This window comes from Euwallacea similis, chromosome 12 (assembly GCF_039881205.1).
Source record: "Euwallacea similis isolate ESF13 chromosome 12, ESF131.1, whole genome shotgun sequence".
Taxonomy (NCBI): domain Eukaryota; kingdom Metazoa; phylum Arthropoda; class Insecta; order Coleoptera; family Curculionidae; genus Euwallacea; species Euwallacea similis.
Window position 1 is genome coordinate 299,756 of NC_089620.1, and position 136,467 is coordinate 436,222.

At 34.6% G+C, this 136,467-nt stretch overlaps 12 protein-coding genes and 1 long non-coding RNA gene across 16 annotated transcripts; 6 read left to right on the forward strand and 7 right to left on the reverse strand.

Annotated features, from left to right (window-relative positions):
* Nucleotides 1-29,567: 29,567 nt before the first annotated feature.
* On the reverse strand, nt 29,568-38,265 carry LOC136412661 (uncharacterized). The gene is made up of 3 exons (XR_010752421.1): nt 38,050-38,265; nt 37,668-37,993; nt 29,568-29,682 (listed from the first exon to the last, which is right to left on the reverse strand). It is a non-coding gene; the product is annotated as an uncharacterized lncRNA (long non-coding RNA).
* LOC136412671 (uncharacterized) lies at nt 30,910-31,953 on the forward strand. The gene has a single exon (XM_066395811.1). The coding sequence runs from the start codon at nt 30,910-30,912 to the stop codon at nt 31,951-31,953; it is 1,044 nt and encodes a 347-aa protein (XP_066251908.1).
* Nucleotides 38,266-61,714: 23,449 nt separating the features above from the next.
* Nucleotides 61,715-65,866, forward strand: Gabat (4-aminobutyrate aminotransferase). The gene is made up of 9 exons (XM_066395698.1): nt 61,715-61,868; nt 61,929-62,050; nt 62,112-62,279; nt 62,326-62,528; nt 62,579-62,758; nt 62,809-62,989; nt 63,038-63,219; nt 65,349-65,617; nt 65,666-65,866. The coding sequence occupies exons 1-9, from the start codon at nt 61,817-61,819 to the stop codon at nt 65,785-65,787; spliced, it is 1,479 nt and encodes a 492-aa protein (XP_066251795.1). The 5' UTR covers nt 61,715-61,816; the 3' UTR covers nt 65,788-65,866.
* On the forward strand, nt 63,334-65,309 carry LOC136412583 (cilia- and flagella-associated protein 100-like). Its single transcript, XM_066395683.1, has 2 exons — nt 63,334-64,867; nt 64,920-65,309. The coding sequence occupies exons 1-2, from the start codon at nt 63,419-63,421 to the stop codon at nt 65,286-65,288; spliced, it is 1,818 nt and encodes a 605-aa protein (XP_066251780.1). The 5' UTR covers nt 63,334-63,418; the 3' UTR covers nt 65,289-65,309.
* A 213-nt stretch (nt 65,867-66,079) lies between the features above and the next one.
* Nucleotides 66,080-69,576, reverse strand: Nup93-1 (Nucleoporin 93kD-1). The gene is made up of 11 exons (XM_066395666.1): nt 69,344-69,576; nt 69,103-69,283; nt 68,762-69,052; nt 68,569-68,711; nt 68,344-68,512; nt 67,521-67,871; nt 67,256-67,469; nt 66,832-67,202; nt 66,647-66,779; nt 66,278-66,588; nt 66,080-66,227 (listed from the first exon to the last, which is right to left on the reverse strand). The coding sequence occupies exons 1-11, from the start codon at nt 69,505-69,507 to the stop codon at nt 66,108-66,110; spliced, it is 2,448 nt and encodes an 815-aa protein (XP_066251763.1). The 5' UTR covers nt 69,508-69,576; the 3' UTR covers nt 66,080-66,107.
* Nucleotides 69,577-70,088: 512 nt separating this feature from the next.
* ABCD (ATP binding cassette subfamily D) lies at nt 70,089-86,873 on the forward strand. 2 transcript variants are annotated; one of them, XM_066395677.1, is made up of 12 exons: nt 70,089-70,201; nt 80,588-81,060; nt 81,788-82,008; nt 82,061-82,200; nt 82,254-82,434; nt 84,671-85,164; nt 85,216-85,374; nt 85,429-85,557; nt 85,609-85,737; nt 85,797-86,007; nt 86,247-86,372; nt 86,440-86,873. In XM_066395677.1, exons 2-12 carry the CDS (start codon nt 80,698-80,700, stop codon nt 86,627-86,629), a joined length of 2,343 nt encoding a protein of 780 aa, XP_066251774.1. In that variant the 5' UTR covers nt 70,089-70,201; nt 80,588-80,697; the 3' UTR covers nt 86,630-86,873. The 2 variants fall into 2 exon arrangements, with proteins under 2 accessions (XP_066251774.1, XP_066251773.1); XM_066395676.1 differs by lacking the exon at nt 70,089-70,201 and adding an exon at nt 74,675-75,062.
* Nucleotides 86,874-92,151: 5,278 nt separating this feature from the next.
* On the reverse strand, nt 92,152-103,829 carry LOC136412601 (choline/ethanolamine kinase). Of its 2 annotated transcripts, XM_066395711.1 has the most exons (9): nt 103,676-103,829; nt 103,319-103,431; nt 97,944-98,134; nt 95,545-95,690; nt 93,016-93,170; nt 92,841-92,962; nt 92,572-92,722; nt 92,372-92,516; nt 92,152-92,306 (listed from the first exon to the last, which is right to left on the reverse strand). In XM_066395711.1, the coding sequence occupies exons 1-9, from the start codon at nt 103,700-103,702 to the stop codon at nt 92,205-92,207; spliced, it is 1,152 nt and encodes a 383-aa protein (XP_066251808.1). In that variant the 5' UTR covers nt 103,703-103,829; the 3' UTR covers nt 92,152-92,204. The 2 variants fall into 2 exon arrangements, with proteins under 2 accessions (XP_066251808.1, XP_066251807.1); XM_066395710.1 differs by lacking the exon at nt 103,676-103,829 and having other exon boundaries at nt 103,319-103,565.
* Nucleotides 103,830-104,558: 729 nt separating this feature from the next.
* Nucleotides 104,559-106,492, forward strand: LOC136412584 (nucleolar protein 11). The gene has a single exon (XM_066395685.1). The coding sequence runs from the start codon at nt 104,652-104,654 to the stop codon at nt 106,455-106,457; it is 1,806 nt and encodes a 601-aa protein (XP_066251782.1). The 5' UTR covers nt 104,559-104,651; the 3' UTR covers nt 106,458-106,492.
* A 401-nt stretch (nt 106,493-106,893) lies between these two features.
* On the reverse strand, nt 106,894-111,889 carry LOC136412596 (TAR DNA-binding protein 43-like). 2 transcript variants are annotated; one of them, XM_066395702.1, is made up of 9 exons: nt 111,484-111,886; nt 110,418-110,587; nt 110,185-110,325; nt 109,841-110,048; nt 109,573-109,726; nt 109,243-109,334; nt 108,328-108,534; nt 108,090-108,274; nt 106,894-108,008 (listed from the first exon to the last, which is right to left on the reverse strand). In XM_066395702.1, the coding sequence occupies exons 1-8, from the start codon at nt 111,725-111,727 to the stop codon at nt 108,093-108,095; spliced, it is 1,398 nt and encodes a 465-aa protein (XP_066251799.1). In that variant the 5' UTR covers nt 111,728-111,886; the 3' UTR covers nt 106,894-108,008; nt 108,090-108,092. The 2 variants fall into 2 exon arrangements, with proteins under 2 accessions (XP_066251799.1, XP_066251800.1); XM_066395703.1 differs by lacking the exons at nt 106,894-108,008; nt 108,090-108,274; nt 108,328-108,534 and adding exons at nt 108,864-109,042; nt 109,118-109,189 and having other exon boundaries at nt 110,418-110,599; nt 111,484-111,889.
* Nucleotides 111,890-112,139: 250 nt separating this feature from the next.
* On the forward strand, nt 112,140-113,299 carry mRpL44 (mitochondrial ribosomal protein L44). Its single transcript, XM_066395713.1, has 4 exons — nt 112,140-112,300; nt 112,356-112,592; nt 112,643-113,155; nt 113,207-113,299. Exons 1-4 carry the CDS (start codon nt 112,225-112,227, stop codon nt 113,287-113,289), a joined length of 909 nt encoding a protein of 302 aa, XP_066251810.1. The 5' UTR covers nt 112,140-112,224; the 3' UTR covers nt 113,290-113,299.
* Spase12 (Signal peptidase complex subunit Spase12) lies at nt 113,295-114,011 on the reverse strand. Its single transcript, XM_066395718.1, has 3 exons — nt 113,853-114,011; nt 113,653-113,799; nt 113,295-113,597 (listed from the first exon to the last, which is right to left on the reverse strand). The coding sequence occupies exons 1-3, from the start codon at nt 113,883-113,885 to the stop codon at nt 113,496-113,498; spliced, it is 282 nt and encodes a 93-aa protein (XP_066251815.1). The 5' UTR covers nt 113,886-114,011; the 3' UTR covers nt 113,295-113,495.
* A 3,498-nt stretch (nt 114,012-117,509) lies between these two features.
* On the reverse strand, nt 117,510-121,065 carry LOC136412594 (facilitated trehalose transporter Tret1-like). Its single transcript, XM_066395699.1, has 6 exons — nt 120,942-121,065; nt 120,500-120,828; nt 120,266-120,383; nt 120,009-120,209; nt 119,481-119,617; nt 117,510-118,498 (listed from the first exon to the last, which is right to left on the reverse strand). Exons 2-6 carry the CDS (start codon nt 120,551-120,553, stop codon nt 117,536-117,538), a joined length of 1,473 nt encoding a protein of 490 aa, XP_066251796.1. The 5' UTR covers nt 120,554-120,828; nt 120,942-121,065; the 3' UTR covers nt 117,510-117,535.
* Nucleotides 121,066-122,598: 1,533 nt separating this feature from the next.
* LOC136412350 (polyamine-transporting ATPase 13A3-like) lies at nt 122,599-131,947 on the reverse strand. The gene is made up of 18 exons (XM_066395400.1): nt 131,698-131,947; nt 128,263-128,360; nt 128,043-128,210; nt 127,930-127,988; nt 127,802-127,878; nt 127,590-127,746; nt 127,337-127,541; nt 126,079-126,277; nt 125,907-126,026; nt 125,676-125,857; nt 125,427-125,627; nt 125,077-125,265; nt 124,782-124,892; nt 124,512-124,725; nt 124,274-124,459; nt 123,965-124,113; nt 123,700-123,916; nt 122,599-123,649 (listed from the first exon to the last, which is right to left on the reverse strand). Exons 1-18 carry the CDS (start codon nt 131,720-131,722, stop codon nt 122,622-122,624), a joined length of 3,585 nt encoding a protein of 1,194 aa, XP_066251497.1. The 5' UTR covers nt 131,723-131,947; the 3' UTR covers nt 122,599-122,621.
* Nucleotides 131,948-136,467: the final 4,520 nt, after the last annotated feature.

The following is a 136,467-nucleotide window of genomic DNA, read 5'->3' on the forward strand; positions in this document are numbered from 1 at the left end:
ACGCACCGGCTGTTTTTCAGCGGTCGATTTGTGGCGCTCTAGGTGATTTAAGGGATAAGGATGCCATGGTTTACTTAGACGATATACTTATTCCTTCAATGACCACACCCGAAGACTTGGAAAAATTAGCTAGAATTTTGGATTGCCTCACGGAAGCAGGTTTTTCGTTAAATATCAACAAGTGTAACTTTTTTGTAAAGCAAATCGAGTATGTGGGTCAGGAAGTTTCTGAAGATGGTATACGGCCAGGGAAAAATAAAGTGGACGTCCTCTTGAGGGCTCCCGATCCATGCAACGTCAAGTAAGTGAGGCAATTTATGGGTCTTGCTAATTATTTTCGTGAATTTGTTCCGGAACTGGCGGCACGTACGGCCTGCATCACGAAATTAACGAAGAATAACGAGCCTTTTAATTGAGGGGATGATCAAAAAATCGCGAAATCTTATGTTTGCGCCTTCCTTAGTGAGAGGCCTTTACTAGCCGTCTTTGATCCGACTTTGGGAACAGAACTCCATACAGATGCTAGCTCAGTAGGTTACGGAGGCATCCTCTTTCAAAAACACGACAATCAATTGCAAGTGGTTGCTTACTTTTCTAAAAGAACATCAAGCGAGGAGTCGAAGTACCACTCATACGAGTTGGAAACCCTGGCGACATATTATGCCATTAAACATTTCCGGGTTTATTTATTTGGTATGAAGTTCAAAGTCGTAACCGATTGTAACTTTCTTAAACTATCTCAAAACAAAAGGGAGTTAATACCGAGAGTAGCCCGATGGTGGTTATTTGTGTAATCGTACGATTTTGAAATTGAATATCGCAAGAGAAAATATATCCAACACGTGGACTACTTTAGTAGGAACCCCATTGAGGAGGTTGTTGACCCTGAGGTCGTAAAAATTCAGACTGTGATCACGGACAATTGGTTAAAGAGGGCTCAAAAAAAAGATCATGAAAACCAGGGCATCATAAAAAAACTAAACGACGGGAAACTCACGACCAACTATTTTTATCAAAACAAATTGTTGTTTAGAAAAATTAACCCCCGTCAAAACCCGTCTATTTACCGCGCTTTTATACACAAGGGTAGTCGTTACTAAGATTATTTCACGACGAACAATACCATATTGGCCTCTACAAAACCTTGACCAAAATAAACCATTATTTTTGGTTTCCTGGGATAGCGAAGTTCGTAAGGAAATATTGCAATCATGTTTGAAGTGTATTATTACCAAAAATCATACTGGTCCTAAACAGGCATATTTGCACCCTATTGATAAAAAACCGATACCGTTTCATACAGTCCATCCGACTGTGTGGGTCCGTTCCCAACTTCGGCCAATTATAAACACTTATTACTTTTGGTTGACTCTTTTACGAAATTTTTATTTTTGGCGTCATTTAAGACCTTGTCAGATACTGAGATGTGCAGTGCCATGACCTTGTATTGAAATATGTTTGGTATCACGCGAAATTTGATCTGCGATATGGGTACGAATTTTACTGATAGTTTAGTTAAAAAATTACTCTCGGAACTGGGTATTCAACAACATTTTATTGCCAAAAGTGATCCACGAGGCAACGGACAGATGGAAGCTATGTGGGAACAGTAACCAACTTGCTTAGAACAGAAATAACTAATAAAACAGAATGGCCGAATGTAATTCAAAAATTGCAAAATACATTGAACACTACGGTACAAAAGACAACTGAATTTTCGCCAGTGTATTTATTAACAGGGGTTGAGGGCAATAGTCCCGATGTAAAAACCTTGACAGCGTCCATTTCATTGAAGGACGTCCCCAATAATTTATTAAGCGATCGAGAACTGGTATACGAACGTATGAAGAAGCAAGTGGATTTGGCGAAAAATCTGTTTGACAAGAAAAGAAGGTCAAACAAGGTATTTGTAATAGGTTACTACGTCTATCACCCTTCAGGCAATAGTCATTTGGAAAATTAGACGACAGGTACGAGGGACCATTCGAAATAACTTCTCCCTAATGAAAGGTATGTGCTAAAAACTCTTGCGTCAAATCGAAAATGAATTGTGGCCAAGGACATGATTAGATTATGACCTGATGACTTATCGGACAGGTCATGATTTATTTACTCTTATTTTTGTAAAGTTGTTGAAAGCGGGACGCTTTGCAACCAATGTTTAGTTGATCTGTTGAAAGCGGGACGCTTTGCAGTTCATGTTCTTTTATTTTTTTTTAATTTTTGTAAAGTTGTTGGAAGCGGGACGCTTCGCAATTAATGTTAGTTGTCCTGTTGAAAGCGGAGCACTGTATAATTCCTGTTCTTTATTGTAGTGATGTTAAGAGTGGCACGCTTTGTAATATATGCTTTTGTTGTCATATTGTTGTAAGCTGTAATACTTCGCACTCTGTAGTTTTGTTAATACTTAGTTCTAAGTTCTCTGTATACTATTTTTCTGTTAATGATTGTTAAGGAAATTCGAGAGCGAATTTGGTGTCAGGATTGGTCGTGTGAGCTTCCATAAAGAAAGTGATACGGGGTTGGTTATCAACTCATTTAATGTAAGTGCAAAAAAACATGTCTCATAATGTTGTAATATGTTGTATTATCCTTGGGCATATGCGGAATGTCACAGGCACCTGCTGGTGCCCCATTGTAAATTAGAAATGGACTAAACTTGTATTAATCAAAATAGATCATTTGTAGTAAAAGATAAAGGTCTGTTTATCATCTCGCCTAAAAACATATGGAGGTGCGAAGAGGATGATTAAGGGATGCAAGTGTGGGAAGAATGTGGAAGGTATGATGGCAGGCTTTTGGAAGAAACGCCGACGCACCCGGGGTGACTCCCACGCATCAAAAAGGAATTCATTCGATTCCCGATTCTAGTGAAATAAAGATGTGTTATCTAAACTTGTGTTTTTGTTTCTCTACAAGATAAGAATCTTCTGACATATATTGTATTGAATTACCTTTAGAAAACATTTACCACCATGCAGAAAACACTTCCTGATGCAGAGTTACAAGCTATTTTAGAAGATGACAAATTTTTTGACGACGACCTGGATGAAAACAATTGTCAAGTGAAGATGAAAACACAAGAGGAACATGTAACTCATGACGATCATTCTCCCGATTCAGAGATAGGGGAAACTGACGCGGAAAATAAGAAAATTGAAAGTGGAGATGCTAATGTAGGCTCTGAAACTTCTCTTTATTTCGTTGGTAAAGACAAAAAAACCAAGTGGACTAAAGTTGCTCCTAAAGCTACAAGGACTAAGAATAAAAATTAGGCAGTCATTTACCAGGTCCGAAGAACGTTGCCAAAAATGTAAAGATTCCGTCTGACACTGTTAAGTCCATTGATTAAGTCAAATGTAATATGTATCTACGTATTATCCGCCCTGATGTTACGCCTATATCGTATATCATGATCGGGGGGTATTGTGTTTGGCAACAACTAGGGTTTTCCAACCGTTACTCGCAGATCAGGAAAGTTTATAATCGGAATTCCCAACCATTTGTGCCCGCTATCCCCAGATGTAGCTTGCTTCAAGATCAAGAATCTCGACGGTAACCTTTGTCGAACCCAGAACTTAGGTCTAATTAACACACCGCTCAATTGGCATCACCAATAAAGATTCCATCGGCTATTCACCGAGACGTTACGCGTTAACGCGATAGATAGCCAAGAAGCCGATAACTGCCCTTCTAACCAGGGGTACGCCTATGAAGGTGGACTTTTAGGGGTAGTACTTAAGAGCTTAGAATTGAGGGATTCGCTCTCTTAACATCATTCTCCACATCGGTACCTCATTGCCGTCAACGCTGTCGCGTCCTGCTTCCGACTTGTAACTATTGTAACACTCCAGGTGTAAACGTATATTTATTATCTTAATGCTTTATCTCGTATTGTATTAACGTAATTAATACAGTAAACGTTTAGTCAAAGTACTTACGAGTTTTATTGTCCGCGAGTCCCGCAATCACGTAGAATATATTCACGAGGGTGGTAGTCGCGCCAATCGAAGAACGAACCCCCTAACTTGAACGCTTGGCATGTTTGTTAGCATTAATAAGAGGCTACGTTTGATGTAATTACATTTGAAATAATAATTCCAGTGGCATTGCAAATTGTTACCTGATTGATACTTATGGTGTCATTATAGTATGCGTTTTTTCTGAATTTGATATTTGTATCAGATTAAACGATTAAAAATACAACTTTCTTGCCCTTTGACTTTTTTTTGTAAATCGCTTAATTTTTGGGAAAAAATAAGAACTTACTTGAGTTTGAAATCACACCATAAATATCAATCAAGTAACAATTTCACCAAAACATATTCACTATTGGCGTGCACAAAAAACTTGGAGCGGAGAGCGGTAATTTGTCCATGACTTCCCATTTTCCCCACTCTGGTTTCAAATTTTTTTACTCAAATTATAAGAAAAAGGCGCCTTGTTAAACTGTGCATCACTGCAACATTTCATTAAAATATGTCAAGAAATACCGATGTTATTATCAAAATAATTTTTTTAACAACTTCAACTCTTTGTATAGTGAATATAAAACGCCAAAGGAAATAAATCGCATAAAGAAAGCCTAATTATTTTCGCTCAAGGAATCTGTGGTTAGCGGATTGTCCTACTAATTTGCAACACCCTATATATATAAGGAGCTTTTAAGCATTGTTCCTTTGCGTTTTCCACTCTTGGAAAAATGTGGCAATATATGTACATATTTATAGATACATATTAGGAAAAAGCACACTAACAGTTATAATGAAGCGCAAAGTTTCGTTAATGTATCTCCAAACGTTTCGAAAATATTAATAAAAAACTATCCTCCGGAACTAACTTTACACACACACCCTGCATATTGAAAATGAAACGCTTTTTGATTACTTTTGTTGAAATAAAGTAGGTAGAACACGTGGTTCAATTATAGCATTATGTTCAGAAACATCTTGTATAGGGTGTTCCATTAAAAAAATCATAATTATAGTTTATTGTGGCAAAAACTAGAATTAGAATCCATATTTACTTTCTCGATATTTTGCTCAACAAAGGAAATACAGGGAGGTGTTTACAATTGCAGAGTTTCCAAAAACACATCCTGTATCAAATTAAGGATGGCGACAACTTTTTTACCATTGTCTGAGTTTGGTTTCATAAAAATCGAGTACAGGATTGCAAAAACCACATATCCTTTACAACTACAATAGCAACTGACATAAGAGACACCCTGTACAATGTGGTAGGAATTTATCTGTTTTAACAAAGAAAACCGATTTCCAGATTAGATAGAGAAAAATTGATTTAGATATCATGGGCTCGATTTCTGAGAAATGTTTAATGGTAAAAACGATATTTTCTACGTCACTGCTAACAAAAATATAGTGTTTTTCAATTTTAGGTCATTTTAAAAATTGCCCATAACTTTTTGATTTCAAAGAATATCTCAATTCTGTAAACGCATTTTTAAAACACTTTTTTAACAACATAGTAGCTTACTCAGATTTTTGTATAGTTTTCCATTTTATCAGAAATACAATTTTTTTATGGAAATCATATTCAAGGGAAGAACCATTGTGATTAAAAAGGAATTGAATGAGGCTACTAGGCAAGCTTTTGCAGTTATTAGACCGGTTGAATTAATATTTTAAACAGCTGTAACTCTGTGCATAAAATATATTTACTACGTATTCACCTAGGAGAAGTTCAGTTTGAACATCTTCGCTAATTATTTTTTTAATTAGATCTAAAATTATTTTAAAATTATTAAATTTTTTTAATGTAAAATTATTTCAAATTATCCAAAATTATTAATCTCAACACGACCATTTTTTTAAGTTAATAGCCAACTATGATTTCTATTAAAAAAAAGAAAATTATGTATTTCTGATAAAATCAACAACTATAGAGAAAAATCTGAGTAAGTCACTGGATTGCACTCAAAAAAGTGTCTTAAAAATGTGTTTATAGAACTGAAATATTCATAGAAATAAAAAAGTTATAGGAATTTTTTGAAAATGGCCGAAAATTGAAATACATCCTATATCTCGGTTGGCAGTTACAAAATCGTCAGGTGGTTTTCACCACTAAATATTTCTCAGAAATCAAATCTATGACATCTAAGTCGATTTTGCTCCAACTAATCGGAAAATAGGTTTTCTCTGTTAAAAGGGACCAATTCCAACCACACTGTCCTGTGTATAAAATTGGCATTGAGTGAACATAAGTTACACATGTACTTTCTGGGAGTAACATTATGCTCCTCCTAGTAGTTACATGTTAACTGCTAAAGTTTTACTTTAACTGTATGATCCCACTCAACTATTTTCAAATCATTTTTCAATTCATTCAAACCATCATATTAATACAGTTGCGAGATTAATTATTCGTCCATTTAAGTTATTTTCAAAAAATCAATCATAATAAAGAAAAAAGCCACGTCTAATGTAAAATAAATCTATTCTTCATTAAATTATTAAGTTTTTGTCAAATTAGGAGAAAATCAAAATATTTATCAACATTTCTTGAGGGATGATAATAATACGTTCAAATTTATAATTCAGTGTGAAATTATTTGTTCACTTGGTTTCCTCAACAAAATATTTGCCATTTCTTTATTTATTTTTTGTAAATTCCCTCCAGATAAATTGAACGAAGTATTTGTGATATCTGAGTAATATTCATATTCACAGAAGGCGAGTTAATTTTAAAAATGGGTCGTAAATATTCTGAAGGTCCTGCTCATTTAAGAGCGTTAGTTATTATAAAGTTAATTAACAAAAGCAAATCGCAACGTAAAATAGCCAAAATTGCTGGTAGAAGCAAATCGACGGTTCAATTTATTATAATAAAAATGTAAAACATCGAAAACAACTGTAATATTACCAGGAAGAGCAAGAAACTGTGGCTTGATCGAACACATGAAACGAGATATTATTATAAAAGTAACAATAAATCCAAAAGTTACGGACACAGATTTGACAAAACGTGTTGAATATCATTACGGACTAGTTGTATATATTGCAATAAGAAAATTATTAAGAAACAATGGTTTGATAGCACCTGTAGGTACGAAAAACCATTCGTTAATAAAGTGAACAGAAAGACGCGTCTGGAATTTGCTAAAATGTACATATCTGTCAAAAGAATTTTGGAAAAACGTTATACTTACGGATGAAACTAAAATTGAGCTATTCGGAAGGTCAAAAAAAGTTTTGGTGTACAGGGTGGTCCAAATTCGAAGCGTATCATTGGGATCTCAGAAGCTATAAGAGATATGAGGTCGCTTAAATTAGGGGAAAGTTGCGCAATTTAGTGTCCAACAAAAGCTTATAAACCTATATATAATTCCAACAGTGAAACATTTAGATAGTTCTGTTCTTATCTGGTGGTGTATGTCTTGGTACAGGATGGTTCGACTTCATTTTATTGACGGGATTAAGAACCGCTTTGTCAATTTAGACATCATTAAGAATAATTTACATGAAAACGTGAATAATATGGGAATTTTAGGTAAATATTTTTTCCAGTAAGACAATGACCCTAAACACAAAACTCAGATAGTTAGGGAATGATCATTGTACAATACACCAAAAGTATTGGAAACGCTACCTCAGTCACCGGATATAAATTCTATGAAACATTTGTGGTCAGAACTGAAAGAAAGGGTAAAGAAACATCAAATATCTAATAAAGAGGAGCTAAAAGCCAGATGTTTGGAAGAATGGGCAAAAATCCCAGTAGAAGTTGTCAGAAAATTAGTTAAGTCAATGCCTAATAGGTTGAGAGAAGTTACAAAATCAAAAGGATATCCTACACGATACTGAATTGAGACATTTCGCATAAATATGACAGAGGACGAATAATTTTCTCTTTTAGTTTTAGGTTTTTAAGAATTTGTTCTTTATTTTTGAAACATATTGTTAACATTTTATTTGCATATTTGAGATACAAATGATACATTTTCGTTTATGAAATAAAGCTCATATAAATTTAAGTAATTTAGATTTTATTCCAATTTTTTAAATATTCTGCTAGTGAACAAATAATTAATATCTCGACTGTATGCAGCTGACTATATAGAAACATGAAAAGGAAGGAGTATTGTATTTTTTAAAAACACCTAAATCAACTTACCAAAAAAAAAGTTTTACACGTGAGATGTAGTACTTGTTGAAGATTGTCGTCGCAGCAAACATGCAGAAACGAAATGAAATATTCGCCGCATTCCTATTTTTACAAAGGACCCTGAACTTTTTCCCAGTTCCATTCAACATAAAAAAATCTAAAAATCAAATAAACGCGCTGCGTTGCCGCTTTTAGAGCCGTTTTCTCAAATTAGTACTTACCAGGGGACGATGCAAGGTTGGGGTCACAGATTTCAATGAAATTTTTGGAAATATAAAGTATCGTACTAATATATTACCTGAGTAAAAGGATAGGACGCAACATTCAACCATTCAAGAGAAAAAAATCGTTAAAGGTACGCCATGTGTCTTAAATATTTGCGTCTTTGCAACGTTAAGCAGTGGCCGGCATGATGTGATGGGTAAAGTAATTCCCTGCTACATCGTCATTCTGGGTTCAATTCTCCCTCCGTACACTTTTTTTTAATTATTTTTTTTCTTTTTAATGTGGTTTAATTATCAATAAAACATTCGAATAATGAATAATGACTTAAAAAATATACATATACAAGGTGAGTCTTAAGTAATGGACACAGAGCAATGATGGATTTTTGACATAAAATTAATGCTATTTAGCTAAAATGTTATACCAAAAGTTGATAATAATTGAGATACAGGGTGCCAAAGTTGAAAAATGAAATCAAATTTTCTTTAATATCTCTGGAACATTTCAATTCTAGCCCCACCCGATATAAAAAATACCTTTACCAAAAGTGATATTGTGAAGGTGATTAGAAATTTTATTTTTTTTATGGGATTTTTAGAAAATATTTTGTAATGTGTTGCATATATTCGTAAAGGAAATTTTCCGCTGTATCCAACAGTATAAAAATAAAGTATGGCGTCGATAAGAAAAACGAAAGTTGGGTGACCTATTTTCAAAATTATAACATGTATCGTCTTTATTCTAATGTCAATTTATTTCTCTTATCGAATTAAGTATGTATACTAAAATTCATATTTTTACTCCTTATAATAGCAAAGAAAATAATGAAAAATAAAATCGACGATTTTCAGTTTTTTTCAGATATTTCAAAAATGACAGGATATTTTGCTTTTTTTAAAAACTCATGTGAGAGGGTCCTAAAATGCGCAACTTTTTTCTGATTTAACTGTTTCTCTATCTGTTCTACTTTTCGAGCTCCCAATAATGACGCATCAAAATCGTCACCATCCTGTACAATACTATACAGGGTGTCCCATTTAACTTGACAAACTGGAATATGTATGTACATATCGGATTTAAAAAAATGTTCAAATGAAATTTATTAGTCTCGAAGAGAGACATCCGATGACATCAAACACCACCCCTCACCCACACCTCCATGGGCGGTGGTGGGGGTAACTTTGGAATCATAAATGGGAACCTATATTTTTTTATAGCAGATTCAAATTCTGTGACTCAAAATACATGAAATTTATCTGAAACTTTTATTTCAATTCGCGATAGATGGCGCTGTAATTAGAAAAATAATTTTTCGGGAAGAAAAATCTCACCTTTCATCATTCGATCAAAGTAAATGCTCAAAATGATGAACCCTTAACTTTAATACATTTATTAACTCGTACTGTAAATGCTTGCACGCATCTTAGAAGTATGTCGGGTGTGATTGTGGCGCAAGCATTCCTTAACCGTTGCTTCATATTTTCACGAGTGGTAGGAACTTCTTTATAAACGATATGTTTCAGATGTCCCCATAAAAAAAATCAGGTGATATAAGATCGGGCGATCTAGCTGGCCAATTCACTGTACCTTGTCTACCAATCCATCGATTAAAATAAATCCGATTTAACACTTCACGTGCTCGTAATGAATAATGTGCCGGGCAGCCATCGTCTTGAAACCATATAGTTTGATGTAATTTAAGGCTCAAGTCTTCAAGTAATTCTGGCAATTAATTTTCAAACAGATTTTTGTATTGTTCCCCATTTAAAGTTCCTTCAATAAAATATGAACCGATAAATTTATTACCAATTATTCCACACCACACATTAACCGACCAAGGATTCTGATGGTTAACTTGTCATATCCAGTGTGAGTTCTCTACACTCCAATAATGCATGTTATGACGATCAACTGCACCGTGATTCGTAAAAGTTGACTCATCTGAGAACAGTACACATGCAAAGAAGTTCAGATTGATTTCTATTTGTCGAACTGCCCATTGAGAAAACGTTAATCGATATTGAAAATCATCACCATACAATTCTTGATATAAAGACATATGATAGGGGTGGAATTTATGTAATTTCAACATTCTTTAAACACTCATACGAGAAATCCTCGATTGAAGAGATATTTCGCGTGTGCTGTAATGTGGATTATGAGCCACAGCAGCTAACACTGCTATTTGATTATTTTAACCAGAAATAGTATGTGGTCGCATTCTTTTTTTCTGCTCTACACTTCCGTTAGTGGAATTTTTTTTTATTACACGAACAAAAGAGGATCGTGATTGTACTTTATTTGGAAAACGTTCAGTATAAAGATTAACCGCGACGTCAAATTTCTTCCACTTTCGCCATAAATCAACCACCACCATTTCAATTTTTTCACATAGACTTAAATATTCCATTTTGAATAGCTTAATAATTTTCCTTTATTACTCTTAAAACGAATAATAAAACGAATTAAAAAAAATTAAACGTAAACATAAACAAATAATGTCAATATTTACATTTAAATTTACATTTAATTTTATGTCTATCTTTTCTTCCCGAAAAATTATTTTTCCAATTACAGCGCCATCTATCGCGAATTGAAAAAAAAGTTTCAGATAAATTTCACGTATTTTGAGTCACAGAATTTGAATCTGCCATAAGAAATATATGTAGGTTCCCATTTGTGATTCCAAAGTTACCTCCGCCCCCGCCCACGGGGGTGTGGGGGTGGTGTTTAGTCTCATCGGATGTCTCCCTTCTAGACTAATAAATTTCATTTGAACCTTTTTTTAATTCGATGTGTATTTGTCCAGATATTCAAGTTTGTCAAGTTAAATGGGACACCCTGTATACTATATAATACACTGAAATTCTCTACAACATCCTTTGTCGGAGTCGCCGACAAAGAGTCAATTACTAATTAATGCGAAACGCTTTAATGCGACGAGTAGTTTAGACACCGCTAATTGCATTCAAGTCAGGATACACCAATGGATTACCAACCCTGTAGTAGCTCTCTATGCTTTTACCTTAAAAGTTTTGTGAGGCATTCTGTTATGATTTCTGAAAGAATAAAGTTGTGTTTGAGTCGAATTTAGTTAGGCGGTGTTTGCTAATAATTCTGTAAAGTACCCTAATTACATTACGAGTCTTTAAAAATGTTCAGTGTTAATAAGACTAAACGCAAATCCCTTTATCAGATAAGTTGAAAATCATTCGTAAATTACAAAGTGGCTGTGCAAACGCTCAAATTTGACTAGAGCATGGACTACAGTCTTAAGTCTACAGTATCTACCATTTGGGCACAAAGAAACAAATATTTTGACGCACAAACACACACAAGTTTAGCAGTGAAAAAAATTCATGAACCAGAAAGAAAAGATATGGACAAAGCTTTGCTCAAGTGGTTTTCATTACAAAGAAGTCAAAATGTTCCTGTTTCTTGTATCGCTTTGCAAGAAAAAGCAAACCAATTTGCAAGATTGTCCTATTCAATTCAGAAAGAAGCAGTCAGCAATCCGGAGGGTTTTAACTGCACAACAGGATGGATTGATCATTTCAAAAAATGACACAATATACACAGTGGAAAAAATCATGGTGACGCTGGTGATACATCGTCCAAAATAACCAACAATTGGTTTACAACAATATGACCAGATATGGAACAATTTTCATTAATTTTTTTAAATTGAACATTACATTTTCATTTGTTTTTTGATGTCAGGATTACGAAGACGGTATTCTAATAAGGATATTTTTAATTGTAACGAAACTGGTCTCTTCTACAAAATGACTCCCGATAGAATTCTTAAATTCAAAGGGGAAAAATTTTCTGGTGGAAAGTTATCAAAAGAAAGAATCACGGCTTGGGTATGTGCAAACATGGATGGGTCGGAAAAGAAGAAGCTTCTTATAATAGAAAAATGAAAGTCGCCCAGATGCTTTAAAAATCAACATCGACTACCTGTAATTTATAAAGCTAATAAGAAAGCATGGATGACGTCAGACATTTTTACCGAACTCCTAAACACCTGGGATGATGAATTAGAAAAAAATAACAGAAAAATTTTGTTAGTTCAGGTTAATTGCCCTGCGCATCCTAAAATTGAAAATTTGCGATGGATTGAATTGGTTTTCCTTCCTCCTAATGTCACTGCAACCAGCTAATGGACCAGGGGGTAATTCGAAGTGTAAAATCATATTATCGGAGACAGTTATTGCTAAAATTGATTGATGCTCATAACAAAAAAGTGGAATTTAAAATTTCATTATTAGAAGCAATTTTAATGTTTAACACGGTCTGGAGAAACTTTCTCAGAAGACAGTTTCAAATTGTTTTAAACATGCTGGATTCACTATCGAGAAAGGATATGCAGACGAAGATGAACTCCCTCTTGCACAGTAGATTTTAATACAAAACAAAGAGGAAACAGAATTGGATTTAAGCGAATGGACCAAAGACCAGAACATTTCTGATTTTGAGGAAATTAACTTAAACGACTATGATATGATTGATGAACGCGTGGATGTTGCTGAATTTCCTAACGATATCGATATCATTCAAATGACTGCCAATGATAAAGATGAAAATAATTCCAGTGTTGAGGAGGAAGTTGACAGGAATGATAAAGTTTTAACTCCCACAGCTCAAGAGCCCCTTTCTGTATTGAAGATCGTAGCACATTATATACAAATAACGTATGCGGAAAATGAAAAATGTTTAAATGCAACAGATCTTCTACAAAATAAAATAAGCGAGGAGATGTTGAAAAACCGCAAGGTGCAAAGTCGAATTACGAACTTCTTTTGTAAATAGTAAAAAAAAATTCGATTTTACTTTAGTTATCAATTTTTGTTTTGTTTTGTTTTGTTTTTGTTTTGTTTGTTTTTTTTTCTCATGTAATATACAGTGAAACCTCTCGTTACGGATACCTCCGTTAAGCGGACACGTTTCAGAAAACAAAGCTCCTAGGTACTTTTTTACATGTAGAACAAATTCCCATAGCCGGACACTCTAATAAACGGACGCGGACACTGTTTTTGGTACCAAAAAATACAGAAACCTCCGTTAACCGGACTTGATATTTTATTAATAAAACATATAATGTTTCGTAGCGAATTACCCGAATTAGTTCTGTGAATTCCCTATTTTCTGTTTTAATACTAATGCATTGAATCAATATTGAAAAAACCTATCAAGTTCAACTGGGTTGTTGGATGGCTTTTTTACAATTTTACGCAAATTAAGCAAATTAGACTTTTGCCTTGACGAGGAAAAGGAGTGAAAGTTTTTATGAAGGGTAACCCTTATTGGAAGATAATGGATTCCCAACATATAGCCATCCCGGACATATCACTGAAGTAGTGAAAATACATAGGCGTAGCGTAAGGATACATTACAGGAGGAAAGCTCTCCAAAAAAAGGCTTTCGATTTTGTTTTGTACCAATATCGCAGAACACAGAGAAGAATTGCTTATGATTGGAAAAGCAACTAGATCTAGAGCATTTAAAAATGCAATGAAAGATTTACCGGTAACTTGGAAATTTAATAAGAAAGCATGGATGACGCAAGATACTATGAATAAATGGTTGTTACAATTTGATAGAAAAATGGTCAGACAGAAACGAAAAATACTGTTATTCTTAGACAACGCAGCATCTCACCCTCGCAAAGTTAAACTACAAAACATAAAACTTATCTTTTTGCCGCCGAATACAACATCAGTATGTCAACCTCTACACAAGGCATCATTCAAAATTTTAAATTCTATTATCGCAGATTAATTCTAAAACATATTTTATAAAGATGGATCAAGTAGAAACCGTATCGCAGTTAACGAAATCTGTTAATGTGTTAGAAGCTCTTTATTTTATTAAGAGAGCTTGGAATAAAGTTGCTCCAACAACAATACCAAATTGTTTTACAAAAGCTGATTTTCACAAAAATTGTGACGCTACATTGATGGAATGGGATCCAGAAGATGACATTCCACTTTCCACAATAGCTAATATAGAAAAGTACTCCAAAGTTATGAACCTAACATCTGAAAATTTTGATAATTTTGTTCAACTCGATAACCATACAGCGACGGAGGAAATACACTTTGACATTAACGATGCCATTGAGAACTTAGGTGAAGGAGTTGTAGAGGAAGAAGAGAGCGCATCCGATGATGAAATAATTTTTGAAAACAGACACAAAATTACTTCTTACAGTGAAGCTTTAAAAATAGTTGAAGATTTAAAAAATTTTGTTAATGAAGACTACGTCGCATTCCAGCATCTTAAAAATTTAGAAGATTATTTTTAATCATGCTATTTGAAAGAAAAAATGTCAAAGATGCGTCAATCTAGCATGTTAGATTTTATAAATACATAAATAAGTGCTTTTTACGGCAGAGCCCTTTGTTCCTACATAATACCTATGTTGTATTTACATATTTTATATATTTTTTATATTTTTAAGTTTGCTGTACTTTTAAATATACATGTTTTAGTTTAAATAAAACACACTTTGTGATGTCATTTTTATTATACCCTCTATTAGGCGGACACCTCCAATAAACGGACATGAAAGACAAAACCATGAGTGTCCGGTTATGGGAGGTTTCACTGTATATCTATTTACTACAACGGAAAATTATATATTAGGTCGTGTAGTATGAAATAAGTAGAATTGAATTGAAACTTTAGTCATTTTTTTTTCATATGAAATGTTTTTATTGTCAATCGAAATATGCACCACCATTATCAATACACTTCTGCCATTTAACGGGAAGTTCATTGATTCCCCTGCTGTAAAAGCCTGCAGGCCGGGAGTCGATAAACTCTTGGAAGGCAGCTTTGACAGCCTCATCGGAGTTTAATGTTTTCCCTACCAAGAAGTTATCCAAATTTTGAAAGAAGTGGTAATCAGTGGGTGCTAAGTCGGGTGAATACGGTGGATGACGAAGAGTTTCCAATTCCAACTCCTGTAGCTTGGCCAAGGTGACTTGTGCGGTGTGTGGCCGAGCGTTGTCGTGCAACAATAGCGGTGCGCTTCGATTGACTAATCTTGGCTGCTTAACCGTCAGTTGCCTCATCATTTCGGTCAGTTGTCGGCAGTAGACATCAGCCGTAATCGATTCACCAGGTTTCATGAAGCTGTGATGGATGACACCTGCGTTGGACCACCAAACGGACACCATAAGCTTGTTTTGATGAAGATTTTTTTTCGCACAATGTTTTGGTGGTTTATCTTGATCCAACCACTGCGATGAACGTCTGGTATTGTCATATAGGATCCATTTCTCATCACAAGTAACAATCCGATTGAAAAATGGATCGTTATTATACCGGCACAACAAAGAACAACAAAGAACAAGCTTCGAGACGTCGTTCTTTCTGCATGTCGCTCAACTCATGCGGTACCCACTTGTCCAACTTTTTCACCTTACCAATTTCAGTCAAATGAGTCAATATTGTTGTTTTGGTTACACTGAATATTAACGATAATTCGCTTGCACTTTGACGTGGATTCGCTTCCACCACGGCTTTCAGATAATCGTTATCCACTTGAGTTTCAGGTCGTCCACGTGGTTCATTTGTTCAGGTTAGTTCAGGTCAAAATTGCCAGAACGAAATTTCATGAACCAACGAGATACTGTTTGCTGTGAAGTGACTTCAGTACCAAACACATCATTAATATTGCGAGCCGTCTGAGCTGTTGTGGTTCCACGGTGAAACTCATATCATATTTCATTAACACACGAATTTCACTATTTTGCATGGCTGCACAAAAATTTTTATAAAAATAAAAGTTTTCAATAATTTTTAACACTTTAAACTCTGATCGAAAGAGGAAGAATGTGCCTTTTCCACATAAAAAAATCAAGTCCAAATATAGATTTAGAGTGAAGTTATTCGCAGTTAAATGTGGCATTTCGAGAATCTACTCATTTCATACTACACGACCTAATATTTTGGTATTTGCTTAAAATAGAAATCTTAAATCAACGATCTTTTTTCGTCGGTCACCTATAACGAACAACAGGTCAAGTCCCTTGAAGGTTCATTATAGCCGAGTTCTACTGTATTGCCATATTTGTGCTTTACCAACCAATTGCACATTTTTACTTCAGCATGGTACCGCTAAATGGTGCTAGTGACACTATTAAATTTCGTGCGTTTTTCAATTTTAACACGTCCAAAACCGGCACAAAGCTTAATGTGTTGGTGACCATGTCAATGTAAACAATGTAAACAAACATAGTACGGTAAGGCACATTAAATATTTTAATTTTAACAAAACAATAGTGATTTATTTGAAGTTATGCCAGTATTGTCTGTTAAAATGTTACAATAAACCCCCATATTATTGAATCAACATATTTTGTGCCACTATTGCATATTTATTCATTGATATTTTTGAAATGTGTCATTATTGCTTTATTTGTCTAATTTTATAAGCTATAAAACTTTATTTAAAACTAAATAATATAATATTTTCCTTCGTAGAACTACAAGGGCGACAAAATCAGCGGAATATGTATCTATGAAAATGTGTTCTTTGTTTCAGCCCAACGAGTTGAACTGCGAGATATTTATTGCAATATGAAAAGTCAAAATGACAATTCGAGAGGCAGTGCTAGGACTGTTAAGTATTAAATTAGAAAAGATTCTAACTATAATACTGACACCTGGAAAATTATACCTGATTCGTCTGTGATTAGCAATTTAGAAACAGTTGTAACCAATTTAGAGGTAAACATCGAAAAAGAAACAGATTTCTGAAGTTAATCTTGACCAATCGGCAGAAATGGAAGTTTATATAGAAGTGGAAGAAACCGGATCAGAGTGTAATCATTTTCAAATGACTCTATTGGCGACTCCAATTACCAAGCTGAATTATCCACAACAGACAGTGAACAAGAAGTGCCAATATAACAAAGTCATGAAGAAGCAAATCTAAGAAAGGAGAAAACCACAAAAAGAAGGAAAAACCGTCAGAAGTCGAAAAGGAACAAAATAAAATCACTCAGGAATAGCTGGCAGGCTTATGTCACTCTAAACAAATACAAATCTGTTGCATGTAAACAAATAAAATCTCCTTGTAGTGAAAATTGTAAACTTAAGTACTCAACTAAATTCTCCAAAGAGTAACGAACTGCAATATTTCGTAAATACTGGGATCTGTCTGATATTATCAAATAGCGATCAATTATTGCGACATTGATGCATGAAATACCTCGAGATGATAATAACTCTATATCTTGTAATGGCAGAAACAAACGCACCAATAATAATATATTTTATTTATTAAAGAACGATAAGAAGATACATATTTGTAAAATGTTCTTCGTATCGACTTTGGGAATTACCACTCGCTGTATTCGAAGCGTGATAACAAAGAGAAAAGAGAATTTTGAAGATAAAAGAGGAAAGCATGGAAATCAAAAGTAAATACCTGACTTAAAAAATGATATACAGTGGTGGCCATAAGTATGGAATATTTTTTGAAATTTTATTTAGCTCTTTAGCTAGGTCTTTACTTTTTTTCTTCCATTCTGGTATATTTAAATTGGGATAGGTCAATTCTACATTTTAAACTATACAGTATTTATAGAATGTTGCTATCAAAAATTTCACCGATAAACAAATTTTTTTAGATGGACAAAAGTATGGAATATCGCAGATTTAAATTTATTTTGCATTTAGTATTCAGTATTGAGTGTTACAGTTCGATAAAATTTGAAGCCGAAATGGTTAAAAAAAAAAAATTCGGAAGATCTTCGATCACGAATAGTGGAGATGTCAAATAACGGAGCCAATCAGGACATCGCAAAGACATTTAATGTGAGCCAGGGGTGTGTATCGAAAATTTTGAGGAAGTTTAGGGTATTCAACGCCGTAAAAAACATCCGAAAACAGGACGTCCCAGAAAAACAACAGCCCATACAGACCAACGTATTAAAATTATATTCTCCAAAGATCCCGAAAAATCATCGCGCTTAGTAAAGGAAGAAATTACAACTAATAGTGGTATTGAAATTAGTGATCGTACTGTGAGGCGTCGTCTATGTGATACTGGATTGTTTGGACGATTGGCAGTGAAGAAACCATTAATTTCCAAAAAAAACCGGAAGGCCAGAATTAAGTTTGCACGCTCACATCTGTTTTGGACACCCGAAAAATGGAATACCGTCCTTTTCATTGACGAAACCAAAATCAAACTGTTTGATTCGGATGGAAAAACTTATGTTCGGCGACCAATAGGGAAGAGATTTGATTCCAAGTACCAAAAGCCCACTGTTAAACATGGCGGTCAGAGTTTAATGGTGTGGGGATCTTTTTCGAGATCTGGAGTTGGCCTGTTAGTCAAAATTGATGGAATAATGGATCAGTTTTTATACAAAAATATCCTAGAGCAGCATATGCTTCCATTTGCCGAGGAAGAAATGCCACTGGTATGGCGGTTCCAACAAGATAATGATCCTAAACATTCTTCACGGTTTATTAAAAATTGGTTTATTGAAAAGCAGATAGATGTTATAGAATGGCCTTCACAATCTCCTGATTTAAATCCCATCGAACATCTGTGGGACCATTTGAAACGAAAAATTAGACAAAGACCCGTGTCAAATACTGAAGAATTGTGGAGGATCATACAAGAAGAATGGAAAAAAATTTCTTCCTCGACGTGCCAGAATCTAATTGATTCAATGCAGCGTCGATGTCAGGCTGTTCTAGATGTTAAGGGGTATACCACAAAATATTGAGTTTACTTAAGATGGCAGACTCCATACCATGATATAAAAAATATTCCATACTTTTGTTCAAGTGTAATTTTTCATTTTCATTTTTCTAAAAACTTTTTCAATTAGAAATCTTAATTTTATGTTATAATTATAAGAAATTAAATAAAGTCCTTCAAGCATTTGTGTAATTTTTGTTTAATACTTTTTAATAAATATTTTATCAAATTAAAATAATATTCCATACTTATGGCCACCACTGTACGGGCTTACATTTCATCCATTCCCAAGATTGAGAGCCATTACACAAGAGCCCATAGCGAAAAGGAGTATACATATTCAAGGCGGCAAGATCGTAACCGATCTATACAGAGATTTAATAATCTTTTTGAGCAGACTAGTAAACCCATTGCAAGTTTAACAACATACAGGGATATTTTCAATTATGAATTTAACTTGGTTTTTTTATTCCTAAAAAAGATCAATGTCCGAAATGTATAGCCTACGAAAATGCGGATGAAGACTAAAAACAGGAAATGGAAGCCGATTATTTAATACATCAAAATTAACAGGATAGAAAAAGAAGGAGATGAAGAAAAATGCAGTGAAAATTATCGGATTAGTTGTTTTGACTTGCAGGCCACATTGCCAATACCGACTTTTCATCATTCTACTACAAATCCAAGTTATTATACTTACAATTTTACAGTGTGTGGCCTTACCCAAAAGGGTTAAGGTCCTGTTATCTGTTTTATATGGCATGAAAAGCAAGGCAAAAAAGGTGCCAATGAAATTGGCTCGTGCTGTTAAAATATTTAGAAGATTCAAGTGATGATTTGGATATTGTGTTTTCTTCAGACATATGCGCAGGACATCAAAAAATAAATTTGTTTTAGCAACGTACTTTTATGTTCTAGGTAGGTATAATACTAGCTTCATAACGCATAAATATTTGATAATAGGACATACACAGAATGAAGGTGATAACGTTCATGCAATGATTAAAAAGAATAGTAAAAGATCATTAAGATCTGATCTAATTTACACACCAGACCACTACGTAATGTTGGTTAAAAGCGCGAAGAAGACGGGAGCGCCTTACAAAGTCGTAGAAATGGGCTACGATGAATTTTTTGATTTGAAGAAATTATGTACGCATTCTTCTTTTAACTTTTTAAAAGGCAGTTCGAGAGACGTTTTTAAGATGAACGACGCCTCTGTTTTCACAATAGAGAAACATACCGCTTGGCAAGAATAGCTTGATATATGAAAAATCAATATTTATCGCCGCCTACTGATGTGTACTAAACCTAAAATGTGTAAAATAGTCATTATTTTGGTATTTATCATCGCCGAGCAAAGTACTGTACCACTTACAGTGGTTCACAAAAGTACTGAGGCAAAAAATATTTTTTAAACTTTTTAAGCATTTTTCAGAGAGGTGCAAAGGAGTTTTTTAGTTCAAAGTTAGGTGGTGAAGTATTATCGGATCAAGCCACGGAGGTAGTCGCAAATGTTATTTTTTTATGCAAAAGGAAGCAGCACAAAACAATCCTTTTAAAGACTTTCAAAAAGTTTAGGAACGTGCAGCCCTAGCGACTGGAATGAACATAGCTTCTATAAGACAAATTGCTAGGAAAATGAAAGATATAGAAGAAAACGCTTCTACGTCGTTTTCGACGCTTAATATGAAACGACAAAAACAATCCCCAAAATCTAATTTAGACGATGATGATAAAACAGTATTTCGTCGTTATATAATACAGTTTTATGTTACTGAAAAGCGAGTTCCAACTCTTCGCCGTATACATAATTTTGTAGAAGAATATAATTGTACAGGTTCTCGAGAAACATTAAGGAATATAGGATTCCGTTGGAGAAAAACAGAAACGAATCGCATAATTCTCATGGAAAAACCAGACATACAGGCACTTTGAACAAACTTTCTTAGAAACATGAAACGTTACCGAACAGAACATCGATCTATAATTCACATGGATGAAACATATATTCATTTCTCACACACTCATGAAAAAAGTTGGAGTGACAATTCCAATCAGTGTTTCCAAAAACCAATTTCAAAAGGTCAAAGGATGATAATTGTGCATGCAGGTGGCGAAATGAGCTTTGTAAAGAACGCTTATTTAAAATTTAAATCTGGTAACAAGTCAGGCGATTATCATGACGAAATGAATTATATCAATTACAAAAATGGCTTCAAGAAAAACTCATTCCAAATCTACCAAGAAATAGTGTCCTGGTTATTGATAATGCTCCTTATCATAACGTTCAAATTAATAAATGTCCATTCACGGCTTCGAGAAAAAATGAAATGGCGGAGTGGCTCAGAAAAAGAAATATACCTTTTACACATGATATGTTAAAGGCAGAGCTATATAGTTTAGTGAAATTGCATAAATCCCACTATAAAACGTACGAGATAGACCAACTAATGACTCAAGTAGGCCATTCCATCTTACGACTTCCTCCCTATCATCCAGACTTAAATCCCATAGAGTTAATTTGGGCGTTTTGACACAGTATGTGGCTGATAAAAATGTAACTTTTAATTTTAAAGATGTGGATAGATTATGCGACGAATTTTTTTCTTTATTTTCCGAAGAAGAGTAGAAAAAACGATATCAACACACAAAGGACATTGAAATTGTTTATATGGAAAAAGATCCAAATGTAGATTTGGTGGTAGAGAATTTAATAATAAATTTAGAAGGTAATAGCAGCGATGAAATTGACAATATAGATACTACTAATAAATAAAGCAGTTCTGACAATGAAGATGATTTTTAGACATGTTTTTTAAATTTTCATAAATTTTAAAATTATTATTATGAACCCAATTTAACTGGACTATAAGATAAAAGTAAGTCGAAGAAATATATCGAAAAGATATACAAGAATAATTATTAACGTCAAAGCTAAGCCTTATTAGATTTTTTAAAATCGAATCTATTTCAAACTTTTGGTAGTACTGTACATACTTTAATTTTGTTACTGCGACGAACCCGCATCTATCTCTTTATTCCAAATACTTTCTCTGTCTAGCCTTTACGCACCTCATAAAATTCTCATATATCAAGCAATTCTTGCCAAGCTGTATCCCTGACGCTTTGTTCTATAAAGCATCGTTTAGTCCAGATGACTACAACAGTCTAAGCATTAGATCGAAAAATACGCGAAGAGGTGCGGTCTTAAACTTTTTTGAAAACATTGATCTAAAATGTGTGTATCGAGATGTTATACCGATTCCAAAGAAAAAATATGACGATCCGATGGATTTGTTAAAAACTAATGCAATTAAAAAATGTCACAATCATTTTTATAATAGCCTAAAACGTACAAAGACAAAATTTTTATCGTTTCTTTATCATTTCTAGAACAGTAGATTTTTGTTTACTACTTATTTGCATATTGAACAAATTGGAATTTTATTGTTTTTCTTTTAGTTTAATTCAGTAATTTTAAATTCACGCTTAACCTCACAATAAAATACTTAATTTTTGCTAATAAAAATTTCCAAAAGCTGTAAACGATAGTTTTATTAAGAATTTCCGAATAAGATATTTCCGTTAAGCACGAAAATACTATAGGTATGAAAAAGTCAATAACGGCACATCTAATTGTTTAAAAAAAAGACGTTTTGTAAAATAATAGTGGCAGTATAATTGGATAACGAATTTTAAATACATCAGTATACTATTTCAAATGAAGTAAAAAATTTTACAAGTAATATTGAAATTTTTCAATTTCATTTCACAAATAGATGACTATCTCAAAAGTAATATTTCTTTGACGTGCCACTGTTGCACTCAGTGAGCGACATGTTTCCATTAAAAAAAAAGTTGTCTAGGATTGCAGCTAAGGAATTGAAGGAAAATATTTCATTTTATTGCCAAAAAATACGTATAACTCAAAATCGATACACGTGTTTCAGCGTTTTTTTAAGTCACTGGTTGAAAAGATATATTAATTTTATTGCGGACTTTCGCCCATCCCTGTATAAACCTATCAAGTCTATTTACATTAATTTGTATTCGTCATTTAACATTTTTTGTAATATACAGTGAGTGGCAATTAAGTAATGCCAATTTTTATTTTTTCTTGCGTTTTTTTTAATGGCAAATTTATGTATACAGGGTGACCCAAAAAAATATTACAATAACATACTTCATTTCTTCAAATAGAAATACATGCTTTTTATTTCATTTATGAATTCTTCAAATTCTATTTTGCTTCGTGTATCATATCTTATACCTAGCTATAATAAAATATAATAAGTATAATATAATAAATATAATAAACAAAATACAGTGTAAGCTAACTAAATCTAAATAATTATAAAATTATTTTATTTTAGTAAGTGCTTAAGTTGCAAGCCATTAATTTTCTGGCAGTAAGCTAGCCTGTCTCTAAATGCATCTAAAACATTTACAATTACACTTTAACTAATTTGTCTCATTTCTTGTCTAACTCTAGCTTTTAAGTCTTCTATGTTTTGTGGTCCATTAATATACACTTTTGATTTTAAATATCCCTAAAGAAAAAATTCTAATGGTGAGAAATCTGGAGATCTCACTGGTCACTCCTACAGTCCCTTTCTGCCTATTCATCGACTAGGAAAAAACTCACTTGGATAATTTCTAACTGGGCGAGAAAAATGAGGCGGTGCGCCATTTTTTTGGAATCACAAGCTATTATCAGGTAAATCAGGCTCGTTTTCATTAGGAAACATGACAGCCAACCCAGAAATTAATTATATTATAAAATTATATTGGAGGAAATCTAAATATCTTTCCCCAATAAGCGTTTCATTAAAAAAAATAAGGGCCTAATAGGTTGTTGCCAAGTATTTCTGCCCAAATATTGAGTTCTTGAGAGTATTGTGTGTGAGTTTTCATCATCCAGTGTGGATTAATTGCTTACCTGCAGTTTTGTGGGTTTACTGAACCATTCAAACAAAAAGTCGCCCCATCGGTAAATAACATACTGCGATGAAATTGGGGGTTTACGTTACAAAGGTCCATCATCACTTCACAAAATTGTACTCTACGGTTAGCATCATTTTCATTAAGTTCATGCACCAATTTAATTTTGAACGAATGGAACTTTTCACTTTTTAAAAAACATAACACTGATCGTTGACTAACAGAGCTTTGCGTTGCGATCTCTCTAGAACATCTGTGGGAATATTTTATCACTTGTAAAATTGCGTTTAATTTGGTATCATTAGTGATTTTTGGACGTCTCTTCTTTAAACTATTTCGTACATGGCTCGTTTCCCTGATTTTTTTTTCAATTTTGCTAACTGTAAATCTAGTGATTGGCCGATCTACATAGATACTTATTGTTAAACAACACACAAACTTCTTGTTGCGTTAATTTCTTGTCGCCGTAATCAGTAGAAATTAAAATTTCTATTTTTTGAGTTTCACTTAAATGTGCCGTATCGATTCATTCATAAGCAATAACACTTAACTTAGATATTTAAATTATGTACTACTATTGTAAGCAGAATATTCATCAAATTGATGTATGTATTAGTAGAATTTCATGATAAAAAGATGTTCGTGACCTTGAAAATGGAATGTAGGAGTTCAGCAAAATTCATAAGTGACATAAAAAGTATGTGTTTCCATTTGAAAAAATGAAGTTTATTATCATAACCTTTTTTGGGTTACCCTGTATACATAAATTTACCATCAAAAAGACCACAAGAAAAAATAAAAATCGACGAGTCCGAGCGTTTTTCCAAAAAACAAACCTCTTTTTTTTAATGGCACTTGTTCCACTTAATTGTCGCTAACTGTATAATATGTAATCATAATGAAACTCATACATAACTGTTTTTGAAATATTTTATTAGATTTCTAATTTCAATGTAGAGAGGTTTATTGAAGAAAATGTTTGTTTTTTTCTTTTCAATGGCTACAAGTTTTTCACTAAAATATTTTTAACTATAAAAATTTGGACTAGAAATTAGATTTTTAGCCCCATATTGCTCCTCCTAATATTTAACTAACCTTTCATTTTGATAATTTTTGACATTTTCCACTATTTTTCTAAAATTTACTCAAAACTTTCATACACTACAAAGGAAGTTCTTTATTTGAACGTATAATTTTTAAACTTAACATGGTATAAGTAATAGGAAATAAAATAAAACAATTTTTATCTTCGAAAGTTAATATTTTAGGATAGCAGTATATTATATAAAGTTGACCTGTGTGCCGGGTTGGAATAGCTATATGCAAGTTAAAAATATAACACTCTATTAACTTCTCGATAATACAAGAGCGGAGGCGAGGAACAAAGACCCTTTAGTGTAAATGCCTGAGAAGACGTGTTGAGAACGTTTCTACTGGTTCTACTCTCTGTGTGTGAACCTCCCTTATTTATATGTGATACATATATGGACTTCGTTAAAGTACATTCGTAAGGGTAGTTTGAACTTTAAACAGTACTGAGATCTTTGGTCTTAGTTAATTATATTTTGATGATTTAGTTATATCAGACAAAGAAATTGTATTTCTAAATAAATATACATTCTACTTATGTTGTAACATTGCCCTTAGGTTTCCATGTAAAAGGAGAACGCATAAGTGTAACCTAAGGTACATTACACTATTTAAATAAATAATCAATAAAATTAATCTAAGGAAACCCAAAAAAAATAAAAATAAGTTTTAATATGGCTTAGATTATACACCGTGTATATTTATTGTCAACAAAATCAAAAAATTTCTTAATCCCTTCTTCCCGTAGTGTTCCAATCATCCATGATCAAATTCCTTAAAAATCTTTTACCCATACATAAAAAAGGTTGAGAAACTCTTAAAATCAATAAGCCAGGCGTATTCCATGTACCGTAAATAAATATTATTGATTTATATATCTTCTTTATAGCGCCATGAAAATATTTTATTTTATAAATCTTCCCCCAAAAACAGCCCCAATAATAATAAAAAAATAAGTTATTAACTATATTCTAATAGAGAAATAAATAAAATACGCAGTCCCAATAAAAGACCAAGAAAAAGATCTTGCCATAAATATTTTAAAAAAATCTATCATTATTTTATTTATTACCTTACTATTCCCCTCTCTCTCTTAATCCTCTAAGTGAAAAACCATTAAAATCCTCAAAAAATAAAATAAGATAAACACATTGAATAAGAAACTGTTTAAACCGATAGATAAATAAAAAAAATTATACAGAGTATTAATTAAGTACGTGCAGATACTTCAAAGGATGAATTTCTGACTGATTCCAATACAAAAAGTTCCTATTAACATAGGGTTGCAACGGCTCTGTTTAGGAGATACAGAGTGTTTAAATTTGGTTTTTTGTGAATATTTTTGGACAGACATGAATCAATCGGACGAAATTTAATATTCGGGAGGTTTTTATGATGCAAAACCCAAATGTTAAATTTGTTTTTTGATTACTGATAGAGGGCGCCATATACAGGGTTTCATCACATTTAAATTGGTCTTAACTTTTTTGCCCCACACTGTAGGTCACTTTTGTATTAAAGGCATTATTATATATTTAGTTTTATTTAAAGAATATTGTTAAAGAATATCTCTAGAAGCAACCGTTTTGGAGATAAATAGGCTTGTAATTAACATAAATTTATAATAACGTTTTACTAAAAATTTAACCAAAGAGAAAATTACCGTACAACATTGAGAATTATAACTGTATTTAAGAAAAATATGCATAAAAAGTTGTTATAATAATATAATAATATTAAACCAGTTTTGTAATTTTCAATAATTGTTATTGATGAATTTTATCCAAGACATGTTGGACAAACAAGTGGATAGAAATAAGTGAATCAATGGACTAGAGAACACACAGGAGTAGAAGCAGCTATGGCTGCAAGTAATCAAGATGAAAAAGGGATCTGAGCTCTCTTAGTAATAACAGCAACTCTTCATATTCTATGATAGCTGTATAAAAAATATAAATTTTATCTTCCAACTCTTCCTATTATTCAGCAATTCCTATTAAAATTGCTGCATCCTCAATTCGATTTATTAGGACAGTTAACATCTCTGTATTAAACGATTTTACATTTTGATAGTAGATTACTAAAGGTTAAGAAACAAGACCTAAACCATCTCAACCAACAAAATTAGCCACCAAATTTATTCTAATAATTAACATTATTGTAGAAAACACAAACATAATTATTTAAAAAAATAAAACATTTCACGAAAGTGTCACCCTTTATATACTCTTTTCTAAAGGGTGTTAGTGAAATAACTTTCGTAAATTTAACCAGTGATTAAGAAAGTTCCTTACAACAGGAGTCGTAAATACAACCATTTCCCCGGAAAATCAAAAAAACATTTTGTGAGAATTGGCAACGTCGCCTCGTATTTATTTCATTTTCACACCTACCTAAGTAGCCGTATGAAGTGGGTTTGCTTTTTTACACGTTTCTTTGGATCTGGTAGATTTTACAGTACATAATTAACAATATGCACTAAATTCATGGAATTTAAAAATTATATGATTCTTATTTTATTATTTTGAAAAGCCATTTACCTTGAAATTATTGTTATCATTTTTAATTAATTTAACATGACACGTTACACATTTTACACCACTCACACCACTCAAAAACACAAATTTATGATTGTTTTTGCTACATTAAATGTTCTAAATGTTCACCATTGGAGTCCATGCATGCTCTACTCCGGGTACTCCTTGTTGAACTCTTTTGAACAAGATTTAAAATTTGTTCTCCGGCTTCAGAACCAACTTCTCTCTGTCGACCTCGTGTCCTTGACATGAAGGAATAACGCTCCCTGTATTCAGAAGCTTTTCGGAAACTTGCACAAATGTTTGCCTAGCTAGAAATTTTCTTTCTGGATAACAATCACCGTAAATGCGCCCAGCTTCTTCAGAATTTTGTAATGCCTTTCCTTAGATCAAAAGTATGTTATGATACTCGTGTATAGAATACATTGTCACGTAGATACTGTTAATAAGTAGGAATAAAATCAGTTAAAGCTCGCCCAAATTAACTTTGCGGATAATCTGCTGAGTGTACCGATGGAAGATACATTCAGCGAGACCGAAATTACACTAAAATATTAAAAGTAAGGAAGGACATACAGTCCATGATAAATATGAAAAATTAGGGTAGTTTTTGTCTTGTCCCTTCTTGATAGTCCCTGATGGGCTCCACATGTCCATGGCGCCAGGCGTCTTTGCCCAGGATCATACATATGTCATACAAAATGGGATAAAATGCAGCTGACCACAGCATAACGCAGAGGGTTATATAACTCATGTACTATTGAGATACTAAGTCAATCTGTTTACTGCGCATTCCAATCCCTTATTACTCCACCCGCAAAGTGGGCGAGCGACCCTCATAAGGGCCATAAAAACAACCATAACAAAAACAAACATCTCTTCTCGGTCACGTTCAGTGCGGCGTTGCTGTTTACGTTTTTTTTTTACCGCTTAAGTTATTAATTAAGTTTTCAATTGCTTTTAGCAATGTTATTGTTGAATAATTTTAAGTTTTTTTGTTATATGTCAAACAACCAACATGTGTCAAGTACATTTTTCCACATTTTATTCAAATTTTAAAGCTTATCATAGCTTTTCGGTTACCAACTTTGACATTTTTTTTTAACTATTAGGTTTTCGAACCCTTTTGTAAGGAACTTTTTTGTTCATAATGATGTTTTTAATCACTGGTTATTATTCGGACCTTAGTAATGAACTCATATATCAAGATTTTTTTTATCGATTAATTTGTCACCACCAAGTCTATGATTTACTCTGGCGGTGATAAGAGAACCTTTAAGTGCGAGCATTTTGTGTCCGACCCTACGTTTTGAATTTATCTTTTATTTAGTCTTAGGTAATCACATAACTCTTATATTCCAGCGTGGAAATGAATCATTTTAATTTATGTTCCTGTGTGGAATGTATGTTGGAACTTTAGATGAACTTTGAGAAGGCAGTTAGGTTTGAGACACCACGCGAATGGTCTCGAGCTCATCCGTTAACTCAAATTTGATAATTTACTCATTTGTCAATAGTAACTCTTTCTTTAATATTAAGCAGAAGAACACAATAAATATCAAGTAAAAGTTGAGAGTTATTGTTTCTCGAAAGCAGTTTCTCTGAAACTGTAAACTTCAGAGTGGTCCTTTAAGAAAATCCAGTCAACCATCGACTTCACACTAGAGGAATAGTTTGATCTTCGAGTCGCGGAATACAACTGTTTTTGTGAATTTCGAATCAAACAAGCTTCCTCCATTGGACCCAACAGTTATATTTACGAAAGTTATTTCACTAACACCCTGTATAGTTAAAAATGAACCTAGAAATATAAAAAACAAATCTTATAAAAAGGCAAGTTATTTAATTAATATAAAAAGACAACCTCAACATTAGACTGAACTAAATACATAAACAAATTAAATTCAAAAGCATATAATGGTGACTACAAGCATATGTATGTATAACTAATGGGATTAATTGGCCGGGTCGATTGTTTCTATCGTGCTCGATCCCTCCGAGTTTGATTCTGACGACAAGGACGTCGATTCGTCACTGTAAAACATAAAATTATTCATTACACAACACAATTAAACTGTAAAACACAAGTTGCAATCAAAAGAATTATTAAGAGTATCTAACCACTACATTTATCAAACAAAACCACAGCTAGACATCAATGACACACATTAAATTATCATTTCAACTCTTTGCATAGGCGCTTGCAAAGTAAAAGTAACTACAGAGAACTCGCTCAATACGAGATCACGGTTATAACGTCCAATTTACAAATTCCCCTCAAGTTTTATATAAATACATGTATTTGTGTATGTATAACGAGATGAGGTACAGTTTAAAAGGAGCGCATTTGTAAGTCCTAACATTAAAAAATAAATACATAAATATTCGGATATAAGGGACAAGATTGGTAATCAAATATCAAACAAGCCGCCGTCAGGCGATTGAATTGGAAAAGAAATTTTGACACCCTTAAACTTACATTGTTGTTTTTTAAAAATTCAGCAAACTCTAGAATTGCATTTAGTTTTCAGTTTCATTTTTCAATTGATATTCGAGGTGTTCACACAAAGGAATATTGTAATTGTGACCGCGCGTGTTTTGAGCAAAAACTTTTAACTAATTATTTTCGTTAATGTTTTATTAAAGGTTAAATACAATCTATTATTTTGTTGCATAAACCAAGAAAATATTGTTCAAAATATACTCTCTATTCAATATACACTATCGGTCAAAAGTATTTGCCCACCTTTAAAAAAATCCTATATTCAAATGTAAGTTGAATTATAATAAGTGAAATTTTTTCATTTTAATTGAAACGATGAAAATACACATTTTAGGATTGCTTCGGGCGCTTCGGTGCGGGCAGGACGTGCATATCTAGCCGTAGCGGTATAAACAATCGTTTTTATCCAATTTATCGCTTTTTGCCGGAATATATTCAAATATTTGTTTCTACAACTCATACGGTCAGCTCGTACCATACGGGGGGTGCCCCAAAAGTGGTATGTTCCTGGGGAGCTCGCAGGAGTCCGAGTCGGACCGGGCGTCCCAGGAGGATGAGTTCAAGAAACCCAAATCCAAGAAGAGAGGCAGGAAACCCAAGGCCACCCCATCCACACCCACAACCCCTACTCCAAACTCCAAAAGACCCGACCCGCATTCGATACCAGCGCAACAGCTTCCTCAGCCAGACAGGACGAAGGAATAACATCACCAACAACGAACACACCTCCAAGACAACCAACATTCTCCTATACGTTTATGGTTCTGGCAGCTCCCTCAATGACCAGGGTCCAACTAGCACTAGAATGGGAAAAGGTAAATAACAAAAACAAGGACATCATCATTAAGCAAGACACAAGCTTCCTGGTCAAAACCAACGACGAGAGGAAAGCACATGAAGGACTCCAAACTCTAGTGCTACAGAAAGCTATAACCTCCTTTAAACTATTGAACACGCCCACCGCAATATCAAAACTAACAAGCACCACCCGTCACATTACACCTTCCTACTCAGTGGTTGCCACGGGGGTAGAGCTCGACATTACGGACGAGATGTTCTTGCGAAACCTCGAAAGGTTACAACTGAAAATACGGTTCTGCAAACGTATCATCTCCAGGCAGAGAGGAGCACCGACACTTATGATGCGGTTAATCACGGGCGACCTTAAGACGTACGAGCAACTGATTACGGATAGGATGGTTCACTTCCTCGGCCGTATCTACAGGATCGTGGAAAGCAAGCCCCCTGCGCCAATCCCCTCACCATGCGGCAAGTGCAGTTCGTTTGAGCACCGCACTGAGGACTGCAAGAGGCCCATAAGCTGCAGCAAGTGCCAGGGTAATCATCCAACAACGGCATGCACATCACCGCTTCCCATCAGGTGTGCCACGTGCAACGCTGCGGACCACGCGGCTTGGAGCATGAAGTGCCCGCGAAGACGGACAGCTCCTATTGAGGGTATCCCAAACGTTAGGATCAAGTGTCTCAACAGGAAGTCCGCCGAGGTCTCAAAGACTATAACGAATGAAAGCAGAGTTCACTCTCCTATTACCACACACGACTATATCATCAACAAATACAAACATCAACTGAACAAAACAAACAACAATAATCGAGAGGAACTTCTGAAAAAACTTAACAAACAATGCATAGAGGACTTCAACATTGAGACCTCGGTGGTATTCTTCGGGTCCCACATGTACATACTCATGTTTGACCTTCTCCTGCCCAACCGAATTTCCCCAACAGAACCCCGCGATCAACTTAAACAAACAATCACAAATACGGAACATTCAATCTAAAGCTAATATACGCCAACATTAATGGACTGTACCACAAAAAACACACTATATACAACTACATTGAACGGAACAAGACGGACTGTTGCATGTTCGTCGAAACCAAGACTAAACTTGGACAAACGCCAACTTACGGAGACTGGCAGTACATTTGCAGACACGGTAACGCTAATTACAATGCTAGGGGCGGAGCAGCTGTACTACTCAAGCCCAACATAAAATTGGGGAAGGCAAACCCTCCTGCTTTGAACAATCTCTTAAATTATTGCCTTCACTTTACAATTCCCTACCTGAACGACCTTATCCATATATTCCTAGTATACATACATCCTCATTCCAGCATTGAACAAAACGTACTGACCAAAGCGTGCCTGTACAAGTACGCAATTATTATCGGTGATTTTAACCCTAACCGTAGCAAGACTGCACAGCTAAACAAATTTCTGGAAAATTCAGACTTTATTAAACAACAGACGCCACCTACATTTTTGATGCCTGGAAACCCAGACTCAACGCCGGACTTATTACTGCACACAGCCAACCTCACTAATATCATAAATGACGTCGACTTAACAAACGAATTGGGATCGGACCATTTGGCCATTACGTTTAGCATAGACCTTGGACAGGCCCAACCTACGGCTATGTCGAAAGACACCCGGAAACTGGATCTACACAGAACCGACATAGAAAAGGTAAAACAACACATACATGGCTACATTCAAGCGCAGACAGGGACGTGTACTATAGGAAACTTTCAACAACAATTAACATCAGCTATAGAGAAATTTTCACCTTACGTAAAAAATACTTTCTTCCAACACACGCTACCCAAATTCATACTGAGACTGATCAAAAGGAAAAGAGAACTGTACAGACTATATACACAAACACAAGATCCTGATGTTAAAAGAAAGCTAAATGAACTCAACAGGAACGTCAAGACACTGATATACCAGTACAAACAAGACAAGTGGCTGGAAGCTTGCCAAGAAATCGAACGGGACAATGGGAAAACATACTGGCGGAAAGTCAAAAAACTTGCACGATACAAGAAAAACAGTACGATCGGAACAATACATGAGGACGGAGCTGAACTGTACACTTCCAAAGAGCGTTTTCCACATCGACAAATCCCAATTTTGAAGAACAAAATTGGACCTCCATAAATGACTGGTATGACAGATACTTTTCAAACAACAAAAACCACCCATACCAACTAATTACAGACGTTGAATACGAGGAAGCACTGACACGCAGCAAAAACACAGCTCCTGGAAAGGACAACATTAAAAGCAACATACTGAAAAACCTAACTAAACAGACGCACAAGCTCATACTGGAACTGCTCAATGACTGCATTAGAACGAACACGATACCGGAAAATTGGAAAGCGGGAATAATAATTCCTATTCCAAAAACAGTACTGGAAAACACACAAGCACAAGACTACAGACCTATAACACTGCTCCCAACGTTAAGCAAAATATTCGAAAGCATCATAAAAACGAGATTGCAAAATTTGATTGGACAACATATACCAACATATCAATTCGGCTTTAAAACCATGCACTCGACGATACACCCACTTTTTGTACTGACCAACAACGTACAAACTACACATCTGGACAACAACAAAACTGCCTGTCTCTTTATGGACATAAATAAAGCCTTTGACAGTGTCTGGCACAAAGGACTATTATACAAACTACACAAACTTAACACACCTAATTACTTAATACACACTATAAGGAATCTAATAGAAAACCGACAACTGCAGGTACGCATTAACAACATCCTCTCCTTCACCTTCTTCCCAGAACAAGGACTCCCACAGGGATCTCCGCTCGCGCCGTTTCTCTACAACATCTACAACCACAACATACAGGACAAAAATCATTTTAACAAAACAGCATACATACTACAATACGCCGACGATACTGCACTAATTGCACATGACAGAACTACAACTAAGGCTGTTGCAAGACTGCAGACACTAACAAACAATACAATGACGTGGTTTTACAAATGGAGACTAACACCAAACGTCGCGAAAAACCAACTACTACTAACACATCATCGAATTAAAGATAACTCCCCGACAATAATAACAGACGGACAAAGAACAACACCAAAACAAGAAGTAAAATACCTCGGTATAATACTTGACCAAAAACTGAAATTTACAAAACACGTACAAAACGTAAGATCGGAGGTTATTAAAAGATCAAAACACTTCAGAGGACTTACGTACAAGGACAAAGGAGTCAGAACTAAAACCGCAACCAATATATACAAAGCGATCTGCAGACCGTTACTAGACTACGGACACATATTGAGAGCGAATGCTTCAGTCAAGACAAAAAAACACATACAGGTAACAGAACAAATTGCACTAAGACTAATAACAAAAATTAGACACCCTCAAAACCCCTTGCACAACCCTTCCAACGAACTCCTGTATGAACGCACACAACTGACTAAAATAACGGAAAGACTAACGCATCTAGAAGCGAAATGGAGGGACAACCATCACAATTGGACTTTACTGAACCTCTTTTGCCTAACAAGACAGACGAGACAACACCGATTCCTGTTCCCCTCTAAAACCCTGCTGGACTACTTCATGGAGTGAGTTTTTCATTTTTCCGGCTGTCTAATTGTTTGTTTTCTTCCCTTCTATTAGTTTTAATACCTTTAAGTTGTATTTCACGGGCAGAAAGACCACATTGGTCGATAGCCCATTTGTTAATTGAGAAATAAAGATTATATATATATACACATTTTAGCTGTCAAAACAATAATTTTATTAGTTCTAAAAGATCTTATTTAAATTTTTGTCTCATTAATGTGACCCCCCCCCCTGCTTTTAATAACAGCGACACACGACCTTGGCATTCGATTTATCAGTTTTTGTTGGATAATGCTTTCTTTCATAAGGCAAAATTTATGAAAATATCACTTCTATCAGACACATAAATTATTTTTCGATAGATATATTTGGTCTAGTCCCTCCAGGAATATATACAGGGTGTTCCACCCCAGCTAGAACATTCGATAGCTCCTAAACCAATGGAGATATAAAAAAAATTATGTCATAAATTGTGTTTCGATTTAAGTGCTGCACATTCTAAAATTATTTCCAAATATGGCGGACTTCCGTTTATACCGGAAGTTGACACTAACTTACTTATTTTAAATGGAACACCCTGTATATTATTACATTTTTGGATTCCTTATTCAAAATGAATATCAGTTCATTAAGCATATGGAAGCATTAATTCGTACCATTCACAAGTTATTAGACAATTTGTAATAAAATTGACGTATGCATAACTGAAGAAAAAGTCCAAAATCAAGAAAAGTAAAAGAGATAAAATTTTGGGGTTTCTTTCATTTCAAAGAGCAGAAAATAGACTACTACAGCAGCTAAGATTTTTTTATTTATTGTATAAAATATCAATTTTCTAATACTTGTCAAATGGAAATATTCAACCACCAACAACTTTAAAAAATTAAAATTAATTAAATTTAATTAATTAAAATTAACAAACAGTTTAATGACAGGGTCCAGTTGGGCGTTGAAAATAACGGTCAACAATTTGAACATGTACTTTGAAATCCCATTGACATTCTTTAGATAACCGTTTATTTTTTGCATCATTTTTGCTGCCCCTTAAAAATATTCTTGTTGCGGATTGATTTAAGAATACTTATTGATAATAGTATATCAAATGAGAGATATTTTTTTTCTGCGTCGGATAGACAAAAAATAATTATATCATTCCATTTGAAAAACTGAAGTTGTTGGTGGTTGAATATTTCCATTTGACAAGTATCATATATATCATATATATCATATATATATGTCAGAGAACCCGAAGGCGAGTTGTTTCCAGAAGCCATGTGTCGAGAAATTAAACACTAGTAAAAGTCACTTAATACCACTAATTTATTACTAAGAACGAATTGTCACTAAGACTACACTAATTTATATTTTCACGAATATTTACTGGCTACCGTATATGGTGATAAATGTCTTATGCCAATGATCTCTTTCACAAAAGGTAGACCGTATGTTGATCGAATCAAAGGATGAGAGACATGACAATCCGGGGCCAGACCTCTCAATCTCAACTCTCGATAATTACTACTCTCCCTTCCTCAATTTTCATTTTGTCCCCTGGCCCCGTTTTGCCCCCCTTGCATGTTAAGAACAAGTGTGTCCCTTATTCCCGGGGTTCCTGGAAGTCATACCATAAAGAATGATAACGAATGTTTTAGGTCGACAGAATAACGAGAAAACCAGAACCCCGATCGATTACATAGGGTGCTACCAATACAAAGAGTCTGTCTGCCGGTCTTAGTTAGGGGTATTCGCTAAATTTATGGTGGCGCCGACATATATATCATATATATTGTGTATATGTCAGGTGTTCATATTATTTTGTCCACCCCCTGTATATTGCACCTAGTTGACTGAATTAATTCCTGAAAAATTTCATAGGGTTTTAGTAATTACAAAATTCGTAATGAGTTGATGGGTGTATTTATTGCATTGCTCCAATCTGTATGTATACAGGGTTATTTACGCTATACGGCACGGAATGTTGTGGCCAAAATACGAGACTTTCAAAAGGTTTTAGTTTTGAGCTATATGAAGGTGTATTATGGCTACTTTTTAAAACTATTTTCATATTATACAGGGTTTCCCAAAAACTCTGAAAGTATCAAAGTTGTGTTTTTTTAAATGGAACCCTCTGTATATTATTGCATTTTTGGATTCTCCGATCAAAATAAGTAAATAAGTGTCTATTTTAAGAAGGTTTACAACACCTAAAACCTAAGATTTTAAAAATATTTTTAATTTTATCACAATCTGACTTAATTTTCATATTTTAAACGCTTAAGAAGCATTTAAGTTATGTAAGCGTAATTTACAGTTTAGTATAAAAATAAATCATATTTTATGTTCCAACTATAATAAACTTGCCATCTTATACAGGGTGTGCAAAAATTAAAACTAATCAAATAAGAATTTTAAGTAGCCATAGTTTGATTAATTTAAATACAACGTTATATTTTTTAACTTACCAGGATATGTAATTTTTAGTTACCTATCAAATGGTACTAGGAGGTTGATAGTTAAGTTTTTGCGTTTTTACATAATACACTAAATAATTGTTCTTTGCACTATTTGGTGTTTTTCATTTGACAAAAAGGTTTTTTCGTCAGTAAAAATAGTATTTGTCCAATTGAGCCTGTTTATATTGCTTTGGCAGAGCAAGTTTTGTTACTGGTCGCCAATTATGAAAACCCTCTTTGCGAACAGTCCTTCAGATGGTATCCATACTTACATCCCAATGTACAACATACTGGGATGTTCGTCAGAAACCACATTCCCGAAAATTGGCGACCAATTGCTGCCAAATGCAATACACATTTGATCATATATATAACTTATTGATGGATAAATACAAAAAAAAGACCTAACAAAAAGTAATCCAGACCAAGTGTGACAAAAAAAGTTACCCGACCCATAGTATCACAATCAATTTTGATTTCAAACTGGTCAGCCACTTTTGTGGGCGATTGTATATTGGAAATACAATGAGCAATCAGTTGCAGCAATCAAATTTGTCGGTCCTTTGAGTCCTCATATTAAGTGAGTTGTACTATATATTAAAAATTAAAAAATGGGTTAGATGGTTACTTACCCTATGAGCTTCCTGATACGTTCAACAACCACATCTCTTTCCCTGGGTGTCCGTAAAAATATTGTCACTGGGGGTCTTTGAAATCACTGAGTTAATCTAACCCCCCTAGCTCCTATCTCAATAAAACCATTGAGATGGCGGGCTTCGAAAGCTGTCACGGGGATTTCATCATCGTCTGGGGATATATACCTATATTGATTCTTTTTTAAATCTAAGGTTTGCATAAAACTGTTTCCCCTCAATTTCCACTCTAATACATAAAAACATTTTGTTGAGGCAACTTGCTTGAAATTCAATCCAATCTTTTAGAACTAGATTTATTTTATCTGAAAATTAAAAAAAAAAGTTTTTTTTCACTTTTTTACAATTTAGGTATGCGTACCGTTCCCCATGTTAATTGTAGTTTAATGAAAAATTCAAGTTGTTAATAGCAGAGAGCAGTGGGTTTAGTGATGTTTACATATACCGATTGGGTGTCGGTACAGTGTAGCATGCAGCTATAGCTACGGGGCATTCTGATATCCCTTTACTGAATGAATGTGCTGGAGAAATCAGTATTCAAACCTAACAAAGAAACTGATCCAGTAGATTAAATACACGCTTTCCTAGTCAACCACTTTATTTTGCATAGGGTTGTTTTGCACTAATTATCACAGCTTAGTATCACTAATACTAAGGGTGGTATTTTAGTACTTTATTTCGAAAAAGTTCAAGACCGAAAACAGCATTTTGGGGGTTATTTTTCCTTTTAAAGCCTAACGACCCCTTTCTGTTCGTCCGTTACTGTCATCCGTCAAGTGAAACTTTCCTGACAGTGTCACTTGCCGATGTAGGTTCTCGGAGTAGACGATCTCTTGAATGATGCACCACAGATTGTTAAAAAAAGAATACTGATTTCCTGTAGACCTTGTTATAAGGTAGACTCTAACAATGAGAAATTCAAAAAAGTTTTTTTTAATTAGATAAATGGATTGTTATGAGTTTTAAACGGAATATGCATTGTAAAATTATTTTAAAAAAGAAAATTCAATGACTTCGACTATCTCAAGAATTGGACAAAAATCAAGGATAATTCTGCAGCAGAGTGTCTAATAAAAAAATTGTTCAAATAAAAGATATTCATTTTTTGAAGGTCTACAAGGATCTGTAAAGAAAATACAGGGTTGCCGTTTGAAAAAAAAATTGCCCTTGAAATGACCTTAAACTGACATTTTAGCTTAAATCACTATTTTCATGACATGTCCCTCTCTTTACCGGACAACTTTTATTTGAAACTTTTTCATACAACGTACCGTTTTTGAGTAATTTTCAATCACAGCTTTAAATGAGGCACCCTGAATAAAAATCTTCATCATATAATAATATAATTACGAGCACAATAGAAAATATTATTTATTCAGTCACTATCACTGTCACACAATCACTTCAGTCTCCTTTTTACGTTGCACTTCCGCAGTCCTTTTTCCAATATCAAAGGTATTAGGGATATTCTTCTAGTTAAAAGACGGTGCTTGGAATAAATGCTTTTTATTATTACTGTAAGCGTCTACGTAATGCGTAATTTGATGTAATGCATTGGAATTTTTCGTTGAAGCCCTGTGCTGTGATTAATTATCTATGTTTTCATAATTAATCCTCTTGATGTAAGGGTTATGTTGATAAATTTTTGGATTTTGTTTCAAAAAAGCTTCCTTTGCTGAGAAGAATTATCAGGTGCTAGTTGTTTGGTCCAGACGGTACTTGAAATGTTATTTGGTTTCGTGAACTGGATAATCACGCTCGGACCACCCTGAAGTCACAGTCTCAGGAACACTATTTTCCGGTCAGAATTAGCCAATAATCTGTTTAACGATAACAAAGGTTTATTAATTTACTACTAAACGACTTGAACAATATCTCTATATACGAGTACAATTAAGACAAAGTTGACATTGAGCCACTATATGATCCTAGTGGTTTATATTAAGTTTCTTGACAAACAATACGAGAAAAAGACGATTTAAATTAAATAACAAGTTCGGGAATGCGAGACACCAGAATGCGAGCGATTCACGAGTAACGAGAGATTGCTAAATGATTGAGTCCCGATACTGGTGGAACTGACACTGATACGATACGATGCTGAAATGATGCTGATAATAACCTTGCTGGTCTCTTTACGAAATCCCTCAAAAAACAACTAAAAACTTAGGGTACTCAGGCATAGACATACTCCCCTTTTGGATCCATTGTCCCCTACCTCTGGCTTATTATCTAAAAGTGTACCCTTTTTATAGGTTAGTCCTTCAACAAAGGTTTACAGCTATAGCGATTTACCGAAGGTGATTACATCTAAGATGCCGGTTCCGCCAAAACAAATGGCTGGGAATTGAAGTTGGTCATACCGGAATATCACTAAATTGAAAGAGATACCCAAGATCGGAACATGAACTTAATCTGTCTAATAAAATCTAAAAAATTAAACTAAACTAAATAACAATAGGATTAAACGTTGGTCTAATAAACCTAAGCCGATACATTATTGAGGTAACTTTCTTTTCATGAAATGATTCTATATGTTTTTTAAGTTGTTCTAAGGGTTTAAAGATTTCAGCACATAGAGGACATTCAGGAAATATTGGATCTAGTTCGATTGTAATTCCATCAATACTGAGAAGTCGAGCACTACATAAAAAAAATACATAGCTCAAAATTGTTTTAAGGCATTACTTACTTAGATTCTAAAGTAGTTAGAACTGGCTCAAGTGCAGGTTATGTGATTATAGAAGATCCATCACCATTAGTAGTAGTATCCTCAAGACTGCAATTAGAAATGTATTTATAGAAACAAAAAGCAAAGAATTATAGTCAATTAAAAAAATTACAAACTTTGTACACACCTTTGAACTTTACATTCAGAAGCCATTTGAGGTTCCATAACTGTCTTTGGTTCTCTTCTGCAACTTCAGGTTCACTAGCCTTTGTTGTTGCTTTTGAAAAAGCAGGAACCATTACAACTGCAGCTCCAGCTTTCAAGACCACAAGTATTCATTTGTTTGATTCTAATATGTTCGTAGAAGCTAACTTTCTTCCATCAGAAGTAACAGACCAGGATCTACTAGTACAGAAAATTAATCATGATGATCGAACAATTGACTTTAATCACGACGAAAATGTTAGAGACAATGAAGGCGTGCCAGCTATTTTTGAAGTCCGCGATGCAGAATCCTACATTTCTTCCTACATTGTTCATCTACTGTCAGACCAACACTACCATCTACAAATGATACTTAAATGATATCACCTGAAGATATCATTCCTCTTTCTAAAATTAAGATAAGTAGAAAACGTTCAGGTAAATGTTTAAAATCTGTGCTTTTTACATCTTCACATAACAGAAAACAGATGGAAAAAGAAGCAGAAGAAGAACAAAGACTGACTGCTGAGAAAGAAAAACGTGCAATAGAAAGAAAAAATCGTGCAATGGAACAAAAAGAACTTGCCAAAGAAAGAATACAACGTGCCATATGAACCAGAAAACGTAAGTTAGAACTTTCTGCACTAAACTTAAGAGAGGGAACAAAAAGTAGAAAAAAAACAGACATAGCTTCTTCAGAGTCGGATGCAGAATTTTAAGTACACGACAACAGTTCAGATTGCATTTCGTTCAATGAAAAAAACAGCGATTAGAAAAGAAGACTTGTAAAATTTACCAATAAAATAAGAGTTTCTATGTTTGTTCCATTTTGTGATTTATACTGTTAATTTATATGGTGTTATAACTATATGTAAGATTGCAAGTCATTTAAATAAATTTCATCAAATAGACTTTTTTCTGTTCACATACTTGTATTGGGGCAAAGACTCATAACGCTAGATTTTAACCCATCGTTTTAAACAAAGCCCCGCAATTACATTAAAAAAAAAATTTTAATGCCTTCTCCGATTGATGCGTGAATATTACTGGTATTTCAAGAAGTGATCCGTGACAACCTAATCTGAAGGTCCAACATGAAATTTCATTAAAATTTATTTGTGCTTGTCTCAATGTTTCACTAAACCGAAAGTTGCGAGGATTTGCCCCCTCCTACTCTAACATTTCAGAGTTACTGTGGACTCTATCCTCACTGCCATTGAAGATCTGCTACACATGCGTCGAAATGATGACCAAGAACGGGAAGTGGTTTCCAATATCAGTGGACTAGCAACATCATTGAATCAACGAGGGTAACGGAATCGTACTTCCGAAGAAATACAGAAAAACATAATTTCGTAGTTCTAATTCGGGATGTGATTCAAACAAACAACATGACCGACGATAACGACCACGATTAAAAAATATTTTTTAAATCATTGACTTTGTGGCATTGAAAGCTATTTCTAATAAAGAATCACCAAATAATTGCAGGAATTTTCTATATTTATTTAAATCTCCTAATACTTTACTGTTATTATAATTAAAAGACTTTTTTAATATAAGTTCGCCTATGGTCATTAATGAATTACAAAATGATATTTACTGAACCTCTACAGAGGAAAGACTATTTTCTTGAGGTGTAGAGTAGTTCTAGGTCTTGTTCTAAAATGAGGTTGCTAAGTAGAGGCTAACCGCAAAAAAGCGATTGCAGAACTGACCAAAAGTGCGCGAAGAAAATATTTAGTGTTAAAACTGGATCTTTCAGAAGAAAACCATACTTTAAATAAACTATTCAAACCAATTACAGCACCACTTAACTTGATTGTTCGTTAACAACAACAACAATAACGAGAACAGATTAAAAGAGAACCACAAGATTTCAAGCAAGATAAACAAGAAAAGTTAGAACGACCTCCAGAAAGTTTCTAATTTTTACCAGTAAAAGAAATAGTGTCCTCAGAGAAGCAAACTGATGACTCATTACATGAAGAAAATGACTCTGATGATAATACTCGTATGTCTAGAGAGGTTCTTGACAAGTACCTCAAACAGTACCCAGAAATAGCAAAAACACTAATTTCTCACTATTTGGAATCTTCACCTAACCTCACAAAGATGCAACATACGCCCCACGATATAATAAAAATCCATCTAAATGGAATTTGGGGGTTTGTGAATTCAATTTTGAAAAGACTACTGGTAACATAATACTTGATCAACATCGATTTCCAGCTTCAGAAGGACTTTATCAGTTAATTTTTTACAAAGAACTCAGAAGTTTTTCCACAAACGGTGAATTAAAATTTTATATTACAAAAAAATTTTTAAAAAAAGTAATGTTTATCTAATAGCATGGAGCGCTGACAGAATAGTAAAAGGAAATACTGGATATAAATACGAGGGTCGTTTGATAATTCAGCAACTTTTTGAATTTCTCGCGTAATAACTTTAAATGCAACATTATTCACATTAACTGTCATCTGTTAGTAGACTACTGTCAAATTTTGGACAATTAAAAAAAAGTCATTTAGTTTGTGTTTAACAGCCATTGAAAGCAGATGACCTCATGAATTTCAATGAAAATGGAGAAAAGTGAATTTCGTGTGCTGATCAAGTATTATTTTTTACGTAGAAAAACCATCCTCGAAACCAAGGAAATGCTTGATAAATACTGTGGGAACTCTGCACCATCAATTTCAATGGTTAACAAGTGGTTTATTGAATTTCGTTGTGATTGTACCAACACAAGTGGCGCAAAACGTTCAGGTCGTCCAAAAGAGGTCCTCATGCCAGAAATTGTGGATAAAATTCATGGAACGATATTGGACGATCGAAAAATGAAAGTGCATGAGGTGGCTGAGGCTGTAGTCATCTCAACTGAATGGGTACATAACATTTTACATGAATATTTGGATATGAGAAAGCTATATGCGCAATGGATGCAGCGATTACTCACACTCAACCATAAGCGCTCCCGTGTGACCATTTCAAGAGTGTTTAGCGATGTTCAGCTGCAATTCGAACGAGTTTTTACGCCGTTTTGTAACCGCTGACGAAATGTGGATCGATCACAACACACTCAATACTAAGGGACAATCGAAACAGTGCGTTTCTCCAAGTGAACGTGCACCAAAGAAGGCCAAGATGGGTCTGTCATCCAACAAGTTGATGGCCACAGTTTTTTGGGATGCATGCGGTGTCATTCACATTATTTACCTTGAAAGGTATTAAACGATCATTGGTAAATATTATTCAGAGTTTTTGGACGGATTCGATATTGAATTGAAGCAAAAACGACCACATTTGACGAAAAAAAGTGCCGTTCCATCAAAACAATACACGAGTGCACACGTGTGTAGTCGCCATGGCAAAAATCCATAAAGTAGGCTACGAACTGCTACCCCATCAAGCATATTCTCCAAATTTAGCCCGCTGCGACTATTTCCTTTTTCCAAACCTGAAGAAATGGCTGAACGATAAGAGATTTGGGTCGAATGAAGAGGTCATCGCTGAAACAAACGCCTATTTTGAGGACCTTGATAAAACCTATTATTTGAAAGAGATATAAAAATAGGAAAAACGCTGACTAAATGTATTGAGCTAAAAGGAGACTATGTTGAAAAATAAAATGTTTTTTGGTCGAAAAAAATATCTTTTATTCAAAAAGTCACTGACTTATCAAACGGCCGTCGTATACATAGTGTTTTCACTTCAAAACGAACCACCCTAAACAACTCTTGAATTATCTATTGTTTTAAAATTTCGAAAAATACGTCAATTGAGGTGTCGAAGGGGAAACTTTTTGAGCTTATGTCCAATTCCTTATTTTCATCCCTTTGAGCAGGAGGCGACTCACCCCTAAAATCTTCAATGGAATGGGGGCTCGAGTGATACCTTATTTTAAAGGGCATGCAAAGACCTTTTCATCTACGAAGTTTCAGCTCATTCTGTTTAGCCATTCCAAAATGGCAGCCACTTGAATTTTGCGATTTTTACAACGAAAAAATTATTTGATAAAATGTTCAAAATGCGACCTGTTATTTTCGAGACTATAATGGGTCTATTTTCAAATTCTTTGCGAACATTAATGAAAGTTTGTCTGGTAATACTTCTGCATTCCAGTGTTATTCTGTTTTTCAGTTCTTGAATATTTTATCAAATGTTCAAAATGCGACCCGTTATTTTCGAGACAATAACCCTAAAGAAATGTCAAATGCCTTGCATTCTGTTGATATCAAAGCAACAAACATTAGTTTTTAGGACTACTTAGTACTATTTTAACGTCCCCCTCATTATACTTTAGCAGTGAGAAAATGGCTTAATGAAAGGTTTCCTAGAAAATAGATCGATCATCGAGGAGCAATAGATTGGCCAGCAAGATCTCCAGATCTTACTCCCCTCGACTTTTTCCTTTGGGGTTACTTAAAATCTAAAGTGTATAGAACTCCAATTGAAAGTATTTAAGAACTGAAAAACAGAATAACACTGGAATGCAGAGGTATTACCAGACAAACTTTCATTAATGTTCGCAAAGAGTTTGAAAATAGACTTTATTATTGTTTCGAAAATAACGGGTCGCATTTTGAACATTTGATAAAATAATTTTTTCGTTGTAAAAATTGCAAAATTCAAGTGGCTATCATTTTGGAATGACTAAACAGAATGAGCTGAAACTTCGTAGATGAAAAGGTCTTTGCATGCCCTTTAAAATGAGGTATCACTCGAGCTCCCATTCCATTTAAGATTTTAGAGGTGAATCGCTCCCTGCTCGAGGGGATGAAGATAGGGGATTGGACATAAGCTCAAAAAGTTTCCCCCTCGACATCTCAATTGATGTGTTTTTGGAAATTTTAAAACAATAAATAATTCAAGAGTTGTTTAGGGTGCTTCGTTTTGAAATGAAAGCATTGTATACATATACCACGGAAGTTATTAAAACATATATGTAGATAGATCTAAGCAGTCACAACTTAAAAAAGGAGGTGGCAATTTAGACTTAAGATATAATTTCAAACTTATACAATATGTTTACTGAGATAACGTGAATTAATTAGTAAGCAGATTACGATTATTATTTACATCAAAAGAGGCGGGAAATACATCTCATGATAATGAAATTATTATCATCGAAAAACTTAAAGGAGCAAATGTTATATATTAATTATAATGCATTAAAAGAATGTTTGTAATATAGTATACTTTTTTGAACAATGCAATGTTGTATGCTACTTTGTATAAAATGATTTCATGGATTTCATGAGAGGTTAGCAACATATACCTCTTATCGCTAAATCGTACACCCCTCTCCCGAAGGAGATCTCAAAACATATACAGATGCGAGCAAAAAAATAGCTTCACCTATGCACTTGCAGCTTCAAGTAGAATATTTTTCTTCCAGTTGAGATGATTGAAATTATAAATACAACACGTTCTTTAAAAACTTTTAAGAACTATCTACAAGTAATTTGACGTCGGTCTGTCGTATATTAAAGAAAATACAGTAAACACTCGATACTGTGAACATCGGATAACGTAAACCTCCGGATAACGTGAACAAATGATTTCCGTTACCGGGGGAACTACTTCTGGGGACTCAATGGCAGTCGTGCTCAATGCGGGGCTGCCCGACCCCGGGTCGTGCCCGGCATTTCCCCAGTTTTACTTTGTAGTTTCATTTTTTGCATTACAACATTTGCCTGTTGCTTTTGAACGGTTGTCGAAAGGTTTAGTGAATACGTGTTGTTATATGTAATGTCGCTGAAAAAACCAAAGTGTTTAACTCTCCATGAAAAATCTCTTGTAATTCAGGAGCTAAGTAAAGGTGCAAGTGTTTCAAATTTATCCAGAAAATACAATATAGCTGAATCAACGATCTGCAAAATAAGCAAAGAAAAGAAACCATTTTAAGAGTAATAACAGATACATATGTTGGATCAAGTAAAAAAAAAACACTTAAAGAGTCTGGATTACTACAAATGGAAAAACAGCTATACAAATAGTTTCTAAATCAATGAAATAAAAATTTTGTCGTAAGCGGAGAAATGATAAAGCAAAAAGCCAAATCCATACATTCTAAAATAAAGGAAACTGATAAGGAATTTACGGCTAGTGAGGGATGGCTACAGAGGTTTAAAAAAAGATTTGGAATTCGGTTTTTAAAAATTTCTGGGGAAAAACTTTCTTCCCAACCGGAACTTATTGACCCTTTCAAAAGGCAGTTAAAAATAAAATAAAATTAGATCAACTTTATAATGTTGACGAAACGGGCTTATACTGGAAACTTCTACCGGACAAAACATTGAAATACTGAAAAACAACGAATAACAACAGTTTGCACAAATGCTACTAGAAGACATAAAGTAAAACCATTAGTTATCGGTAAGGCTGCCAATCTAAGGTCATTTAAAAACTTTACTTGCCCTCTTTATTATGAACACTCCAAGACAGCGTGGATGACTGCCGTGTGTGGATTTTTTTAAAATGGTTCCATCATTCCTTTGTACTTCAGGTAAATTTTGTTGTGTATTTTTCTTGAAATCGTAGCATAAATTTACGTATTCCTTTATAGGTTACACGTTTTTTGTCAAATAAAGTGCTCCCAATAAAAGCCTTACTTCTGCTAGATAACGCGCCATCTCATTCAAACGAAGAAGAATTAAAGAGCGAAGATGGACAGATAGTAACAATGTTTCTTCCACCTAACGTTACGCCTCTTATCCAACCTATGGATCAAAATTATTTTACAGGAATAGCCTTCTTGCCGATGTTATAGCAAGTAATTCAAACATCACTGATACATTGAAAAACTTGAATATTAAGGAAGCTGTTGTCAACTTAACGGCTGCATGGAATCGATTCGATTCACAAATTATTGCAAAATGTTGGAGACATATTTTAGAGAACACTGAAATGTCCGAGAATGACGATGATGAATTACCTCTTTCTGTTTTAAAACGTCGATGGGACGATGATAAGGCAGGCTTAATCTCCAAATCCTGTGATCTTCTAAATACACTAGCACCACAAATAAGGGATTTATCTTTACAATTTAAATCTGTTATTACATATGTAATTTATGTATATTTGTAGGCTACATTCAAGGAAACTGATGTATTGGAATGGTATGATGCTGACGAAGAATGTGAAGTTCATGTAGTCGAGAATTTTGAAAAAATGTCAAGTAAAGTGTCACTGGACAGCGCTATAACTGCATTAAATACTGCAATCCAGTGGACAGAATATAGTGGTGTGGACTTCACAGACCTCATAGTTTCAAAAAGACTAAGAGAAACAGCCCTTGTGCAAAAAATTACAAATCCTACGAAGCAAACTCAAATTTCAGACTTTTTTGTCACCCAATAATCTGTTTTCCACTCTATTTAGATTAACCCCTGATTACATAAATAAATCGCTAACGTGAACGTGCGTTGTTTTATTTTGTTCACGGTATCGAGTGTCTACTGTATTAAGGAAAGTTAGAAGAAAACATAAAAACAGCTTTATTTGGAAATTAAGGTTCTCTACTTCATACTTTAAATAATTAAATTTACAACAAATAATTCTAATTTTTTTAATGTATTTATAAAAATGTACATTCAATATTTGATTGTATGCCCTTATGCATTTAAAACTGCTTGACAACGATTAGGTATAGAGGCGATCAGTCGTTGACAGTACTCTACAGGAATTCAATACCATTTTTCTTGAGTGATGGCCCACAAATCTTTTAAATTAGTCGGTTTTAGGACCTTAACCTGCTGTTTAAGGTATTGCCAAAGGTTTTTGATTGGATTCAGATCTGAGGATTGTGCAGGTCAACTCATAACATTGGTGGAACTTTCGGTGAACCACCATTTTTTGACAATGTTCGCTATATGTTTAGGATCGTTGTCCTGTTGATAACCCCATCGAATAGGCATATTGTCCTCAGCATACGGAAGCATGTGGTCCACCATAATTCCAAAAACTCTTTTGTTAAAATCCCATCGATTTTCACAAGGGGACCAACACCATTCCACGAAAAACATCCCCAGATCTTAATATTTCCACCCCCATGCTTAATTATATTTTTCATGTACTTAGGGTCGTAGGCAGTACCTGGGGACCTCCTAACTAGCCCAGAATGGTCTGAAGAATAAAGCATAATTTTACTTTTATCGCTCCACAGTATGTTGAGCTATTTTTTCCGATCTTCTCCAGTCCATTTTAGGTGATCTCGAGCAAATTTTATCCTGTTTTAAAATTTTTTTTTTTTAACAAGGGCACTTGACGCGGACTTCTAGCAACTAAATTTTGTTCGCGTAACCTTTTGCGAACTGTTCACACGCTCACATTCAAATTTATTTCTGTAAGAATCCCTTAAACATTCATAAATGGATTCCGCTTCGATGTTCTAATTATGATGCGATCTGCGTTTGAGATGGTTTTCCTGGGCCTTCCTCTATTTTCTTGTTCCGGAAAGTCCTTCATGGCATTTTAAACCATTTTTAAAGAACATCCAATAATTTTCGAAATTGCACTTAATGAATATCCTTCGTTTTTCAACTTTCGAATTAACCTTCTTTGTGGAGGCGTACAATGCTTGCCATGACCCATTTTTTATAATAGATACTAAGAAAATTACACTATTAAGTACCGAATATTAGTTCAAAGAATAGTAGAGTACTTACCAAAAAAATGTTAAGAAAATTTCAAAAATTTCGACAAAATTCACTTTACAAACTTCAAAGTGTTTTACAGCAAAAAAAACAGTTCAACAGAAATATTTAATTTATAAATTACTCAAAGCTTTTATAAGGATAAAAACTTCTCTGGATATACTTAGAAACCTACCTGGAGCTAATTCAAACGTCGAAACTTCCTTACCTTACTTGGGTTTTTCCTAATTATTAAACAAATGAACGAAAAGTAAGTGACGCTATTTTTTTGCTCGCATCTGTATGTATGTACATATACCTACTATATGCGTCAAACAGTCAGTTATAATAAGTGCAAACATTAGTCCAAGACGACATTTTCCAAAAATGAAGACCATTGTAGTTGATGTTCAGAGCTTTTACTTAGGCCCTGATGACGAATTTCACCTTAGTGAACTGGTCATCGAAAACGGCGTAAAGACCAGTCACTACATATTTAAATTATTTCGCAGTTATTTATCCCTCTTGGCTGACGACAAAAGAAAAGTAAACCAAGCTACCTACAGAGTACACGAACTGCGCTACTCTACAGGGTGTGTCATGAAGAAATTCGTGGGATTATTTTGGACAAATTGTGCGAATGTGGTTTGATACATTTTAAAGGTGGTGGTTTGAAGAATTTCCTGGAAGAAATTCTGTGGCTAAGCCCGAACTAATTAACATCGTGTCGGTCGACTGGGCATTTCAGTCAGAGCCATCAATGAACAATACACAACCAATGTGCTTGGAGCATTTAGATGAAAAAAAAGTATGTGCTCGTAATAGCCAACTGTAGGGAAATCCACTCATCCCACTTGGCTCTTGCAATATATACCAATTGGTAATAACTGATAGTTAATAGTAATAGTAGTAAGTAGTAATATAAAGTATTCAATAAAATGACAAATTGGTATTTTTATTAAAATTCTATAATTCTATAAACTAATATATTATAATTCTAACCTAAAAACTGTGCCTAATACGTATACCTCAGTGGCGTTGCTCGATATAAAAAACAACAAAAAGATTTTTTTTTATATGACATATTTTTAGACTAAAAATGATTTCTAGATTCCAAAAAAGAAAAAATGTATAGAGTATTATATTTAAAAATCGAAAGTTGAGGTAATTTCCGGTTAAACTAGGAAATGCTAGATAAACGTCATTAATGTCAATCAATCGACTCTATTCTCATACAACTTCCCTTTAAATTCCAACTTTCTAAGTTTAAATACGAAAAAGTTATAAGGGCCAGCTACCTTCTTGAATCACCCGGTATATGCAACAGTTAAGTAGTTGCTTCTGATAAATAGTATCCGTAGTTATACAGGTATATGGTTTTTATCTATGTCCTAATAATAACGACTTCTACCAGAAAGAAATGGCAATCCAGTGTGGCATACAAACGTTCCATCATCTGTTCAAATCATTAGAAACTTACTCCTTCTTCTCAAGGACGACCAAGGAAAAGCAAATGAAGCCACTTATAAAATACAAGGACTCCGCTACTCCAAGGATATATTTGTCATCGAGAAATCGGAAAAATAGCGATCGTCAACCTGCGTAGAAGTGATAAAACGTGATAAATTATTCAATTTTTTGTTAAAGATCTTAATGAACTCTCTCACCAAACCAAAACGGATCAATATTGTTTCATTCGAAAGGGTGTGGAATCCGATCGATTGGGAATGACACCCGTTCCTCCCCATTAACAATAGTCACTGGACTTAACATATGGACACTAAAAATTATGTGTGCACGATGACCTTTTGTAAAAAAATCAACCTCGCTCCTCGAATTTATGCTACTTGGTAATACTAACAATAACTAACGATAATAATACTTTTGTAAACTATTCGTCCCACTTCTCCTCACTACAACTTAGTGCGAAAAAAATTCAAGAAACAAAAAAGTTGTATTTTTAGTTGTTTACCCCTTAAGCGCCTATTGTTGCCATACGGCAACACTTGAAAAGTAATTGTTTATTCCCTATTATAGCCCTATTTTAGCCTCTGATCACAAAATGGAACCACAGCATGTATAATTACCCTTTACTACGTACGGGAATCACCGCTGTTCAGTTTATTTTTGTTTTCTTTGTGAATTTGAGCGTTTTGAATCGGTGCGATTGTTTTGAACGATAAAAATATGGTCGAGCCTACATTTGAATGAATACGAAATCTTTGTAATATATTGAATTTACGTTTTACCTTCAGTAGCTTGCTAAATAAGCTTCAATTCTTGTTTCTGTATGTTCAACGTAAAATTAGAATCGACACACCCTATTTCACTCGTACTTTTTCTCGGACGTTGTCATATGGCAACTCTGGGTGGTTTGGTGTCGTCTGTGGTACCCCTCTAAGCATTCATACACTTCACAGGATTCTCAAGCTCATTTAATAAGAACAACCCGTTAACAAGATCTAACAAACTTATTACTCTAACTCTCAAATACAACCACCTTCCACACCGCTTCTCTATTTTCTACTCAGTTCGTTCCTATCTATTCTTTTTCGCTTGCACGGTGATTCCTCGAAGAGGTAATTCTTCCTGAGGTAATTCCCCGCTGTGATCATTCACGCACCGGTTGCCGCATCGTCTTTTTAATATTATAAAATTATTTAAGGAGAGGGTTAACTGTTTAAGAAGCTATCGAAATTGCTTTAAATGACGACGCAGATGATATATTTATTGAACCACCTGATTCGGCTATTCTAACCGATGAGGATTCGGGAGATGAAAATTGCGGTGGTACTTTGGATAATTTATCAAGATGTCAACTGTTCAGATTAGGGGGTTCGTTCCTCGTTTGATGAATGTATTTTATGTGATTACGCGAACAGTGAACTCGTGAGTACTTTACAATTCATTTATTGTGCTACTAAACAATATACGAAAGTAATGCACTTAACTAACTTAATAATTAATGCCCGGAGTAGTTGTTATAAGTCGGAAGAAGGCGCGTGACGTAGCTGAAGAACTCAGTGTCTTGGTAGTAATGTTGATACACTGGGAGATGAGACATGAGAGAAGGATTTCTAAATTTCTAAATCTTAAATACTAAAGCTTAAGGTGGGCGCTCATAGACGCACCCCTTACTTAGGAACTTAGGAAGCAGTTGTCGGCTTCCCGGTTACTCATCGTATTAAAACGCAACATCCAGATGAATAGCAGATGGGACCTTCATTGGCCATGCCGGCTGAGAGGCACTTAAATTAGATCGACATTATGTAGATACGACAAAGAACACTGCTGGAAATTTCAATCAAAAAGTAGTCCCCATCTGGAGATGGTGGACGCTAAACGCTGGGAATTCCTTAAATCATGTAATGAAACTAACTTAGACTTACCTAACTATAACCAAACCATTCTTGCACAAATGAAAATAATAAGCAATAAAAAAATTATTTTTAATCATCATTCAATAGGTATTTAAACCTTTTTCCAATTATGATAGTTTATTTTTATTTGGGTAAGATTGGTTACGGTTAGGTTAGGTTAGGTTAGTTTCATTATATGATTTATTCATTATCTAATTATATTTTTGATTTATTTTACTCCACCTAGCACCCCAATTCATTCCACGGTTCCGAAAGCTTGCAGATACTTACAATATGAAAAATAATGAAAAATAATTTTTTTTTTTATCCGGAATTTTTTTAAAAGAATCACGCATTACAATATCAAAGAAGTCATTTTTTTTCAAAAAAGAAATGATTAATTTTTGTTAGGGTGATATAGACCCAAATTTTTCTTGTTTGTCCCAACATTTAGTTGTCAGTGAATTTGGATGTTGTGACATAAAATATGCTGTAATTATTAGTATTTACCGTATTAGACCATGAATTTTTTTAAAAATAGACTTTAATATATAATTCTATCAATGTTTAAGTAAAAAAATAAAATATTTGAGTCGTTTGAATAAGCCAGAGTATTATTTCCAAAATCAAAGCTTGTCTCAACATTTTGTTATATATTAGAGCTCGTACAGTATACTAAGTAGGTACTTTTTTTAACATAGTACGTCCATATTTTTAAGAACGGAAAACGTTAATACAGTAACAGTAGATATGGAAGCAGAAAAAAATGTGCCGAAAAATAGCATTGTTCTTGATGAAGATTCTGATGATTCCATTGAGGGCAAAATCTACCAGCCTGATTCTGGAGATGTTTCATGAGACACAGATACGGAAGACAATTCTTTGAAAGGGCGATATAGGATAGGAAGAAAAAGGAAATATCCGGAACACAGCAGAAAAACAAGAAAAATTAATACTAACAGCAATAAGGAATATTACTCAGCAAAAGGAAAACTTATGAAGCCAAAAGAATTTGTTGAATTTGTATGTAAATGTGCTAAAAAATGCCATAAAAGATTATCTGTGGAAGATCGGCGGATCTTTTTCAATCATTACTGAAACTTAGCAGATTATAATGTGCAAACTGCGTTCATAACAACATGTGTAAAAGAATAGCCAGTAAAAAGAAAAACGGTCAATGCAGTTAACTCTCAAAAGCGTCAATTCTCAAGACAATTTAATATAAAACAAATAGCAGTTTGCAAAAACATGTTTGTTAGAACTTTGCAAGTGTCAACAAAACGAATCAATACTACCCTTATGAAAGCAAGAACTTTAATAGTATCAGCGTGGTATAAGTGGTGGGCAAAATAAAATATCAATGAAGTAGAAATATGGTATATTGTTTTTACGCATATAAACAAATTCCCACGATATAAGTCTCTTTACTGTAGGACACAAAAAGAAGATCAAGAGTTTTTAGAAGAAGGTACTACATTACCAATAATATATGACCTGTATAAAAATAAAAATGAGAAAACTATTAGTTTTTCATCGTAAAAAAGATCTTTTTAACAGAGTTTAATTTAAGAATAGAAAAGTCTAAAAAGGACATATGCAACAAATGCGACATTTACGAGATGATAATTCATGCTTTAGCTGAAGGAGAAGAAAAGAACCAAATTTTTGCTGAACACAATATGCACTTAAAGAAAGCAGAAATGGCTAGAAAAATAATAAATGATAACCTCAGGACAGCAGCGGGCGATGAAAAAACCGAGACAATCACTTTTGACAAGCAGAAAACACTTCCATTGCCTAGATTAAGTAGAAATATTATTTTCTATAAAAGACAGTTATGGTTGTATAATTGTGGAATTTATGGAGAAAGTACAGAAAAATTTATTTTTCATAAATGGACTGAAAGAAGAGCAGGCAGAGATACCCAGGAAGTAGGCTCCTGTTTAAAAAAGTACATTGTTGAAGGAAACATTCCTGAAACTGTAGAAACTTTGATTCTGTGGAGTAATTCATGCGGCGGTCAGAATCGTAATATTAAAATGGTTCTACTTTTAAAATGCATTCTTGTGAAATCTGTACACATAAAAACTATTATTTTAAAATTTGTAGCATTCGGTCATAGTTTTTTACCTAATGATGGTGACTTTGGTGACGTCGAATGTGCTATCAAGAAACAAAATAAAATCTTTTCTCCTCAGGATTAAATGCATATTATGAAAACTTGCAGAAAAAAGCGTCCTATTAATGTTGCTAAAATGAAAAAAGAAGACTTTATTAGCACCCGTAAACTAGAAAAAGAAATTCTCAATAGAAAAAAGTTGCTTTTCAGAAAAAATTAATTAGCTAGATATTAAAGTTATCAAGGTTATTAAAGAAAAAATCATAGAATTTATGTAAAGACAAGCCATAACAACATTGAAGAATACAAAGAAATAAACATAAAAAAAGGAAAAGAAAGACAACCAGATGCAAATAAGTATAGTAAACGCCAAATTAAAAGTCTCGCACGTCATCTATGACGAAATAAAATGGCCACATTGATTATGTTTATCTCGGAAGCAATATGTGTCTAACTTATTTAGTTATCATTATCATTTGAAGATAAAACGTATTAATTATTAAAAATATAATGAATATGGTCATATAGGTACATATTTAATAAAATATAAATAAAATATAAACATAAATATAATAAGATAGTCAGAAATTTGGATGTGACGTCATTTAGCTAAAATTCAAAAATTCCACTGAGATGTAAACATAGCCACTAGAAAAATTTTAAACCGACAGGGTTGCCATCAATCGCCAAACCATGTGTCTATTTTTGCTCTTATATTTTCCTTTCTTTAGAAGGTTTTATGTTGTAAATAATTAAAATTTTTTTTAAATTAAATCTTACTATTGACTGTCCTGAAACAAATTATATGTATATCGCCTCAAAGATTTGTTCGGAAGTCTGGCAACAGCGTAGGGCAGTGTGACAGAATTTTAATGACGTGAAGACTTTTAGTTTCGCGTTTACTATATTATTTTTCTAACTTCCTAGAACAACTGTGGCCAGACGGTAAACCAGTTGCCAAATTAAAATTAAAGGATATTAAAAGCTATATGCATCTGATTCCGGTAGCAGACCATCCATTTTATACAAATATCATTGGCAACGGAACAATAGAAAAAGATATCCATGGGTACAATGGCAATATTGACTTTGAACTGCAATCACAAGAAATATCTTAATTCTGATTAAGCAACAAAGAATCAACTGTTTTTTCTTTGAGTTACATTTAGTTCAATTTAATTAAATTTTTTTTATTAGAATATTAGTTTTGTTAATATAATTTATTAAAAAATTCATTTCATTCATATATTCAATGTTTTGATAATAAATGATTTTTGATAAAAAAATAGATTGTTTTTCTTAAATAACTCAGAACGATTATAATGCTGGTTGGATCTTTATTGCATAACGAGGCCCAAGTGCGATTCTTGTGGGAAACTTTGGCATAAAATGGCAGAGTGTAAAATAAAGAAAGGCAAATTAAAATTACCTTCGAACAACAAGGGATTGACTGATGGTGCCTCAACGACAAAAGGAAAAGCGACCTGCTTCAAGTGTGGAGACGTAGGCCATACTTCTACAGTGTATCCTAAAAACGTATTTAGCGAAAAGCGAGTTAATGTTTGCAGTATGGTAGAGCCAATTGGCAAGCTTGTACAATCTAGTAAGTCGTATACATTTTATTTTGATTTTGGTGCTGAATGTTCTCTGATAAAAGAATCTGTAGCTTCAAAATTTTCGGGAAAACGACATAGTAACTTGGTAGTTTTAAAAGGTAAAGGTAATACTAACATTAACAGTACTTTATGGATACTAACTCAGGTACAAATAGATTATTTCTTTTTGGAAATTTCATTTCATGTTATTCCAGATGATTATTTAAAATATGATGTAATGATAGGTCGGGACCTTATTGGTCAAGGCTTTAATGTTAGCATTACGCAGGACAGTTTCACTATCTCTAAAAGTAAAATTAATAATATTTTAGAGATTAAAGAATTAAACATCAGTAACGTCGATACGGGATTGATGGGCGAAGAAAAGGATTGATTATTAAGTGTCCTAGCAAAATTTTCGGAATACTTTATAAACGGATTTCGGCATACACGCGTTATTACTGGTCAGCTTGAAATACGTCTTAATGATTCTAATAAAACTGTACAGAAACGTCCTTATCGACTTAGCCCTGAAAGAGCCTGAAACTTAGCCTGAAAGAGGAATAGCGAGAAACAAGATTAACGAACTACAAAAATATGGCATTATCTGTTCTAGTTTGGTACCTTTTGCGAGCCCTATGTTACTTATTAAAAGGAAAAACGATTCTGATCACCTTTGCGTAGACTCAATGCTAATACTGTTGTTAAGGACTTTAGGTTATTGTTTTTAGTGTAGTTTGCTTAGTTAATTTATTCGTACTTTCATGCCTGAAGTTACACCCATATACTCGTATATCGATACTTTCTAAATTGGACCATGCCGCGATCTGCAATTCGGCGAATTGGTAATATTTCAATAAAAGCAACTTGTATAGGTATTCACCCGATGGCGGCGATTTATGACATCAGGTGCGATCATAGCTCGTAAGGACTCCTGGTAGTGGTGCGCCCCTGGTTGGAGCTCCTCAGGTTTAGTACTAAAGGGATGAGCGTAGTAGTTTTCCTCCTCTTTGACTAGTGCTCGCTCTAGACATGTGATAGTAAATATAGCTCGTAATCTTCCCAACTAAGCAAACTCCCTCTTCATACTTAGATCAACATTTTGTCATTATTTAAATTAGTGAAATTAATACAATCCACTTTCGTAAACCAAATTGTTGTTTTCGAGGTTTCGTTTATCGAAGGAACCTTAATAACTGTAACTGATAAATGTCCTCTACATTTGATTTCCGATCAAATTGCTCGACTTCAGGATTCAAAATATTTTACTTGCTTACATATGGCGAGTGGTTTTCATCAAATACCTATTCATCCCAATTCAATCGAACCTACAGCTGTTGTGACACCAGCCGGCGTTTTATACGTGGTCGACCCCACGACGTTGATTTGTCAGAATTGAAACGACTCACTAATTCACTAACAACTCTTTATTTTGTTACAGTGGTTCAAAACTTTAATGAATGTTCGGAAGATGTATGATCTTTGTAAGAACTGTGTATATTATTCTAATGTGCTTAAGATACTTATACGTATATGTGAGCTTTCATAAAGAAAGTGATACGGGGTTGGTTATTAATTCATTTAAGGCAAGAGTAATAAACCTGTTTTCTTACAAAGATGGAGCTACGTCTTATCTTTGGGCATATGTGGTATGTCACAGACACCTATGAGTGCCCATTGGAGATTGGCTAAGCTTGTACTAGTTAAAGTAGATCGTTGGCTTAAAAGATAAAGAGGGTCTGTTTATCATATGGGGGTGTGAAGAGAATGACTAAGGGATGTAAGCGTGGGAAGAATGTGGAAGGTTTAGCGATTATTTTTTTGAAGATAAACAGATGCGCAGGGATGACTCCGACATCTTGTATGGAGGGGGCATTCTACTCCCAATCTTGGTCGAATAAAGAAGTCTTGCTTAAATTTGTGTTTTTTTAATTTTTTTTTTCCTAAGAAGGAAATATTTTTCTTACATATATGTATGGGGTGACATATCTAAATTACACTGTTAGGAACAGCTAGTTGAAGACTTGAGGCTTTAGTCGAAATCAATTATTCAGATGAAAGGGCAAAGTTAATTACATATAGTATGTGTACAGATAAAAGGGCAGTTTGTCGATAATCTATTTGTTCTATGATAAATACTATTCCTATGAGAACTTAAGCGTGGAAAAAGATTCATGGTTTCTGGGATAAGAGGGTATATGACACAGCATTCGTAATACTTGATGGTCAATACGAGTTCTTACTTATGCCATTTGGGTTGTAAAATGCTCCCTCTTTCCAACGGGTGGTTATGAAAGCGTTAGATGATCTTACATACTCACATGTCATCGTTTATATGGATGACATACTGATTGTTGCTTCTGCTATTGTAAAGCACCCCAGGTTACGCATATGTATTATTGTATTATATATGTATTGACCTCTTACATTGTCACTTATATTATTTTCTCATGGAAACCTAAGGACAATATTAGAACTTAATTAGAATGTATGTTTACGTAGAAACACAAATTCCTTTGTCTGATATAACTAACCCATCAAATTGTAATTAAGCTGAGACTCAAAGTCTCAGTACTGTTCAGGGTTCAAACTACCCTTATTAATGTACTTTGGTAAAGTCCATGTAGATATCATATATATAAATAGGGTACGTCTACAAAGTCAGTAAGTCAGTCAAGCAGTCAAGCTCAAGTCCAGCAGAAACCTTCACGACTCATCTTCACAGACACTTACATAAAAGGGTCTTTACGCCTCGCTTCTGCTCTTGTATCATCGAGAAGTTAATTAAGTGTTATATTTTTGACTCGCGTATAGTTTTTCCAACCCGGCACATTACACTATTAATGAGCCAATTGAGAGATTACAAAGCATACTTGAAATTCTTACAAAAGGGGGATTTTTATTTAATGTGGACAAATGCTCTTATCTCAAAACTAAAATTGAATATATTGGATATGAAGTTGAAGTAGGTAAAATTAGCCCTAACCCTCATAAAATTAAGGCATCGGTTAATCTACCCTCTCCTCAAACTGTTACTCAGGTCAAACAATTTATTGGACTTGCATCTTATTTCAGACAATTTATCCCTATTGGAATTATTAGGTTGGAAGGGTGAAGAATTGTGATGGAGGTAGAACGAAAAAATCGATCAAGAGGTTTTCGTTAAGATGTTTAATGCCGAACTGAACTCATTTTGTCGGTTATCCAAAAAACGGTTTTTCTATAATCATAAATGGCCACTCAGCAGTTGGCTTAATCTCACAGCTGCGTTGGTGATCTTCTCATCAAAGACGAAGAAACATACATAAACTTTTTTTTTTGTTCAAGAGCTTACGCTATTTCAATAATCCCTAAGTTCTCATTAATTATGAAATTGCTATATTCTTTAACTTGGAAAAACAATAGTTTTACGTGGGAACGAGGTCACAAAGAACTACGACGAGAAATCATCTCAATTTTTACAGATAAACCTTTCTTGATGATTTTTAATCTTAACTACCCCATAGTTACACACGGACGCTAGTTCTAATGGGCATGTGGACAATGGACAATGGACAATGGTGTTGGATACCCATCCAAAACACCACCTGTTATGCATTTTTCAAATCTAACGGATAACCAACATATATAAATCACTCAACTTGAGGGATGTTCTGGTTTGACCGTGAGAACCAATAGGTAAAAAATTCTCAAGCACTCTTAACACATCGTGACTCTGTCGCCACTCATCAGTCGTCATCAGTAATTTGGTTCTTCGCAGAGTGGATATGTTAAGATGTTAATTGCAAAAACCTTTTAAGGTCTGTTTCTTTTCATTTAATCTAAAAATCCTAAATTCATGGAAACCTACCTAATCCGTGTTCTGATTGGTCAATCAGAACAGAATGGGCAGATACCAAATTCTGCTCATTTTCCCAGGTCTCTTTTTTGAGTAGAATTAGAGTGGAACTCGAGATGTAAAGTTAGATTCACAATTCCTCCAAACTCGAATAATATTCTAACTTGATATTCGAACGCCTATCTATAGATAAAGTCATAATTGATTCTAATTATAGACTTTGTTGACGTTAACGGTAGTGTTTGTTCTGGATCATCACCCTGATTTTTCGTGGTGGTATCCACGTGTAAAATAGTACCTGGTGTCAGAACGTCTTTCCCTGAAGACTCCAACAATGGTACTATTTTATTACAGAAAATTCAAAACAAAGAAAAATAGTCGAGTATTATAGTAAGAGAACTTTCCCACGTGAGTCAAAACATCATTCATATGAATTAGAAATCTTAGCTGTTTTCAGTTCTATAAAACATTTTCGCCATTATTTATTCAACAATAAATTTGTAGTATATGCTGATTATAATTTTAAAAGCACCACGAACAAAGATTGATTTAACACCAAAGGTACACCGTTGATGGGCTTATTTACAATCCTTTGATATTGATATAGAGAGAGAAAATGTATGGCTCATGTTGATGTTCTTTCTTGTTATTATTCTATTCAGTCTTTACCAACTTTTAATAAAATTCAGGAAAAACGCGTAAATCTTACAGAAATTTCCGAGAATTGGTTCCTTTCAGAACAGCAAAGAGACGATGAAGTAAAATCGATTATATCTAAATTACACAATGACGACCTAACTGACCAAGTAGCTAAAACATATGAACAAGGCAATGCATTCTTCATCGAAAAATTCAATGAAATGCAAAATCACGTTGTCTACCTAGAATCCTGCGAGCTTTCAGATGGTTCATAACTAATCATGTTCATAAATCGATAATGCATTTGGGTTGGGAAAACACTCTTAATAAAGTATACAAACGTTATTGGTTCGAAAACATGTTCAAGTACGTTAGAAAATTTGTAGAAAATCGTATGACAGCTATAAACGTTTGAAAACAGCGAATTTGGTTGTAAAGTTCTCTTAAGCTACTAAATAATGGAGATTTACTTGGAAATTATACTTGAATCATGAAAATATAGTGAAATTTTGCTAATTCGGTCAATTCTATCAATTTGGGCCCCAAATAAATCTAATTTCGAGGAAACGTACTAAAGCGACTTAAACAGGCAGAAAATTTGTTATTGAAAATAATTTTTTTCAGAAATAGGAGCAAGTAAATCCGCTATAGATCTCCATGGAAAGGTTTCTCAAACACCTAAATGTGTATGTGATCTTGAAACATAAATAGCAACTAAACCCTTATCTGCATATGCAAAAATAATTCCAAACACTTTTATTGTGTTTTATTAGCTTAATGCAATCAACTGTTAAACCGAACCTATCAACAAATGAATTGAAAGACCAGTGCGGTACATTCTTTTTTCGCCTGCCGCTCAGATTGCATTCAACGGATTTTTTCCTAGCACGCCCCTGTTGCTGTACAAACAACACAACCAATGAGTTTAATTCAAAACCCAGCACTTTAAGGTACTATATAACAGAACAAGTACGGCTCGAACGTTGACGCTATTGGAACTACTGTATCCGTGTAATAAACATCATTAGTACCCCGGTAATATTTATTAAGTTTTGTAGCCACATAAAATGTGGGTTCGACAACATTTTAACGTTATATTGAAGAACCTTGCCAAAAATGGTCAGTAGGTTTTACAGACAGCATAACTATATAGTTTTATTCTTGCTTTATTCTCTGTAGCATCCTGCGTGCGATCCGCAACTTCCCTGGTCCCAGGAGAACCCAAAGAGCCACACATTTCCACCTCGGCAGTGCCCGGACCTAAGTCTCAGCAGCTTCTACAAGACCTAAACACCATCAATGTAACATTAGGACTTTTGATAACTTCTAGCCAAATCTAATAAAAATCAATATTTACTATAGCAAAGCAGTTCAGTGCAATTATTCGCCAACTACGACAAATCCATTGGGAATTATCTGGTAGACGTGGATAACAACGTATTCCTAGACGCATTCACTCAAATATCCTCAATCCCCATTGGTTACAACCATCCAGAGCTTCTAACAGTGTTCAAAGAAGACCACAAATTGGTACTTATTCGGCTATGTAATCCTCAATTAATGCAACCTTCTTTAGCGGGCTTTAATAAATAGGCCCGCATTAGGAGTTTTTCCGGGATATGACTGGCCGCAAAAACTGAGAAGTGTGCTGCTAGGTGTCTCCCCCGGACTTCCGCAGGTTATCACTATGATGTGCGGGTCCTGCTCTAATGAAAATGCCTATAAAGCCTTGTTTATAGCTTACAGGACTAGGGAAAGAGGAGAAGATGTCTCTTTTAGGTATTACTAATAGGGTTGTTGTTTAGCAAAAACGAGAATAATTATTTTAGCGAATTGGAGAATTCTTCGTGCATGATTAACCAGCCACCAGGAAGCCCCCATTTATCTTTACTGTCATTCCATGGAGCTTTTCATGGTAGAACAATGGCTACCCTTGCCACAACACATTCCAAGGCAATTCACAAGCTGGATGTGCCTTCTTTGGATTGGCCCATTGCCCATTTTCCTAGGTGAGCTGCTTTTTGATTATTTTCTATAAAAGAAAATAAAAATGCTTCAGATACAAATATCCACTGGAAGAAAATGTCAGAGAAAATAATGCTGAAGACCAGAAATGCTTGGCGGAAGTGGAGGATCTGATCCAAAAATACAAGAAAAAAGGAGTTCCAGTTGCAGGGATTGTCGTAGAACCCATCCAGTCTGAAGGGGGAGATAATGAGGCTTCTCCGGAATTTTTCCAGGTAATTCAATTTTAATCAAAGGATAGTAGGTAAGAAGGATTGTTTAAGGGCCTACAAAAAGTGGCCAAAAGAAACGGTGCTGGGTTGTTAATAGATGAGGTGCAAACGGGGGCAGGAGCCACTGGAAAAATGTGGTGCCACCAACATTTTAATCTAGAAAATCCCCCGGATATAGTCACTTTTAGCAAGAAAATGCTTACTGGAGGATTTTACCACAATTTGGAAATGAGGTATGTATACGCAGAAGAAAACTTTTTTCTTCGCCAAAATATCAAGAAATACCTTCCTTTTCCTAAATGTTTGATCAATATAACATTTTTATCATGTACAGGTACCATAAACATTATTAATAATTATACTATAGTTTCCTCTCATTTCTATTATTATCATTTCAAACATTTTTTTATAATCAATTTTCAACACTCAAATATGAATAATAAAAAAGTGAAATCCACGACATCAACGCTAGCCAAGAAACAAGATTCTCAGGCCTCTCCGCCTGACCAATTGAAATTCTCCAGATCGAAACTGCATACCATCAAGAAAACTTCCATACCAATTAAAGAAAAGCTGAAGCCTAAAATTTCAATCAAACAACGCTACTTTACCTCAGGACACAGAATTGATGAGCACGATAAAAAAGATTTAGAAAAAGAGCCTTCGCCCTTTCATTATCCTAAAGATTTGGAAGAGTTTGCTTATAAAGTAATGAACAAGGCTTTGAGAAATGACGTAAGAATTAAAGAGTTAACAGGAAAATGCTTGCAGAAACTCAGTTACAAGAATCCCCAAACCAAAAATTTATTACAGAGATTGTATGTAGAAAACCCCACTATTGATAGCATGAAATCCGTGCTGGACATTGCACCTGAATATTTTAAAGTAGTGGAAGGGAGACCTATATCGGATCATCTAGATATACGCAATTATATTGACGTATTGAGGGATTCTCTGAGGACGAAAATCGTTAATAGATATCGTGAAGATGATATAGTACTGATTGAAGATAATTTGCTTCTAGAGCAAAAGGTTATAGATTCAATCAGAGAAGACTATAATAAATATGTTAATGCTTTTGACGAGTTTCTCTTTAGAGATCACACATCTTCAATGCTGCTCCTGAAGGAATCTGAAACAGCTGCTAAAGATGCTTATGATAAATATGAAGAATACAAAGTTGTTGCAAAAAAATACGGCGCAATACGCTCATCCCTCTATAGTTCGGAAGAAAAATTGAGAAATTGTCAAATGTACGAAAGATTCCTCTTCTTGGTTAGCCCTTTCAGCTGGAAAAATCAGCGACAAGGCACTTCAGCTTCAGTGAGCATTGAAAATGGTAAGGATGTAGAAGAAAATATTTTCGAAAAATATCAATCAATCAATGAAAAAGAAATCTCATTAAGCGATCTGATAAACCAATTTAATGAAGAATGTCGAGAGGACAATCCACCAGAGCTATATTTCACCGATCCGGAACAACTATTAGACGTCTTTAGATTCATGAAAATGCAGAATTTAAACTCCCTTCTTCACTCAGAAGAACTGGCCCTGCCTTTGGGGCAAGTCCGAGACAGAATGTGGCAAGCTAGACAAATGTTTGATCAAGAGATAGAGAACTTGCAGGAGATTCTTAACAAATTGGAAAACGGTATCAAGTGGGAAGAAGAAAGGGCCAAATGCCTGCAAGAGCTCGCTTTTAATTTGATCGAAAACGAGTTCAAGGGACTAATAATGAATGATGAAGTGCTTAACCTGCATGTCTTCGTGGAAGACGTTTATGAGACTCATATAGGACCTAATGATGCCAATTTAAGCATGGGCGATATGATGAAAGCCATCGAGTCTCGGTACAGGCATGAGTTGTTGTCTTTGGATAAAGTATTTGAAGATTTTTTAAATTTATTCAGGTTATATAGTTTTATTTATGTAGGTGCCGGCAGACCAGGTGGCCCTTCTAGAAAGCGGTTGTTATGCTGAACAAATGATGGTGATGCGTCTTGCAGAAACGGCAGCTAAACAATATGCCGAGCTAAAACAACTGACTTATAAACTCAAGAGAGCATTCGCGCCAGCTTACCAGAAAACTCAAGGCAAAGAGTTGAAGAAAAGGTCTCTTCCTCTGCAGCAGAGACGCGAAGCTTCTGCTCCTCTTAAACAACTCACCTCAGAAGAAGCTGAATATCTAGAATTTTTTACGAATTTCTGCGTATTTTCAGACGATCCTCGCGATTATGGCATTGACCCTGAGGTGGGAGAGAAACCCGCTAAAGACACTATAGAGAATAATGTAGAAGAATAAATTTCATATTTCTAAAAATATAGCCTTTATCGCTGAGCTGAGTGATATTATTGCTTGCAGGCCAAAACAGGCTTACAGAATCTTCAACACTTGGCTAGGAGATCCCGGCAAAATCTACCTATTAGAGGCAGTTCTTAAAGTGGTCAAGGAACAGAATCTGCTGGATCAGGTTGTTAAAACTGGAAACCGGCTAAAATCTGGAATTTTGTCTTTAGAAAAAGAACACTCGGAATTGTTAAATTCGACGAGAGGAAGAGGCTCTTTCTTGGCGGTCAATGCAGTGGATACGAAGCTCCGGGATAATATTGTGGGGAATCTTAAATTGAAAGGTAATGAAAGGCTCAGATTTTCATAAAATTTGTATGTCGAATTTACAGGTGTCATTGTGGGGGCTTGTGGGGACCATTCAATTCGTCTTAGACCCTCCTTAACTTTCCAGGAACATCATGCTGATATTCTTTTGGACAAATTTAGGCAGGTGCTAAATGAGGTTAAGTAATAATCAGCATTCGACGATTTTTAGGATAAGTATTAATATAATTCTTAGAAATATATTTGGCCTTAACAATGAAGGACATTATTTTCACCCTTATAAGTATTTATTTCCACGCTTGAATGTATAAGGAAACCACCATACACCTTGATGACTATGTTGCCAAATTGGGCATTAAACCTTGTGAATTAGATTAATTACAAAGGAAGATTTTAAAAAAAATAAAATTTTAGCAGAACTCTTAGTAGTGATTCTGGGAACCTAAAACATAAAAATCCAATAAATAAAGTAAGAAATTTATTTAATTAAAAAAATATATACAAAAACTAATGCATAAGAATTTCCATTTGAATCAAGCGACTGTTGGTATCTCCTGGCATTCGATATGGCAACATACCCGCAAAATTCGTAATTGCTTTTGCTTGTTGCCGTAGGCGATTTAATTGCTAAAAAATTAGAACTTAAATCGTGAATTCTAGTGAATGAAGTAAATTACCATATCGATAGATCCATCATGATATCTGCTGGGAATGTACTCATTATTCGCTCTGATTTTTTGGTACTGCGCAAACAACATATTCATGGTGGCCAGCAAAACATCTGGAATTACCTTGCAGACGTCTATAGTGAGGGCTTTGAAGGTTTTTACTTTATCCACGATCTCCTCTTGGCTTAATGGTATTAGCTGCGCTTCGGTGAGCACCTTAAGGGCCTGTGGGTACTCTTTGGCGTGGTACAAATCAAAGAAAATGAGAAGATCTTTGAGTTTCAGGTAGGAGGTGACCAGAGAGGCGGAGCAACGATAACCTTAATAGTTATTCGGGGAATTACTGAGACTTATAAGATAAGAATCAGATAATATTACCTTCCTTTGAAAATCTTTCAGCTAATGTCAGAGATCGTTCTTGTAATCTCGCCCTTAATGAGCCAGGCTCGCTTTGTGATTGAACCACTTGGGAGAGAAGCGAGTTCAAATAAGTCAATATTTCTTCCTGATTCTATTAAAAAACTGTTATTAAACTCAAAAAATAGATTTTTTAAAGCACATACATTGGCTATATCAAAAATATCAACGGCCTCCTCATATAACCCCTTCTTGACCAAAGCACTGCCAATCAATTCAGCCACACTATCAGCTGTAACTTCAGAATCAACAAACTGATCGATCAAGCCTTTACCCCGAAGGCCATTCCGCAACATTTTGCCTAAAATCCGCTCGTATTCCTTGGTTTCTAAAGCCAAATCCGCAACGCAAACTTTAAAGAAACTCCTGTCTTCTGAATCCTTGTAGTTTCTTAGGAAGTAGAAATAGTGAATCGCCTCATTCGGGCAGTGAAACTCAAAAGCCCGGACATAGATCATAATTAGTCTGGCTAAATTGAGTCTGCGAGCTGGTTTTGGGTCAGCTGGGTCGATGAAAACTATTGAAAAATCGTATTTATTGTGTCTTAAAATCATATGAGAGTTTGTTTACTAAGTGGGGCACTGTTGTCGTGAGAACCTCCCAACAGATAGAGTTCATTCAAAGCTATTGCCATGTGAACTGCGTGGACTTTATATTGTGGAACTCTGGATAAGAACTCAATGGCTGCTTCGAATTGGCCGGTCAACGCCAGGACTTGAAAGTAGAGATGAGGCTGATTAAAGGCATCATAGTGGGATTCTCCGTATTCTTCAAGAATCACTTGCTAAATGTTGAGATTATTGTATGAAGTCTTTTACCCTGTGTTTTCTCTCACCTGCAAATCATTATACTTAATGCAATCCTCCTTGCTGTAATCCACCCGAACTAAACTGAGCTTCAGCCACAAATAATCATCAGCAGTTCTGGCTACTTCAGTGTGTTCATCAGAAATATCACAACAACCCAATGCAGCCCACACAATTCTCTTAAAAGGATCGGTTTCGTTGCGAACAAACCTCCGGTAAGTAAACCGAATATTTTCCTCTAATTTGGCGAGGTCTGGGTTTGTGGGGTTGTTAAGATTTGATTCTAGGATGGTGAGGATTTCCGAATGCTCTACTAGGTTACTCTTTTTCAGGCAATGGATGGCAGCTGAGATGTCGCCTGATCTTAGACAGTAGTAGACCTAAGAAAGGATGGTTTTTGCCTTACTTTCGACTTCTATCTTTAGGAATATAATATATTATCTTACCATTACATAACTAAGAAAATGAGTAACATTACACATCAATGAATGCAACAAATGGTAATTCTTAAGTACAGAAAGAGGTGATTTGATCGAATTAAGAAATAAATTTAATTCTTACAACTAGATTTGTGTATCCGCATTCAGGACATGTTAAACTATTCTCTTTTTCCTTCTGGAACCTATTTCAAATAATAATCAAGGTTTCCTATTTTAAACATATTTAACAAAATATGATCCTGTAGGCTTTTGCTTGAAAAATATTAGTTCAGGTTTATGAGGTTTATATAGGCCATTGTACAATTTCCTGATAAGATAATAACGATTTACAATATTTTTTCTACTGTAAACCTTGTTTTCAATAGAAATTGGATTTTTAAAATTATATGAAAAATTGGACACACTAACTCACCATTGGCCATAAAGGTTGATCATCTATCATTCCATCCCGCAGTCCTAAATATTCCCCTTGAAACCGCAATCCAACAAAACTCTTAACCAATGGATAAGTTCCTGGTATACCACCCCTCACTGCTTGAGCCAAATTTTCATTTACAATATTATTCATAAAAGTTTTATATCTAAAAAACAATTTCTCTTGAAATTTTATTCAAACACATAATTTCTTCAGCTTCACCTATCCTCTAAATACTTTTTCCCTTGACAAACCAAATCATGAATAATACTCTTGCTGTTTCTGCCAAGGATTGGGTCTTCAGATTGTGGAAATGGTGACAATTGGATCATGTATTTGAGTATTTCCCACATATCTTTTACTTTCTACAACTCTGTATTTCACAAATCATCTGTACAACAAAAATATTACCTACAGAATCTTTAAATTCACGGGCAAGGCTGCAAAATACATTAACGAGATTTGATTTGGGCATTCCCCTGACAATGTCATTGTTGTACTCTATTATTTTGGAGGCATAAATGGCCTCACTGGGACCCATATATGATAGACTAACAGTGGGCTTTTCTACAAGGATACTCTGGTGTTTGCCTACTTCAATTGGCATTCCTGAGCGCCCTCCTAAGGCATTTAAAATTTTCAATTTCTCTTGTTTCCACTCAGATTGCTGATGTTCCCAGGCATTGTCAAATGTTGATTTTACCATCTGAGATCAATATGTTAAACTAATGATAATTGGCTGTGTGTACAAGTTACCTCATTATAGCCAGAATCAAAAGCTTCTAAAATTTTGTTGCGAATTTCATTTTGTAGTTTATTGGCAATGTCTAAATCATCTATTGGTTCAATGGGCTCGAAAGTTCGTTTTGTGCTGATCGACTCCAATTTTTGGACTATTTTAGGTAAATCTATGCCTTTAGAGCCAAGCAGTAGATTGCTTTATAAAACAATGGAAAGATTTATTTATATGACAGTAACTAATGAAATGGAGTCTTACGCCTGGATATCCTTTGAGCCAGTCTGAGCTACACGTGAATATAAATCGTTAGAGTCTTCTAATACTTGTTTCAATGATCTCTCTACTTTGGGGAGCTCAGTAGTTCCTTCTATTTCATTGGTAAGCTTCTCGGCTTCCTGTAAGAGGTCTGAGAAGTCTGACATGGCCACGGTTTTGTAATTTTGTACTTAATTATATAAAATAAGTAGGTTTTATTTTGTATATTGAGAAAATGCACAATTTCTAGGCGAAAATGAATTGAAAACAAGAAAAAAAGGAAATAAGGCGGCTTGTTTAAAATTTTATATTATAACCCTACTTTTATGACAGTTAATTTCTGTCTTAAATAAACTTCAAATGCCGAATCATCAGAAAGGCAATAGGCATAGCCTTAACGTATACGATATAATTGTTGGTTTTGTGTACGGTGTGTGAGAATATGGTTGGCGAATTTAACAATATTAGAATTTTGTAATTAACTAGTAGATTTCGTGAAATATCTTACTGCATTCAACTGTGTCCGAGCAAAAATGGTGTAAAATATTTAATTCGCCATACTTTTAAAGAAACATTGATTGTTTTATCAAACAGCACAAATCCTTTGCAAGTTAAGCGTAATTTTTGCGCCATTGCCATGTTAACTTATAACTAATATGATTAATTTCAATTTAGTCTAACATTGATTAGTGCAATGTAAACAAAGTAAATTTGTAAATAATTAGTAATATTTTTTAATAAAATCTATAACAAATAACCATTATTATACAATAAAATAAAGTAAATACGGATATTTGAAAAGTACAAATATAAATTGTGTGTTGGGGGAATATGGAATGGCGAAGAACTTTTTCAGTCTAGGTAAGTAGCTTTCTCCATAAACTAAAAGCACCTAAATTCTAACAATAATACTTTATTAACGTCAGAATACTATACAGTATTTACACAATCCTAAATATAGTGATAAAATTGCATATTCAAAATTCTAGTCAGGCAAGACATTGTACTTATGCATATCATAATATAAGCTTATCCCAAAGTATTGTAACACAGACCCTTAATAAAAGTAGGCTGATGTTAGAGAGTTAAGAGAAAAAATTAGGTCATAAGAGATATGTGGACGATTTAAAGCCACATACAGACTCAGTCAAGTAGCATTACCAGACCTACTACATTCGTACAAGGAATCTAACAGAACTCTTGGAAATTCTCGGCATCCTGGGATTGTCGATATCATTTCTGGTCTCAAGACAACAAAACATTCAGGGAACCCATGGTACATAGCCCTACTTCCTCCAAGGGAGGAGTGGAGGTTATGATGTGTAGAATTGTAACAAGCAGACCACTGAAGTTTCTAAAACAATGGCATAGGCAAAGGAGGATATGAAGATCCATATAATGGAAACCTTTGGCCAACTCACCAAAGTACTCTAAGCTGCAATATAAATACTAGAAATATATGCAAGATGGATTATCTGGAGGTGCCTGCAAAATAGCTTAATTTAATTCTGCTCAGACCCTTGGCGATTAACGCTTTTGTGTTTTTCAGTTTTGACTCCAAAAGAACTGTCACAAGAGAATAGTAAAAGCTTTGGGTGAGCATAATTGAGTGATGCCCAATGACAAATCGAGGAAGTACATTTCAAACAGAGTGCAAATATGTAATAATAGTATTGCTTTAAAGGAAACAATTATATATTATGCGTTCTGTAGTCACGAGGCTGCAAAAAGATTAAATCGCCTCTCTTTGATAATAGTAAAGTAACCATTAAGCAATGGTAAAAGAAAGTTCTTATATAATCCCAGTGGGTTTACCCAGGATATGTGAAAAGAAAGTATTGTGTAGCTTTCACTGCCAATGGTACTGACTCTACTGCAAGTGCATGGTTTTAGCCGTAGGTGTATTATGTAATTATGGTCGGTTTTCTTGTTTTCTTCTTAGTAATCAGGCGCGTTTTTCCGTATTAATATTTTTTGTATAAAAAAAACAATCTTGTTACTATCCTAATTGGCAGGTACGAAAATTTATATTTCGCCTGTGAAGCTGGGAGATAATGAAAGTGAAAGGACTGTTGGATGAATACAGGATGGTTGATCAACAATGGGACGAATCGAAAGCTGAAGATGCTACACGTTAAAAGGTGACGATTGGAGAAAATATGCCTTATTTGAAAGTTGATTATTTCGGATATACAGGGTGTAGAAAGTTAAAATTTTAATTTATTCTTTTGCCATTATTTTGAAAATATCTAGGTTAAACACTTGAAAATTTGTAAATGTATAATTTTAAAGCGTTCTAGAAAATGAAAGTACATTAGATTTGTTTCAATTTTAATTTCTCATATTATCAAATTTTAACATAGTGTTTTTTAAATAGATTTTTCTCGAAAACGATGAAAATGATGTCAAATTGAAACAAGAATACATAATTTATGTGAAAATTATTTTATTGTTCTTTCAGATTTTGAATCGAATTTCATGTTAGACATACAGGATAAAAAGTTATTAACTGTGGATTCTGTAAAATGGGCCGTAGATGGCGCACCTCTATTAGCAATTCGGAAATTGCAAAACGTATTTTATTCGTCACCTAAAGAAACATAATTTTACAAAATTTCAGGTATATAACCTAGATATTTTCATAATAATGGCAAAAGAATAAATTAAAGTTTTAACTTTCAATACCCTGTATACATTCGAAACTATCATCTTTCGGATAATGCATATTTTCTCCAATCATCACCATTCGCCGTGTAATATCTCTAGCTTTCGGTTATTTCATTGTTAATTAATCACCTGCATGATCTTCACCAACAAGAAAAGTTGTTGTATCTCAGATTATTCGCCAAGGATCTTCATTGTCCATGTATTCACCTTGCAAGATAATAAGTTCGATAATGGTAATGTTATGTTCTTGTTATGTATCTACTAACCATGTATCTACCAAAATTAACTGATAACTGATTAACCGATAACCGGTTGTGTAAGTTCAATAATTAATTAGAAGTATTTCGTATTAGCAATTTGTTAATTACATAATCGCCAGATTCATGTCATTCAGCGGTGCTATTTTCTTTCGATAATTTTAAATTACCGATTATGTATTACCACTGCCATCCTGATATCCAATTAGCTCCGGTTATTACCAGATTTATGGAAGAATGTCTAATTATTATTCAAAGACAAGATAGAACACCGGTTATCAAACATACACTGAACCCATGTCGCGTCACCTAAAAGGGACATAAAACTGAGGTTTTATCGTAAACAACGATGAAGCTGATGCCCAACAGCCAGTTTGAATAAAACGTGATTTGTGGCTAGATTTATGTTCGTTCTGCCACGTTCAAAACTTTTGCTAAAACATCTTAATGTCAAAAGGCTATAAATTATAACTAGCTGTAAATTGACCATGGTTTATGCAGCAGGGTTATGCGCTCCTCCCATTGAATAGACCCATAATGATGCTTTAATTCTCTTAATTGCCGTTTCATTTAAGCAATTCTACTGAAACTATTATTGATTCAGAAACGCCCTTGAAGGGCCTCACTCACCAAGTCTTAGATGGGACACCTATTCACGGCTTTAAAGAGATTTACCGAACGAAAAGCAAATTAATTATATAGAAATTAATGTTCTTAGTTTTCGCCCACGGTGGTTTTCGTATGTATGTCAAGAATAATATTGTCATAGATCAGGAGTCATCAAATGGATCGTTAACGGAGGGAGAAATCTTCAAGAGAAGCACCGCCATTAATTATATTTCTTTGATCAGTATGTTAAACTAATGTTGGGGTAATTTTTCATAGCTAATAAATGTTAATTTCTTAACAAAATATAGAAAAACAAACTAACATATTTTCTACTATTCAACCACTCTCCTGCCCTTCTACCGACTGTCTCATAAAAAACTGGCGAAGTTATAACTCAGATATTTAGTGAGCAAATTTTAATGAATTAAAAACTAAATAAAATGATATTGTTCAGACTACTAAATAACGTCAAAGTTGATTTATTTTAAAACCCATCTGTTTTTTTTTTCGACAGAAAGTATTTTTCTGAATTTGATGATGAGTGGTGATAGGTTAATTTGATGATATTTGGTGATAAGTTAATGTTAAAACAATTTTTAACTGAAAGATATTTTTTAAAAATTAATTTCTTAAATATTAATACATTGTTTTGAATCTTACTAATAGGATTTTTTTCAGCGTTTAACAACGTATTTATTAATAATTTTTGTAAAATATTTTTTAAGATATTGTTTAAATTAATTACCAGCATGTTGTACACATAATTGACATCTTCTAATTACACTATTCCTAGCATTTATAATAACATTTGGTGCAATTTTCCCAACAAGCATTTATCATTTTTTGTCTTAAAATATCGACATTTCCTAGATGATAGCTAGGAACTAGCTGGGAGCTTTACCTTGAAAATAGTTTTATAGTCAAAACTCCAGCGGATGAAGGTCGAATCAACAAGCATGCCAACGGATTGGCCTATTGATACCTAGTCATTTTTCCTGGAATCGAGCGTTTAACCATTTAATATCTATTCTAACATTATAAGGTGTCAAAAAATAACAACGTCCATTTTGAACACTTGTTACGTATTGATGAAATTTTTCAGTTAAACATTATTTTACATTATTAACAATAACTTGTTATACATCATCAAATTCAGAGAAATATATTCTATCAAAAAATGTTTAAAAAAAAACAGGGTTCTATTTAAAATTCTGAAGTTGGCACCAGAGGCAGAAGAAGTTGAGTTTTAAAAAAATCAACTTTCACGTTAGTTAGTACTCTGAACAATATTATTTTATTTGGTTTTTAGTTCATCAAAATCTGTTCATAAATAACTGAGTTACAGTTTCGTCCGTTTTTTATGAGACAGCCGGTATATCTAGACTGGCCATTGCCTCCTCTTTCCTTTCCTTTTCAGTTCTGGGGAAGTATTCCAATTCAAAAAGGGATTTCCCGACACTTGGCCATTTAGTAGCGGCAGTAGAAGTAACCCCCTTTGACAGAGCTTCATCCCAACGATGGCTTTGTCAGTTCGCTTATTATTATCTTATTACTAATTCTAATATCATAATACTAAAAACTAATGAACTACTAATTCTCCGATAAGTACAATTTGGTGCGTAATCTTTATCCTTTCACATAGTGTCTGATAAGCACAGTCATCGACCACATTTTTTATCTGTACAATTTGGTGGAGGAAGTAGCACATTATGCTTCCTGGTCATAGTCTCGCACTGAATCCACCGAATGATAATATAAATCCTACCAATTTCATTAAACGGTGCAAAGAGAAGGCGAAAGATTGCTGCGACTCTTGAACCATCAAGCCACCAACACACGGCAGTATCGAACGGTTCGTATTAATGGCAGCCCGTGAATTACTCAGATAGGAACAATAAACTTCGATCATACGCCGTGTTTTTTCACTTATTATCATTAGAGTAATTATTTGATTGTATGGTACTCTCTTTATGGGGTATTTAAGTCGCGAGTGGACTTCGCGAACGTTAGGAGAACCAAGATCTGTTACGAACAAAGTATTTTTAGCCTGGTTATCGCTAAAAAAGTAATTTTTTTTCTATTGTCCGTTAGTCGGTGCTGGTCTAATTTCGTTGCTTAACTTGCATCAGTGTGGTGAATTGCCTAGGATTTTCCTGTTTTGGTGAAAGTTGGTCTTTTGGAGGCTAAAGGTAGGTGGCGAAATACGCATAAATTGGATTGTGTGTACCAATGCAAGTTTTGAGAGAGGAGGTGTATTACGAAGCCGCTTTGTTGAAAGTTTCCATTGTTTCGCTCCTTATAGCTAGGCGTCAGCTTCCAATTTAAGCATTTTCTCCGCTCCAAACATCCCTAAGAGATACGCTCATTAAGAGCGCAATTTTAACGATATTTTGCAATGCTACTTCATGAACAAACTAACACACATAAATGTCGGTTCGGAAAAGTTTCCGATAATTTTGCTCATTAATTTATCGTTATTTGTATATGTTTTAATTGCCGAGGTGACGTACGCACTCGCTATGTATAGTGACAAATTAATAGTCCCATTTCCGAGATTGCTTAAGAACCCTGCGTCCCTTATAGTGGCGAGTGACGTATCGCTAATGGCATCCGTTACTTATCTGGTGGTTGCTAAATATTTTGGTCTTGACCTCATGTGCGTCATGCACGTTTCATTCCGATGCAAGCGGAATCCTTAAGTAACCGATGAAAAGGTCGTTAGAGCTGCTCAGGAATTAGTAATCATATCCGGTTTTTTCGCTATTATACCGGGAATTTCGATGCATGAAGTTCATGAAAAATGGGGAGAAACTTGGGCAAAGGTTGGAAGTCAACGTTAGTCTTTCGTCTCAAGATACCGCCCTTCAGGACGTGTCTCAGAAAGGAAATTAGTTTGATATCGTTCATTTCATTCAATGACAGTATCAGAAGGTTTTTAGCCAGTCTTTTTAAGTGAAAATAAGGGTAAAGGCTAAGGAATCATGCGAAAAATTCTACCTGTGGGGTACTGAGAAGGAGCCATGAACTGGATTGCATAGGTAGCCACACAAACACCGCGGTGAGTTTACTCAGAAAATCGAAATAGTTGGCTTCTGTAATTTATTCCCGCAGGTCGGGACCCAGAAATATCAAAGAAATGATTGTTTTTTGCCTTGAGCATTCAGAAGCATATATTTTTTACATTAAAATAAGAATAAGAAGTGTACTAGTGGGGCACTAATAATCTCAACTGTTAATGCACTGACCTCGTTTATCGTTCGATGATTTATTTCATGTGAAACCATTCGACTAGTAATCCCTTCATTAATATACATATTGCTTCAATAACTATAAATATAAAAGTGACATAATTTTATCTCGGTCGTTTTCTGAAGCTAATCAGTGACTATTAGAATTCTTAGAAACATGTTAGTAGTACATATCCGGCTAAAACCTAATTTTTACCAATGCTATATGGCCTAATATGACCAGTTTCATTATTTTCCCACATTAGCTTTAACCGGACGGACAACCACTTACTTGTCATCAATACGTTCCTATAAAATGAATTCCAATATAATCGTATAAATAATTAGATTTCAATTGGAGACATGTGGCGGACATTGATGAGGTAATTCAAAATTATGGACACTTCATTATTGCAAATTCTCCTGTTCGACACTTTAGCGATGTCATATTTAAAATCCGACGTTTCGGTCCTCGGTAACCATCATCGATTTTTTTTCTTATGTCCGCCATTTTGAATTTTCACAATTTTGAACTCGAATTTATTGTCTAATTGCGACAACATATTACATGTCAAAGTCAAGTCCTGCAGTTTGACATAGACAACCAGTCATACATTAAACAACAACCTTGACATGTCCATTTATTAGGAACTCAAGAACTCAAAATATAGTACAAATCATGTAACTTTTTATTCACATTACAAAATGTAACGATTGAGAGTCGCCTTACGTTAAATGACAAATCATATAAATTGAATATGCTAAAAAAGAATGAAGAAATATTTGAATGTCTAAACACAACACTATTTTATTACATGATAACCGCAAAGAGTCAATTTTCGTTAACCTTTGTTGTTTTTGGTGTTTTAAACCCTTGTTTTCTTTATTCATCAACTTTTACGGTAAAAATCTGATATTTTGGGAACTAAAGTAGTGTTCTTGGTTATTTATTGTCGGTGTTGTTATTGTTGATATAATATCCAAGTTTTTAAACAACCTATGTAATGGGTTTGAAGTGTTTCTTATCAACTATTTTGAAAGAGAATTGGAAAATAATGGACATTTATTTTGTATTAAATTCTGTTATAGAGGTAAATTGAATTTTAATATTTTTGGAATTGATAAACAGAGTGATTCCTAAGTTAATGTTTTTTTAACTGCGTATAGGAATCATTAAAACAAACATTTTCAAATAATTTTTTTCAAAAAACTTAAAAATAAGAAAGTTATTCAATCATTTTAAAATGATCTAACGATATTGTAGAGCAAAATTTTGAAATGCTGGCTGTCACACTAATTTCTTATCTTTACACATTTTTATCTCTTTTGTGTTTTGCTTGGCCACCAAGGTCACCAGACCTAAACTTTTGCAATTTCTTCCTGTGAGGTTTTATGAAAAATTTAGTTTACAAGACACCTGTAAACACACGGGAAGAATTAATTGTTAGCATAAAGCAGGCTGCAGCAACAATCAGAGGAAAACCGATTTCCTTATTACGTGTATTCATTGCTTAAATTGTCCTTCATACTAAGCCCCTGAAATATCATAGTAATATTGTGCTTTTAAGGAAATGAGGAATTTATTTAATAGTTGTTGGAAAATTTCTTAAAACAGCAATGAAATTGATAAATGATTTTTTCTCTTCTTTTTCACTTAAAAGGCACATTGGGTCGAAAAACTATTAAAACCCGGGAAAATGGTCAAAAATGCTTTCGTAAGCTTCTGAGAACTTCCACAATCATACCAAATATAACAAGTGCATTGTAAAATATGCTTGAATGCAATTAGAGCTGGAAAAATCTCGAGTGCGCGTCTGAGTGTTTCTGCTGATCTAGATCGTATAAGTGCAATTCAGTTTAGAATTATCTAGAATTTTCGATACCCGAACTACATCCGAGGGAGAATCTTATGAGCCAAATGCTGAGGTGTACTACTTTAGAAGAGACTCGCAAATACGCCAAATAGTTCTTGAGGAAGGACTCGCTGGCAGAAATTTCATCCTATACGTGTAAACGTCTTACATCCTATTTACATATCAATTACTAGATTGTAATCCTCACGATCCAAATACTCATTGCAAGCGCAATTTTAATAATTATAACATGTCCTTTATGTCGAACTCGTTTTTAATGATTTTCCATCCATCAGCATAAATTCTTCATAGTTAACACAAACCCCGGTTTACCATTCTAATTCTAATGACTTTACATAATCTTCGTTGAGAAATATCTGTACCACTGAATCGCCTTTATAAGATTTAAATGTTATTCAAGGCCATTTAAGAAAAAGTCTCCAGGGAGTCCCAACTAGTTTGCGTGGTCACAGCGACATACGAGCTGAGTCAGAATTGGTGTTGAATATGCAGAGCAGCAGGAATGATTCTAGGCGATTTGAAACGTTTTTGATTTCTGAAGTGACCACTGAAAATACGTCCACTGAAGCGAGTGGAGTTGTTGAAAAGAGCGATCAAATTCCAGTATTAGAAATACTAGACATTAGAAATCGGAAGCAATGTTGGGAACACTGCTTCCGGTGTTGTCAACGCAGGTGCACTATATGAGCAATTTCTTTGCAAGATTGTTGCTTCCGGTGCTGCAATATTGACAGTCCGAAGCAATGTTAGAAACCCTCTTTCCAGTGTTTAGAACACAGCTGCATTCTATGAGCCAGCTCCTTGCAAGGAGGTTGTCTATGCAGAGAACACGGATTTATTTTGGGTCAAAGTTATTCGTCAGCATATCAATGGTGTGACTATTTTCCTGGTATTACATGCCCTCATGAACATGGAATGTGTATTTATATCGCGAATCTAATCAGAATGTTCTCAAAGCCAGGTTCGCGACTTATCGCCGTATTATGTCTATCGCAAATTGAGTTATGTTTTAAAGGTCAAGTATCGCTGAAAGACCCGGAAATCGCTGAGCTAAATTAAAATATTGCAAGTCGGATTTGTTAGAGATATTTTTGATGATAGAGACTCAAAGGTGTAGAATATGGATTTTTTGGGGGCGCGACCCCAGGGAAAATAAATCTTGTCGATAAGACGACACTGGAAGCCTGTACTTCCAGCCGACGAGGGATTTTGACCTACCAACAAACCCCGTGTGTTGAGGATTTCGGGCTCTGTGCCTACGCATCCTTAATCTATCCTGGACAGTTGGCACTAGGACTCTATCCCTTAAAAACACCTCATGCGACCCACCAGTCGTAGTGGCTGCAGCATGATATATCTCACACAGACACCCTATTTCTCTAGGTGGAAATTTTTATTACTCTGACGCTTTTGCGAATTTTACAGCCGATGCTGTGGCCTCTTTCATGTTTGAGTTATTTAGGGATCCAGTGCGTAATTCACCAGTACCCTGAGCAACTCATCTGAAGTACGTCAGCTCTTTTAAAGGTTCTATCGGCTTCCACTTTCATAAAGTCGCGCCCTGATTGCCAATGCAAATTAAAATGAATTTCTCCATTGCCGATTCTATCTGTCTAAGATAAAATTCAGCTATATGTTCCCACGCAACCGATTCGTATACGAGGATGGGTCGCATAACGGTCTTTACTAGTCGGAGTTCCCATTAACGGTCATGGGGCTTCTTCCGTTGAGCAAGGGGGATTTTATACTATAGCTCACCTGGGCTGAGCAGCAGTGGCCCTTACATAGGGACCCCAGGTCAGTTCAGTTTTAATCCCAGATTTTGGACAGTGTCCCGCCATGGCATTTCGACACCATCGATCTCTAAAGGATCTGGTGGGACATCTCCCTAACAGAATTATTTGGCACTTACTCGGAGCTGTATGTGGAAATTCGTGTGAGGCCAATAAATGGTACATCTAAGCCTTATTTATGAATTGTAGCTAATCAAACTTTGAGCAATAATAATCAAATTTTCGTACTAAAAATAATCACCTTTGTCAGGTATTAAATGTGGAATTTCACCGCTGATATGAAAGCACTTATTCCAATAATTTTTTTGGATAAATACAGTTGATCTTTGGTACTGGACAGCCTCAAAGGTCAAAGATCAAGAAATATGCTGCGATCCGCCATTCAAATCGCTGTTTTTCACATAAGACTTATTGCTCGTATACTAGTCCTAATTTAACTTTGCAAATTGCGCATGAATAAATCCTTAAACTGATAATAAACGTAAATATTAGATATGTTTCATGATTTCCAGATAAAATGCATGCTCGAGGACAGTAAATGAGTGACTTCTCTATGAGATTTAGTGGAATTTAGTAGCGTGAGTTAATGATTAGTCATCTAAGGTAACTTGTACAAGTAAATTATGGCAATTAAGCTTTCCGTGACTACCTCAGTCCCATTTTACATAATCTGACGCTGTTATAGAACCATTAAGACAATTTTCGTGTTTTTAACATTAACATTTGTCGGTAATAATAGCTTTTGTGTAAACATGACGTATGATTATTTACCTAAATTGCATGGCTGTAGTGCTGTAACAGCTTTTGTATGTTGCCGTAGAATGGCTGTGAAGCAGTGCTACCCAAGACAGCCATGAGGTTCTTCAAAACAAGGAAGAAACTCCATCCATAGCTTTCACCATCAGCAACATCACTGCATTCATCACAAAAATGCCGTCGGTGGTCTCGAAGTTCATAGAAAAAGGAGAGGAGGCCTTCACCAGGAACCAACCGCTCTTGTCGAGCGCGGTGATAGGGGCTGCCCTGGCCGCTTACGCCTACAAAGTGGCCTATCCCTTGGTGGAAAGCTACCTTTGCAAGCCGAACAATGAGACTACGTCTCTTAACAACAATCTAGTCAAAAATGGTTTTAGTAATGGTAAGGTGGAACATAGAAATGGAGTCAAACCGTCCAATGGGGTGGTGCAATTGCACGGGGACCCGAAGACTAAATCGGCCATGTCCAAGAGGAATCGTTTGATGAACAGCATTCCGAATTTCAATTTGGCGTTTATATTGCAGTTCATTAAATTGGTAAGTATTGGGTGTGTGGGTTGCATCGAAGCACAAACAGAAGCGTTAAAATGAACAGGCGTTCTTACGGATACCTTCCTGCCTGATTTTTGGGAAATACTTTTACCACAAACACTGCAAAGCCTTTTCAATTTTTTCCGAAATTAAGGGTGTAAACGCCTAAGTATTTGCGCCATTAATTTCGGAAATTTTTTCTTGATTTTTGCGTTTTGCTTAGGTAACTGTGTACATACTCCCTATGGTATCTTTAACGTCCCTGCTTTTTTAACGAATTTTACAGGTTTTTTACTTGCCTCTGTGAGCTCACTGTTCATGTTTCCTTGAATGCGCTTAATGCCTTACAAATGACTCTAAAATATCGGTAACTTATTTTCAATTCTTTTTTGCCGTGACGACCTTAAATAATTAGGCAGCCCACTTTATGTGTTTTTAATTAACACATTTTAAAGTCTTTAATTAAACATTATATGTATATAACAATTACCAACAAATTAGCTCAATAATTAGACATAAATGAAATGCTATGGGGGTTGTTTATTGAGGGGTGTGACCCCCCCTCTTCCTTTAAACTAAGTAATCAGGTATAATACAAAATAATTAAAACGGTCAAATGGCTTGAACTTAATGAAAATATGAAGGTGCTAATGGTGTTTTACTGAAACTCTCAGCCTGATAGGGCTGTACAGATGCTGAAAAATCACATTAAATTCCATATTTCTCGGTTAAGGTAAGGATAATGATCCCAAGTTTGTTCTGCACGGAAACTGCCCTCCTCGGAGGCCACACAATGTTCCTCTTCCTAAGAACGTTCCTCAGCATTTACGTGGCCAATCTTGAAGGCGCAATTGTAAAATTCATTGTTAGAAAAGATCCTAGCAATTTCATTAAACAGTTAATGAAGTGGTTCGCCGTGGCCGTACCAGCCACGTTCATAAACAGTATGATACGGTAAGTTCATCAGGTTTCACCTTTCAAATGTCGCGGCACTAAAATTTTGCAGGTATTTAGAGAGTAGGATCGCCCTGAGCTTTCGCACAAGGTTAGTGGAGCATTCTTACAAGCTGTATTTCAAGAATCAGAGCTATTATAGAGTTACAGTTCTGGATGGGCGGCTGGATAATTGCGCCCAGAGACTCACTGGTAAGTACGGCCGTACAAAGAATGAATCGAAATAACAATTTGTTAATTTATAGATGACATAGAGACAGTTGCGGGTACTGTCTCGCATCTTTATGGCCAAATTACCAAGCCCTGTTTCGACATTTTACTAATGGCCATCGCTCTAGCTAATTTAGTCAAATCTAGAAACTCGAATTTGTTAATTGGACCCGTAATTATAAGCGGTGTTGTTGTGGTATCAGCTCTAGTTTTAAGGTAAGCCTTCTTTATTGAGCAATAGTTGTGTAAAGTATGCAGAAGCATTCCTGTATTGGATATTTAGCAGGTGGTTTATGGTTATTTGGGAGGCAATATCGATGCAACAATCGACTCCATAATATAGGGTGTAATATGTGTTTATTATCATGGAGATATTTCAGGGGGTGATAGTACCCTGCAAAATTATAAAAAAAGCTAACAGATTTATGGTAAAAAACGCACCATTTTCGATATACACGACGGCAAGGTTTCACATTTTTTCCCATATTTTGCGTTTTTTCACCTCTGCCTTAAGTTAAATTTTTTAAATTTCGTACACCTGTTTTCTCCTCTATAACAAAATGTCAATATCGTCGGTAATCATATACAGGGTGTTGTGTTATTTTATGTTATGTTCTATTTTATGCTTTGTATCTTTTTTTGGAACATACTGTATGAATTCTGATACCAAACTTAAATTTCTTCTTCAATTCTTTGGTTTTTTGGACTCTTACAGTATTTTCATATTTTTCATCGTTTTCATGGAATTTGCAAAAATACCTATTGACACAAATTAATAATGTAAAGGGAAGAATAATCATCCAGTTCAGTTAACAACTATCTGAAGAAATTCATAACATTTAATCAAATATCCTAAAATAAAAATAAACTTAAACGAAAACAAAATTATAAAAACTCTTGTGAAAAATGTCCTCTTCCTACTAAAATGCAGACCTCCACTTCACCTCATATATCAACGGTCTCTCTCAAATATTTCAAAAGTATATTTAGTATATATACAAAAGTAGTATTGCGGGTGATGTCGCATCAATGCGTTATTTTATTTCGTAATTCCTCTTCTGGTTCAATTGGGGTTAGATACACCAATGATTTCAGGTATCCCCAAAAAAGGCCTAATTATTCAGGACGGAGGATCTAGGAGATCATGACTGAAGCCCACTTTGACTTATCTAACAGTTGTTAAAACTTTGATTTAGGAACCCCCTCTCCTCCATACTGAAATTGACTAGCGCACAAACATGCATGAACCACATTTAGGTTCAGCAAAGAATTGGCACCTCTTCCAACACTTTTAAAGAAAATAAGTGTACGAAATTTCAAAAATGTAACTCAATGTATACATGAGAAAAACACAAAATATGAGAAAAAATGTGAAACTTTACCACTTTGTATATCAGAAATGGTACGTTTTTGATCGTGGGTGATGATTTGGGCATGAGTGGACTTTAAAATGCGTTAAAGTAACTAGCTACATTTTTTTACGATTGAACAAATAATAGGAAGCTTTGCAAAGAAACAAAGTGCAAAGGTATTTTTCATTTTATGATTGCACAGTTCTGCTACACACTATTATGTTTTTGGTTAGCGTCATGATAATGTTTTAGCATCGGTCAGCTAATTGAGACAAAAAAGCAAATGCGATGAATGAAGACACGAGCATTAATTGATGATTTGTTTCTTAATGTTTGATTGTCATCATTTTTCTTGTAATTAACGGTGTGAATTTGAACTTTATTTTGTCCATTTATATACTTAATTTGAGGCAGTTAATATACTAATTTGACCGTCACAAAGGACTACCAATTGCATTTATACGCAATTACTGAAAATAATAAACCTATTTTCTATTGTTTATTGAAATAATTAACTGATCTTGTCCTGTCAGATAGACATTTTTTTCCACTAAAGGTTATTAACTCATCTGCTGATGTCACTCATTACAGCACTTTAACCCAAACGTTAGAAGATGAGGTCTGCAATTTGCCATGCAAGATAAGCACTTGAAATAGCTTTCATCGGAGCACCACTAATAAATTTAATTAACATACAGCGGTGCTTTTTTTTTTTTTTAATGCAATCTCGTACATTCAGCCTCTTTTTTTATATATGAGTAGCGATGTAGGCAATCAGACGTATACAAAATCATGTCTCTTTTCATTCCATTCATTTTAGAAACTTCGAATCCCTGCAACTGAAGGAAAAGTTCAAGATTTGGTGCTTTAGGGTCAAATTATTGAAGCGCTGCTAATTTAAACTGACGAATAATATCCTTGGAAGCCAACGGCAAGCTTCTACTTCCCATTTAGCTACAACTTTATACTGTTGTTAATCTTGTCAGAATTTCGATAATTTGGCCCTTGATATAATGCATCCCAAGAAAACAACAACTTGACATTATTACTATAAATTTCCCTCTGTCTTTATAATGTCATTCAAACTTGTTTCAACACAGGTTAGTATCTCCCCGCTTTGGCCACCTCGTAGCCCAAGAGGCGGAAAAGAAGGGTTATCTGCGCCACGTCCATGGCCGCATTGTCTCAAATGCCGAAGAAATAGCCTTCTACAGCGGTCACAAAGTCGAACAGAGCCATTTGCGGAGTGCCTACAGGATCTTGACCCATCATCTCGAGCATATGTTCGCAGTTAAACTGTGGTTCGTTATGCTGGAGCAGTTTTTGATGAAATACGTTTGGTCTGGAACGGGCATGATTGTGGTTTCCTTGCCAGTATTCCTCCCTCAAGTCATTAAGAATGCCCGTCCGAAAAAGCGAAAATTGTTGGCTCTTCCATTGCCCGACGCAGCTGAATTAATATCAACCAAAAAGGTTGTTAATGTAGAAACAGTCGATGATTCAGTGTCCGAGAGAACTCAATACTTTACCACCGCGAAGAACTTGCTGCTCACTGGCTCTAATGCGGTAGAAAGGCTCATGAGCAGTTATAAAGGTTGGTTGACCCTTTAAAACCATAATTTGGTTGCATTTTGTTGATTTTTAGATATAGTGGAATTAGCTGGGCATACTGCAAGGGTTGCCAATATGTTTACAGTCCTAGAACAAGCTAGTCAAGGGATCTATCACAAAACTGTTGTGGCCAAGAAGGAAAAATCTGAAGGATTTGAAGTGGAGTTCAACGGAGATCAACCTATTGCCAGAGGTACGTTTTCTATAAGTTCAATGTGCTTTTAGATCCTCATTATGGGGTTTATAGGCAAACTAAATGCGGCCGTAAATTACGAAATTATATTGAAGAACGTTCCAATTGTGACTCCAAATTGTGACGTGGTGTGTCCGTCTTTGAGTTTTGATTTGAAACCCGGACAACATTTGCTTATAACAGGTACGAGCTTATAATAAATTATTTTAAAGCTTCATGGAAGTTTTATTGCAGGTCCGAACGGGTGTGGAAAATCTAGTTTGTTTCGCATTTTAAGTGGGCTGTGGCCTGTCTATGGGGGCGAGTTGACTTCGCCTAGAAACTCGATGTTTTACATCCCTCAAAGGCCCTATATGGTTATAGGTAATTGACTAAAAAATGGACATAAGTGTTTATCTAGAGCCACAAATGCCCTTTTGTAGGTAATCTCCGGGATCAAATCATTTACCCCGATACGTACGCAGATATGATTAACAAGCAAATAACCGAAGATGATCTGAGAAAAATCATGCAGTTGGTGTATTTAGAGCACATTGTGGAACGAGATACTTTTCATGAAGTCAAGGACTGGACCGATATTTTGTCAGGTGGGGAGAAGCAGAGGATGGCAGTTGCTAGACTTTTCTATCATAAGTAAGTGTCATTTTTATCCCAATTTAAATAGTTATACTAAACTGCTTCACAAAAGTTGAAGAAGTTTACAGATTTTGAGATTGTTTTAAAAGTCACCGATTATTTTTTATCAACTTTCATATATGAAGATTTGAATATCTTTACCTAAAATTATTTTTTGTACGACCTATCGTGATGACTATTTTTTTCATTATTTAAATATAGTGTACATGAATACGTTTTTTTAACATTCATTTTAGGCCAAAATATGCACTGCTTGACGAATGTACCTCCGCAGTCTCTATTGATGTAGAAAGTCACATGTATCAAACAGCAATCGATATGGGTATCACACTTTTAACGATCACTCATCGTCCCACACTTTGGTATGTTTTAACGCTCTTTTCTTCATAATAAACCAGCCCAACCTCCTTTGTACCGTTTTTTCTTCAGGAAATTCCACACTCATATTCTCCAATTCGACGGTCAAGGCTATTGGGAATTTTCCAAGTTGAATTGCTCCAGCCGATTAGATCTAAAGAAAGAAAAAGAGGAACTACTGAAGAAGATAAACAGCGAGGAACAAACTGCAAGACTGAAAGAGATAAATCAGCAGCTGGGTGAGGACGATTTGGACGTATGATTATTAGGTATTTCACGATAAATACTACCGATTTTGTTTCTCAGTTTCTTCTAGATTTTTATTTAAGTTTAATTATCGTTTTCACGTACCTGTACGGGCTTTAATTTGGGTGATAATCAAGCATCATGCGACTCTATGTGATTCATAAGTGTTAGGTTGATTATAGATAGAAGTATTAGATATAACATTTTTCCTCCTAAGTGTATTAATTGTTACAGATTATAATAGATTTTTGTGGTATAAACATCAATTTTCTTCATGAAAACAAGATTGAAGGTGGCGCTTAAAATTGTAATTTTCTTGACCGATGAAGACACTCATTTCGAAATGCACGAATGAATTTTGCTGCCAGCCGTCGTTTGTCAGATTAATCGTTCATACGGTAGCTTGAAAAGCTGCTTGCAAAGAATAAAGAAAACAGACCCGAATTGCGGGAACTGCGAAGTCGTCGACACCGCAGAGCACTATATTTTCCAATGCCCGCTATTCCAAAATCAAAGAGAAATCGTAATTGAATGTGTAGATAATCTAACTCCAACATTTCTCATTAACGGGATGCTGGAAGGCAAATCAAAGTAGGACCGCTACAACAGTACCACTTCTCCGATGGTCAAAGAGAAAGAAAGAATGGAGCGTGCCGCTCAAAAGGTACAATAATACCGGTCCTAATATATGCTGTCCTATTGAGACCAGTTATTTTAACAATGGAAAAAACGCAGTGTTTGTTTGAAAAGTTCATATGCTTGTACTGTAATAAAGAATATAGACATGGAGGTTATTGGTGGAACACAATGTCCGATAAATGGTCCCCTCGTGACTAATAGTACTAGTTGATTCTGTTGACGAAATTTTCAATGACGTTTTGGCAGAGGGACGATTCAATTTCATCAAAGGCGTATTGAATCTTGATTTTCAGTTCAGGAATTTTTCTTGGGTCATTGGAAGACACATTTCCTATCAAAAAATCTCAAAGAAAAAATCCAACGGCATCAAATCGCTTGATCGTGGTGGCCACATCATGTTGCCGTGGTGTGAGATAACTCCTTAAAATTTTATCTTCAGCAATTCCATTGTTTCGTTTGCTGTGTGGCACGTTGCGCTGTCCTGTTAAAATCACCTGTCTGTGAGATGTATTGCAGCAATCTGACTTCAGAAGAAATAGTTTAGCGTCCTACGTTAACGATTGCCGTTGACGGTGTCCGCTTTGCCAGTCGCATTCTCGAAGAAGTGCATAGTCTGCTGTGTGTATAAAATTAAAAAACTTTAACTCAAGGTATAAGTGAGAAAAACGCAAAATATGAGAAAACATTTGGAACTTTGTTATCTTATAAATCGAAAATGTAGCGTTTTTGACCATGGATCTATTAGCATTTTTTAATTATTATGTAAAGTACTATCACCCCCTGAAATATATCCATGATAGTACGTTACATCCTATATATAGATTGCGGCGACGATTAGTGTCTATATTTATGTACAGGGTGCCCAAGATAAGGAGGGCCACTGTGGGGATCTTCGAAACGGTAACAGATACAGATTTGGTTAAATGGAAGAAAAGTTGCGTAATCAAGGGCCTAAAAAAATGGCGTTTAGAAATCACCGAAATATTTTTTGGTTTTTGAGATATTTGAGAAAAATTGGATTTTTCTATTTTACATATTATTTTTTTCTGACGGTAATATTAAACCTAGACCAAAACTGATGGCACTTCTCTACAGCAACTTTTAATGCGCTTTAACGTGGTATTGTCAGTTTTTTAATCCGACGTTTCGTCATTGCGGAACTATCATCAACTTCATTTTTTTAAGTGCGGTCCGAACGTTCTGATATCAGATTCTAAAAGCCCTTTTTATTCTGAATTCAACGATGTGTGACACTTTGCAGTTTAATCGCATTTTAGTCTTTTTTTTGGTTCTAAACAAAAAAAAAATATTGCCCACCGGTACATAGTTTTTAATTTAAAAAAATAAATAATAATCTGATGGCTGAATTAATGCACTAATTTAATAAAATTGACAAAGTACAAATAAAATTTTATTAAAAGACGACCTAAAAACTAAAAAAACAACAACAAAGAAATACAAACAAAACAACTAATTTTAAAGTATATGTTTTAAAAGATTTCCATTACTTTTCAAGCACAAATAGCACCTTGGAACTGTCGATTTTAACACCCTAATCAACGTTTGTGGAGTAATACTGGAAAATGCTTCCAGAACTAACCCCCTCAGTTTCTGTTTTGTAGCAAAATTTTGCTGATAAACATAATTCTTAACAAACATCCATACGAAAAAATCAAGTGGAGTTAGATTAGGTGAACGTTCTAGCCAGGCTGTTTTCGAAGGTCTGCTAATTACCTTCTCTGAAAATCTCATTGAAAGATATTCAATGATTATTAATAAAGATGATCATTAAACACCTAAATGACATAAACTGTTAATTGATATAGCTAATTATTTATTTTTCAAAATTAAAAAATTATATACAGGTGCACATTAATTTTGTTTTGTTTAGGGCCGAAAAAAAGACTAAAACGCAATTAAACTGGATTAAAAAACTGACAATGTCACGTTAAAGTGCATTAAAAGTTGCTGTAGAGAAGTGCCATCAGTTTTGGTCTACGTTTAATATTACCGCCAGAAAAAAATAATATGTAAAATTGGAAAATCCAATTTTTCCCAAATATCTCAAAAACCAAAAAATATTTCGGGGATTTCTAAACGCCATTTTTTTAGGCCCTTGATTACGTAACTTTTCTTCCATTTAACTAAATCTGCATCTCTTACCGTTTCGAAGATCCCCATAGTGGCCCTCCTTATTTTGGGCACCCTGTATATTGTGACGTTTAATGTCTATGAACGCACATCCACGTCGCGCATCTGGTACCATCTGTGGTGCAGCGGCGACGAAAACTGAATTTAGTAAACCCAAAACTTTTAAAGGAGGTGTGTTATGGCTCGCCAAATAATGCAATACATTTTGAGTTGTGCTATTAAAAATTTGCGTGTAGACAACATCGTTTATTTTTATATCGAAAATAAACAAAAATACTAATTTCCCAACTAAATTTACTAATACCTTAAATTTTAAAACTGTGAGGACCTCAAAAGCACCACAGATCGTACCGGATGCGCAACTTGTATGTGCATTCAAAGACATTATATGTTACAATATACATATAGATATAGACACTAATCGTCACCGCAATCTGTATACTTTGTCTCACAAACCTAAGTATTTTTTTGGAAAACAAACGTGGCGTTTTTGCTTTCAGTTTTGTTGTGCTTTAAGACAAAAACGGAGTTCAATTATAAGAGAATCCTGGTTACTTTGAAAACTTTATTTACGAAAAAAATGTTTTTTGCTTACAATAGACCCACTTAATAGACTTATTACTATGTTACTGCATGAAAGAGACATTTTGTAAATCGATAATAAATTCTATTTACGCATATACGTACTTTTCCGAGATTATTATACATAAAAGAAAATTTCATAAACATTTATTGCAGAGCTCTAAAATTGAGGTTGTAAAACTAATTAAAATTATTAAGTTAAGATAGGAAATACAGAAGTTAAATAAATATACAAGCAAAAAAGACTCGTTAAAAACTAGAATACATTCATTTTTATCCACTTTTTTATTCGGAGAATATCATTTGCCACCTTTTTCACATCAAAATCAGATATTTAATTCTTAAGTATCAATCGCAACCACAGTAACGGACGCTGACAGAATTTTATTGCTACATAATTTCTGTTAATATCTCGGAGCCAAAAGTTCTGCAAAAGCATTACAATTCGAAACATCTGGTTCGTGAAATTCTCCTCTGAAACATCCTCATAGAAAATTGTGGATAATGTTAGACTAATATACATTGATGCAACCTGGATCAGAAAAGATTGCATTTATGCATATGGTCCTAAAATTAATCAATAATTTTCAGTGCTGCTGCTGTTACATATAATTATACGGGGGCTATTTTTTCAAGTTCCATTTAGTTGGCTGTGGATACTCAGTTGCCATAGAGATGCGTTTTTGTTTAGTATCATCCATTAATTTATCTGTCAGATTAAATTAAGCAAGTAAACTATTTGACGTTACAGTTTTGATCTGAGAGCATTTTGATTATGACAACTGTAGTCCCAGTTCCCGCTAAATGTGACATTCGTTCAGTGGTTTGTTTTCTTCAAGTTGAAGGCGACAATTCGGCTGAAATTTATCGACAGACGTGTGTGTTGTGTATGGAGGAAACTGTATCAGCGAGAGTACGTGCTAAAACAGTGTAGAATGTTTTGAGAAGGACAAACTGATAGTGGGCATAAAGTCTGCAATGTGATACGGAAGCGGCAGTGTTTTACAATTTCTGAAATATTCGAAGATTTTCCTTCTATATCCCGCTCAGTTCCTTATGGCATTGTTATAACAAAGCTAGTAATTCCTAAATACTGATGAGAACAAATTGCGACAAATAAATTCTGTGATAATGTTTTACAGAAACTTTTTTGGAAAAAATTGTAACGGGAGACGAGACGTGAGTTCAGTTCAGACAAAAGAGCAATCTAAACAATGGATGCATATGAACTCGCCTAATAAACCAAAGAAGTTTCAACAAACCATGTCCAATCGGAAACTTACAGCTACTATGTTTTGAGATTGTAGATAAATTTTGCTGTTGGAGTTTATGGAACCTGGGACCACAATTACTGTAGCATCATACTGTGAAATTCTTAAAAGCCTAGAAAGGAGCCATACAAAACAATAGGAAAGGCATACTGTCATCAGGAGTACTTCTACTTCATGACAATGTACGCCCCCATGCGGTTGTACAAACTAAAGAGCTGTTTAAGAATTTCGAATAAGAAGTGTTTGACCATCCACCGTAGTGCTGACTTGGTACCAAGTAACTTTCACTCTAGGATGAAAAGGTGGTTAAGAAAAGAGCGGTTCAACATAAACGAGGAATTGAAATGATGTGTGCAAGATTGGCTCAGGCGACAACTTGATATGAAAAGGAAATAGAAAAACTTGTTCTCCGTTACGACAAATGTCTTACTCCTAATGTGCTGATAAGTGTGTCGAAACGTAATCTGGATACATAAGTAACTTTTCATGTTTTTACTGACCTCAATTGCTTTTGCTAGTTCAGGTTAATTAGGAAATTGAAAAAAATAGCCCTCATTTTATCATAATAAATCGTACTTTTGGCCTAATAAAAATTTCGACCAACATATGACCTATTTAGTAGCCTATAATAGTTCTTAATAATATCCGTATAATACGGCTAATCATCAGAGTTTTCAAATGCAAGAAAAATATCCCTCCAAAAAATTTTTTGAGACTGTTAATGGTAAGTATTTAGTAATACCTAAATATACAACAGGAAGTATTTTCATAGCTTAATCTAGTTCATCCTGTCCTAACTAAAATTATATCGACATCAATATCACAAGTGCCTTCATTACCTCGGTTATCAATGCAACTTCCAGTATTTTATTAATCCATATCGCAGTCAAATCTCTTTTTCATTACAACAATACGCAGGGCACTGCTGCAGAATTTCTTAGAAAAATATCAGTCCGTAGTTAGGCAATCCATTTTTCTTTTAGTGTTCAAATTGCCACATAGCTTTTCTTTCAGTGTAAAGTAACCGGAGAGTCTTGAATGTCCATATTCCTGTAGAGAAACCTTATGTAGTCCTCATATAATTAATCAAAGAGTTATACGAATGTAATACGTACCCAGTATCCAAAAGGGATTTCTGAGGTATCTGCATTAATAAAAGCCCATAGCGACCAAAATAAGTTGGAGGCCAAGGTAAAAACTTCCACTTCTTTTAGGATCTTCTTGGGTTGCTCTCGAGACCCCACTGAATTTAGATATGATCTAAAAATTAAAAACTATTAAAACTATTTCTGTTTTAATTCTTGCGCTTAAATACCTAATGAAGGTTAGTCGTTGCTTCTCCGTAGGATAATTCGATAAGTCTTCTCGGTAAAAAGGGAATTTCTCCTCGCTGTAGTTGTAGACCCATTCGATGAAGTGGTTGGCGATGTCAAAACTCCTATAATTATAGGAACAATATTCGAAATCTAAAAGAAAAGAAGCGAAGCTAAATTGCTTGACTAATATAACATAATTGTTATTAATAACTTTATCGCGCACTATAGTCGGGAAGGACTGCATAAAACTGTATGTCGCTTTTATTACCTATAATGATAAGTTCAGAACCTTGAGGATCGTTTTCTTTGTCTGAGTCGAGACTTGTTAGAATATTACCCTCCTGCATATCGTTGTGGCAGAATACTACTGGACTATTTTCCTGTTCTAACCTAAAGCCAAAAATTAATGAAAAATACTTGAATGCGGATAAAAGTAAAATTACCTATTTTTTAACCATTTAAATTCAGCCCTCAGATCTACCCCAGTTAAGAGCTCCCGTATGAAATCAGGGGTGGTGGTCTTAAGCTTAGTGTCACACGTTGTAATCCAGCGATTTATAGTATTCCACAGCCATGTTGGTTCTTTGTGAAGTGGTACCTGGAATGATTTTATTAGTAACAAACACAAATTAAAAAAGAAGTTAGCAATAACATTGGCAGTATTTGCACTGAATGTTACGGTGATTTGCCAAAATGATTGAGTTTATTAATAATAATCAAATGTCAAATGAAGGTAAATTTAATTAGTAAGTTGCACATTCGGTTGTCTTATATAATAGGAAATCCATACAAAAGTTACTAAAAAAACAATAAAAATGGCACCTATTATTTTTTGCCACGTTGCCAATGTTGCTCATATAGCAAGGTAGAAATTTCCAAAGTCCTCAAATATACCAGACATCCAGGATAGTTGTCATTGCGTATTTTTTTGTCTTCACAAAATGGCGGGAGTTTGACCACCATTCTATGTTTGCGGTTCTCTTTTTTACTGTTCACTCCCTGCCTGGAGGGTTTTTTTGATAATTACCCGTTAAAAAGCCTACAAAGTATAAAACACAATGTATCTTTTTCCCCGTTCGTGGGAGCGGAAGGAAGATTGGTAAATAATGAGACGAATGCTCACGTATACGGAACCGCAAGGAACAAACGGAAGAGCTGGTAGGTGTTAGAAAATATTTATAAGTTGAGATCAATGCAATTGCAGATGAAGAAGATTGAAATGAATGTTAAAATAATCAGATGCAAAAAAACTGCAAGTGAAATCAAATAGTGAGAACAATACTTCAATAGAATGAGTTTTAAGGCCACAGGAAACAATTTATAATAAGGTGCATAAACCGTAATAATGTTATCTACGAATATGGAATATAATACAACCATAATTATGTATCTACATAATACGCCACAAAAAATCACCTTATTTCGAATTAAGGTCAAATGATACTCTACTGAAAATAACGAACACTTATAATGGGAAAAATTATTTTTTTGTGTCGATTATTTCATTATTAGGTATCTTTTCAAGTATGTATTATTTATGACCGGAACGTAATGTGAAATGCAAGCTTTTAAAATCGTAAAAAAAACGTAAAAAAAATTAAATATTTCCAACTATTACAAGTACATAAGGTTACAAAGCACATAAGTACACAGGTCCCCACTCCGCCATTATTGGAGCAAGATGGGGTGCCTTTGTCTTTTTTTGGACCTCCATGAAACATAAGTATTGATAAAGCTACTAAAACAGATAATAAAACACATCCTATACATGTGCAGCACCGACAATATGGAACCCAAAGCGGCGAACTTTCATGATCAACGGATTTTCTTGGAATAGTGGGACGGTGATTAAAAATTTAGGCCAAGGCACCTGACTTGCTAAGGCCAGCCCTGTACATGTGATATGCAATTCAAATTACCATAATATTTCGAACGTTAGCACTGGAGTTTATCGTACACATGACACAAGAAATTGAATTGCAAATACAGGGAATCGTTAATTCGCTAACTCTACTTCGAGAAAACAACAATTACACTAACATGAAATTGTAATTCAACGATCATCCCTGTGCTAAATATCTTCGCTTCAAAATCGTTTTTATATGTATACATGACCAATACACGCGCCTTGATACATATCTTTAGAATTGCATAGGAGGTTCATCATCCTCTTTATTTATATTTATAAATTACATTTAACTAGTTACTACAGACATACAAACAATGCCTCGCATGTTCGTTTGATAAATAATCATAATCAGCCTTGAGAGAACTGAATACAAAAACCTAATTGCTGAAACAGACTCGTTTTATCGCTAGGGTAATAACAAGGGATCATAAGAAAAATCCTCGTAGTACGCCACGTACGCAGAGCGACGATTAAGCCACTTGCTATTTACCATCAAACATCTGACATTGATAATAGATAACAAATGAATTTATCCAAGACGTGCCTCTGATACCCCAAAACCTGCTTGAGGTTACTTTTAATGATTCTTCTTCATGCAATTGGATCAATATGGTGAAAGGACACCTGTTCAGTTTTTCTTCACAATTGAATTCATTAAGCAATGAGGCCCATTCGTTAACTACTCTTTTTAGTTGCTCGTTATATCATGAGTACGTGCTAATGCATGATAATAAAATGTGTCAAGAGTGGTTTTCAGTATACGTCCCATTATCGCCCAAAAGCCATTGTGTACGCCTTATATCCAATTTTATACTACGCAATGATAATGATGAAATATGATAGGACTCATGTAAACCAAACTTAAAAATGCACGTTCGCAACTGGATGCCACATACACAGGGACACATGAGTTAATTTGTTTATACGATAATGATTTATTAACAATTATTATTAACAATTTATAGAGTATTTGAGTAGTAGGTATGGAATTGTAACGAAACGTATGGTGAGAAAAAATCTCCAGATTTAAGTAACATGGTATCCAGACCCCGCTGGTGCTCACCTCCATTGAGTGCAGTGCTGCCATTTTTTCCGCTATCTGGACCGACAGTCTTTCCTCCGCCAACTCGGAAGTGAGGAGGGGCCGGGCGTTAATGTACTGTTCGAGACGACCTCCTGGGAATATGCCGTGGAGTTTTGGACCCAAACCTGAAATGCCTTTTTTTAAGTTGGAAAATTAAAACACCAGAAAGTAATTGAGGAAAAAAACGGAAAATTAAATAAACACGTGGCAAATAATGAAGACAACTCGTCAAAAAAGGCTGCACCATAAAAATATATTTTAATAAATAATATAATTTTATGAATAAAAATAGACAGCTTCGTTTGACTGATGACGTCAATTGCGAAAGACTCGACTTTTTTTTATTAAGGCTATAGCCTGAAATGTCAAGATTTCTACAGGTTTCAATTACTTACTTGGCGATCATGGCATCCTTGACTCAGAAATTTCAAATAACTGTTCAAAATGATCGCAGAAAATGAAAAAAATGTCTGTTTCAAGACTATTTGTTCGAGTCCTAAGTATGTGAAATCAAACTCTGGTTCACAATTTATCGAAAACCACCAGGAAAATAGGGACTTTGAGTTCAAAAAGAAAATTAAAGAGTTTCAAAAGCAGCTTTATTGGCGACTCCCTGAAGCCTTCGTTGCTGCAAGACACCAAGTAAGTATAGTGTCAACGAAATCATAATTTTCGTTATAGGATTAAATAAACAAAAATAGGAGTATAATTTAAACTCGTAAACGTTTATAATGATTTTAATTCAGTTCGAAAATAATAAGAGCAGATGTAACGAAGGCCAGGCCATAACTATAATTCAACATGACAGACAACTAGTAATGAGTATATCTACTCTTGTTCACTAAGTTCAAAACACGATTTTTTGAGGTAATAGAAAGATAATGCAAAAGGATAAAAGCCATTTTTTTCATTTTTTTGCATTTATTACATGTCTCACTACTTAGTCAAAGTCGAGCACTCCGCTCTGTGACATTGCACCGATGAGCGAACATTTCGTGCGTTTATGAAAATTTAATTTTTCTTTCGGATTTTTAAGATTTTTGTACACGTAATTATGTAGTCATTTTCGATTATTTCGTAAAGCTTAAACAGATTTTAATTTCTTGTGAACCTCCCCTTTCTGGGAGATATTTATTATTGGTGCTCAGTTTCCAAGTTTATGTAACGATTAATATAGGAAACCACTAATGCTTTTACCACGCAATATTTGAAATTAAAATGGAATAAGAACGCATGCACATTTTTCAATTACGAAGTGACTATTTTTCCCTTATCAGTAGCACTGGTGGCATATAACTTTCCTGAAAAGAGTTCATATGATAAGGTAATGCCTTATGCATGGAGTCCCAGGTTTTATGATCATGACTTCAGGAATGGTTGGAATGGTGGGTTTGACATATAAACACAGGTTCGTGAACTCTGATCTATAGTACATGTGATACATAAAGGTCATTGTTGCACTGGTCATTTGGTCTAAATTAGGCTGGTAGGACAATGATATGCCTGCAGAGTGAGAAGAAAATTCCGAAATGTCAAAGCGTTTTAACCCAAATTTTACACATGAAATGCTCTCATTAAATGTCACAAAAATAAACGTAAAGTCTCTTTGGAAATGATGATCTGCATCGTATCAATGTCTGCTGATTTTTCAATCAATCGAGTTGGCGGGCTATCATTTAGTATAAATCGGTGGCCGAAAACTTCCTAATAGTGATCTGAGCCAGATCATCATTTTCAAAAATGCTTAATATCCAGTAACTAAGTTGGCCAGTGACTGAGGTATGAATACTAATATTTCAAGAAAAAAAAACATTGAAAAAATTAACATCATCATGAGGGCACGGGATGGAGCATTGAATTGTTGAACAAAATGATCTTTTTTTCGTACCTTATCTTACCTAAGCGCAAATTTACGTTGTCTCCTTGTAGGTGAAAACTGCAAGGAACTAGGTTCTTTGGTTATAAGAATAGCCCACGTCACAAGGCTCTTTTCTAACCTTTCCTGAAATCCCCATGTTAGAACCTGAGACATCCGGCATGTTAAATATTTATTATCTATAATTTTTATTACATCCACGTGCTTGCAATAAAAACTTCGATACCTCCAAGGCCACACAAATTCTGAATTCAAATAACTATATACTTATTAACCATAGCAAAACGAGTTTCGTGACCAAGCAGGGCTTATTATCAATATTGCTCCATATTACATACTACTGTTACCTCATTCACAAAAAAATTTGACTCAATTCTTTACAGCTTTTACATTTGCGATTTGGCACTGACCTTTGGCAAACGTTTTCATGCATAATATTACATCAATTGCTTTACTCTTCATTTATTGTTTACGTTTAAAATGGACCAAAATCTAAACTCACGTCTCTCACTCAATAGAGTGAAAATCACACTTTCAGTGATGAGAGCCTCAAGGGCACCTTCTCCATGCGTCTGTCCATAGATGCGAATGAGGACGTCTTTAGGTTCTTCACTGGGTTTTTTATTGTCTTCGTATGAGTCTTGAAGTTGAGCAGGAAGAGATACGTGGTAAAGGTGGTTTGAGAGGCCCCCGCTGCAACAATAGTTTAAATAGACATTAAGATAGCTCTTTATGTAACCAGTTAGGAAATAGATAATGTAACGAGTTGGATTCTCTGCGACTAACCGAGCACACAAAATTAACCAGTTACACAATCTAGTTTTTCCTAAGATACTTCAAAAATAAGTTTGTCTAATTTTGATATTTAAACTGGAATTTTTTAATATATTTTTTTAATCCTAAAAGATTTACATTTCGCAACCAATGACGAAAAGGTTGCGTTTAATGTCTAGTTGTGAAAAGTAAAATAATTTTGTGTTTTATATTTCATGATTATGTTACGGGTAATATAGAAATTTAACAAAATCTTGCATGAAACACGCTGAAAAATCACAATTTTGCGAAACTTGCTAAGTTTATTTCCCCGCCCAAAATAGCACTCTTCCGATTACATACATACAAATAGCTGTTTTCTAATTTTACTGTTCGATGAGGAAATAAGAAAAAAAGTGGAAATGTACGCTCTGTATGTATAGAATTACAAAAATATTATTGTTGTTACTAGTTCCATTTGCCAGCTGAGATGCGACGTGAAGATACCTGCTCATTACGTAAGAAGTTACAAAATGAAATCCGTTTAGTCACCGGTTTTGATTAAACAAACTGTCACTTTATTGGTCAGAGTTAGAAAAAATTTTGTAATTTTAAATTTTTTTTGATGACATGATGAGATTTTTATAAACTCAAATGAATGTCATAGTTGTAAATATAACTAGTAAATACATTTTAAACTTTTAATTGAATAAGTAATAATTTAATTTCATATTTAATTAGAAAAAATGATAAGTTAATTGGTTATTTTTCAGTTATAGTAATTAAATTGGAGGACATTTAAAATTCTTGTAAAAGGTAAAGAAATGTAAACAAAAACTTGTTTTTCTTGGAAATGTTATTTCCTTGGTATATTAAATACCATGAAACCAATTAAACAAGTAAAAATATCGACATTTTGCCTCTTATAAAAATAAAATTATTATTATAGACGAATTTAATTGTAGATTGCAGCGTATTTCCGATGACGTAATCACAGTGCTGTCATTTTATTTCATGTAACTTTGAAGTCAAATTTTGAAATTTGTTATGCAACCAATTAAACAAAAAAAGTATCATTAAATTTCTTATAAAAATAAAATAACAATTAATTTATATTATACAGGATGTTCGATTTATCATGCACGTGCGATTTTCTCGAAAACCAAGAATTTAATACAACATTTTTTCAAATAAAGTTTGTTTGGAGTAAAGGAGCACTTCTATTGACATAATTTTTTTCCAAAAAACTGTCATTTAGAAGGTCTTTTCAAGGACATCCACATTTTTTTCTAATAGAAACACTATATTTTTTTGACAAAAATGGATACACCACTAAAAACTGAAAAACATTTATTTGAAACATTTTTCGATTCAAAGCTTTTCTAAGTAGTTTATTCAAAGAAATAATAAAAAATTAAATAAAGCATGGAACAACATAAAAGTTTTCTAATCCAATAAATATTCAAAATACTATTAATTAACGTTCACAGGTTTACAAATTGCCTTATAAGTTTTTTTGAACAAATTGTTTCAATAAAAATAATCGATAAAATAAAGTTTGATTGATAAGGGTTAGTGTGTAAATAAAATGTTCAAATCATTGTAGCAGGTAAGAGATGTAAAGATGTTGTTCGAATTGTTTCTTTGTGGTTAAGAAGTGTGAAAAAAATTGCATATTTTTCATTTTAAGAAAAAATTGAAATGATCCTTATTTATAAAGAAAGTAGTTGCGATATTTCAAGAGCAATAACAACGTAGACTGGACAATTTCCAGAAAAGGTTATGCCATCAAGGTTCACAATCAAAAGACTTGTGAAGCAATTTGAAGAGACTGGGAATGTTGATAAACAGAAAAAAAACGTAAAAACACCGTAACTAATGAAAACAATGAAATCCATGTACTGGCTGCTATTGCTTACAATCCATTAATCAGTATTCGACAAATTGCATCAAATTTAAGAGTAGCGCTGAACAGTGTTTTTCGTATTTTGCATCGTCATAAATTAAAACCGTATTGTGTTTTCCTACATCAGGAATTTGACGGCGAAGATTTTCGGAATCGTACGTTGTTTTGTCAATGGGCTCAAAAACAAATAATTGATAACCCAAACTTTTTTGTTCTCTGACAAATCAACTTTTATTAATCATGGTCAAATTAACCACCACAATATGCATTACTGGTCTGAAAACAATCCTAGATAGATAAGGCAAGTGGAGCATCAGTATCAATGGTCTGTAAACATGTGGTGTGGAATCATAAGAGCAAATTTAATTGGACCATATTTTACTGATGGGATCTTGAATAAGAAAAAATACCAACAATTTTTAAGGCAAAAATTTCCCATTCTACTTGAAGAGCTGAATTTAGAGTTGCAATGCTCCATCTGATTTCAACGCAACGGTTGTCCAGCGCATTTTTTTAGGGGTACTCGACAAATTCTTCATCATGATTATCCAGAACGTCGAATTGGACGCAACGGTCCTATTAACTGGCCGGCAAGATCGCCAGATTTGTCGTCTCCAGATTTTTTTAATGAAAATATTTGAAGGATAAAGTTTACAAACATATTTCAACAACCCTAGAAAATATGAAACAGTGAATTAGGCAAGCTACTTGAGAAATTAGTACTCAAACATTATTATGTGTTCATGAATCGTTTAAAAAACGTATTATAAAGTGTATTGAAGTTGGTGGAAGAAATTTTGAACATTTATTGGATTAGAAAACTTTTATGTTGTTGTTCCGTGCTTTACTTAATTTTTGATTATTTCTTTGAATAAACTACCTAAAAAAGCTTTGAATTGAAAAATGTTTCAAACGAATGTTTTCCAGTTTTTAGTGGTGTATCCATTTTTGTCAAAACAATACGGTATTTCCATTAGAAAAAATTTAGATGACCTTGAAAAGACATTCTAAATGACAGTTTTTTGAAACAAAAATTATGTCAAAAGAAGCGCTCCTTTACCCCAAGCAACCTTTATTTGAAAAATGTTTGTGTTAGATTCTTGGTTTTCGAGAAAATCGCATGCTCGTGATAAATCGAACACCTTGTATACAAGAAGTCCCAAAATGAGGGGTCAATGCTTCACCGCGGATTTTTTGTTCAAAAATATATCGAATTGTCTTCTGGAGATATATCCTCTCAAAGTTTCGCTTTTTTTAAGTTTTGCAGATATGTTGAAAACAGCTATATGGATTGCAACAAAATTTGGTGTATAATTTTTTTGCTTCTCGGAACACATTCGACGAGGGTTATTATTCTAAAACCATCAGGGATAGTAGTTAATTGCTAGAAGGTTGAATGTTAAATACACCAAAACTTTTTTTATTCACTCAATAAGGCGGTTGGTTTTTCTTATAAAATTCCTGATCTGTTACGCAATTTTTTTTATCTCTTATTGCATTTTGATTTGGAACTTCAATTAGGCGAAAAAAAGTTAATTTTTTATTTCGATTTCTGACAAACAAGGTGCAATGAATGTGATGCCATTGTTGTGTAATTGACAAGAACGCCATCACCAGCTTCATTCATTCACTAACATTGTCAACAATTAACTGAGCTAGTGACGACGTCCTTGTCAATTACACAACAGTGGTAACACATTCATGTACAGGGTGGCCACCGAGAGGGGACCTTGTACCTTATCTTAAAAACTGTAAGAGTTACAAAGAACTTTAAATATAAAAGTTTCATAGTTTTGTTAATAGTTTTTAAGTACTTTATGTTTATGTATACAGCATGTCTCATTTTCGCGGAATGGAAGCTAACTTTCTTATTTTGAATTAGACAGTATACGTTTTATTTTTTTATTTGATTTTACATAAAAATCTAAGTCTTTTTTGTATTTAGTCATATATACCTATCTCTCATAGTTTTTGAAATAATGAAGTTTTCATTTTTTTTTTCAAAAAATCAACTAGCAAAGAAATGGTAATATTTACTTCAAAAACTAACAAAACTATGAAACTTTTATATTTAAAGTTTTTTTGTAACTCTTACAGTTTTTGAGATAAGGTACAGGGTCACCTCTCGGTGGCCACCCTGTACCTTGTTTGTCAGAAATCGGAATAATTTTTTTTTCATCTAATTGAGGCAATCCATATAGCCGTCTTCGACCTATTTACAAAACTTAAATCATTCTGAGACACCCTGTATATTAATTATATAATTATACAATATACATATACAGTATAATATTAATTATTATTATTAATAGATTAATTCAATTACAGATTGCACTGTTACTCTGATGACGTATCACACTGCTGCCATTTTATGTCATATAACCTCAAACTTAAACTGAAATTTCTCATTTGTTCTATATTTTTGTGAATGTTTGAATTTTAAAAAGAATTTATTTAAAAAAATTAATTTTAGTGGTGCAGTACTATGTTTCAAGAGTGCAAATGCAAACTTCTGGATACTAGTAGTTTATGGGAAAATGGCAGGAGTAGCGACAGTTTAGGAATACGTTTATTATAAGAGGTAATTGAATGGTAAGCTGGTTGAATTGTCCTTAAGATCTCCTGCATATGTATGTATATATAAATGGTCAGAAAATTTAACAATTTGCCATCAAATTTCCCACAAAAATGCTATGAAATAAAACATTCAAATGCAGAACCAAAGGTGCTAATACATATTTTACAAACGGGCCTTAAAGTATTTTACACCCCCCCCCCCCCCCCCTCGCTCCTCCCCCTGAGCCTTAAAAAGGTTTTCAAGAGGCAATTTTTCAAATCTTTTGAAATTTCTTAAAGACTGATGCGAATTGGGGATTGAACTATTACTTTCTCTTTCTATATTTTCCATACAACGAAAGAATGCTACCTAGAATTCCACACCTTTTATGCCCCTCTTATAATCGCGTGTTTGCAATAGGACAGTGTTTATGCAAATAAAAGAAAACCCGATTATCTGTATACACACATACAATTACAAAACTATGACAATAACATGTTTTTCTTTTCGTCCATCAGGGCCGCGACGCACTTCAAATTTCTGACTATAGTTGATTGGAATAATAAATTCAAAAGTTTGTTTAATTCTTAATTATTGTAGTTATTGCTAAATCACAATCGTCAATTACTACCCCTTTAACTGATGCAAAGTGCTAACCTACCTAATATGCTTTAATCCTATGTTCTGGGTGGTCACTTTCTTCCACGGTCCATGGAGATAATCTCTGCATATTCTGACGGCTAGTTCCTTCATCTCCAAGGTGTCCCCATGGATCTGGTTGGAACAGATCGTTGATAATAAATTATTTAACATTAAACTGGAGATTCTACGCATTGTAAAAATTATTAAATTTTTATTTGACTTTGATTATTTATTACAGTATTTTCTCTCCCTTTTATGTTATGTGCCGGACAGTATTTAGATATCCAATTTTTTTTACAAATAGATCAATAATTCAACGCAGTCGCTTGTATACCACTGATGTAGCGTTTACGTTTTTGTTTTCAAAATTGCTTACCTTTTTGTTGTTACCTAGATTTAACATTTTTACACGTAATGTATCCACTATTTATAAGAAAGTGAAAATTCACAGAGTACCACGTCACAAATAAACTAAAAATAAATTTGCGTATACTATAATAATCCAGTGAAACACCAAAATTTCCGGTATAGTGGTATAAATCGAACTGAAAAGTTCGACAATGTGTGCATTATTTTATATAGGATTTAACAATATTCTTTAAGTAAATAAAAGATACTAAGATTGACGGGAAGTGTGCGCATGGACATACGATAAACACACGTTCATCTATTGGTCCACGATAAGTAGGTATTCAAGTCCCATGGTATTCCATCGGTAGGCCATGATGTTGCAGTGGTATGAATGTGCAGAAAAGTATGACAAAATAATTAATAATCTAAAAAATTAATGCGAATGAAAAGAAATTATTTTTGGAGTTTGGCCGTCCATATTTAGTGCTTTGAAATACAGTGTTTTAATAAGTATGTTTGAGAGGTTTATCTTTACTAATACCCATACAAAACCCTAATCCTGGATTTTTGTCTTCTTTATTATTGTATTGTGTTATCCGGAAAATTACCTGTAATTTAGTAGGCAATAATTGAGATTAGACAAATTAAAACAATAATTAAAAATTAAATTATTTGGGAATATTGTTCTGAAAAGAATTTAAAGATTTCAACAACTAAAATAACCATTATTCCTAAACCTATTATCAAATATGATAAATAGTATTTGTGATGTGAATTTTTTATTTACATTTTCTACTGTGGAACGTGGTCCCCCTCTTTATTCTAATAGAATCGTTCATTATTTAAAAATACCTATTTTTGACATTTTGTCATTTATGTTTACTTTTAAGGTTATGTCCTATATATACACCTCCATTGCTTCTAATTCTCGTGTTAGTTCATATAAAAATATTTGCAAATAGATAGATTATAAAGAGTTTTTCCAATATAAGTCACTAATTATGGCCAAATTACTATCCTACTATTGCCTTTGCCCCTTAATCGACACCAAGAATTTATTAGGAATATCCGAAGATATAGAAACCGGGATTGTGATCGTAACTCTGGGCAAAAACATCGCTATAAAATACAGAGTCTCCGACCAGAAGCAGCTTTGCAGTTGGAGGACTAAAGAAAAATTCAGCTCCCAAGTTGTTTTTGATAAGAACCTTCAAAAATATGTAGCCGTGTTTAATCATAATTTTATTCGTGTGTGGGGAGATGAAGAGGAGTCTTTGGATAAGGTTAAAAAGTACAAATTCAAGCAACCTATTTATACAATTGTGAGTCACAACCAAGAGACTTTTGTAGTGTTCAAAAGGGGGTCTGTTTATTCTTTAAGTGAAGTGTTGGAAGACCGAAAGAACTTCACTGCTGCAGCAATCAATGAGTTAGCAGAAATCAAAGACTTTCGGTATATATCCAATGGAGATGATCTGTATTTAGGTTTCCTTTCAAAAACTAAAACCACCTATACCTTCCACTGGACTGTTCATAATAAATTTTTGAAAAATGTGTTTACAAAAACAAATTTTTCCATTGAAAATGAAGAGCTTTGCAGCTGTGAGCTATTAATAACAAGTAAAACTAATTGTGTTAATTTACTGACTGTCTGGAGTGATGGAAAGATGTTTCTGAAACCATTGGAGCGTCAAGAAAAATCTGATCCTAAAGACTTATTCACAATTATTGAAAGTATTTCAGGGCAACACCCAATTAAAATTATTCCTTTGGATGATAATTACATAGCAATTTATGGCTCAGACCCCAATGAAGAAGGAACAGTTCTTCTAATTTACAACACTCAGTTTAAAGTGATTCAATCAAAACAAATTCATAAGTTGTATTCGGAGGATGCTAAAATATGGAAGATGTTTAATTATATACTACTGCCTGTGGGACAGAACTTGGTAGTGGTGCCATTTTGCCTTGAATCTGAGCAGTTAGTAGCCTTAATTGGCAGTCACAAATCAATGCAAAGTAAAATTGACAATGATATTGCATTTGTAACCGAGTATGAAGTTGGGGATTGGACAGAGGAGCCCAATAAAAGAAAGAATGGGAAGGTCAAACACAAGTTTAGTTTGCTTGGAAACAGAGTTGAGGAGCTTGTTAGAGATGGACATTCAGAGGCTGCAATTGTTGAGCAAGTAATTCCAGGAATTCTTGAAGAGAACAATGTATGTTTGCTTACCAGTGCTTTAGAATTTTTCAAAGATATTCCTGAGAAATTTATGGCAATTATTCTGAAGTATGTCCTTGCATGCAATGCGGAACAGTTTCCCTCATCTAACAAATTAGGACAGTTCAAAAACCTCCCAAAATGCCTTCTTCCCAAAGAAAGAGTAGAATTGTTAGACAAAATTTTAACTCAAAACTTTAGCGAAATCATATTGTTACCTCATTTAAGGCTCAACTTATCCTTAGATGAGGTAATTTTGTTGTTGCAGTACATAATCTATCAATTCTCACCAGATGGACATAAATTGCCTTCTATGAAAATCACAGAAACAGAACAATGTCTGATAAAGTGGGCCAGTCTAATAATAGATGCCAATTATCAGAAGTTCATCCTTTCCAGAGATGAGAAGATTGAGGAGCTGTTAGTTAAGTGCAAAAATATTGTGGCGGACCATTTAGAAGTGTTGGAAGAGCTAAAAGGGGTGGTGCCAGTTTTAATAAAGTTTCAATCTCTCAAGGAAGGAAAAAATTTTGTTGGTGGAGGATTGGCAGATTGTTTGTATAGTATTGAAGTTGTAGAATATTAAACAAAGAGTTAAAAAAATAAATTATTTTAAGGTTTTCCTCCGAGCCTATTTGCAGATTTAAGTATTATATTTATTTTCAGAAAAAGCAATGGTGTACAATCTTTAAAAATCAATGACCTACAGGTAAGGGACACTGGTGTACCTTAAAATACATATTTTTTCATTCAATTACCTCAAGTGGCTCCGCCGAGTGTTAAGAGAAAAAAATTATGTTTTGAAGTCTTATTAACTGACATAAGAATTTCCAAAATTCCATTTGAACTGCAAATATAGTTTTTTTGCTCTCCTTAAGCTACTTTTAAAACGCTATATATATTCTACTGGTATTATGGCAGCAATGCATAATGCATAGACGCCAAAATTTAGAAAAGTCGGGCTTAGGTGAACTATATTTTGGCGACAATTCACCAACTTAGCTTAAATAAAACGCTGGATCTTTATGCTCACTTACAGCAGATCTACTTGCTGATCTCAATTACAGTTATTGAACATACAACACCAGTTAAAATCTATGTACTTAAATCTATAGTCCATTCCAGGTGTCAATAATGCAACTCTCCTAGTATACGTCTCTTTCTCCCAGTTTACTATACAGTTTTCCATTTTTGCACTTATAATAATAGAGAAAAATAGCACTCTCTAGACACTAAAATGTGATACACACACAGTAACTACATATTCGCATCAATTATAATAAATCTGTCTGTTATTTAAATGTTCTTTAAAAAGGGCGAATACATTCCACATTTCACACGCATTTTAAGGCTCTCACAGATAGACTACTACGTCACGCTAACTGGTTGCTTATGTCAGCAATTTTGTTATATATCTTAGTACCATCACAAAGCAGTTGTGCGCAAGGCAAGAAGACGATAAAAGGTATTACACGTACAAAATGGCAAAAGTCAGTTTCGCCGAGAATAAAATGGACTGTGACAAAGAATATTTTTGTCTTTCTGCAACACAGGCCGTTTCAATGAAGATGTTGACTTACATCTATGTACTCAATAACAATAGACTATCCCAGCAATTCAATACATTAACACTTGCGCAAGTATTGATATTATTCAGTGCGATCGACGCTACTATAATCGCTTGTGTAGGTGCATAGGCGATTTTAGTGAATGACACCTTGTATGCCCGATGAGGGCTCGCTTGAACACATTACGAAATTACTCGATGGCGTGACCAAGTCGTCCATCTGCGGGAGCTCTTACTGTTAGTAAGAGAAAACCGTCTTTGTAATAATTTAAGCAAATCATCAATTCCACACAATTAATTAACTCCAGAAATTCATACCTCCCATTCATTTTCTCAACATAATTCGTATCACAGATTATCTAAGCTAACAATAGTGTTAACATAGGCAAAATTGTTGCCGTAATAAATTAAATGGTATTGTTCCTTCATATGATTTGCTTAAATTTCATTTCCTTTGTTTCGTTCTAAAGCGAAATTTGATTAATCAATTAATTAGGTACTAATAATTCGCGATTTCCACTCTGCGAAGTATCTTGAACTATTGGTGAACGTTCTCACGATTGAGTGTACCTAAAGAGAAAAAAATATTTTAGAAACTGGATTTTACAAGTTATCTCCACAAAAAAAATGACGATAAACCTAATAACTTGCCTTTTAATCATATTTTAAAAACCCCTTGTCTTGGTTTTGACCGGGTGGCGGTCTGGCAGGCCACTGGCCGCCTCCTTGACCTCCATCGCCTCCTGCTCCGGGACCACTACCACCTTGAGACATCCAATTCAAAAATCCAGGACCTCCGCCACCTCCACCTTGGTTTCCACCCCCTTGATTATTACCTACAAATGAAAAATAAATATATTTCATCACAGTTTTGACAAACACATCATACCAGTGTTATTATTTGGTCCATTATTGAAACCCTGGTTAAAATTGGGTTCAGGCTGGTTTTGCAAGTTCCCAATTAGTCCCCAACTGGCTTGATTTAAAGCTGCAGCAACTAGAGCTGGATTCATAGGCAGAGCTCCTAAATTTAGGCCCAATCCTAAGGGATTGCAACCACCCTGGTTGTTGTTCTGGCCGCCTTGGCTGGTGATGCCTGATGATGGATATTGGTTGAAATCTACTACTTCATTTTCTTTATGATCTTTCTTCTTAATCATCAATAAATTTGTTACAATACTGGGAAACCCACAAGTAAATATGATTAATTACAAGTGGGTACTATGAGTTTGTTTTATAATTTATGACATGTCCTTGTGAACATCTTACATAGAGCATAAGGCACAATAGGCAAGTCATACTTGTTCAAATAATAATAATTTGGCTGTAGAATACTTCCCTGTATTAATAATATTAACCAATTTCGGAACTAGGCGTTTTAGGACGAGTACAGTGGGGATTAGGATTAATTGTATTCTTCAAAAATTTAATTTTCAATTTTACCATTAATTAAAATAAATTGACGAGTAAAATCATTTATTCTAAATCAACAAGAAACAGCACCACTAATGCTCCAAGTTATCGACCTTCACGACTTTACTGTTATACCAACCCAAAGCAGCTCTTAGACTCTGTTGAAATATTATTTGGTTTTGTTCTATATCCTAAAAATTCAATGAAATTCATGTTTAATTCTTTAAAAACAATTCAAGCTCTTTTGAATTTTCCCATAAAATTACCTGGATTTTGTCGGACATTGGAATTGGAACTGGGAGCAATAGGGAGAAAGGAATTAGGTGTCAGTAATTGCACTAAAAATCAACAATTTTTATGACCCATCACCATACACAAATTTCTAGCTCACCTAAAGCCTGCAAGTTGGGCATGTCCAAATTTCCCCTGGGCCCTCCTTGATTGCCCCAATTGCCTTGATTTGGACCTAGAGGGCCATTATATCTAAAAGACGTATAAACAATTTTTTAACTGTCGAAAATAATATACTTTAATTTCAAGACAAAAAAGAAGACATATTACATATGTGAGAAACTTACAAATAAAGCAAAGATTACAAACAATACTATGGATATTTTCAAGTAATGTTGGAGTTTTTTTTTTAATTTTCCAAAAGAAGAAAAACCAAAATTTAAACATCCATTACAAAAAAAATCACATCTATTTCCTTATAAATATTCACCTTTGTGGGTACATTCCTCCTGGCCCATCAGGTCCTCCAGGAGGGCCCCGGTTTGGGCCGTGCAATCTCATATCTCCCCCTCTATGATCATATCCATGCTTTGAAGCCCTTGTGTCTGATTTGGGAGCAGCATTTGAGACATGAACTGACACCCCTGTATTAAGAGACAAAATTACTATTACAAAAGAAAATAATAAAAAATAACAATTGTCACAATATAACAAATAAATTTTTTTACTAAATAAAATAAGAACAGCTTATAACTGACCTTTAATGATATGATCTTCTCCGCAGAGGCTTTGAGCAATCTCAGGGTCAAGGAACGTAACAAAACTGAATGCACGGAAAGGTTTTGGTATAAATACATCAGTAACTTCTCCAAATTTTCCAAAATATTCTCTAAGATCATCAGCAGTCAAGTCTTCAGTACATCGTCCAATGAACACTTTACAAGGAACTTGCTGTATTAAACCTTCCTATAATATATTATTACCCATAAAAAGAAGTAAATGATAATCTTATGGTTTTCCAATTAAAAAAGTAAAATCAAATTTAAAAAGGTATTGAGATGCAGTTTGTTTAAAAAATTACACAGTTGTGGTAGCAACTTACTTTTGAGTTGGGGACTTTAACATCACACCATCTACCATCAATCATGTGCCTTTGTGCCAGCACCCTCATCTGTGATTCATAAGAGGCAAACCTAATGAATCCAAATCCTTTGGATTGCCCTGATTTTGGGTCTTTTTTCACCTAGAATTAAAAATGTATCACATGAAACAACTATAATAAAAAAAATCTTTAAGATTAATACATCTTAACGTTTTGGGAAAACATCTACTTACTTGGGCCATTAACACTTCCCCAAATGTCTCAAAATACTCCCTTAAATATTGTTCTGTGGTTTTCCATGGTAGACCCAGTACTATCAAGTCAGTGCATCTCAACTTTGTCTCCATGCGTTTAGTCTTGGCCGTCGAATTTTCGAGATTATCATCACTTTTGCGTTTATTCTCTGTAGGGAAAACTTAAAGTAGCAGATGTCAGTCCAGATCCTACCTATTTTCCAAGGCATATTGCGGTTTTTATGCATAGAAGTGTTCATAAACTATATAAAACTTTTCAATATACAAAGGAGTAATACCTGGTAAAAAGTATCACATTCCTTGTTCCTTTGCCAATGATTCATTTTTAGCACTATATATTTTTTAATTACCCCAGCACTAAGTTGAAGAGATCTAGTCATTTAAATTCTCATTTGAAGCAAAATCTCATTTGAAACTTCAGTCAAAAACGCACAACCTGCTTACATTCAGCACTCAATGTTGGTTTTAACACATAACATGTAGAAACAATACATTACCAGCATTGAGCCAATGCCATATAAGAGAAAATAGTACACTGTAAAGAGTTTATGGCAGAAGTTTTTGAATCGTTTTGGTATAACTTAGCTCTACCCCCAATTTCGTATTCATGCAGCAAATTTTGATGAATATGGGTACTCACCCTCCATTCTACATTTGACAAGCTGTAAGGTTTGGACTCAAGTTAAGTAATTGTTTGCGCAGAAAGTGATGCTTTGTAACATGCTGACTGCAGAAAACCAAATAATACAAGATTTAGTTAAGTTCTATTTTCACAATTGTGAATGGTAAAGCTACTCTACCATACACAGGTAAAAAAACGAAATAAAATAGTATCTATTGGCAATAATTTTCAATAACAACATTGAAGGAAACATCTAAGCTATGAGCCCAAACCTTACCCTCATAGTTGCTGCTTTGTAGACACTAAAATCAAATTCCCCACTCTTTCAAGCTCAAGCCTGGCAACTCGCTCAGCTCAGCAAGGTGTGAAACGACACGAAATAACCCAAATCAAACTGGTATACATTCACCTGACCATACTAACCTTTGGGAAACACACAGTAATAAATATGCGAGCCCCAGCCCCCATCAGGGGGCGGGTGCAACCTTCCATCACTCAGTCGCACGCCCCTCACAGACTTGTTCTCGGGATTGCGGTATTTGAGGCCTGAGGCCCCCGGAAATTGAGCCGCCAACGTGCTCAGCAACAGCGTGCCGTCATCCTCGGTCGGCAGCTCTATGGGCTCCTCTCCCTCATCTTCAGCTACTTGCAAATACTCAATAGACATCCTCTCAACAAACTCAGCCACCCCCAGACACTCTCGCACAACGTTTTAGCGTTTGAAAAACGCCTGATACCAGGAAAATTCACGCAAAAAGGGCCACACAATGTCACAAAGTTATCAAACGACGAACAAGTTTTCAAAATGGCGCATAGACATGCACGATTTTTTTTACGAAGGGGGAAGGCGGAAGTGACGTCAGTGACAGCGAGTGATTGCGTGTGTTGCGCATTACGGAAGTATGTCAATAAATCTGTAAGTACTGTTCAGTATCATTTTCTCCTTGTTTAATACTATATAATAGGCACGAATAGAAACTGATATTCTGAACATTGACAGTCGAAAACGTTATAATTTGTCTCATTTCCCAATTTAACCTCAATTTTTACTTAAGATATGAAAAAATTATTTTCTTTTAATAATAAATAAACGTACAAGATTAATAAAAAGTATAGTAGAGTTAATTTCGAATTTATCATATTTATAAAACAATTTCCAATATTATGTCCCTCCTGAGGCAGTCTCTTTGCCTTACGAACTGCTTTTTAGCACACACAGCACAGTATTTTTTAAGAAAAGGTAAATATTCCCAACTTTCCCTCCATTTATATTTTCCCCATATCTCGTGTTAAAGATACCCGGCAAATAAAAAGGTGGGTAGCACCAACATTAAAACAATTAGCCCTCCGGCATAAGAAAGTTGGTCCTGATCCTGAAAGTCCCAGATCTAGTTATTTGGAGTGGAACTATGATATGGAGTTACGCTGCTTCGCTAAAAGAGTAGGAGAAAAATTTGACGACTCACTTTTGAAACAAGCTTTTGTGCAAAGAGAATGGGCCAATATACAAGAGTTTAAATCTAAGGAATTAGGTAATATTTTCCTCCAGAAATTTGCTTATTATTAGCTGTAATTAAATTAGGTGATTACTCATTTGAACCACTGCAGCACAATAACGAATTATCTCAAAATGGCTTAAAAGTGATTTCTGAATTGATCAAGGAAGCATATGCTAAATCATATCCTACAGATATTGTTAAAGCTGTTTGTGACTATTTAACTACAGATAAAATGCTAGCTCATATTGCTGAGCATTTAGGCATGAGAGACCTAGTGAAGTCTCAGGAATATCCTCCTGAAACTAAGACTTTAGCAGATGCTTTTAAAGCCATTGTTAGTGCTTTATCTGTGTCATCTGACTCTCAGAGAGTACAGCAGTTTGTAAATGATTTTGTTATTGTACAAATGAATGGGAAGGACATTTATGATATATGGATACCTGAGAAACCTTATGAGTATTTGATCAAATTATTGCAAGAAAAAGGGATATCTGAAGTAGAACCAAGGTTGTGCAATCAAAGTGCCACAAATACAATTTTAGCCAATTACCAAGTGGGGCTGTATAATGCTAAAGACAAGTCTTGTTTAGGATTAGGTAGGTTTTTTTTTTTTTTTTTGGTTGTGTAAATAATAATATTTTCTGTAGGATGGGGAGAAAATGTGCAAATTGCTAAAGACACTGCTGCATTAAATGCACTACAGAGGATTTATAGTTATGTCAATAAATAGAAAACTTAAATGATTTTGGGTTTTATTGTTCCCATTTAAAATTAAAGTAATTAGGTTTAAGGTAAGAGAAAATTAGAAATGTGTGACCATTTTTGGTGAAATTTATATCTTGATGTTTATAAGCAAAAATCAGAAATTCTTGAAATAACATAAATATAAAATCTAAATGCAAATACTGGCTTAAATGCCAATAATAATAAACCACCTTATTTCTTCTTTTTAGATTTAATGTTAGAAGAATCTCCATTCTTTGCAGGTTGCCAGTTCAATGGTTTTCTTCGATATAAAGGCCAAGGCACAATAGTTAACTGAAAAACATAGGATTTTGCAATATAATGTTGCAGATGAGAAAGAAATACATACAATGCTGGCTAATAAAAATCCTGCAGCTAAAATATACACAGTTTGAGAGAACTGCTGGATAATATATCCCCAAATAAGCCCCACTATCCCAAAAAGCGTTATTATGATTCTGGACATGCGTTCTGCTTTATGCTGACCCTCAAAGTCCTAAAAAGTGGTATTATAAGCCCAAGTTCTTAAAATTAAACATTGTAATCTACCATATGTAAAGGAATGTTTTTTACAAATTCCATGTTTAGATAAAGGGTCCTGAAATTCTATATGCAATAAGTGAATTAAAGTAACTAAGTTATTTAATTTGTGTGATTTTTATAGATTTTTTGGATCACTTAACTAATGACGTGTATTTTTATTTTTTTAAACAGACCTTCATAACCTCACAAATGATTCGTCACTGTTTCGTGCCAAATTGACATTTGATTTAAAAACATGATCAGAAGCTTTGGTTTAATTATATTGCAAAATCGTTACATTTGTCTTTAGTTTTATTTTATTCTAATGTTTGTTTTCTTAGCTTAACAATGAGAATCTGGGTAACCATAAAAGATACGAAGTTGGTTAAATAGTGCCAAACTTGCATTTTGGCTTTGCGAGGGAACACTATTAAGTTTAATTTTAGGCACATAAACAACGCATTTTAGAATTTTTGAATCACACGTTTTCTAAAGTCTCAATGCAGGAAGTTATGTCCTTGGACTTGGAGGAAATAATCAAAATTTGTAATAATTATTTAATTTCAAAATCGATTTATTTATACATAATATTCATATATATTAAGCACAATTTACTTGTTTCTGCGACATAGCGATGACCATGTAATTACATTGTAACTATTTACTTACATCCTCGAAAATAATTTTGTTGTTATCTTACAACGGCTATTAAGGGCTCGTATATTGGACTCTATATGTATGTAATTACATAACAACAAAATTTTCAGCAATAAATTACTGCAATTTTGTATCGAATCATATAGCTTTCCAATTCAAAATCTCCGCGCCAACTCGTCCACTGTCTCAGGTGCCCACCATATCTTCTGTGGAACCAACCGAGCGATCAAAATGATTTGAACCAATTTTCCGTAGATTGTCATGGTCAGCCCTTTTACCGCGCTACACTTCACACTTTAAAATTTCAGTCATTTCGGCACAAATCACTATTTACTGTTTTGAATAACGAAAAACTGTGCAACGCTCTACATAACGCTTTCAGATAGCTACTAGTTATAAAAGTGGATATTGCCAAATTTGATTTTAGTATGATCGGTAGTGTTTGCCTGTTTGGACGACTATATGTGTTCGAGCGCTATACACCTAAGTGATAGCTGCGCACATTGACTTGATTTTTATGCTAAAAAAGGTATCAAGTTAATGCGCGTAGTAAAGCAAGTAACATATAGGACTTTGTCTTGATGCGATCGAGGACCCGTGCTATAGTAGGTATTAACGAAACTGTTCTTCCCCAGCACTATTGTTTATTGTTTTAGTCAATTACTGATCAGCCACGCCTGGATTTTAGATTCATTAATATGGAGAAAAATGACACGAATAATTTGCTTTTATATTAAAAATACTCAGATCTGCGTCGTCACCCATAATACCCACAGAATATGGGACTGCACTATATCCCATCTCTGGGTTTTGGTTGTTCATCTCAGATTCCAAGGTGAAAACTGATGTTTTCGAAGCTGGTGTAAAAACCAATAATAGCCTGGAAAACGACCATCTGCACTTATACTAATAACAGAATGTTTTCTAGTGAAAGTTAGCCATTTAATTAAAAATATATTAGATAATGCTTTAATAATACCTGTATTCGCGTGCCAATAACCGTATCTCAAGCCAGTGGGTAAATATTTTATATGTGTTAGGCACGGAGATTGATTGATCTGATTGTGTTGAAGACGTGATTTGTTGCCTTATGAAGAAGTAGTCTGAATTATCGATCTGAACGTGGATCTAGCATTATTTCTTAGCAGTTTGTTTTCCCCAAGGCGCAAATTTTTTTGACTCATCCATCATAGTGAAATTGGAGGAAGAGATGTCATCGTGACATCTTATACTGGATTTGCGCCAACTGGTCAATAAACTGACTTCCAATAGCTCAAGACTTTTTCTGAGCAAGCGCATTGCTCATTTCGGTTTAAAATCGGCAATGTGAGTTGCCATAGAAAGTGACTGGAACGGATCTTATACAGGGCGATTCACAATTTATTTATAAAATTTTAGGAATAGGCTTGTCATGAAAAACTAAGTTGATTTTGTAAGAAAAATTTTTGGAAAATTTTTAAACATTTTTCGGAAAAAAATGTTAAAGTGTAACCATTGTATAACTGGACGACTGTAATGTTACCCTTACGTTGGATCACCCATGTCTTTAACTCCCAATTATTGACACGTGAGAGACCTAACTATAAATTATACGTAAGGTCGATGAACCTAAAAAGGATTCTGCAGAAAAACATAAATATTACAGTCGTCCAGTTATACAATGGTTAAACTTTAACAATTTTTTCCACGCAAATTATAAAGATTTTCCAAAAAATGTTCTTACAAAATCGACTTAGTTTTTCATGACACACCTACCCCTAAAATTTTATAGATAAGTTATGAATCACCCTATATATGACAAGGTTCCGTTCTAAAAATAGGACCAGTTTTAGTCCAAAGCCGGCAATTATTGGTTACAACCAGTCCTCCTCTTAGGACATTGATCTGAATTAAAGTCAGAACATAATATTATTGAATTACTTTTTCTAATGAAGCAACGAAATGACTCAAATCAGCATTTTTCCCAATTAAGCTTGTTGATCGTTATAAAAATATTGGCCAGAAATATGTTTAAAGATTCAGCGCCGTTGTGTTATGTGTGAGAGTTGTTATAATCTCAGAAACGAATTGAATCCCAGATATCTATTGTGAGTATTGCTCAAGGGCAGATCCCCTGAGCGCTCGTGGGTATTCAGCTCAAAGGAATCCTTGCTTCCTAGAGGGATAGCAGAGAACTTCGTAAAGTATAAAATATAATCGCTTATTTATAATTATGGACGTAAGGACAGCCTTGTGTCAATATCCACAATGACATCGAAACTTGCCAATATCCATTTGTTAATTACTGATTCTGTTATCGTCAATAGCCACAAGCACCCCAAGGACGAAATCTGCGCCTTTAGCGACATTTCTAAGGCCCCAAAAAGATCTCATAACTACTTCCTGGCTCCCACTTGCTACAACTTAACTGCAAATCTTCCCCTCCAGCACGGTCTTTTAAATCTAACCCAAAAGACTACCTAACGTCACTTCACATTCGGTCCTTTAGTGCTTCCATTTAAACGAACAGTTATCGTTATTAAGCATACAGATACAGTATATAGATGTTTCAAGGTTCCAAAAACTATCTAAAGTAAATAGCAAATGGCTTAATCAACGTCTTACCCATACGGTTCAGTGCCTAGTGCAAGGTCTTTTTTAATGATCGATATGTCTGCTTTTGCTGAAAAGTCGAAACATATTCGCTGTTAGAAACGACGCGTGCGTTATTGAACAATAAAATGAAAAAATAGTCTTAATTATGTGGAAATGCTGTCTTGGCCTCGTGGCAAATATTTATGAATCACCGCATTATATCCTCGACATTATAAAAATTACCTTAAAGAAGTCTTTCTACAGACTAATATCAACGTCATTTCGTAATTAGTAATAATTTATGAGTCTATTCACCTTGATAAAAATTTCGCGCTTTCGTTAATAGAAAAAAGGTGAAGTGGGCGGAAGTGTACATATAATTCAAAATTTCAGTCATTGTACATAAAATGTAACAAATCACTATAGACACTTCAATGACATAAAAACACTCAATTATAAATCAACTAATGACCTAACCGCTAAGCTTGCTGCTCTTTCTCTGGAACCATATCCTGTCTCTCCTTATTCCCGAAAAACTCCTGTATTTCCTCCAAGCTTTTCCCCCTAGTCTCGGGAAGGCAGAAAAAGACGAATATCGTTCCCAACAGTCCCATGGCGCCGTAAAAGTAGAACACTCCGTAAGCACTAAGGCCCGCCTCCATTGTGGGGTAAAGCTTCACAATCACGAAATTGAAAAGGAAATTTGTGGCTGTACTTATTCCTGCTGCCGTGCCTCTTATGTTTCTAGGGTACACTTCTGAGCATAGGGCAAAGGGCAGAGGATAGAACCCTATAGTGCTGATCACGAAATAGAAGATCAGGAGCAGGACAGGAATAAATGACAAAGAGCTTTGTTTCTCAGCAGTAATAGAACCATTTTGAATAGCCACAATATAGCTACCCAACCCTATCATTGATAAAGTAATGCCTACTCCTGAGGTCAAGCTTAAGGGCCTGCGGCCAATGTGCTTGCTAATAAAGCTCAAAAGCACCATCCCCACTACTCGCACTAACGCTATTATCACTATAGTGATGTAAGAGTCCAGTTCGATTTTCGCAGCTTTAACAATATCAATTGCATAGAACATTATCACGAAAATTCCAGTGAATTGCTGGAAGAAAAAGAAGGTAAGCACCAGCAAATAAGGCTTCAAGAAGTTCCTCTTCATCAGCATTTTCACTTTCTTGACGATCTGTCGAGGAAGAGTACTCTTCTGCAACCTGTCCTTGGGCTTGCTGTGTTTGATTAGGCCTTGCAGTTCGGCGTTTACTTCGTCATTACAGGTTTTGGTGCCATACAGTCTGCAAAGGTTCTTCTGAGCTTCGTCGAAACGTCTTTTGGTTACGAGCCATGGGGGGGACTCGGGGATGAACAGAAGCAGGAATGTCATGCCGAAGATAGGGAAGGTGGCTGCGATCAGGCATATGGTGCCCCAGTTACTCTGGAGGAAGTATTGTGTTTTAGTTTGGTTAGAAATATTAATTTTTGTGGTGTTGGTGATGGCCAGGAGTTGTTTTATTTCGTTTTGAATTTCAAGTAAATGTATTGAAAAAAATGTCTTATCTGTCTTCCTAAGCTCCCACGTGTTTGTTGCCTTCAAGTTAGGAATGCTCTGTGGCATTATACAGAGTATCCGAAATGTTTTATCCTACTTTTGAAAAATAAACTTTACCACTCCGTATCTAAGAAGAAGCGAAACGTTTGTGAACCGATATTCATATGAATTTTTCTGGATAAAATGATCCAAGGAATCACCCCAAAAGTTGGCGGGACTTCCAGAAAAGCCCTGCAATGCTGGACATCCAGAATTATCTTTCTTCTCATAGTAAGGTTTAGTATCTAGGCTATAATTCTATTTAATTTAAATCAGACTCATATGCTGTAAGGTAAAAATAACGCTAAATTTTGAAGAAGCTACGTATGTTGCATAAAATTAGAGAGAGTCAGATAGAAAACGCTCTAAGCGCGCAAGAGAGAGATGATTTCTATAAGTAATCGGTCCTCTTGAATCAAAATCGAATAGACTTCTTGTCTATTGACATTTATTCAGACATTGGGAGCTGATTCGATTTTTTTTCACGGAGACCGACCAATCACAGCACTGACATAAAAATAAAATCTGCGAAAGAAAGGACTACGGTCACATTGTGGCTTTCTATGTACAGGAGAAAGACGGAAACAGTTGGATCAGGTGCTTCACACTGACTCATGGCCGAAGAACTTTTGTACTTCTAGTTCTCTAGTGGAAACAGATTTGTAAAGGGTCATACTTAATTAATTAAAATCACGTTCGGTGTATTTTATCGCAAGAAAACTTCACTCAGATGAGAGTACCTCGAGTATCTGATTAGATCTACGTTGAAGTGGCCATGCCGACGAAATGGTAATACTGACTATTTTTATTTAAATTTTCGAATTCGTACCTGCAAAATTAGCCCTAAAACGTAGACGAAAAAGATCCCAATGGCGTAGAACAGCGAAACCCAAGTAGTGAATACGCTTCTGAGCTCTGAGCTGGCTACTTCAGCCATGTAAATGGCCGCTGGAGTGCCGCATAGACCTAGAGGTCAAAAAAGATATCAATTACTATGTGAGGGATTGAAATCCTCATGGCTCAAATGCGTTTGTAAGTTAAAATTATCCTCGACCCTTTTGCAAAGTGGCAGTCTTAATTTATAAATTCTCACGTTACTTATAGGACTTTTACGTCAAGAGAGAAATATTTCTTCTAAACCGAATGCAAGGAGGCAAATATGTCGTGTCCAGAAAATATCGTCTGATCATAATTCTCATGAAACGCATTATAGGCTATCTTTTTTCTCAGTATCGAGTCGATATTTACAATTATTCTTGTAAATCAGAAAAGCAAACTTATGTTCGAGCGAGGCCTAAAATTCCAATGGAATTCTTAAATCCTCGATGGCTAATTCTAAGTTTTTCCTATTACTCACCTGCAGCTAATCCAGTCATAAATCTCCCTAATAACAAAATTTTATATTGGTGATCTGTAACATAGTATGCGGTAGCCAGTATACTCCATCCAATAAGGGTCGTAGCGTTGACGACCCCAATCGCCCATCTCCTGCCGAATCGGTCTGCTATTGGTCCCGAGGCCATGCAGCCTATAGGAGTGGCTAAAGAGGCTATACTGGCTGAAGGAGGGATGAAATGAAAACGTCACTATTCCAATAAGGGCCATCGATCTTACCAAACCAGGAAATCTGGTTTAAAGTCAAATGGTGTAGGTATGGTATGGCAACTGCCGAAAATCCTATGTTCATTCCTGGGGAGATATTCGAAAAATTGGCCAGTAACGCAAGGATGATCTGTAAGGGAAATTTTCTGGTTGGTTAGAGGAAATTTAGGTTACGGTTAAGATGGCTTACAAGTTAGAAAATATTTGTTAGTTTAAAATAGTTATTGTTTCAGTGTTCATCCTCACCTGTGAAGGAACGGACTTCCCGCTTCTCTTGCCATTACCACCAGTCCCATTCATGTTGCTTCGGTCAGATCACAGGTATCACAAGATCTTCCCAAAAATGAACTCTATACTTCTTAAAATCGATCTTACATCATGGATAACTTTTTTAACTATATGTTTGGACACACCCACGTCACAGCGCCGTACTTATTTATTATTGATGTCGAATACCAGTCACCGAATTGTGGTGCCCAGTGATGGTAAAATGGTCGGCAACGTTGGTTTATTACTAAATGAAACGTTTCAGTATCTTATGCGTGTGCGATGCATTCCCTTGAAATTGGTTGTTACTGCAACAAATTAATGGAGAAATAATGCAGAATTTATTGTATGGTTCTAAAGCTTAAGAAGTATTTTATTGTAAAACCTTGTTTTGGAAACCTAAAAATTTTAAAATACATACCTTTTTGTAATTCGGGTACACGTCACAGGGTCAAGATTCTCACTTTATTCATATGTGTGCGCATCTCCGCAGATTAAATAACTAATGGTTCAGTATTTAAATTTATCGAAAGCACTTATTGAAATATCGATTGCGGAATTTTATTTTGATTGCTGTTATCGGCATTAACGTAATTCGTATGCTACCTTCAAACTATGTACCTAGACAGTTCTTACTTCTCAGCTAAGTGCGGCCGTATTATATCTATCAGATGATATTTTACTGAGAATTTGGAATAGGAAAAAGATATAACATGCAAACATTAAAGGATTATCTTGCCCATATTTCCGAAAATACTACAAACTCATTCATCCGTTAACAAATCTATAGCAATTTTAATCTCTATTTGAAGATAATGATTTGATAGATCCTAAAGCATCACAGGATATTCGTTGCTATAATGCAATAGTTACCCAAAATAATTTCATTATTGATTTTTACAATTGAAGGTGACATTTCATCATAATTTATTATTGATACCGTTGTTGTGAATTCTGAAAGTATAGATATGAGAACCGAGATGAGGTTGCAAATTCCAATCTATCATTTTACACCAGCAAGTGAATCGACGCTGTTTTATTGAAGCCCGCATGAACTGCGGATAAGATAGTCGGCAAATTTTGCATAATTTTTCATTGGCTTATCTGTTCAGATTTTTTCCTGAATACTTTATATTGTTATAATTCCCAGTTTGTCATTTTATCTAAGAATCCTCTCTATGCGTTGATAGGATAATACCATCAAAAAGGGCAAAGAAACCTGACAATTATTCTCTTCCCGCCTTTTCCCCCTCTCTCTCTTTATTTATCTTTCACTTTCATACGAATCTGGCTTTAATATATGTCCTTTATTCATCATATATTGTTTTAATAATTATTTTCAGGTTCGTATTTTTCTTGATAGAATGGTGAATCTGGATTGCATGTTTGTATTCTATATACTAATAAATTTAGTTGTTATTCCTGTCATTCTAAGTTAGTAAATTTCTTGATAAAATTGCGAATATGATTTGCATGCGTTTATTTTATCTATTAATAAATTAAGTTGTTATTTTTATTAGTTTCGGTCAGTAATTTTCTTGACAGAATGGTGAATCTAACTTGCGTGTGCATATTCCACTTATTAATAAATTTAGCTGTTATTTCTCTCAGTCTAGGTCAGTAATTTTCTTGACAGAATTGGAAATTATGCAGACACATATATTTCTTATTTATGAATAAATTATTATAACCAATGATCTAGACGGACTGGATGTAGCAATCAATTGCCAACATTTCATTAAAATTGATCTTATTTTTTTAATGAAAGCTTATTCTTAATTCCATGTGTAAGTACGTTCCTGCTAAAATTTTCTGACGGTCATTTAACACCTAAAGACATCTCTTTCTCTTATTAGGATCCTCCACCATTACCGTGAGTTTTAGGTTGCACAATTGTGTGAAGAGAGAACTAGGGCGTGAATCTAAATTAACTACGAGAGCTAAAGATGTGAAATCTAATGTTTAACCTGCTATTTTCATTTCATTTTTGAAAACTCTTAACTTGTATTAGAAACTACTTTTTTCTTATCTGAACACTAATTAAAAGTTACACATTGCTATCAACAATAATCCATTTATTTAAAATAATCCACAAAACAAGCTACAACCTTACACTCTTCAATTCCTCATCACTATCCACAAACCCCACATTATCAACCCCATTCATTTTTTCATTTATTTTAATAAACTTCAGCGACTCTCTACTGGTAGGTGGCCATAAGCGGTCATTACGCAACTCTTTGGCCACATCCACATATTCCTTTCTATTTTTTGAACATTTACTGAATGCTGGCTCTATTGCCTTCTCCAAAACAACCTCTACCAGGAAACATTGCACGATATAGCAGGCTGCAAACGTCACCAAAGCAACGTAAATACACATCCACCTGCCGTCCATTTCAGTGGGCATTTGCAGCTCCATCACCTCTGCGAGCCAATCACCAGAGAATAAAGTCATATAGCCGCAAATGATTGTCATTCCCAGAAGGCAAAAGATGAAGATTAAATTGGTGAAGATGTTTTTTCTGTAAGGTTTTCCTTTAGAGAACGTTACGGCCATGGTGATGTATTGGAACATTGAGGTGCAATAAACGGCGTAGTTTTCGAAAGACGGAGCGAAGGTGGTGATGCCACTTTCACTAGGGTCGTACTCGAAGGAGTGGAACCATTTGTAAGTTTGAATGTAATGATAGGAGAAGAGTTGGGAGGCTGCTGCAAGGAGCATGAATAATGTGATTGAGCATAGAGGAACGAAGCTTAGGAGGCTGGTTCTAGGGGGTGTTTTTGCTAGTTTTGGATTGGCCTGAGTCCTCCCAAAAGTGGCTGCAAAATTTAATACTAAACATACGTCGATGAAGAGAAATTGCATGGAGCTTAGATTGGTGTCTATGGCATAAAGAATCATCACAGAAGTGAACTCTGTTAAACTGTAGCAGAGCATCATTTGAAATACTCCGAACGAGGTGACTAAGGCGGCTCTTCCTTCTTTGATAATTTTGGGAGTGCAGGAAATGTTCGCTTCTTTAGATGTAAAAGGGGAGGCTACGCTGGATTCTGCCTCTGAGAGGGAAATCCCTACGTGCGCTGCTTTAAGGGCTCCGCAATCATTAGCTCCATCTCCGCACATAGCTTCAGAAACTATAGTTATTTCTAAGTTCATTAAAATAATTAAAACTTACCAACGTAGTAGCCCAAATTCTTCAAATACTCCACTAATTGGGCCTTTTGTGCCCCGGACATGCGAGCGAAAACCGCTCCTTTGATCATTATTTTCGGGATTAATTCCGGGAAATATTTGACCACGTTCGACCAGCTTTGACCAGTGACCACAAAGTAGTATTTCCGATTATTTTCACTTGCAGATTCTATATCTTTGATATTTCCATTTTTGTAACCCTATAGAAAAAGGAGTAAAATGGTTGCTTTGTTATAGTCAAATTTTACCTGAGTGGGCGGTTTCTTTAAAGCCAGATAATTTATGATTGCAGATTCGTGTTTTGTGGGTTCTTCTGCATAGATTTCAATGGCGGTGCAGGATTCGTCGATGATGTGGCATTCCCGAGCCACAGTGACTGCAGTCTGGATGTTGTCGCCTAAAATTAATCCAGAAAACCTGCCGTTTGAGTTATCGCTTTGGAATCGTCTGAATCATCAATTTTAGTTCACTTTGGTCCAATTGTAACCTGATGTTTTATATATATAAATTTTTGCTCTAGTTGTGAACAACTAATAAGTGCAATGTGGAAATCTCACCTGTAATCATAACGACTTTAAGCCTAGCTTCTTTGAGGACCCTTATCACTCCCTCACTCTGGGGTTTTAGGCGGTTTTCTAACACTAACAGTCCTAGGAATCGAAGATCTTTTTCCACATCGTCTCTATGGCATTTGCTTATTGCTTCGTAAGGTAAATCTTGAGGCAATTGTCTACTTGCGAGACCTAGGTATTTATTTACAAGTTATTCAGATTTTTAAATAAATTTTGTCAATACCTATAACTCTATATCCTTGCTCAGTATACTCCTTCAAAGTTCTATGTATCCCCTCTGGCACTGAAACCTTATTGGACAATGAAATCACTTTTTCGGGTGACCCTTTGCAGAACACCTCAAACTGTTCCCTTTCAGGTGATTTGGTTATCACTGACATTCTTTGTAAGGTGGAGGAAAAGTGGAATTGCTTGACAATGCCGATTTCGTGGATACTCTGCAAAATTCTATAATAACGGAAAAGAATTTAGTTTGAAGTAGTTTAAGACATACGCCATTTCCATTGGTTTGGCTCGTCCTCACGATGCATGCAGGCACAAAATCACCGTAGTTTTTTCCTTGAAGATGATTGTCCTCGAAAATCCATCCTGTCGATTCAAACATCTGTAAATTACCGGTTAAAAAATAATGTGCACGTTTAGTACCGAAAAATCAAGGCCTGATTAAATTTATCAAGAGAATAATTATCACGGAATCTATAAAATAAAGCTTTATTAGGTTTCCATCGGAACTATTTTCCTGATAAAGTTGCCCATACTATAATTTATTCGCCCTTATACTTCAATACCTTGACATCCAAAGGATCCCCTCCAATTTTCCCTTCTATAGAAGTCAATGAATGGCACGTTGCCATTCCGCGAAACAAGTCAGAACTGCTCGTTAACATCTCAATGTTCTTTATAGGATTTCCAATGTATTTCTCTACTACCGGAACCACGCCCCACATGTCCAATGCGTCTTCAGTTAAAGTTCCTGTCTAAATTTTAAGTTGTTTGAAGTTGAATATATCAATATCTTGACAACTTTGCCGGGAAGATAATTATCCAGGAGATGATCTACTTTGGTTTCATTGTTTCTATGGAAATTATCTTGTTTGGCAAAGTGACAAAGAGTTTGATATTTAGTCTTAATTTCTACCTTATCGAAGCATATACAATTTACAGATCCAGACACATTAATCACCCTGGAATTAATACAGAAAATCTTGGATAGTTTAAGTCTGTGCAGGGCGAATAGTTTGCCCACAGTCATAGCTGCTGGTAAGGCTGGAGGGATGACAATAGTAATTATATCAAGGGCTTTAATGGCGATGTCTGCGGGATCTATTTGTCTCGATGACTAGAATATAGAATTGTATATTTCATTTCAAATGGATGCTGTAGCTACCTTAGAGACTACAGTGTATATAACCCCCAGCACAGCTATTCCAGCTAGAATTGCTATATACTTATAGCTGTCTCTGTCGAATTTGAAATCAGCTGGTGGGGGGTAGAGAATGCTTCTCACCAACTCTCCTTTTGTGGTCAGAAATCCAGTTCTTATTACTACCGCCAAAACTTTTCCGTTTTCTGTTAAATAAATTTCATTTATTTATTTTTTGAAAATATAGTTATTTACCATGTGATCTTGTTTGGATCACTTTAGTGCCACAAAATAAAGTGTGATTGACGTCCTCCTTTAAACTGTAAGGTGTGTCATGGTGGTCCAAAGGAGTTTTTGTTATAGGTACAGATTCACCTTTAATTGGCCTTTTTAGTACTGTTAAACAAAAAAGCTTCGGGAAAGTTACCAGTAAGCATGCTCTCGTTCACAATACAGTTTCCGTTCAACAACACAGCATCACAATGCATTTCACAACCTTGTGAAGGTATCACAACCACGTCACCAGGCACTAAACAGGTGGTGGAGGTCTCTTCGAAAATTCCATCTTCTCGGCGAACGGTCACCATTGACGTGAAGTTGACGGTGCCTTTCAGGTTCTTTTGATTCTAAAAAATGTGAAAGAACTAGTTTATGATGGCTTAGTTAATAGCAGAAACACAGTTTTGTGTTCTCGTTTTAAATTAAAAAAATCGGCAATTTTAATTTTTTTGCCCAAAGTATCCATTAATCCAGATTTAGTTGTGTTGAAATGATTTTTTTCACTTTATTTCATTTTAAAAAAAACTTGAACATAAAAGGTCTAGGACCTAAAGATTTTTTTTTATGTGGCAGCTTTGCTTGTCCAAAATTGCAAAACGCAGGAACCTTATTATATAAGGACTAAAGTGAAGTTCCTTATGATATTGATGTATTGCAGGTTACGATCTTCATTTCCTCTTTTTTCATTTCATAAACATGAAAGCCTTTCAGTTTAATCAGAAATTGCTATAATTATACTAAATACAGATGCTTCATCCAATCCCAACATTTCCGGTGAATTGATCTTGTGGTCCAAACCTGGAGAGAATAAATTCATCTCTTGTTCTATGCAACTCATTAGTACTGATACGCGCAGTGAGATTCTCACTGATTCCTATAGAATAGGGACCTTGCTCTGATATCCATCCTCAAAAACAATGATTAAAAGCAATGTTATCATTTCCCTGTTTTAATAAAAGTGGTAAAATTCAGAAAAATCTATGGAAATGGATGCGGCGTAGCACGAGATGATTAAAATATGATGATTAAAAATGCGTTGTTGTTGCTATTTTTTTTTAATTAAAAAAAATCATAAAATTAATCATTATAATTATTGTTTATAACAGATACTTAAATAACTCTAATATGTGTGACGATGAGAAAATAATAGAATTGAGGAACATCTAAAGAAATATCGTGACCGTACTGAACTTTGATATTTTAAAAATTCTTTCTATGGCATTTAATGTTTACAATAATTAGTATTTGTTGGTAAAATACATGCGAAACATTTCCTGCTTTTTGCAGCTGAATGAAGGGGTCACTTAGGGCGATAACAAAATTTAACACGTTTGGACTCACATGTCTGATAATTAGTTGTTTTCATCGTATGCGATATTTGTAGTTTATATTTGAATGTAAATTACCTTCCGAGTCTGCACAATTGAGGTGGATATACCGACTATCGACATTATAACGATGGCAACTGAATAGTAATAGTATTGCTCAGCTAGCCAGACCAATAAACTGAATAATTGGAACATGTAGAAGGGCGTGAGGGCTTCCAGGACCAAGAGCTGCAGCACCGTCTGTTCCGGTGTTACTATTTCATTATTACCATAGACTATTCTCCTAAAAAAAATTTTAGTTTCTGCCAGGAAAAAACATTAACGAACTCACTTTCGAATTTGTTCTTCACTGGACAGACCCTTAAATTGGTGCAATCCAGCCCTGCTAATCCCGTTTTCTAGGCCTGCAAGTTTAATAAAAGTTTCCTTGTCTTCATCCCAAATGTAAGTCAGTTTCTTGCAATTTACCACGCGGATTTGGTATTTTTCTAAAACGGGTTAGTACTTGTTTTTATGAGACCATTGATTGAGAGTTCTACAGACCTCTAGTATTTCCATCAATCAGTCTGAACTTTAGCAATTTTTTTATGTTGTCTGCGTAGTTTCCTTGTAAAGAGTCGCTGAAAAAGTAATTGGTTTTATGCGTTCTGGAGATTAGGTGTTACATGTACCTGCTTAGACTAGTGATTTTTTTCACGAAGTGTGTGCTAGTTTTCCCAATGTATATGTCCTGAAAGTTGTGGTTTTAATATTTATTGAAATTTTACTACAATTTTTCGTATACCTTTATCAGTAATTTTTCGGCCACCTTCAAGTGGCACTTCCCGTGAGTGGCTTTCAGGTGCAAAACCGGGTACCAGTGGAAAACAAGTCTCAGTATTCCCAATGTTAGCAAGTACAGAACCATGCAAATGTTGCATCTCAACTTACTGACGACAAACCCTTGTATCTCCTACAAGTTTAAAGTTCGTTAAGAAGAAACGTATGTTTATAAACAAACTTACCATTTGATCATTTTCACCAAAATTAATGTATTGAAATCCATGACCGTTATTTTTATCGGGTTTCCCGTTTGCTTTGCTGTTTTTTGTCAAATTATCACCTGAAATGTGAATAGTACAGTTCAATGTCACTAATGAATTGAAAACATATGTACATATATATATTTGAACATAAATACGCAGTTTGTAGTGAATACTCATGACTAGATATAGAAAATGATCGTGTATTCATTAAAAAAGGTTTGTGCCAGTAAATACTGAGCTTCAAAATCAGTTTTTTACACATTTTTTTCTACCTCATATAATGTTTCGCATATAACAATGATGCTCACCTCTATCATTAATATTAATAATATCGAAAATTTACTGAGTGACCCCAATACATGCGAAATTATGTGACAGGAAGAACTGTGTGACGCAAAATTATTGCTATCATTAGTCTGTAGGGTCAATTAACATGAAAACCAAGTGCAAGGTCATAAATGTGAGCATTTGTATCTGCAAACTAGGATATGCTTGGGACATTTCCTCATTGTGATTTCAGTTATCTTAGATTTCATATTATGATATACAAAAATGTCACAACAATGATTCATTTATTGTCATAAATTGCTTGTAAATTTTCTGGCATTTTAGATAAGAGGCATTTATACCTATTTTTTTACGTACAGGCTTTATAATGCATTAGCACTGTGGATAATTAATCTGGAGTTAGAGACCAGAAGTGTTTATGATCTTTTTCGTAGGGCTTAAGAGTTGCATTTCGGTAAAATGTTCGCTAAGACAATTATGGACTGGATAATCACATTCGGGCCATCTTGTGGTCGCAGTCTCAAAGACACTCCTTCGCGCAAAAATAACTAGCAACCTTTCTAACTATAGCTTGGTAAAAATGAATGATTTACCAGCTAAAAAAAGTCGATAAATACGAGCAAAAAGGTAGTGCCTGTTAAGTGCCTAAAAAAAGAGTGTCTGATGTCATACATGAACAAAAATATAGTAACAATAACGTTTTATGGCAAATTTTATGTCACTTTGACTTAAGTCTAATGAGGCACACATCTCAACAAGCACTATGTGCCCAATTGCTTTGTAAACTTGATTTCGATAAACACATATCCGGTTTTATCTGGATTTTACAACACGTTTTCAATGTAGCTAATTAAATGGTAGTGGAACCAATTTGTTAATTGGTTAAATACATCAATATGCTTAGATAAAAAAATTTAATGTTTATAAAAAATATTACTAAGGTTTTTACTTTTATAAACATAATTTAATAAATTTATAAATAAAAATAATATCGTCATAAAAACAGATTTGTCTATTGTATAATGCAATTAGGTACGTGTGTGATTTTATTTACTTTATGAGCGTTTTTCTTTCGGAATTACCGAAATCGCTATTGACTGAAAAACATCCTGAATAATAAAAACGACAGAATAAAATTTTTCATAAAGTACCATCAAATAATGATACCACGAAATATACTCTAAAGTCACAAAATCATCATTAAATTATAGTTACAGCAAATTTGCCTTCTAATTTATTGTTAAATAATTACTAGTTTAAAATCACCTGACAACGAGTTTTTTCTGTTATAAATAATGGCTTAATGTCTACTTTTCTCAAATTTTATGTATCTGTTTGTTGTCATAAAGTAATGGAATAACCAATAATTTGCATAAAAAATATAGTGTCTCAGATTTTGACATAAGGCTTATTCCAAAACTATTAAATTATTTTTTATTCCTGCAATTTCTCCCAAAAATCACTACGCTTTTGATTTTTCTAGAAGTTCAGGCTAGATTTAAGGATGTAGAGATCCCATCTTTTTAAGAAATGACATATGTAGATACTTCATTCTTATCGAAAACGACATTCTGAAAATTGTCCCATCAAAAGTGCGTATCTCATTCCTGAAATTGCAACAGTTCTGTCACTACGCCTGTCATTTTTCATGTATAAATTCAATATTATGTTTTGTAGAAAGATGCGTTATCTAGTTGTGTCAGCTCCATTAGCGTACTGCATATTGGAATTTAATAAATTTACAAAATTTACACATATATAAACGTAAATCTATTTTTTTAAATCTTGAAATTGGTTCACTGATTCGATTAGTTCTTTGACTTTTGACACATAAATTTCCAAATGAATACATGATGGAATTCAAAATAAAGAATACAGGATCGTATTGAAAAACTGAATTCATTGTGAGAAGGTCACAGAACGATCGTCTGATATGAAATATGATGAGGTAGTTTTTAAATAATTTAAAATTTGTATGATAAAATTAAATCCATTTTCGGCATTGCTGTCAAAAAACCTTAAATTCACTTTTATTTTCATCGTTTCTATTGTTCTTTAATAAAATTTCGTAATTATTATTATTATTTTTTTAATTCGTATTTCATTCAATTTTACCTCCCTTCAAGTATTTTAACATGAAGTAAAACAAAATTTACCTTGAGCATCACACATTTTCTGATTCTCTTAGTCAAGAACTTTTGCATGTATGTTTATAAGTCCCAAATGAACTTTTCCCCAACTCAGCCCCTTAGCACCAACTATGGTATTATCAACCACCACACAATTAACTACTTGTTCTCTCCAAAAATTCAATTGCTTTCGCAGTTTTATACTATAAGCTATTAAAGTCGATGTTATTCGGATATTGCGTATATTATATCACCATATAGGGCTTAGCAGGTGTAGTGTCACCGCTGGCAATAAAGAGATTTTGGTTTTATTTATTGAACTCTGTATGGAAAACTAGAAATATTGCACGGGATTATCTTGATAGTATTTTTTATTTGACGTTGTTGCTAAAGTGGTTTAAATCTCTTGTTGCGTTCGTTCGTTTATTTTATCTTTGTGGTGCACAAACAAGAAAATTGACAGTAAAGGCCAGCAAAATAATCAAGGCTCCAGTTACGGAGTTTTGGACCAATCAACAGGGATTTATCCAAAACCATTGGAACTGACATTTTCTGGTTCTAGTCAGTTTTGAGCACCCAGTTTTTATTGAAAATCAAAGAGCGAACTAAATACAAGATTCCGTTTATCGACTTGTGGCTGAAGACAAGTCAAAGAGGTTATCACCATAAGGGTCACTGTAACGTAGTTTTAGCAGACTTTGTCTGGATGTGTAGCAATGGGGAAATTTGCATTTATGAGTGAATCATAAGAGCACCATTTTTCGGGTGTATAGATTATATAACGAAACAGGTACGCAAATGGGTAATTTCTTTCTTCCTTAAATAAGAAATATTTCATTTAAAAAAATGATAACGTTTCTCCTCTCACAAATACCTCCTAAAGCCTGCTTCCAATTAGCCTAACTGAGCGTGCGCGGACTGCGGCTTTATGGAAACCAAAAAAGCGCATTCGGACTAATTTTTGGTTTATCAAAAATATGAAAAAAGTGAAACTCACCTTGAATATTGAAATGACTAACCATACCGCACCAGTATCGAGCTCCTTTACAATAGTTCTCCTTCAAAATGACTGACTGCAATCAGCGGTCGCAATAATTGTTTAAGCAATTTACGTTAAAATTGCGGCATTTTCGAGAAATATTTTGCAATCACGAATATGTACACTTTCTCGAGGTGTTTTGCAAAAAAATACCGGCACGTTATGATTCTGTGTGCGAGCATCGCTTTTAAATGCTAACGGTGTTGTACGTTGATATAGCATGTAATACAGCGGCTAATCGTCGATGTTAATGAGCGTCAGCGTCACTAAGAGGGGAGTATGCGGTGATTGTTCATTATTGCAATAAAATAAAATAAGTATAGTAAAAGCTCTAAATTTATGTTTTAATCAAAAAAGGAGGTATTTGAAACGAAAGCAAGAAACAAACCAGAATTTATTGTATTTGGCGTATTATTTGAAACATTTTTATTCAATAAAGTTCTCAGTATCGGAAAGGAAAGGAAAATTCTGTTCTTGGCTTCTCAGTTCTAGAAGTTTCAAAGACAACAAATCCAGGATTTCAAATGTCAAAATGTCAGTCAAAATGGCCACCAAACCTACACGATTTACACATCCCTCCCGAGGTGTTTTACGATTTCGCTGAGGGTGAAACGTAAAATTGACGTTTCTTGTTGATTTTCGTGATGATTCATTGTGGTGTTGGTGATTGAAAGCACACAATATCATCTAATGTATGCATACATACCGGGCGTTTCAAGAAAGTGGTTCGCTCTTATAACTTTATTGTTTGTAAACTTAGAAAGTTTAAATTTGGAGAGAAGCTATATGAGAATAGAACCGATTGATTGACATTAATCACGTTTATCTTGCACTTTCAGTTTATCAGGAAATGACCTCAACTTTCGATTTTTAAAGGTAATGCCCTATACATTTTTTCTTTTTTGGAATCTAGAGGTAATTTTTAATCTAACAATATGTCATTAAAACAAAAATGTTGAGCTACGCCACTGAGGTACACATATTAGGCACAATGTTAGGTCAAAATTATGGGGAAAAATACTAATTTGTCATTTTATTGAGTTTTTTTTTATAAGCAATTTAAATATCGAAAAGCAATTTTTCCCATTTATCTTTTGTTTTTCAAATGGTAACATGGTGGCTCATTGTGATGTTCTAAGAGATTATTTTTTTCTGAATTTTTGATACCAAACACAACTTATGTTCATTTAGAAATGAACCGTTCATTCATTAAAAACATTCAAATTTTGAAAAAAATACGTTGACCGTGGAATACTTCTGTATTCGTGTAGTTATCAATGAATAATGACTTGAGATGTTCAAAATGACCACCCTGTTGTTCTCGGCAAGCAAAAGCATTTTGAACTGTTTTCTTCATAACGTCGTCCAATTGATTTGGGGTAATATTATTTATCGCTCTACGAATTTTTTCTTCTAATTCTTTCCGATTATTAAACGAATGGGAAAAACTTGTGCTTTAATTGCACCCCAAACAAAAGAATCAAGAAGAGTTAAATCAGGCGATCTACAAGAGTTCATACAGATTATTGGTTTAAATTGATTTAAATTATTTAAGTGACCATCTGATTGAGCCATTAGTACCAATCTATTGATTTTCAAAATTTTCCTGTAAAAAGTTCCTTCCTATAAGCCAATGGTGTGGTGGAACACTATCGTTCTAAAAATAAATACTAAATCGTTCTTGTAAGGGTAAATTGTCTAAAAAAGCCGATATTCTTCCATTTAAAAAATTGAAATACCGTTCCCCTGTTAGCTGCCAATCTAAAGTTATAAGATCTACAAACGAGCATAAGAGTTCTGTAATTAATTTATTTTTAATATTCTTAGTAAAACTTACCAATAATTCTCTGTCCTAATACGAGCCCTAACACATAAATGTTCGGACGTCGACGTTTAACTTAATAATTGACAAAAAAATTAATAGCGCAGTTGAAAGTCTTGTTAAAACGAAAAGATTACGTTTATTTGTAATATCAAGGGTATTTCCTTAACAACAAAAAAAATATTTGAAGCACAAGTTGAGTTACTATAACAAATAAAAAAATAAACAATTAAATTGGCAACACATAAACGTTCGGACGCTTCATATTTTTGAAACAAAAACTAAGAATTAGTAGGAAGTTACGTCATCTTTCGACTTAATAACTGCCTCTATACGTTTAAGCATTGATTTGACCAATGATAAACACATTTCCGGCGAAACAAGACCCCATACGTCATTTTACTTTTTAACTCAAGAATGGTTCGTTGTGGGTCGTTTCTTAATTTCTGCTTCATTTTATGCCATATGTCTTCAATAACATTAAGATCGAGACTATTGGTCGGCGATGAAAGAACTTTTAGATTATTTTCCTCAAACCATCTTTTTGTAGATTTAGCTGTATGGGATACAGCACCATCCTGTTGGAAAATATAGTCTTTTTCCGGATACAAACACGACGCGCTCGGCAAAAGATTTTCTTGTAGAATATTTTTATACTTTTCGGCGTTTATAGTTTTATCTATGAACCGAAACCTGCCCAAGCCCCGTGCAGACATGCACCCCCAAATCATTACACTTTTTGGGAATTTTACTGTTCGTTTAATACAATCTTTGTGAAATGTTTCTGATCTAAACCTAATTACTCGTTTTCGATAATCTCCGTCACAAACGTTAAATTTTGACTCGTCAGAGAACATGACATTTGGCCAGTCTTCTACACTCTACAAACGTTTCGATTTTACCCATATTAGCCGATTCCTTTTTTGTTTTTCGGTAAGAAGAGGTTTCTCCTTAGCCTAAAATAATGAAGTTATATTTTAATTTTGGCAAATATTAGGTCGTGTAGTATGAAATGAGTAGATTCTCGAAATGTTACATTCAACTGCGAATAACTTCACTCTAAATCTATATTTGGACTTGACTTTTTTATGTGGAAAAGGCACATTCTTCCTCTTTCGATCAGAGTTTAAAGTGTTAAAAATTATTGAAAACTTTTATTTTTATAAAAATTTTTGTGCAGCCATGCAAAATAGTGAAATTCGTGTGTTAATGAAATATGAGTTCCACCGTGGAACCACAACAGCTCAGACGGCTCGCAATATTAATGATGTGTTTGGTACTGAAGTCACTTCACAGCAAACAGTATCTCGTTGGTTCATGAAATTTCGTTCTGGCAATTTTGACCTAACAAATGAACCACGTGGACGACCTGAAACTCAAGTGGATAACGATTATCTGAAAGCCGTGGTGGAAGCGAATCCACGTCAAAGTGCAAGCGAATTATCGTTAATATTCAGTGTAACCAAAACAACAATATTGACTCATTTGGCTGAAATTGGTAAGGTGAAAAAGCTGGACAAGTGGGTACCGCATGAATTGAGCGACATACAGAAAGAATGACGTCTCGAAGCTTGTGTTTCTTTGTTGTGCCGGTATAATAACGATCCATTTTTTAATCGGATTGTTACTTGTGATTGTGATGAGAAATGGATCCTATATGACAATACCAGACGTTCGTCGCAGTGGTTAGATCAAGATGAACCACCAAAACATTGTGCGAAAAAAAATCTTCATCAAAAGAAGCTTATGGTGTCCGTTTGGTGGTCCAACGCAGGTGTCATCCATCACAGCGTCATGAAACCTGGTGAATCGATTACGGCTGATGTCTACTGCCGACAACTGACCGAAATGATGAGGCAACTGACGGTTAAGCAGCCAAGATTAGTCAATCGAAGCGCACCGCTATTGTTGCACGACAACGCTCGGCCACACACCGCACAAGTCACCTTGGCCAAGCTACAGGAGTTGGAATTGGAAACTCTTCGTCATCCACCGTATTCACCCGACTTAGCACCCACTGATTACCACTTCTTTCAAAATTTGGATAACTTCTTGGTAGGGAAAACATTCAACTCCGACGAGGCTGTCAAAGCTGCCTTCCAAGAGTTTATCGACTCCCGGCCTGCAGGCTTTTACAGCAGGGGAATCAATGAACTTCCCGTTAAATGGCAGAAGTGTATTGATAATGGTGGTGCATATTTCGATTGACAATAAAAACATTTCATATGAAAAAAAAATGACTAAAGTTTCAATTCAATTCTACTCATTTCATACTACACGACCTAATAAAGTAACAAAGCAACTTACTTTATAAAAACCTAAACCGAATTTGTGAATCTATCTTCTGCATGTTTTTCGCGAAATATTAAGCCCTGCTTGATTGTTCCATTCTGCAATTATTTCACACAAAGTTCCTCTTCGAGATGCTTTGCATACTTTTACAAGTTTTCTTTGAGATCTCGATGTTATTTTCATCGGTCGTTCTCTTGATTTCCCTCGATTACCTGTTTTGGCTGTTTCCCCATACAGTTTAATTATATCATAAACAGTAGATTTTGTCAAATTTAGCTCTGCAGCAATCTTACGAACGCTATTATTTTCAATATATTTTTTAATTATTAAATCGCGAATTTTAGTATTTGTTACTATACCACGCGCCATTTTCCCTAAATTATGATCAATAACCAACAGCAATTGTCAGTAAACCAAGATTCCATGCTTTGTTTTTAAAGCCTACTTTTAGACATGGCATTTTTAGACGATGCCCGAACATTAATGTGCCACGATTTTTTGCTGAGATTCAGAAATTGCTTATGCAATCCGGTTAGATATTTTCTAAAATCCACGCTCATCATAGATTATAGACAGAAATATATCATAATAATTATAACTTAGTATTTAAATGA

Excerpts from the sequence above, each read along its gene's own strand:
- Nup93-1 (XM_066395666.1), bottom strand. The coding sequence starts at position 69,507 with ATGTCAGACTTCTCAGACCTCTTACAGGAAGCCGAGAAGCTTACCAAT. Across the intron at positions 69,053-69,102 it reads TTGATTCTGGCTATAATGAG|ATGGTAAAATCAACATTTGA; the intron begins GTAACTTGTACA and ends TATTGATCTCAG. Across the intron at positions 67,470-67,520 it reads TTAAGTATAATGATTTGCAG|CAAGTGATTCTTGAAGAATA; the intron begins GTGAGAGAAAAC and ends CTCAACATTTAG.
- Gabat (XM_066395698.1), top strand. The coding sequence starts at position 61,817 with ATGTGGGTTCGACAACATTTTAACGTTATATTGAAGAACCTTGCCAAA. Across the intron at positions 62,759-62,808 it reads CCCATTGCCCATTTTCCTAG|ATACAAATATCCACTGGAAG; the intron begins GTGAGCTGCTTT and ends AAAATGCTTCAG. Across the intron at positions 62,990-63,037 it reads CTTCTCCGGAATTTTTCCAG|GGCCTACAAAAAGTGGCCAA; the intron begins GTAATTCAATTT and ends GGATTGTTTAAG.
- LOC136412583 (XM_066395683.1), top strand. The coding sequence starts at position 63,419 with ATGAATAATAAAAAAGTGAAATCCACGACATCAACGCTAGCCAAGAAA. Across the intron at positions 64,868-64,919 it reads AGTTGTTGTCTTTGGATAAA|GTGCCGGCAGACCAGGTGGC; the intron begins GTATTTGAAGAT and ends TTATTTATGTAG.
- ABCD (XM_066395677.1), top strand. The coding sequence starts at position 80,698 with ATGCCGTCGGTGGTCTCGAAGTTCATAGAAAAAGGAGAGGAGGCCTTC. Across the intron at positions 85,165-85,215 it reads GCTCATGAGCAGTTATAAAG|ATATAGTGGAATTAGCTGGG; the intron begins GTTGGTTGACCC and ends GTTGATTTTTAG. Across the intron at positions 86,373-86,439 it reads ACTCATCGTCCCACACTTTG|GAAATTCCACACTCATATTC; the intron begins GTATGTTTTAAC and ends TTTTTTCTTCAG.
- mRpL44 (XM_066395713.1), top strand. The coding sequence starts at position 112,225 with ATGTCCCTCCTGAGGCAGTCTCTTTGCCTTACGAACTGCTTTTTAGCA. Across the intron at positions 112,301-112,355 it reads ACAGTATTTTTTAAGAAAAG|ATACCCGGCAAATAAAAAGG; the intron begins GTAAATATTCCC and ends CTCGTGTTAAAG. Across the intron at positions 112,593-112,642 it reads GTTTAAATCTAAGGAATTAG|GTGATTACTCATTTGAACCA; the intron begins GTAATATTTTCC and ends TAATTAAATTAG.
- LOC136412350 (XM_066395400.1), bottom strand. The coding sequence starts at position 131,722 with ATGGTTAGTCATTTCAATATTCAAG. Across the intron at positions 126,278-127,336 it reads CAATTGTGCAGACTCGGAAG|AATCAAAAGAACCTGAAAGG; the intron begins GTAATTTACATT and ends CACATTTTTTAG. Across the intron at positions 123,917-123,964 it reads TAAAGAAACCGCCCACTCAG|GGTTACAAAAATGGAAATAT; the intron begins GTAAAATTTGAC and ends CTTTTTCTATAG.
- LOC136412594 (XM_066395699.1), bottom strand. The coding sequence starts at position 120,553 with ATGAATGGGACTGGTGGTAATGGCAAGAGAAGCGGGAAGTCCGTTCCT. Across the intron at positions 119,618-120,008 it reads TATGACTGGATTAGCTGCAG|GTCTATGCGGCACTCCAGCG; the intron begins GTGAGTAATAGG and ends TTTGACCTCTAG. Across the intron at positions 118,499-119,480 it reads TTTTAGGGCTAATTTTGCAG|AGTAACTGGGGCACCATATG; the intron begins GTACGAATTCGA and ends TACTTCCTCCAG.
- LOC136412584 (XM_066395685.1), top strand. The coding sequence starts at position 104,652 with ATGGCCAAATTACTATCCTACTATTGCCTTTGCCCCTTAATCGACACC.
- LOC136412601 (XM_066395710.1), bottom strand. The coding sequence starts at position 103,491 with ATGCGTAGAATCTCCAGTTTAATGTTAAATAATTTATTATCAACGATC. Across the intron at positions 93,171-95,544 it reads CAGCACTGCACTCAATGGAG|GTACCACTTCACAAAGAACC; the intron begins GTGAGCACCAGC and ends AAATCATTCCAG. Across the intron at positions 92,307-92,371 it reads AAATCCCTTTTGGATACTGG|GAATATGGACATTCAAGACT; the intron begins GTACGTATTACA and ends GTTTCTCTACAG.
- LOC136412671 (XM_066395811.1), top strand. The coding sequence starts at position 30,910 with ATGGTTCTGGCAGCTCCCTCAATGACCAGGGTCCAACTAGCACTAGAA.
- LOC136412596 (XM_066395702.1), bottom strand. The coding sequence starts at position 111,727 with ATGTCTATTGAGTATTTGCAAGTAGCTGAAGATGAGGGAGAGGAGCCC. Across the intron at positions 109,335-109,572 it reads GGAGGAATGTACCCACAAAG|ATATAATGGCCCTCTAGGTC; the intron begins GTGAATATTTAT and ends TACGTCTTTTAG. Across the intron at positions 108,535-109,242 it reads GCCCAACTTGCAGGCTTTAG|GCATCACCAGCCAAGGCGGC; the intron begins GTGAGCTAGAAA and ends ATCCATCATCAG.
- Spase12 (XM_066395718.1), bottom strand. The coding sequence starts at position 113,885 with ATGGAATTTGTAAAAAACATTCCTTTACATATG. Across the intron at positions 113,800-113,852 it reads AAAACATTCCTTTACATATG|GACTTTGAGGGTCAGCATAA; the intron begins GTAGATTACAAT and ends ACCACTTTTTAG. Across the intron at positions 113,598-113,652 it reads GATTTTTATTAGCCAGCATT|TTAACTATTGTGCCTTGGCC; the intron begins GTATGTATTTCT and ends TATGTTTTTCAG.